The sequence below is a fragment of the Pongo pygmaeus genome, chromosome Y (assembly GCF_028885625.2).
Source record: "Pongo pygmaeus isolate AG05252 chromosome Y, NHGRI_mPonPyg2-v2.0_pri, whole genome shotgun sequence".
Taxonomy (NCBI): domain Eukaryota; kingdom Metazoa; phylum Chordata; class Mammalia; order Primates; family Hominidae; genus Pongo; species Pongo pygmaeus.
The window spans coordinates 3469004-3613182 of NC_072397.2; the positions used below are offsets into that span (position 1 = coordinate 3469004).

Here is a 144179-nt window from a genome sequence, read left to right on the forward strand (position 1 = left end):
CAGCACAGGATTTCTTCCAAGGATCAAATCTCCACTCCATCCCTGCTAAACCTCCCTGCAGAACTGCTTATGGGCTGTCTCCTGCCCACTCCTTCCAGGCCTTGGCCAGGCCTTCTCCATCTGTGTGATAATGGCTCAGCAAGGAATCCCAGTTGCAAAGCCCTCAAGGATAAAAAAGTTCTTTTTTAAATTTTTATTTTAGAGACACGGTCTTGCTCTGTCACCCAGTATGGAGTGCAGTGGTGCAATCACAGCTCACTGCAACCTCAAATTCCTGTGCTCATGTGACTCTCCCACCTCAGCCTCTCAAGTAGCTGGGACTACCAGCACACCACCATACTAGGCTTTTTTTTTTTGTAGAGATAGGGTCTCTCTGTGTTGCCCAGGCTGTTCTCAAACTCCTGGTTTTAAGCAGTCCTTCCCCCTCAGTCTCCCAAAGTGCTGGGATTACAGGTGTAAGCCACCATGCCTGGTCTGATAAAAGCTCTTTCAGAGTAACAGGGCAAAGAGGGAAGCAATAAACAGTGCTCAAGAACTAGCTCTGTCCGGATACGTTGGCTCACGCCTATAATTCCTGCACTTTGGGATGCTGAGGTGGGCAGATCACCTGAGGTCAGGAGATCAATACCTACCTGGCCAATATGGTGAAACTCTGTCTCTACTAAAAATACAAAAATTAGCTGGGTGTGGTGGTGTGTGCCTGTAGTCCCAGCTACTTAGGAGGCTGAGACAGAAGAATTGCTTGAACTTGGGAGGTGGAGGTTGCTGTGAGCCGAGATTGCACCACTGCACTCCAGCCTAGGCAATAGAGCATAATAAATGTAAATGAACCAAATTTGCCAATTAAAAGTTATGGTCTTTTTTCTAAGGAGAATTCCCAGCACCATTTTGGGAGATTCCAATTCAATCAATTGAGGGAGTAGGGGGCTCCTGACTATATTGTCTTGAACAAGCAGCCCCATTATCCCATGCCATGGGAGTGTGGGGCAGCTCTCTCATTTATGAAAATCATAACTCAGTGAATTTAAGGAAGGACTTCTGATTCTATGTTTTCAAAACAAACTTCCACCCCACCTCCCCAGCCTTACTGACTCTATTTTGTAAGCATAGAGAACTAGTTGCAAAGGGGAAAAAAAAGGCATAATTGTTGGAGGCATAATAATGGTCAGGAGGATCTGGATTTACCTCCTACCTATACACTTAATATGGAGTCTTCTGGATGGTCAGGCACAGTGGCTCACCTGTAATCCAGTACTTTGGGAGGCCAAAGCAGAAGGACTCCTTGAGGCCAAGGGTTTGAGACCAGCTTAGGCAACATAGTGGGACCTAGTCTCTACCAAAAAAAAAATTAATAAAAATGTGTCAGGGGTGGTGATGCACACCTGTAGTTCCACTTCCTTAAGAGGCAGCAACAGCCTCACCCTTGACAGCCAGATCCTTAGAAGAAAAAAGTACTGTTATCTTGAAGACTATGGAATCATTTTGCCCCTGAACAGTGGAGGAGGACCTAAGCAACCCCCTTTGAGGGAAAGTGGGTCATCTGGGCTGGAGGCAGAGATGTGATATTGTTTTGTAAGCTAGCATTTCCTATAAAATATGAATTTATACTTTGATCAGATCTTGCATTGTGAGGGGATGTGAGGGGATGAGGTAAGAAATGAAAGGGCTTGAGAAAATCAGTGACTAGAGGTCAAGAGAGTTAAAGACAAAAAGGCTCACTGCAGCCTCAACTCTCAGCCTTGACCTTTCTAGAGGTCGAAAGAGTTAAAAACAAAATAAATGAACAAAAAAGGGGGAGCCAGAGATACAAAGAAAAGAATTACATGAGAGGGTAATGAGCAAAATCGCATCACTCAAAAACAAAAGGATGAGTCACAGAAAACACGGGGAGGTGTTCAGGGCACAGTGGTTAATCAAAAGGAGTAATTTCAACAGCTGTCTAATGGAAGGAAGAAAGATAAAAATAGCAATTGCAATTAGCCAGGCTTGGTGGTGCACCATCTGTAGTCCCAGCTACTCAGGAGGCTAAGGCAGGAGAATCGCTTGAACCCAGGAGGTGGAGGCTGCACTGACCTGGGATCACACCACTGCACTCCAGCCTGGGCAACAAAGTCAGACCCTATCTTAAAATAATAATAATGGTAATAAAAGAAAAAAAAAGAGTCCATCTAGCATTCCCCATCCCAGACTAAGAGTACAAGTCCAGCATCTGGAACAGACATTTCAAACACCAAGTTTTGAGAAACTGAAATCGCAACTTGATTGCTCTGGGCAGGTCCTAAGACCCTTCTCGACAAAAAGAAAAGGGACTCTGTGTGCTCAAACCTAACTGGGTTTGTTTATTTATTTATTTATTTTATCCTTTGAGACAGAGTGTCACTCTGTAGCCCAGGCTGGAGTGCAGTGGCTCAAACTCCGCCTCCCGGATTCAAGCAATTCTCCTGCCTTAGCCTCACCAATAGCTGGGACTACACACGTGAGCTACCACGCCTGGGTAATTTTTGTATTTTAGTAGAGACACGGTTTCACCATGTTGGCCAGGCTTATCTGGAACTCCTGACCTCAGGTGACCTACTCCTCTAGGCCTCCCAAATTGCTGGGATCCCAGGCGGGAGCCTCAGCGCTGGGTCAATCATAACTGGGTTTAATCAGCTCCTCCTTAGCATTGCCCTCTCTGAGTGACGACCTGGTAAACCTGCTTCCAAGCGCAGGTCCTGCAGGTCCGGAGAGCCAGGAGATGAGGCGGATGAAGGAGGGGTGGGTGTACACCCCAGATCCCATAGCTGAGAGGGATCACCTTGGCACTAGCGGAGCCCGGCGCAGAGTGTGCAATGCAAAGGTCCCTCGCTCAGGGCCAGCGCTGGGCCATGCGATCCGTGTGTGGAGTGGACGCACCCCGCCCGCCGCCAGGTGCCAGGGACCCTGGGATGTGGCCCACAGTAAGGCTTGGGGTGAGGGCCTTGGGAGGGGGTTGCAAGCACGAAGGGTCCCTGTAAAGGACGTGGTTGTCAGGCGCCCTGTAGTCCCCAGAATGTAGCTGGAGGCGCGTTCTGTGCCTAGGAAAGACACCAGACAGCAGAGCCCAGGGATGGGGGCGACTGAGGGGCTTCCTCTGTTATAACAAGGAGGTTACATTTGGTTTTAAGATATATAAGTTTGACAGAAGCTATGCGTTGTTTTACAAATTTAAGAAACTAATTTTAATATATAACGGTTGGAAAACTAAACAAGAGAAGGAGAAAAAGGGTTCTGCCAATCCAGCAATTAGGGTAGTTAGTTATAGATTACAGTTAAACATGCTTTGTACTAGGGGGTGTCATGAATCTAAGCATTCCTTTCTACTTTCAGAGCCATTGGTGTGGTAAGGATGACAGTATGAGGTCGTTTCTAAACACAAGTCTTTCTTTCTGGAACTTTTTACAAACACCAGGTCACCTGGCTGGAACGAGTGGCAGGTCCCCATCTGATCAGGAACTGGATTGGGATGAGCTCTCAATCCAAGTGGCTGGATGGTATCTCGCACCTTTTGGAGAGACTGTAGGTACTGTAATAAATTAGCTTGTGAGATTTCTGCTAAATGGGTATCTTTTAGCTTAGGCAAGATGGGTGGAAACCTCTTGTATATTATTTTAAAAGGTGAAGACCTAGCCTGGTAGGAAGTGCATCTTACTTTAAGAAGGACTGAAGAAGGAGCCTTACCTAATCTTCACCAGTCTTTAAGATTAAATTTGTAAGAGTATTTTTAGGGTGTGGTTTATGCATTCTACCTGTGCAGAGCTCTGAGGTCCTACTGACTGACTGAGGTATGGACGAGGTGAAGGCTGGTCTATTATCAGACCTTATGGCAGCAGGCAGCCTACATCAAAGGATGATTTCACTGAGTAAAAACCTAGCTACTGTAGTGGCAGTCTCGTTTTTGGTGGCAAATGCCTCAGGCCATCCGGAAAATGTGTCTGCTAGTACCAGAAGGTATTTGTACTTAGTCCAGGGTGGTTTTATTTCTGTAAAGTCAATTTCCTACCTTTTTCCTGGCAAGTTTCCCTGGAGGCAGTGGCCTGAGATGGGTTTAGGACCTTGCTTGGCATTTACCTGAGCACAAGCCGTATACCAGAGAGCTGCTTGGTTCACTGAGTTCTGAAGGCGAGCGATCTTGAAATGGCTCCTTAGGAGCTGGGCCAGTTTTACTCCTCTTAAATTGGTGGTAGAATGAAGATGACTGATTAAAGTTTCCTTGAGAGCTTGGGGTATGAAGATTCTGGAATCAGGAAGAATCCACCAACCTTCCTGATTTTTATTGGCCTGAAGATCTGAAGCTTGTTTCTTTTTTTTTCCTGGGGCTGCCAACTTAGCTTGCAGAAAGGACACAGCGGACAGCAGGGTTAAAGGCATGACAGGGAGCCATGCTGTCTTTCGAGTTACAGAATCTGCTCTTTGGTTATCACGGGCAATGGCCATGTCTTCCTTTTGATGTCCTTTGCAGTGAATTACAGCCACCTGCTGAAGAAGCCAAACAGCTTCAAGCAGGGCTAAAATTTCTTCTTTGTTTTTGACAATCTTTCCTGCTGAAGTAAGTAGCCCACATTCTTGATAGAAGGCTCCATGTACATGTACAGTAGTAGCAAAAGCATACCTGCTGTCAGTGTAAATATTAATACGTTTGTCCTTACCCCATCAGACAGCCTGAGTGAGGGCAATCAATTCAGCCTTCTGTGCTGAAGTAACTGCTGGCAACGCCTGGGCCCACAGCAAATCTGTCTCCATAGTAAAGGCTGCACCAGCCTTTGTACTCACTGTTCGAAGAAGCTGCTACCATCTATAAACATGGTGGCATCTGCCTTCTTTAGGGGCACATCTTGGAGATCAGGTCGACCAGTTTCCATAGTTTCTAACAGTTCCTGGCAGTCATGGACAGGTATAGTGAAGTCTGGATCAGGGAGTAAAGTAGCTGGATTTAAACACCTTATGGAAGAGAAAGTCAAAAGAGGCTGATCTAACAGTAAACTCTGTTACTGCAGGATGTGAGCATTCGACATCCATTTGCCAGAAGCACTTCGTAGCAAAATCTGTATGGCATGAAGAGCCGTAAGGGTTAAGTTTTGGCCCAGAGTCAATTTATTAGCCTCCTGGACAAGGCTTGCTGTTGCCACTACGGATTGCAGACAAGTTGGCCATCCAGAAGCCACAGGGTCCAGTCTCTTAGACAAATAGGCTACTGGGCGTCTCCAGGGTCCTAAAGTCTGAGTGAGCACCCCCTGGCTTTCATGAATAAAAGGTGAAATGGTTTTGAGATATTAGGGAGGGCTAGAGTGGGGGCCCCAGTTAATGCCTTTTTCAGGTTTTTGAAAGCCTGTTCTTTGGTGTCAATCCATACTAGTGGGCCATTCCTTCCAGTAGTGGTGTACAGGGGCTTGGCAATCTCTGCAAACCTTAATATCCACAGGTTACAGTATCTTATGGCCCCCAGGAATTAACGTACCTGTCTCTTGGTGGGAGTGGGGATTTGTAGGATGGCTTCCTTACCAGCACTGATAAGTGCCCTTTTTCCTCTATTTACCTCATACCCTAGGTAGGAGACTCTGGGAAGACAAAGCTGGGCCTTTTTGGCTGAGAAGTGATACCTGAGTTCCTGAAGGAGGTAAAGTAGGTCCTTAGTATGTTGCAGGCAACTGTCAGTAGTTTCAGTACCTAATAAAAAGTCATCTATGTAATGAAGAGTATAATTAGGGTTCTGTCTTGAAATGGTATGGTAAAAGATCCTGTTGGAGGGCTTCCTTAAAAAGGGTGGGGGAATTTTTAAAACCTTGAGGTTAATTGGGTGGTGTCTCCTGAGCCAGGATCTGTCCATTCAAAAGCAAAGATAGGTTGGCTTTTGGGGGCCAGAGGAATAGCAAAGAAAGCATCTTTTAAGTCAAGGACAGTACACACTGTGTGTTCTGGTGGAAGCAGGCTGAGTAAAGTATAAGGGTTAGAGACAGTTGGGTGGACAGTGACTATCTGTCTGTTAACTTACCTTAAGTCCTGCAGAGACCATTAATCATTTGTTCTCAGTTTTTGGACCGGAAAAAATGGAGTATTCCAGGTGAACTGACATGCTGTGAGTATGCCAGTTTGTAACAGTTGCTGAATATGGGGGTTGATTTCATCCCTAGCCCACTGACTCACAGAATATTGCTTTACCTGGAGTGGCAAGGCAGTGGCCAGGAGTTCTACTACCACTGGTGGATGGTGCTTAGCCAGTCCTGGGGGGTTTGGCTCAGCCCAGACTCAAGGAAAGAGAGTCTGTAAGTCCAGTAGGAGAGGATTAGTTTTATTTTCTGGCGGTTTTGGAGGTGAAACTGACAGATATTCTTCTGACAGAGGGGTGGTTAACAGGAGCTGAGCAATAGGGGGTGTTGTGTCCCCTAACATGAGGTGAGCTTGTTGGGCCGAGAAGGAAATAGATGTCTGCAGCTTGCGAAACAGGTCTCGTCCTAGGAGGGGAAAAGGACACTCTGGGACCAAAAGGAATGAGTGGGTTACTCTTTTCTGTCCCAAACTCACCTCTCGTGAGTGGGTGACAGGATATTCCTGAATAATTGCAGTAGCCCCCTGCAATAGGAAAGTACAACCACTTTCCTATTAGAGACATTGCCTAGGGTTGTCTGCAGTACTGAGTGTTCTGCCCTGGTGTCAATTAGGAAGCGCACAGGCTGGCCCCCCACTATGGCGGTCACCGTGGGCTCCCGAGGGCCAAGTGTAAAGGAGCCCTGGCCCCGTCAATCATCAGATGCCTCCACAGCAGGGAGGGTGAGGACTTTTTTGTCTTCTGGTTTTTCCTCTGGTCTTAATGGGCATTCCTTTTTCTAGTTTCCTATCTGCTTGCAATAAGCACATTGGTTTTTCTTTGTGGGGAACCCTGCTCACTTTTCTGGCTTTTCTGGCATGGATCCAGGGTCCCCTGGCTAATGTTCTGTGATAGGGGCCTTTCCTTTCTGGCTTCCTGGATGGCCGCCACTAAGATTTTTGCTTGTCTTTCTGATGCTTTGTCAGCAGCCTTGTCAGCTGCCTCAGCTGCCTGTTTTTGCTTTGTAAACTCTTGATTGTCAAAAATTTTTGGGGCTATTTCTAAAAGTTGACTGATATCCCAGCAAATCCTTCCAGTTTTTGTAGCTTTCTTTTAATATTAGGGGCTGCCTGAGCCACAAATGCTAAATTAAGAGCACGACTATTTTCAGGAGACTCCGGGTCAAAAAGGGTGTAAGTCTGGTAGGCCTCCTGGAGGCATTCTAAAATGCTCACAGTGACTCATCAGGCCCCTGGGCAACTTCAGTCATCTTAGACAAGTTTATGGGTTTCCAAGAGGCTCACAAGGAGATACCGGTGAAAATCGTCTAAGGATCTCTTCCCCGCTGAGGAATCTGGGTCCTAATTAGGCTGGGTAGAAGGAAAAACTTCCTTAAGGAGCCCTCTATATTCCTCTTCTGGCCTATTGGCTGATGTGAGGAAATACTTTCTGGCTTCTCTTCGGATCTGTTCCTTCTCTTCAGAGGTGAAAAGGGTCAAAAGGAGCTGTTGACAGTCATCCCAGGTGGGCCGATGGGTCCAGAGCATGGATTCCATCAATGAGGTCAATACCTGGGGCTTTTCAGAAAAGGGAGGATTATAAGCTTTCCCATTATACAGCTCAGAAGTAGAAAAGGGGACATAAACTAAGAATGGAGCTGAGCACTCATCACCCAAAGGGACTTGTACCTCTCTCAGTGGGAGGAAGGGGGCTACCTCCTCCTGCCACAGCCGCAGTTGAGAGGCAATAAGTGGACAGCCCACAGGGGACGTACTCGAGGAGACAATGGAAGATTCTAAGGCAGCAGGAGGGTTATAAGGCGGTGGAACTCGGTGAAGAAGACTCTCTTCTTCGGAAGGAAGGAAGCAGAACAGGAGGAGCCGAGCCAGCTGAGGGTCGAGGCAAAAGTGAGATCTGGCTCAAAAGGACCTTAGAGGCAGAGTTATGAATAATGCATGAGCAGAGCCATGAAGGAGGGCTCCTGACCAAACTCAGCCACTGATCAATGTGTGGAAACTGATCTGGGTGACCGGTCCCAGCAACAACCCGCCACACAGCCTGAACAACTGCGAAGTTCAGTGACCCTTCTGGGGGCCACCCAGCTCCAAACTTTGGCCATTCTACTTTGCAGAGTGTCTGGACTTTGCCTTTTTTAAGGCAGACTCCATAATCCTCTGAGAAGCCTAGAGAAAACTTTTGTAACATACATTGGAGGGGGCTCCAATCTTTATGAGGCCGGGAAGAAGAGTTTCCTATTCTCGGGCAGTTTAACAAGGTTTGAGCAGAGATATTAAACCCAGCACGGACAGAGAAATTCATGACCTGGGGGGTCGTAGCATCAGAAGAACAGAAATAATATGGCTAAAAGAAGCAGGAAAACAGCTATTGCCAGTGCTTCCTGCCACATGAGTTCTGTCATTTGAAGCTTTGAGATTTAGGGAGAGGACAAAAGGGAGGTCTGAGGTTGGTGGGACCTACATGATTTTCATCTCCCTTTTGACTTATAGCCTAAATATCTTCGGTGTCTCCATGACTGAAAGGCAAATAGTTCAAACTCAGCCTTTTCTTTTAAGGGTTTGAGGAGGGAGAGCAGAGCTAAGTCTTGGAGGCGCTGGACTTGCTGTGACACAGGAAAACGAGATGTGCAGGGCAAGGGATGGGGATTAGGAGAAAAGGGGCCACTCAGATCCTTTCAGGCTGGGAGGGGCCATGCTGGGCAGTGCTGGTTTGCCAGAATGACTCTGCGGTCCCCCGCCCCGCCTCCAGGCCCCATCAGGCGCCGCAAGGCTAGCTCAGAAGTCTGGCCTGGGGCCAAGGCTACCACAGCAGGCTGGGTGCCTGCGTTCTGAGCCAGGTGCAGACACACTGGGCTTGGGGAAGTCAGGGGGCTTTGACGCCTGAAGGCATAGGAGCCGGGCAGCTGTGGGGGTCCCTGGGGGACGGGGTCCGGCACTGTCACCTCCTACTCTTCGCCTGTGGGTCAGGAGCCCCTGCTGGGGGGGAAAGGAGGCTGTTTCTTTTGTAAACTGGCAGAAGCATGCCTGGCCCCTGGGCCTGGCAACCTGAAGACACATACCTGAGACCTCCTGTGTTAGAAAATCTGCACTCAGGACTTTGAAGAAGTCCTAACCCAGTCGTCTTGGACAATATTGATGACCTGACATATGAAACTTAGACAAACACTAAACGGGACAATAAACACCAGACACAGCAATAGACACAAAACAGGCAATAGACACAAATCAGGCAATAGACCCTAGGATATATAAACAATTATGGCAGTCTTTATAGACAGACAAAGGGGAGGGGATCCCATGATGGGATCAGTCAGATGTCCGCCTGGCCGCTCCCCCTGAGAGGACTTAGGCTCCTCTTAGCATTTGCAGGCCGGTATAAACCCCTGGCTTGGATCCAGCTATGCCTGATGCTGCCTTAAGCCTTATGAGGTCACCACGAAACTGCAGGTAAGGGCCCACTCAACCTCCATAGCTTTCATCGTGGAGCTACAAACTGGAGATTCAAGGCAAGCCCTTGAATTCCACATTCATGCACACATTCACACAGAGTTTATAACAATTTTTCTTATTCCCGTTCTAAACAGGGGTCTCCAGGAGATCTGAACGAGAGAATGAGAAGAGACAAGAAAGGGGAGGGGGAGAGAGAAAAAGAGGGGAAGAGAGCGAGAGACTAGTCTTAATGGAGAGGCCGGCCTGCCAGAAACCAGGACTCTGTCCTCCAGCATCCTGGAATATGGACAGACTCAAAGAGAGACGCCCTCATCAGGGACAGTTCCCTCTCACCAAAGCAGAACCAAGGGCACCTAACAGAAAACCAAAGCTCTGTCCTCCGGCATCCTGGAATGTGGGCAAAGTCAAAGAGAGAGACACCCTCATCAGGGCCACTTCCCTCTCACCAAACCGGAGTCAGAGCTGACTTACATTCCTGGGACCAGAAACTGAGGACTCAGAAGTTGAATTCTGTGGGCACACACCAGTGGTTGATCCATTCTCCTCCAGAAGACGGGGTCTTATGGGGCCCTGGGACATCTTCAGGTGGCACCTCCCCTATAAGTGCACGGTCTGTCTGGGGGAGCCTGGAACGAGTCCAGCTCTCACCTGGTAGCGAATATCTCACTGGGGTCTCCAAATATTGTAACCAAGTGAGTTATAGAGAAATGCCACACTTTGAGACTAATTCAGGAGACATGTATTAGCTGGTGACTGAGAGATGGCTAATGCTCAAAATTCTCTCAGCCCCGAAGAAGGGGCTAGATTTTCTTTTATACTTTGGTTTAGAGAAGGGAGGGGGAATTGAGCTGAAACAATCTTACAGAAGTAAAACAGGCAAAAAAAAGTTGAAAAGACACATGGTTACAGGAAAACAAACAGTTCCAGGTTCAGGGGCTTTAAATTCATCACAAGGTGATAGGTGTGGGGGCTCCGGAAACAAATGCGGGGGCTTTAGGATGCTATCACCCGAGTGAATTCCTGGCAACTGTGGATGTTGCCTGACACAGTACCTTACCAGTTAATTGCACTCTTTGATGTGCTGAGGGTCAGCTTGCACAAGTTAAGTCCTTGAGGAAGGGGGTGGGTAAGGATACCTTAATGTCTTGCAAATGAAGGAGCCAAACAGAATCTGTCCGACTTTCTCAGCTAAGAGAGAGTCAATCAAGTTAATAGAAGTTAGGGTATCACACATCTGCATCTTGCTATTGGGTTACAGGAAATAGCAGTCTGACCCTCGTTTGGTCCAGGGACACTAGTGCAGGAATTCAGGCCAAGATAATAACCTCCCATAAAGATGAATGTCTTAATTTAGTTAAGAAGGTCTTAACTAAATTAAGTTAACTAGGAAGACCTTTGCCTTCCCAGCAAGCTACCTTGAAATGCCTACTTCCCTTGCCAAATTGTAGATAGTCATTTCTGTGTTTCACTTTTCTCTCCAGGGACTCTTTGCCGGTGCTACTGTTTTTATGTTTGCTTCTGAAGACATGTGAACCTAAAACTGCAAATGCCTTTAAACCAAATATCCCACTGATCATGGCGGATGATCTAGGCATTGGGGATCTCGGTTGCTATGGGAACAATACACTGTGGTACAGTTAGTTGTTGCTATTGGTGATGATGTTATGTGAGTTTGACTGAATGGTGAATTTAAAATCTGCCTGGAGAAATTAGGAAACTCCTTAGGACCTCAGAACTCAACAAAAAACTACCAACCGGTAAAAAGTCCCTTTTAAATGATGTGGAACTGCGGTGAGTGGGTGAGTGTATTACTACCACAAAATAGGTAGCTTAAAACAATGGAAATTTGTTCTCCCAGTTCTGGAGACCAGAAATCTTAAATCCAGGTGTGGGCAGGGCCGGGCTCCCTCTGGGGGCCCTATGGGAGGATCCTTCCTGACTTTCCCAGCTCCTGGGGGCTCCAGGTGTCCCTGAGCTTGTGGCCACATCACTCCAGTCTCTGCCTCCGTCTCCACGGGGCCTTCTCCTCTGTTTCTGTGTCCTAATCTCCTCATCCTATAAGGACACCGGCCATTGCAGCAAGGCCTGCCCACTGTAAAGATCTCATCTTCTGTTGATTACATTTGCAAACACCATCTGTTGTGGGCTGAATTCTGGCCTCCTCCAAATTTGTACGTTGAAGCCCTAATCACCAGTACTTCAGCGTGTGACCATATTCAGAGATGGGGTCTTTGAAGAGGTAATTAAGTTAAACTGAGGTCCTTAGGGTGAGCCCTAATCTGATATGGATTACTAAAAGAGGAGATTAAGACACCAACAGAGCTTCCTGAGAAGCTGTGGGGAAGGACGTTTCCTGAGTCTCCCAGCTCCTGGGGGCTCCAGGCATCTCTGGGTTTGTGGCCACATCACTCCAGTTTGTGCCTCCATCCCCACATGACCTTCTCCTCTGTGTCTGTGTCTCCTCCTCAGTCTCTCAGAAGGACACTGGTCATTGCATCTAGGGCCCTGTCTAAACCAGGATGATCTCATCTTGGGTTCTTCCTAGTTCAACCTAACTAATAACATCTCCAAAGACAGTTTTTCTAAGCAAGGTCTCACGCACAGGTTTGGGGGGTCAGCCCGTGGACAGATTTGTTCTCAGACCCCCATGCAGCCCATTGCAGTGGCATGTGCTGCAAACTCAGAGTAGTAGCCTCTACACCAACCTTACCAGCAGAGCGCTTGAGTGGTGCTCATGTGCTTTCTGCAACAGGAGAAAAGGTGAGAAAGCTCCTTATTCCATTTGGTGGGCTTTTCTCCTAGAAAGACTGCACCAGAATGCAGGCTGCATCTGCTTTTCCATAGCTGCCAACCTCAGGAGCAGTCCCCGCAGAGCAGGGCCTCCCTTCTTTGCAGTGGACATTGCAGCACCTGCAGCAGTCTGCCCGGTGTGAGCTGGGTGTGGTGGCTCCCACATGTCATCCCAGCACTTTGAGAGGCCAAGGAAGGTGGACCACTTGAGCCCAGGAGTTTGAGACCAGCCTGGACAATATGGCAAAACCCTGTCTCTATGAAACACACAAAAAATTAGCCAAGCATGGTGGTGCACGCCTGTAGTCCCAGCTACTCAGGAAGCTGAGACGAGGATGGCTCAAGCCCGGGAGGTGGAGGTTATGGTGAGCTGAGATTGCGCCACTGCATTCTAGCCTGGGCCACAGAGCAAGACTCTGTCTCTAAATTAATCAATCAATCAATCATCAATCAATCAATCCTCCCCCTGTCCAGTGATCCCCTTTCAAACACCCTGAGCAGGCCTGGTTGTAATTCACAGAACATGTGGTTCATCTGTTTACAGTGTACAGTTCAGGGACTTTTATTCTATTCACGGAGCTGTGCATCTGTCACCGCAAACCATGTCAAAGCATTTACATAGCCCCAAAGAAACTGCATCCCCTTAGCCATCACCTCCAGCTAGTGGTGAATCTGTGTCCCCTAAATGCCTACATTGAAGTCCTAACCCCCAGGACCTCAGACTGTGACTTTATTTGGAGACTGAGTCTTTAGAGAGGTGATTCAGGTAAAATGAGGTCACTAGGGTGGGCCCTGATCCAATAGGACTAGGGTCCTCATAAGAAGAGCAGATGAGGACACAGACACACACAGAGCAATGACCACCTGAAGACACAGGGAGAAGATGATGTCTACGAGCCCAGGAGAGCAGCCTCAGGAGGATACTTAAAATTTGCTATGAGAGTGGATCTTATGTGTTCTCATTACCAAGAACAGCAGCAGGAGGAGGAGGAGGAGGAGAAAGAGGAGGAAGAGGAAGAGCAGGAGGAGGAGGAGGAGAAAACAGCATTTATGTGAGGTGATGAAAATGTTAATTAGTTTGATACAATGATTGTTTCACAATGTATACATACAGCAAAGCATCAAATTGTACTCCTTAAATACATACCAATTTTTATGTCAGTGGTACCTCAATACAGCTAGAGAGAAATTTTTAAAAATTAACATTAAATAAAATATGGGCTGCTTCTTTCAGATCTCAGCTATGTATGTAAAATCCAAACATAAAATTAAGTTCTAAGAATTATGGTGTAACACAAAATTATAAGTTGTCAAAGACATCAGACAACCATGATAACAGGACTCCTTTTTTAGTAGATGCTCATGGCTGGCTGCTGAATGACACTCATAAACTTCTCAGCTATGATTCCTTTTAATCCCAACAGCCCTATGAGGCAGACAGATTGAGCCTTCCCTCTTACTGCTGCAAAGTTTAATCTGCAGACAGAGATACTGTCCAACATACGAGAGCTAGCAAGTTAGAGAGCAGGATTTGGGTATGCACCTCTGTGTCCGCCAAGCCTTGCCCTTGGGCTGTATGCAATGCACATGATTTTCCGGGGTCTGCAAAACAATAAAATGAGTCTTGGGAAAAAATGATGAATGCAATAATTGCATTATCATAAACCATATGAATCCCATAAAAATGAATAATTTCCTTCTTCAACCAGGGCTGGTAGAGGGATGTCCTGGATTTGAATACTGACACATCAAGGAAAAGGACCCGGAGAAATGACTCTTTGAGTCATGGGGCTTTCAGTGAGATGTCGCACAGACACTTACTGTGATGGATAAATAAAGCAGCCAGACAGGCAAAGAATAAGTGCTCAAAAAACGATTCCTGGAATTGGATTAGGGAAAATGTCAATCTGTTTCTGTCATCTAATTTCTCCCAACAATAAACACATAAATAAGTTCCATGGGGCCGATCATCAAGTACAATCCTTCCTTGGAAGGGATTTAACTTGGGGTTATATGTTTGATTACAAAGGATGAAATAATGATGCAAGTTTTCAGCTTGCCTTCTGCAGATGTGTTAATCTTATGAATTTAAACGAGGAAGAGAAGTTCAGTCAGCCCTTGCTAATGTTTCTAATCAAGACCCACAGGCTTACTTAACAAGTAATATTAACAACCAAAACATAAACCTACTTTTATGAATAAATATGGCCATTATTTTTACTACTAAAAAGTAGAAACTTCCCCCTGGCATATCATGCAGAGAGAAATTTTAAGATGAGAAGGCAGCAGTCTCAAAGTCCGCTCTTAAGAACATTTTTGGCAAGCTTGCAAATGCATGAATATAAAATGTGACTTTTACAAACTGCATTTCTTTTTATCCTTAAGTAATAACTATTCTACTGATTTATCCTCTAAAAGCCTGACTGAAGATGGGGTCACCTTGAAAGAAACTGGAGGCAGGCAAGATAAGAATTCTCAGCTCATTGGAGAGAGAGGCTGAGATATGCAGAGATGCTTAAAACAAAATGCTCTGTCTGGGAAGATGAAAGCTGAGAGAGGACATCGTAAAGGCAGACGAGGCAGGGAATAGATAGACAACAGACACAGAATGTTCCAGTACACAATTCAAGGAGATAACATTTACAGCAAAAAAGGAAGCACTCCTTTGCATTATGGGCTATAAATTTGTGAAAGTTATTACTGCTGCAGGTGGTAAATGCTAAAAATACAAATATATATGTATCAGCTCAGGAACTGAAATGAGTTTTCCACTTTCAGCAATTGGTGAAGCTGTTGTTTCACACTAAGTCTTCTGCCAAAAATACCTAAAAAGGCTCCACAAATAATGTATACAGTAAATTTTGTTTATTATTTTTTGAGATAAAGTCTCGCTCTGTTGCCCCGGCTGGAGTGCAGTGGTGCCATCTTAGCTCACTGCAACATCTCCCTCCTGGGTTCAAGCGATTCTCCTGCCTCAGCCTCCCGCGTAGCTGGGATAACAGGCACGTGCCACCACGCCTGGCTAGTTTTTGTATTTTTAGTAGAGATGCGGTCTCACCATGTTGGCCAGGCTAGTCTTGAACTCCTGACCTCAGGTGATCTGCCTGCCTTGGCCTCACAAAGTGCTGGCATTACAGGTGTGAGCCATCACACCTGGCCTAGAATTTTTTATTTGTTTGTTTTAAGTACATCAGAGAGCTACTAAGACAGCACAAAATTAAGAGTGAAGAGATCAGAGACAAACAGAAGAAGGTAAACGTTACATTTGGTACCTTACTTCCACTCATGGCAAATAAGAGGCTGGGAAGCTGAGAAACTGAGTAGAGTTGCCAGCAGTGCTAGGAGGCTGAGGGGCCCATAAATATTAATAATCAGGACCAAGGGACCCTGGTACACACCACAAGCTTTCTTTTGTGACCTTGCTGAGAGGAGAACCAGAAATAGACTGGTCATCACAAACACTGAAGCCTAATTTCCCTCCAGCTCAGCCCCAGATAGGGTCTAGGCAAACTACCTCAAGGTATGGACAAATCACATCAAATCACATGAATTTAAAAAAAAAAAAAATCCTCTTTGGGTTATGACTATATGATTCAGAGCTACAAATTGTCTTTGCAATTTTTTTTCATTTACCATGTCTGGCTGTCAATTAAAAAATTAACTATCATACAACAAGAAAAGACCAAATGAGTGAAAATCAAGAGCAAACAAAATTAAACAACAAAACCAAACCCACCTGAAACCCAGATATGTAATTTATCAGACATGGACTATAATTAAATGTGAGAAATACTTTAAATAAAATGGGGAAAAAATTTTTCAAGGTAGTATTGAAACTACATTGATGTTAATTTGATGTTAATTTAAACTAAAAATCTGATGTTAATTTGAACTAAAAACAGAATAACTGAAACTAGAATGTGGATTTAACAACAGATTGGACATGGCCAAAGAGATCAGTTAGCTAGAAAATAGGTCAGTAGACTAAAGTATGGGGAAAAAGATTAACAGAAAAGGCAGATAACTGTGTCATAGATACATATATATGGGACACAGTCAACGGTTCTACTAATGTTAGAGAGGCCAGGCATGGTGGCTCATGCCTATAATGCCAGCAGTTTGGGAGGCTGAGGAGGCAAGTTGATCGCCTGAGGTCAAGAGTTTGAGATCAGCCTGGCTAACATGCTGAAAACCCGACTCTACTATAAACACAAAAAATTAGCCAGGTGTAGTGGCAGGTGCCTGTAACTCCAGCTACTTGGGAGGCTGAGGCAGGAGAATTGTTTGAACCCAGGAGGTGGAGGCTGCAGTGAGCCAAGATCACACCAGTGCACTCTAGCCTGGACAACAGAGCGAGACTCTGTCTCAAAAAAATAAAAAGTTAAAAAAAAAAGTGGGACAAACTTCAACAAAAAGTGTATGATAAATAACATAAGATGGGCTACAAACAAGAGTAAAAGAACTTGACAGCTTAAAAAAATAACTGAAGGACATCTGTAATCTTTTAATTAACTACATTTCCCTACCCCAAATACTGGAAGACAAAACACTGGAGAAGATACTAATTGCAATTGTTTCCTTAATACATTAATGTAGTGGAAAAAATTAATATTCAGCTTTACTTTTAAAAATACAGATCTGGGGCAGGCACGGTGGTTCACGCCTGTAATTTCAAGACTTTGGGAGGACAAGATGAGCGGATCGAAAGAGCCTAGGAGTTCAAGACTAGCCTGGTCAACATGGCAAAACCCGTCCCAACACAAAAAAACAAAATATCAGCCAGGCATGGTGGCACCTCCTGTAGTCCCAGCTACCTGGGAGGAGGTGGGAGTATTACTTGAGCCCAGGAGGTCAAGGCTGCAGTGAGTTGAGATTGTGCCACTGCACTCCAACCTGGGCAACTGAGCGAGACCCTGTCTCAAAAGCAACAAAAACAATAAAACCAAAACACATCAACCTTGCCATCATTATATATACCACAGTAGCTACTGGACTAAAGAGCCCCCTTATATATACCAAAGTAATTACTGGACTAAAGAGCCCCAGATGCACACTCAGCTTTTATGATGTTATTGCGATTTATGAAAATAACCCTTTTCTTTTTTAATCTGTGTTTCAGCTCCCCTAAATAAAAAACCCAGACTAGGGGGTGGTTCCAAGATGACCGAATAGGAACATCTCCAGCCTACAGCTCCCAGTGTGAGCAAGGCAGAAGATGGGTGATTTCTGCATTTCCAACTGAGGTACTGGGTTCATCTCACTGGGGCTTCTCACACAGTGGGTGCAGGGCAGTGGGTGCAGCCCAGGGAGTGTGAGCTGAAGCAGGGAGAGGCATCGCCTCACCCAGGAAATGCAACGGGTTGGGGAATTCCCTTTCCTAGCCAAGGGAAGCCGTGACAGACGGCACCTGGAAAATCGGGTCACTCTCACCCTAATACTGCGCTTTCCCAATGGTCTTAGCAAAGGGCACATCAGGAGATTATATCCCACGCACGGCTCAGCGGGTCCTACACTCACAGAGCCTCACTCATTGCTAGCACAGCACTCTGAGATCAAACTGCAAGACAGCAGCAAGGCTGGGGGAGGGGCACCTGCCATTTCTGAGGCTTGAGTAGGTAAACAAAGCGGCCAGGAAGCTCGACCTGGGTGGAGCCCACCACAGCTCAAGGAGGCCTGCCTGCCTCTGTAGACTCCACCCCTGGAGGCAGGGCATGGCTGAACAAAAGGCAGCAGAAACTTCTGCAGACTTAAATGTCCCGGTCTGACAGCTTTGAAGACAGTAGTGGTTCTCCCAGCATGGAATTTGAGATCTAAGAATGGACAGACTGCCTCCTCAAGTGGATCCCTGACCCCCGAGTAGCATAACTGGGAGACACCTCCCAGTAGGGGCCGACTGACACCTCATACAGCCAGGTGCCCCTCTGACAGGAGGCTTCCAGAGGAAGGATCAGGCAGTAACATTTGCCCTTCTGCAGTATTTGCTGTTCTGCAGCCTCCGCTAGTGATACCCAGGCAAACGGTCTGGAGTGGACCTCCAGCAAACTCCAACAGACCTGCAGCTGAGGGTCCTGACAGAAGGAAAACTAACAAACTGAAAGGACATCCACACCAAAACCCTATCTGTACATCACCATCATCAAAGACCAAAGGTAGATAAAACCACAAAGATGGGGAGAAACTAGAGCAGAAAAGCTGAAAATTCCAAAAATCAGAGCTCCTCTTCTCCTTCAAAGGAACGCAGCTCCTCGCCAGTGACAGAACAAAGCTGGACGGAAAATGACTTTGATGACTTGAGAGAAGAAGGCTTCAGATGATTGGTAATAACAAACTTCTCTGAGCTAAAGGAGGATGTTCAAAGCCATCGTAAAGAAGCTAAAAACCTTGAAAAAAGATTAGATGAATGGCTAACTAAAATAAACAGTGTAGAGAAGACCTGGAATGACCTGATGGAGCTGAAAACCACGGCAAGAGAACTACGTGATGCATGCACAAGCTTCAGTAGCCGATTTGATCAAGTGGAAGAAAGGGTATCAGTGATTGAAGATCAAATGAATGAAATGAAGTGAGAAGAGAAGTTTAGAGAAAAAAGAGTAAAAAGAAATGAACAAAGCCTCCAAAAAATATGGGACTATGTGAAAAGACCAAATCTATGTCTGACTGCTGTACCTGAAACAGATGGGGAGAATGGAACCTAGCTGGAAAACACTCTGCAGGATATTATCCAGGAGAACTTCCCCAACCTAGCAAGGCAGGCCAACATTCAAATTCAAGAAATACAGAGAACGCCACAGAGATGCTCCTCCAGGAGAGCAACTCCAAGACACATGATTGTCAGATTCACCAAAGTTGAAATGAAGGAAAAAATGTTAAGGGCAGCCAGAGAGAAAGGTCGGGTCACCCACAAAGGGAACCCCATCAGACTAACAGCAGATGTCTTGGCAGAAACTCTACAAGCCAGAAGAGAGTGGGAGCAATATTCGATTTTCTTAAAGAAAAGAATTTTCAACCCAGAATTTCATATCCAGCCAAACTAAGCTTCATAAGTGAAGGAGAAATAAAATACTTTACAGACAAGCAAACGCTGAGAAATTTTGTCACCACCAGGCCTGACCTACAAGAGCTCCTGAAGGAAGCACTAAACATGGAAAGGAACAACCGGTACAAGCCACTGCAAAAACATTGCAAATTGTAAAGACCGTCAATGCTAGGAAGAAACTGCATCAAATAACGAGAAAAATAACCAGCTAACATCATATGACAGGATGAAATTCACAAATAACAATATTAAGCTTAAATGTAAATGGGCTAAATGTTCCAATTAGAAGACACAGGCTGGCAAATTGGATAAGAGTCAAGAGCCATCAGTGTGCTGTATTCAGGAGACCCATATCAGTGCAGAGACATACACAGGCTCAAAATAAAGGGATGGAGGAAGATCTACCAAGCAATGGAAAACAAAAAAAAAGCAGGGGTTACAATCCTAGTCTCTGATAAAACAGACTTTAAACCAACAAAGATCAAAAGAGAAAAAGAAGGCCATTACATAATGGTAAAGGGATCAATTCAGCAAGAAGAGCTAACTATCCTAAATATATAGGCACCCAATACAGGAGCACCCAGATTCATAAAGCAAGTCCTGAGTGACCTACAAAGAGACTTAGACTCTCACACAATAATAATGGGAGACTTTAACATCCCACTGTCAACATTAGACAGATCGACGAGACAGAAAGTTAACAAGGATATCCAGGAATTGAACTCAGCTCTGCACCAAGCGGACCTAATAGACATCTACAGAACTCTCCACCCCAAATCAACAGAACATACATTCTTCTCAGCACATCACACTTATTCTGAAATTGACCACATAGTTGGAAGTAAAGCACTCCTCAGCAAATGTAAAAGAACAGAAATTATAACAATCTGTCTCTCAGACCACAGTACAATCAAGCTAGAACTCAGGATTAAGAAATTCACTCAAAACCGCTCAACTACATGAAAACTGAACAACCTGCTCCTGAATGACTACTGAGTACATAACAAAATGAAGGCAGAATAAAGATGTTTTTTGAAACCATTGAGAACAAAGTCACAACATACCAGAATATCTGGGACGCCTTTAAAGCAGTGTGTAGGGGGAAATATATAGCACTAAATGCCCACAAGAGAAAGCAGGAAAGATCTAAAATTGACAACCTAACATCACAGTTAAAAGAACTAGGGAAGCAAGAGCAAACACATTCAAAAGCTTGCAGAAGGCAAGAAATAACTAAGATCAGAGCAGAACTCAAGGAAATAGAGAAACAAAAAACCTTTCAAAAAAATCAATGAATCCAGGAGCTGGTTTTGTGAAAAGATAACAAAATTTATAGACCGCTAAAAACACTAATAAGAAGAAAAGAGAGAAGAATCAAATAGACGCAATAAAAAATGATAAAGGGGATATCACCACTGATCTCACAGAAATACAAACTACCATCAGATAATACTATAAACACCTCTACTTTATGCAAATAAACTAGAAAATCTAGAAGAAATGGATACATTCCTGGACACATACACCCTCCCAAGACTAAACCAGGAAGAAATTGAATCCCTGAATAGATCAATAACAGGCTCTGAAATTTAGGCAATAATTAATAGTCTACCGACCAAAAAAAGTCCAGGACCAGATGAATTCACAGCCAAATTCTACCAGAGGTACAAGGAGGAACTGGTACCATTCCTTCTGAAACTATTCCAATCAATAGAAAAAGAGGGAATCCTCCCTAACTCATTTTATTAGGCCAGCATCATCCTGATATCGAAGCCTGGCAGATACACAACAAAAAAAGAGAATTTTAGACCAATATCTCTGATGACCATCGATGCAAAAATGCTCAATAAAATACTGGCAAACCGAATCCAAAAGCTTATCCACCATGATCAAGTGGGCTTCATCCCTTGGATGCATGGCTGGTTCAACATATGCAAATCAATAAACATACTCCATCATATAAACAGAACCAAAGACAAAAACCACATGATTATCTCAACAGATGCAGAAAAGGCCTTCGACAAAATTCAACAGCGCTTCATGCTAAAAACTCTCAATACATTAGGTATTGATGGGACGTACCACAAAATAATAAGAGCTATTTATGACAAACCCACAGCCAATATCATACTGAATGGGCAAAAACTGGAAGCATTCCCTTTGAAAACTGGCACAAGACAGGGATGCCCTCTCTCACCACTCCTATTCAACATAGTGTTGGAAGTTCTGGCCAGGGATATCAGGCAGGAGAAAGAAATAAAGGGTATTCAATTAGGAAAAGAGGAAGTCAAATTGTCCCTGTTTGCAGATGACATGACTGTATATTTAGAAAACCCCATTGTGTCAGCCCAAAATCACCTTAAGCTGATAAGCAATTCAGCAAAGTCTCAGGATACCAAATCAATAAGCAAAAATCACAAGCATTCCTATACAGCAATAACAGACAAACAGAGAGTCAAATCATGAGTGAACTCCCATTCACAATTCTTTCGAAGAAAACAAAATGCCTAGGGAATCCAACTTACAAGGGATGTGAAGGACCTTTTCAAGGAGAACTACAAACCACTGCTCAGTGAAATGCAAGAGGATACAAAGAAATGGAAGAACATTCCATGCTCAATGGAGAATCAACATCATGAAAATGGCCATACTCCAAAGGTAATTGATAGATTCAATGCCATCCCCATCAAGCTACCAATGACTTTCTTCACAAAATTGGAAAAAACTACTTTAAAGTTCATATGGAACCAAAAAGGAGCCCACATTGCCAAGACAATCCTAAGCCAAAAGAACAAAGCTGGAGGCACCACGCTACCTGACTTCAAACTATACTACAAGGCTACAGTAACCAAAACAGCCTGGTGCTGGTATCAAAACAGAGTTATAGACCAATGGAACAGAACAGAGCCTTCAGAAATAATACCACACATCTAAAACCATCTGATCTTTGACAAACCTGACAAAAACAAGCAATGGGGAAAGGATCCCCTATTTAATAAATGGGGCTGGGAAAACTGGCTAGACATATATAGAAAGCTGAAACTGGATCCCTTCCTTACACCTTATAGAAAAATTAATTCAAGATGGATTAAAGACTTACATATTAGACCTAAAACCATAGAAACCCTAGAAGAAAACCTAGGCATTACCATTCAGGACATAGGCATGGGCAAGGACTTCACGTCTAAAACACCAAAAGCAATGGCAACAAAAGCCAAAACTGACAAATGGGATCTAATTAAACCAAAGAGCTTCTGCACAGCAAAAGAAACTACCATCAGAGTGAACAGGCAATCTACAGAATGGGAGAAAATTTTTACAATCTACCCATCTGACAAAGGCCTAATAAACAGAATTTACAAAGAACTTAAACAAATTTACAAGAAAAAATCAAACAACCCCATGAAAAAGTTGGTGAAGGATATGAACAGACACTTCTCAAAAGAAGATATTTATGCTGCCAACAGACACATAAAAAAATGCTCATCATCACTGGCCATCAGAGAAATGCAAATCAAAACCACAATGAGATACCATCTCACACCAGTTAGAATGGCAATCTCTAAAAAGTCAGGAAACAACAGGTGCTGGAGAGGATGTGGAGAAATAGGAACACTTTTACACCGTTGGTGGGACTGTAAACTATTTCAACCATTGTGGAAGACAGTGTGGCGATTCCTCAAGTATCTAGAACTAGAAATACCGTTTGACCCAGCCATCCCATTACTGGGTATATACCCAAAGGATTATAAATCATGTTGCTATAAAGACACATGCACACATATGTTTATTGTGGCACTATTCACAATAGCAAAGATTTGGAACCAACCCAAATGTCCATCAATGATAGACTACATTAAGAAAATATGGCACATATACACCACGGAATACTATGCAGCCACAAAAAAGGATGAGTTCATTTCCTTTGTAGGGACATGGATGAAGCTGGAAACCATCATTCTAAGCAAACTACTGCAAGGACAGAAAACCAAACACCGCATGTTCTCACTCATAGGTGGGAATTAAACAGTGAGAACACTGGACACAGGATGAGGAACATCACACACTGAGGCCTGTTGTGGGTGGGTGAAGCGGGGAGGGATAGCATTAGGAGATATACCTAATGCAAATGACAAGTTAACAGGTGCAGCACACCAACATGGCACATGTATACATATATAGCAAACCTGCATGTTGTGCACATGTACCCTAGAACTTAAAATACAATTAAAAACAAACCAGAGTAACTCAGTAAATGGACAGCAGGTGACAGTGATGTTTGCATGAATCATTTCAAAGACCACCTGGGCTGTGAATTAATGAAAGGGAATTTCTCCTGATATCCATGGAGGATTGGTTCTAGGACCTCCTGGGGATACCAAAATCCACGGATGCTCAAGTCTCTGATACAATATGGAATTGTGTTTGCATATAACCAATGCACATATCCTCCCATAGACTTTAAATCATCTCAAGGTTAATTACCATACCTATCACAATGCATTTGCTATGTTAATACTTGCTATATTGTATTGTTTAGGGAATAATAACAAGAGAAATGTCTGTGCATGTTCAGTGCAGATGCAATTTTGTTTTCTCCAATATTTTCAATCCAAGCTTGGTTGAATCCACAGATATGGGACCCATAGATGCGGAGGGTGAGGTATATATCAGATACCGTAAGGACAGCATCCCTCCCTTTTTTTTTGTTTTTTTTTTTGAGATGTTCAGAAATATTTATTGATTTATCCAAAGTCACATAACCAGTACACAAAACAGCTCAAATTTTCAACTCCTTGTTCAGTGTTATTAAATATTATCTTGGAAAATGTGACAGTAATATAATAATCTCCAATCAATCAACATACCTTTTGTTAAATAGAGTTTTGTTTTGTTTTGTTTTTACTTTAAATTCTGGGATACATGTGCAGGACGTGCAGGTTTGTTACACAGGTATACGTGTGCCATGGTGGTTTGCTGCACCTATCAACCCGTCACCCAGCTTTTAAGCCCCACATGCATTAGCTATTTGTCCTGATGCTCTACCTCCCCTCACCCCCCAATCCCTTCCTTTTAAAAGCCTGAAGACTTCATTGCTTTTAGAAAAATACCCTCATCAGAAAATATATGGACCGTAACAAATTTTTTTAGGCAATTTCCCCGACCCACTATTCACCTACATTAGGATGGAGAGGTGGGGAGAATAGGGGGTGAGATCGAAGGATGAAATTATGTGGACACAGGAACTCCAAAATACCTTTCTTTTTTATTTATTTATTTATTTTTTTTTTTTGAGATGGAGTCTCACTCTGTTGTCCAGGCTGGAGCGCACTGGCACCATCTCAGCTCACTGCAACCTCCGCCTCCCAGGTTCAAGCAATTTCCAGCTAATTTCTGGCCAGGCTGGTCTCAAACTCCTGAGCTCAAGTGAACTGCCTGCCTCAGCCTACCAACATGCTAGGATTATAGATGTGAGCCACCGGCCCCAGCCCAAAATACGTTTTTTGTTAGTATTCTTTTTACTTTGTCAGGGTTTTTTGTATCTCTGTTGCAATCGGCCAACATAACGCTCCCCAGTTATTTAAGGTTAGGCTTATATTTCTTTTTCTTTTTTTCAGACTGAGTTTTGCTGTTGCCCAGGCTGGAGGGCACTGGTGTGATCTCAGCTCACTGCAACCTCCACCTCCCAGGTTCAAGCCATTTTCCTGCTTCGGCCTCCCAAGTAGCTGGGATTACAGGCGCATGCCACCACACCTGGCTAATTTTTGTACTTTTACTAGAGACGGGGTTTCACCATGTTGGCCAGGCTGGTCTTGAACTCCTGAGCTCAAGTGATATTCCCGCCCTGGCCTCCGAAAGCTTTGGGATTACAGATATGAGCCACTGTGCCTGGTCTAAATGCATTTTTGACTCAAGGCATTTTCAGTTTATGATGGGTTTGTTGGGATGTAAACCAATTGTAAATTGAAGAGCATCTGTATTTAAACAGCTTTGATTTCACCTCAATCCCTTTCCTCCCATTCCTGAATCTGTTTATTTGAATTTCTCTTCCTTTCCGCTAAACATTTAAGCGGGTCTGGCAGTCTCCTACACACTGGGTCTCCAATGCCTGGGTGTCCCCTCCTTTCCCTAGGACCTACGCAGGCGTCCCCCCTCCTGCTGTAACTAAACATTTCAGCGTCCAAGTCTGAGGCCAGCGTGACCTCTCCCTGCCTCCCCTTCACGCCGTGCCTGGGGCCGCTTGCAGGGCTGACAGATCCCTTCTTCATTTCATCACTTTCCTACAGATCAAATTCCATCTGAGCTGGATTTGTCTGTTTTCATCTCCCTTGCTGCTCCCTCTGTGATGTGCATATGCAGTTTATTCATTTAAGGGCCTGTAGTTGGGCACTGCCCTATCATCTTCCATTGATGTTTTTGAAGCCCATTGGTGGGCATGACAGTGGGGTGGAGGGAGGGGTGAGTCTGGGCATAGTCCCTGAGATGGGAGATCCAGGTTCTGCAATCACTTTTGAGAACTGCTTAAATACCCTAAACAAAGTACGCTCAGCCCAGCTGGGGGTCATTTCCCCTCATCTTACCCTTGGCCTTGAGCTCATGCTCAAACAGACAGCAGAAGGGCCACCTACTGTCCCCAGCACTACCGAGACAGGGACAGCTTCTACCTGCAAGGGTGATCTTCATCTCCTCCTGGGTCTTGTTCTGGGCCCTGGAAAATGGCGATTCTCCAATTCTTGAGATTTTTTTCCCACCCTCCTCCTTTCTACAGTTATTGCCCCTTGAGGATGGAGTGGGGATTTGGAGCCACACCAAAAATATCCAAAGGACACTGAAGTCTCTCACTGTGGATGAAACCAGCTGATGGTCTTCTCATGGCTGCTGGCTGTTCAACATACTTTTTTTAAAAAACAATTACTTTTTAAAACTTGGTACATAATAATTGTACATATTGATGGGGTAAACAGGGATGGTTCAATACCTACAATATTCAGTGATCCTGTCAGGGTAATTAGCATATCCATCATGTCAAATACATATCATTTCTTTCTTCTGGGAACATACAATATCCTCTTTCCAGCTATTTGAAACTATAGATTACAATTGGCTATAGTCATCCTACAGGGCCACAGAACATCAACATATTCCTCTTGTCTAGCTGTAATTTTGTATCCTTTAGGAAATCTCTCCCTATCTTCTCCTTCCCCCACCTTTCCCAGTCTCTAGTACACTCTTTTCTACTTTTTACTTGTATTTTTGTTTTTTTTTTTTGAGACAGGGTCTTGCTCTGCTGCCCAGGCTGGAGTGCAGCGGCATGATCTCGGCTCACTGCAGCCTCGACCTCCCAGGTTCAAGCAATTCTCCCACCTCAGCCTTGCGAGTAGCTGGGACCACCAGCAAGTACCACACACCCAGCTAATTTTTGTGTTTTTTTTTTGTAGAGACAGGGTTTTGTATGTTGCTCAGGCTGGTCTCAAACTCCTGATCTCAAGCAGTCATCCTGCCTCAGCCTCCCAAAATGCATGGATTACAGGAGTGAGCCACTGTGCCTGGCCTTACTTTTTACTTCAGTGAGATTAAATTTTTTTAGCTTCCACAGATAAGTGAGAACATGTGGTGTTTAACTTTCTATTTCTGGCTTATTTCACCTACTATAGTGTCCTCTATTTCCACCCATGTTGCTGCAAATGATGAATTTCCTTCTTTTTTATGGTTGAATAGTATTCCATGGTATATCTATACACAGTATTTTCTTTATCCATTCATCCTTTGACAAACACTTAGGTTCAATCTGTATCTTGCCTGTTGTGAATTAACTGCAAAGACATGGACAGGGGGCAGATGTCCCTTCAATATACTAATTTCCTTTCCTTCGGATAAATGCCCAGTGGTATGATGGCCGGATCATGTGGTAGTTCTATTTGCAGTTTCTTGAGGAACCTTCATACTCTTCTCCATCCTGGTTGTGCTTATTTTTAATCCCCATCAACAGTGGAGAAGAGTTCCCCTTTCTCCACATCTTCACCAGCACTGGATATTTTTTGTCTTTTTGGTAACAGACACCACCTAACTGGGGTGAAATGAACATGCTTTTGTGTCCTTGCTAATCTCCTTGGGCATCAAGGCAGGATGATCCTCAATTCTGTCATCACAATTCTCTCCATGAGCTTTCCTCAGAAGCCCCAATCCCTCCACGGGAAAGTCTCTCCTTGGTTTGGCTTGACTGGCTCTGATTGAAATGTGGCTCATGGACAGACAAACATGAAGCTACATATCTATTCTTTAAGTTGCCACCTCATCAACAATTATGAATCCAAAGCAAAAGAGAAGTGACTTATGTCAAGAAAAATCCACGGCAACAATTCCATCAAGATTAATATGAACTGAACATGACGGGCGCTGTTTTAGAGAAACCAGAGTGCTAAGTGCTCTCACTCTGGAAATGGTTCAGTTTTTGCAGAGATTGGCATGGCTATAACTTGGGCTGGAGCTAGGACTGAAGCATCCTGACTGTTTTCCCTTTTGGAGTCTCCAGAAAATCACTGTTTGCCCTGGGAAGCTGCTTTTCAGGGGCTGTGACAATCCCTGGAAATCCCTCGAGGGGCTGAAGAGTGGAGAATACACACTTGCTTCTGAAAGAGGGTGGCTGCCCTTACGAACGAGGCAGTGCCCACCATGGTTCAGAATAAACTTTTAAGAATGCTTTTAATGGCCAGACGTGGTGGCTCATAATTGTAATCCCAGAACTTTGGGAGGCTAAGGCAGGTGGATCACTTGAAGTCAAGAGTTCAACAACAGCCTGGCCAACGTGGTGAAACCCAGTCTTTACTAAAAATACAAAAAACAGTCAGGTGTGGTGGCTCATGCCTGTCCACCTACTCAGGAGGCCGAGGCAGGAGACTTGCTTGGACTCGGGCGGTGATGGTTGCAGTGAGCTGCTGAGATCGCGCCATTGCACTTCCGCCTGGGCAATCGATACTCCATCTCAAAACAAAATTTAAAAAAAGAAGAATGATTTTAAGATCATTTGCAAAAACACATCCTTTAAAATGATCCTTAGTCAGAGAAACCTCAGGCCACAGTTTGCAAAACCACTAATGTACAAGATTCAGTGACAGAATAAGATTAAAATTACACAACCAGAAATCAGAAAGATGGTTTGAAAACCGTTTTCTGAGGACTCAATAGAGTCTTGTGAAGAAAATAAATCTTGGAACCCCAATATCACTAAGCAGGGAAAAGCCCAGCTGGGAGCTGAGCTGCTTAGGGCCTCTGCCTCCCATTCTATTCAGTCCCCCCTCTGCTCACTGAGATAAACGCATATCTGATTGCCTCCTTTGGAAAGGCCAATGAGAAACTCAAAAAAAATGCAACCATTTGCCTCTATCTACTTATGACCCAGAAGCCCCTGCCCCACTCTGGAAGCCTCGCCCACGGAAAGACGAGTTGTCCCGCCTTTCTGGACTTAACCAATGTACTTCTTACACATATTGATACCTCATGTCTCTCCAAAATGTATAAAACCAAGCTGTGCCCCAACCACCTTGGGCACATGTCGTTCAGGACCTCCTGGCTGTTGTCACGGGTGTGTCCTTAATCTTGGCAAAATACACCTCCTAAATTTATTTATTTGAAGCATTCAATAATATTTCTTTTTTAGGAGAGGAGTTTGAGCATTCAATTATTTTCAACACACATCAACAGGGGATCAAAGTTCCCCTTTATTGGCATTAAGGTGCTGTAATGCAAATAAAAGCATGAGGCTTGAATGCCACAGCATTCTTGGATACTCTTTGGTTTACAGTCTAAACTTGGTTGCCTACTAAACATTTAATGTAAATGCAATTTTTCCTTAGACATCCTGATATGAGCATGGCTCAGCACGACTGCAGCCATTTTGCACATCATGTAAGAGCTCAACCAATGGGATTCTTCACAATCCAGCAGGCACAAGCAGACACCCTTGACTTTACTCACATGAGGCACATCCTGGGGCCAGACCCAGGCTATGGCAAGCTCAGGGCACACCACAAGGAATGAAAAACCAGAAAAGTGAATTTTACACCTCCTCAGTCTTTACCAACTGAACCTAAACATCTTTTCAGTGTGTTTGGGTCAATGTGAAGTCACCACTCCAACATTATTAATGCATAAAGTTGCCAGAGCATAATTTATGCCATAGTACAGTGAAGCGTGTGGTGTCTTCCATAGCAATGTGTGCAAAATTTAAAGGTCATTTGTTTATAAGCAACAAGAAACGGCTCTTCCAGAGCTATCTGAAATATATAGAAAAGAATCACTTTCCTTCAGCCCAGTCCCCAGATCCTTCCCTAAGTATGATCTCAAAATAATTCTGTGACAAACTTGTTAGGATGAGCAGTAAAGATTTAAAACAAGAAATCCTTTTTTTTTTTTTTTGAGACAGTGTCTAGCTCTGTCACCCAGGCTGGAGGGCAGTGGTGAGATCCTAGCTCACTACAGCCTCGACCTCCAAGTCTCAAGCGTTCCTCCTGCCTCAGCCCCCCAAGCAGCTGGGACTGCAGGTGCACACATCCACACCCAGCTAAGTTTTTTACTTTCTTAGTAGAGATGAGGTCTCAGTGTGTTGCCGGCTGGTCTCGAACTCCTGGGCTCAAGCAATCCTCCCACCTCAGCCTTCCAAAGTGTTAGGATTACAGGTATGAGTCATCATGCCTGGCCCCAAGAAATCTTTAAACACAAGATATTATTCCAAAATATTCGCCGAGAAATTGGAGCTGGAGAAATGACAGCCTCCATTATTTGTTTTGCAGCTAAGGTGTACTTTCATTTTTCTTTGATGGGGACAAAGTGCTGCAGACTCAGCCTTAATAAACACAACTGTACAGGTCAACATTCATTTGAACATTAAACCCCAGCAGGAATTCATCTTCACTTCAACTGCTGTTCAAGTCAGGGGTTCAGCTGAAACCTCTCAGGATGCATAGCCAGGCAGCTGGGTCAAAGGGGCACTGACAGAAGCCTCACTTTTCCAACCTGAAAGAGCTCTGGCTGCCCCAGAATCTGTAAACTCCGTGAGACTGAGCATCTGTCTCCATGTGGCATCAGTTTTTTGAGGCTGCTGTATAAGAAACGGACACAAACTCGGTGGCTTTACACCAAGGCAGACTGGCCATCTGATAGTTTTGGGGGCCAGAGTCCAGTGGACTAAAATCAAGGTGTCAACAGGGTTGGTTCCTTCTTGAGGACCTGGGGGAGAATCCATTTCCTGCCTTCTCTGGCTTCTGGAGGCCTCCATATTCCCTGGCTCGTGGCCTCCTCTTCCATCTTCAAAGCCAGCAGCCCAGTGTCTTCCAGTCCCCTCTCTCTGGCCTCTGCTTCCAGCTTCACACTCCTTCTCTGACCTTCACACTTCTGCCTTCTTCTTTGAAGGGAGATTTATGATGACTAAGAGCCCACTCCCATAATCCAAGAACATACATCCCCAGCTCAAGGTCTCTCATTTAATCACAACTGCAAACTCCCTTTTGCCACAAAAGATGACATTTACAGGTCCTGGGGATTGGGGCATAGACATCTTTCTGCAGGTGAGCTTGATTCGGTGTGCCATAATGCAAATAAATGCAGGAGCCTTGAATGCCACAGCAAACTAAAGACCAGCCTTTCCCCTCCATCTCCCCTCCCCAGAGAGCCAGGGAAGCCAGCTCTCTCTGCTCTCTCACCGCGAGCCAGTGTCTGACTCACCATCACACCTGCGAGGAATGCAGGTACTTACATCTTCTGAAAGGCATCCTTCAGGTAGGGACAGGGTCTCATCCACTACCTCGGTTGGCTCTGGAAGGCCCTGAGCAGGCTGGTTAAAACCCAGTGGTGAATTTGCACATGGCACGCCAGCACTGGGTGTTGAATTTTCACACGGCTCTCCAACACCAGATGCTGAATCTGCACACGGCACCCCCACATCACTGGGGCAAAGCTGCACAAAAACAGACACATGGAGTGAGTCTTCCCTTTGTCTCCTCAGTTCACCTGCTGTCCTGGGGGGCGGGTGGGGCCCTGTGTAGCGAGGGTTCCCAGCTCCCATCTGCCAGTCATTAAATAATTGTCCTAAATGTTTTCTTTCTCAGAACCGTTTGACACTAAGCCTTAAAATTCCCTCCTATGCAATCCAGTACTTAGTCATCCAGTACTTAGTAATCTAGTACTTACTAATCCAGTACTTAGTAATCCAGTACTTAGCAAAACGCCCAGCAGGAAATATGTGGCAAGTCAATGTTTGTGAAGTGACTACAAATAAACGTCCACTTGCTAGTGTCACTCGGTGAGAGATATATTCAGCGGTCCTTAAAAAGTAGCCTAGATCCACCCAAATAAAAAACCATACTAAAAATTAAAATAGGGATTCTTTTCAATTTCCCAGGCAATGCATGTGCTGATAGCAGACTCTGGTGTACTAGCAAATACTCTAGTTAAAAGAAAAAAAAAGAGGCTGGGTTTGGTGGTTCATGCCTGTAATCCCAGCACTTTGGGAGGCCAAGGCAGGTGGATCACTTGAGGTCAGGGCTTCAAGACCAGCCTGGCCAACATGGCAAAACCCTGTCTCCACTAAAAGTACAAAAATTAGCTGAGTGTGGTGGTGGGCACCTGTAATCCCAGCCACTTGGTAGGCTGAGGCAGGAGAATCATTTGAACCCGGGAGGCAGAGGTTGCAGTGAGTCAAGATCACGTCACTGCACTCCAGCCTGGGTAACAGAGCAAGACTGTCTCAAAAAACAAACAAACAAACAAACAAAACTCTAGTTTTCTTTACTCTAGTAAAAAAAAATACTCTGATACTCTAGTACAAATGCTCTGGTAAAAAAATAAATATATAAATAAATAAATAAGCTCAAGTTTTTTTTACTTTAGTGAAAAAAGTCATTAGGAATAAAAAGTTTGCTGAGTCCTAATTGCAAAAGGTCTTCTGCAAGGCAGATGCAGTCCACATTCAACACACTGCAGATACGCTACGATTTAGCACATCTAGGGGCTATCATTATATTTTCTGAAATCAAGTTGACGTCAATCAAAAATTTACAAAATCCTCTTCAGACACTTCCTCCAATTGCTATCTCAAATGACAGTTTCAAGTGGAAAATGTTGACCCGAATGACATCGTAATCAGTCATTGTGAACCACTTGTCCATGAGTGTTTCTTACTCTGATGAGGATGGCTAATTTCAATAACCTATTTCTGCACCAGGCCTGTAAATCAAAACAGGATCTCCACTCATTAGGCATTCTCTATTTTGAGCTAAAACAAAAATTTTTTTAAAAGGTGCTTGCTTCTCAGTATTCTTTTCCATGAACTACAGCATTTAGACAAAAAAGGGGTGTTTCAAAAAAAACCACGCCAGACCTTGGTGACAAGGATGTTCTCCTCGTCCTCAGCTATGGGTTTTAAGGAATCCCCCACTTACTGTGTGACCAGGAGATGCGCGTGCTTCCCCTGCTTGGACACTTTTATGCAGGGGCAACACGTTGTTCTGGTAGATCGTCCACCAGAGATGAAGGAATGCCACCTGGTGCTGGGTGCTGGACGCTGAGCCCTGCTCCAACACTGAGCCACTCTGTGGATTGTACTTGTAGTTCCAAGGGTTTGTGGACCCCAAAAAGTGGAAGACCTTTGCACTGGAACCGAATCTGAGAAGGAAAGAGAAGGCATTCTGATTTCCACTCAGATGTGATAAAAGACACCCAGAAAGCATCCAACTACCATGGGACTCCTCAAAGACTGCCTATGAAGGCTTGTCCCAAAGGGTTTCCATTATTGATTATTATTATTGATGATACCACTACTATCACCATACTAATCAATATATAATCAATAATAATATACTACTACTTCCAATGCAGCAATCAATATATGATCAACAATAATAGACTACTACTGTCAACATAGTAATCTATATATATAACAATACACTATTATCAATGCAGTAATCAATATATGATCAATAACAACACAATCTTACTATCCATGTAATAATCACTATGTGATCAATAATAATGTACTATTATTATCAACACAGTACTCAATATATAATCAATAATAATCTAACACTATGAGTAATCAATATATAATAATATACTACAATTAGCATAGTAATCAATATATAATCAATAGTAACATACTACTACTATCAATTCAGTAATCAATATGTGATAAATAATAAACTATCACTATAGTAATCAATATATAATCAATAATTATATACTGGTACTATCAATGTAGTAATCAATATATAAGCAATAATACCATACTACTACCATCAAGATAGTAATCAATATATAATCAATAATACTACTCCACTACTATCAGCACAGTAGTAGTAAGTTTCATTTGCAGTTATTTTGCATAGATATGTTTTTTAAATCAGTTTTTGTAGTTATTTTATTTTCTATATATCAAGAAACAAAATTGTAATCCATTGAGGTTTTTTCCCAAAATGGGAAAAATAAATCAAAAACCCAAAGTACAGCAGCCCAAATCATCTTATCCTTAAAATGGCAGGGACCAAAAAAAAAAACCTTTTACAGTGGTTAATGTAAGTGGCAAGGCAACTGGCTTTTTTTCTCTTTTACATGATTCTAAATTTTCCCCTTGCCAACTTTTTTTTTTTTTTTTTTTTGTTTTGAGATGGAATCTTGCTCTTATTGCCTGGGCTGGAGTGCAATGGTGCGATCTTGGCTCACCATAGTCTCTGCCTCCGGGGTCCAAGTGATTCTCCTGCCTCAGCCTCTCGAGTAGCTGGGATTACAGACATACGCCACCACATCTGGCTAATTTTGTATTTTTAGTAGAGATGGGGTTTCTCCATGTTGGTCACGCTGGTCTTGAACTCCCAACCTCAGGTGATCCGCCCACCTCAGCCTCCCAAAATGTGGGATTACAGGCATGAACCACCGCGCCTGGCCTACCCCCACCAACTTTTTTGTTGTTCGTCATCACCATTCTCCAGGAGCGTTTTTAAATATTTTTTTTTGTTTGATCACCTCCTCATGAAATAGGAATACAAAAGTCACATGACATATCTATGTTCTGTACATTACATCTGTGATTATACATTAAAAAAATAAAAAGATTTCCCTCTCAAGAATCAATTTCTCTTCCTTAGGGACACTGTGTCCTCTGTAGAGAATGCAGACTCTAGAATTATTCATTCCCAAGGTGATTCTCAGACTCTCTATTTTCATTTATAGTCATATCTTCTGGAGCAGTGAATTTCACAGCTTCTGGTCCCCTCACCTTTGACCCTCTTAGGAACCCAAAGAGCTTTGTCTGTGGATTCTTTCTTTTTTTTTTATCCTGAGCTGAGGCTTGCTCTGTCGCCCAGGTTGAAGTATAGTGGCATGATCTCAGCTCACTGCAAACTCGACCTCCCAGGCTTAACTGAGCCTCCCTCCTCAGCCTCCCGAGTGGCTGAGACTAGCGGTGTGTGACACCACGTTTGGCTAATGTTTTGGGGGTTTTTTTGTAGAGACAGGGTTTCACCATGTTGCGCAGGCTGGTCTCGAACTCCTGAGCTCAAGTGATTGGCTTCCCAAAGGGCTGGAATAACAGGCGTGAGCTACTGTGCCCGGCCATGTCCCTATGGATTCTCTCGCTCCATAACTGAGATTAAAACTGAGAAATTTGAAAACGTATTTATCAACCACTTTGAAAAACCAATCCATTATGCAGTAACACAAATTTCTTAATTTTTCATTAAAAAAACTCTACATTTAAAATATCATTGTGAGAAGAGGGCCATCCATTTTCCCAAGAGGCAACAGCTGGTTCCTCCTAACTCTGTCTGTGTTCAGGGTATTACCTTATCACATGCCATGTTGTGTCTGTAAAATCCCAGCACAGACTCACAAGAAAATGGCAGTGAAAAGGGAAAAAAATCACATCTTCAAATTCTTTTTTTTTTTGAGATGGAGTCTCGCTCTGCAGCCCAGGCTGGAGTGCAGTGGCGTGATCTCGGCTCACTGCAAGCTCCGCCTCCCGGATTCACACCATGCTTCTGCCTCAGCCTCCTGAGTAGCTGGGACTACCACCATGCCTGCCACCATGCCCAGCTAATTTTTTTGTATTTTTTTAGTAGAGACAGGGTTTCACCGTGTTAGCCAGGATGATCTCAATCTCCTGACCTCATGATCCGCCTGCCTCAGCCTCCGAAAGTGCTGGGATTACAGGCGTGAGCCACCACGGCCATCCTGAATTCTTTTTTTAAAGTAGTTATGACTTTGAAGAACTGAACAAGTTGTGGAGTCAGGATTCCTTAGGCCACACTTTGGGAATCATTGTCATAGAGCCTTGACTACCTATCATTTACAGCAATAAGCAAGCAGGAAATGAGACGTGTGTGTGTTTCTGTGTGTGTATATAGCTAGATAGATCTATGTACTAATATATCGATAGATGTCTAGATCTAGACAGATGGATAGATGCCTATATACAGATCTAGATCTAGATAGATAGATCTATACAGAGAGAGATCTACATCTAGATACATCGATACAGAGAGATATATAGATCCATATATATACATAAATATCTAGATAGATCTAAATAGATATTCAGATATAGATATACAGATCTACGTATATAGATATCTGAATCTAGATAGATAGATATAGATAGATATCTATATAGATGAAGATCTAAATCTAGATAGATATCTAGATACATAGATATCTAGTTCTAGATAGAGAAATATAAATATCTATATACAGATGTAGATCTAAATAGATATCTAGATCAAGATAGATAGATAGATATCTAGGTCTATATAGATACACAAATATCTACATAGATATATAGATTAGATAGATCAATGTATATAGGTATCTAGATCTACATAGATATAGATAGATACATACATAGATATATGGATCTGTGTATACAGATAGATATCCAGATCTAGATAGATAGATAGATAAATAGATTTCTAGGCCTATATAGATAACTATATAGACAGATAGATACAGACAGATAAGCCATTAAGATCTAGGTAGATAGACACATAGATATAGATATCTATCTATACAGATGAATAGATACTTAGATCTTAGATAACTAGATAAATCTACCTATCTAGATACCTAGATATCTATCTACATAGATAGATATCTAAATAGATAGATATATAGACAGGCAGGCAGGCAGACAGACAGCCAGACAGACAGAGTTTTTAAATATGCCGACAGCTGGTATATCTTCCAGGAAGGAAGGTGGATCGATCGGTAGCAGCAGATCTGGCAGGATTCGCCAGGGTGGAGAACTTACTGCTTGAAGGCAGGGCTGTAAGTGTACATCATGTTACTACTCAAGTTATAGAAGAACGGCAGGTGCTTGTGGATGTTGGCCGTCGACCAGTTCCTGAAGAAACTATTCAGTAAGCCTTGGTCTGCCCCTGCATATGGAGCAAACACAAAAGCAGGTTAGCAAAGTATGGCTTGGTCCACTCCAAGAATGCGAGATGTGCCTGAAGCTCTCAATGTAAACACTTGCCTTCAGGGTTACTAATTCCATTTCTTCTGTCTGCCAGCTGCACACATTCTCTTGGTTCTCAGAAAGGACTGATAAACCAAGCAACTGATAAAAATAAGTGCATATTCCCTCCAAAATTCTCCACCAGGAGCCCCCAGAATGAATGCTAAAATTGCATATGGAGTCCAAAGCACTCCACTGGTCCCCTAATGAATTCTCCCTGGTAGTGACAATACTTTTCCCATCATTTTTGCCAGTTTTATTAACTCTTTTCCTTTACCTAGAGGCAATTCTTCACTGATCCAGTATTTTCTTTTACTTTACAAATATTCCAGCACATTTCCTCTCTACTGACACCCATTTGAACAAATACCTGGCTTCAGGTTGCCTCAATTTAATTCTCCCCTATAGTCTACCAGGGGTCAGCCAACTACACTCTGTGCAAGTTTTTGTAAAGAAAGTTTTATTGGGACACTGCCATGCTCTTTTCTTTTTCTTTGAGACAGGGTCTTACTCTGTCGCCCTGACTGGAGTGCAGTGGTGCAATCATAGCTCAATGTAGCCTTGAACTCCTGAGCTCAGCTGCTGCTCCCAATTCAGCCTCTCAGAGCTTGGGGACTATAGGTGCCAGCATCACATCCAGCTTATTTTTGTATTTTTTGTAGAGATGGGGTCTTGCCATGTTGCCTAGGCTGGTCTTGAACTCCTGGTCTCAAGCCATCTGCCCACACTGGTCTTGAACTCCTGGCCTCAGGCAATCTGTCTGACCTGGCCTCCCAAAGTGCTGGGATTACAGGCATAAGCCACCATGGCCAGCCCATATTCAATGCCAAGTACAGTTATGCAACACATAAGTGCTTCAGTCAAAGACAGACCATACATATGACGGTGGTCCCATAAGATTTTATACTGTATTTTCACTGGACCTTTGTGATGTTTAGATGTGTTTAGAACCACAGATACTTCCCATTATGTTACAACTGCCTACAACATTCAGTACAGTTACATGCTATATGGGTTTGTAGCCTAGGAGGAATAGGCTTTACCCTCCAGCCTAGGTATACAGTAGGCTATATCATCTAGGTGTGTGTAGATACACTCTAGGATGTTCATACAATGACAAAATCACTTAACAACACATTTCTCAGACTGCATCCCTGTCATTAAGCAAGGTGTGACTGTATGGTCAACGGCTGACTTTGTGTTACATCTGCAGAGTTGAGTGTATGCAACAGAGACCATAAGGCATGCAACTCTGAAAATAGTTACTATCCAGCCCTTTAGAGAAGGATTTGCTCATCTATTTTATATGACTGGATTGTCGAACCGTTCTTTCTACTCAGCAAGGACATTTCCAATGGTTCTCTCAACTGCATATTTCCTTATGAGCATCCTGATCTCTTCCTACACCCCTGACTGGCCATATTCTTCAATTCCCACGTCGGTCTTCAAGTGGTCATTCCCAGATATGGGGAAACGGGGTGAGGCTGCGATGCGGGTCCAGGCAGCAGTCCCGTTCTCTTCCCCAAGCGTCCGGGCTGCCCTGACTTACCGTCAAAGCTGACGTGTTCCATAGTGTGCTGCAGCAGGAGTTTATGCGTGTGGAGAGAAGGCTGGAAGACAAACACCCCGCTATTGAAGCAATCTGGCCATCCAGGGTCCGGGGCCGCAGAAAACTCTCCCCTGTCGAACAGCTCATCGACATTGGACAGCACCTGGTGAAGCAAAACACATAGAACCTGCCTTAATGCTTCTTTTACCTATGCTTTTTTTTTTTTTTTTTTTTGACAGAATTTCACTCTGTTGCCTAGGCTGAAGTGCAGTGGTATAGTCTCGGCTCACTGCAGCCCTCCTGGGTTCAAGCAATCCCCCCACCTCAGCCTCCTGAGGTGAGATTACAGGCACCCACCACCATGCCCGGCTAATTTTTGTATTTTTAGTAAAGATGGGGTTTCACTGTGTTGGCCAGGCTGGTGTCGAACTCCTGGCCTCAAATGATCCGCCCACCTTGACCTCCCAAAGTGTTGGAATTACAGGCGTAAGCCACTGCGCCCGGCCAATGCTTCTTTTTGTAAAGGCACGTTGACTTTACAAAATAATACAGTAGGGACTTTAGGATGGGCCTGGAAATGCTTGGTTGTTGGAAACCTGTGTCCAGTTTTTTTTTTGTTTTTTTTTTGAGTAACTCTTTTAAGACTTTGACAGTTATACTCAAAGGAGAAACGTTTGTGAGAAAGACTGCTCTGTGGCTGATTCAAGTGGTTGAAGTAACACTCAGAAATTATTTCCTCAAGGTTCTTAAAATCCTCCCTGAAATTCTCTTAATTGTATATTCTTAACACATTAGCAAATGTCAGCAATGACATTACAGAAACTCATACACACAAAGGTCAACAGAATGTAATTAATTGCCTTGTAGAGCTTGACAATTAATTTCAATTCTTTTTAATGCAGTGATTCCCAACATTTTTGGCAATAGGGACTGGTTTCTGGGAAGACAATTTTTCCACAATGATGGTGGGAGGATGGTTCCAGGATGATTCTATTACTATTATATTGTAATATATAATGAAATAATGCTACAACTCACCATCATGTAGAATCAGTGGGAGCCCCGAGCTTGCTTTCCTGCAACTAGACAGACCCATCTGGGGGTGATGGGAGACAGTGACAGATCATTAGGCATTAGATTCTCATAAGGAGGACACTACCTAGATCCCTCACATGAAACAGGTCGTAATAGGGTTCGCATCCCTACGAGAATGTAACGCTGCTGCTGATCTGACAGGAGGTGGTGCTTAGGTGGTAATACCAGAGATGGGAAGTGACTGTAAATACATATGAAGCTTCACTCACCTGCCCACCACTCACCTTCCTGTTGTGTGGCTTGGTTCCCAGCAGACACGTACCTGTCTATGGCCCCAGGGGTTGGGGAACCCCTGCTTTAACATATACTGATTTTCCAAATGATGCAACATTATCCTGATTATCATTGTTGGTTTCTTCTTTCTCCAGACCTGCTTTTACTTAACCAAGACAATCCAGAACTGACTTCTAACACTCCAACTTCATTTTCCATTTTAATTTTCAATGGCTGTTTTTGAAAATGCCCACCATGGGTTTCTACACTGTAGGTCACTAGCCCAAATGGCAATTTGGAGATGCCACAGCTTAAGAGGCCAGGTGTATCAGTCCAATCAGGACCATATAATTCAATATACAATCATGCGAAAGTTTTTTTCTCTTTCTTTTCTTTTTTTTGAAACAGGGTCTTGCTATGTTGCTTAAGGTGGAGTGCAGTCACATGATCTCGGCTCACTGCAACCTCCACCTCCCAAGTTCAAGTGATTCTCATGCCTCAGCCTCCCGAATAGCTGGGATTACAGGTATGCATCAGTATGCCTGGTTAATTTTTGTATTTTTTGTAGAGACAGGGCTTCACCATGTTGCCCAGGTTGGTCTCAAACTCCTGGCCTCAAGTAATCCACCCACCTCAGCATCCCAAAGTGCTGAGATTACAGGCATGAGCCACTGCGCCCAGCCACAAGTTTTTCCCTAATGATTCTATTTTGTGTGTGTAAAATACTGTGGCTATAATTCATTCCTGGGGTAGGAACATGTCTTCCAATCCCCCGTTCTCTTCAGCCAGGTCTAGCACAGTGCTCAGGGGTATGTTATGTCTGATTGTAATAGACTGAATATCTGTGTTAGAAATGGAAATGCATGTGACCTCACAGGAATCTACCAGTAAGAGTTGACAGCCTGGCCAGCATGGTGAAACCCCATCTGTACAAAAATACAAAAATTAACCGGGCATGAGGGTGGGTGCCAATAATCACAGCTACTAGGGAGGCTGAGGTGGGAGAATCGCGTGAACCTGGAGGTGGAGCTTGCAGTGAGCCGAAATCATGCCATTACACTCCAGCCTGGGCAACAGAGCGAGACACTTGGTCTCAAAAAAAAAAAAAGTTGACAGCCTGCTTAAGGATAGAGATGTGGTCTTGGAGGGTTTCCTATCAAGCAGAGAGTCTTCACTCACCGGAGTGTCTGCATCCTGGAAGACACACTTGCCGTAGTGAGTGAGAGTCCAACAGTGAAGCTTGGTGAGCGTGAGCCTGAGCTCAGGTCTCTTCAAAAAGGTAAGATGGATGTAGTCTGCACTATCGATGAGATTCACTTCAATGACTTCATCAAACACCTTCAAGAGGACGACCCTAGAACAGGCATGTGCCAAATAGTAGGACAGCGGTGAATATTTAGCATAGAACTACCTCCTCCTTCAAGAGGGTGCTGTTTTGCTGCTCACAAATATGGAACACAGAGCGAATCTTCACAGCCCTCACTGTGGTCTCCATGCTCACAGCACATTTCCCCGGAGGGCTTAGAGCTGTGCACACCGTCCACTTGTGCTCAAAAGCCTATGCATGCTTGAATGCAAATGTCAATGGTGTGAAACCCCACTGGACCGGAAGAATTAGTATATTACTTTAGTAATGTACCTGAGCTAAATGACTGAAGCTTTAGGGGTCCATAGAAACCACCACAATTTGTATGACATTTTGAAGTGAATTAAGTATCTTTGAACATGCTTCTTCAACAGCTAGTGTTATATTTTTTAATCAACACAAAGCACAATGATTACTCTAAGTTCATTATTTTCATATTCATATATTTAAAGTCATGCAAGGCGTGGCGCGGTGGCTTACGCCTGTAATCCCAGCACTTTGGGAGGCCAAGGCAGCCAGATCACTTAAGGTCAGGAGTTCAAGATCAGCCTGGCCAGCATGGTGAAACCCCTTCTCTACTAAAAATACAAAAATTAGCCAGGTGGGGTGGCGCCTGTAGTCCCAGCTACTCAAAAGGCTGAGGCAGGAGAATCGCTTGACCCCAGGAGGCAGAGGTTGCAGTGAGCTGATACTGCACTCCAGCCTGGGTCACAGAGCAAGACTCCATCTCAAAAAAAAAAAAACTTAAATTAGCCAGGCGTGGTGGTAGGCACCTGTAATTCCTGCTATTCAGAAGGCTGAGGCAAGAGAATCGCTTGAACCCAGAAGGTGGAGGTTGCAGTGAGCCAAGATGGCACCCCTGCACTCCAGCCTGGGTGACAGACTGAGACTCTGTCTCAAAAAACAAACAAAACATAAAGTCAGGTAAGCGGCAATTTCCCTGTCAAAATTACTGGCTGCCAAATTTACACCTTTTTTTCAGCTGTACCTTTTGATATTTAGAATTTTTAAATTCCTGTGAAGTAGATTTTGTAGAATGTAATACGTTCACTGTGTTTGTGAAGCAATATATAATGGTATAATTTATGTGTGTAAACTGAATGCTTGGGCTTTCAATACAGTATTCATATAAAGCAATAAATATTAATGTTATGAAAAAGAGATGCATGCATACTTGAAAAATGTGACAAATTGAACAGAACTGTCTTAAGATGCATGCACTTGGGCCATCTCTTAGGAAGACAGCTTCTCTCTGTAAACTGCAGAGGCACAGAAATGTAAATGCTGAGCTGGTAGAAACTAACAGATATCCATAACAATCTCTATTAGTTTTTACTTTCTGTATTCAAAACTTACATTATTAGTTATACAAGTTTGAGACTCAAAGCTTGAAAGACTACATTTTATCAAAGTGAGATTTGCTCTGTTCCATTTATTTATTTATTTTTGCTTAAATCCCACTTCACCATACTCTGGAACATATTGGGATGACAGAAAAATTAAGCAAGTGCTAGAAAAAAGATGGGGGCATGTTGAAAGAATATAGGGGGCCAACTAGGAGAAGCACCCAATTGTCAAAGCTGAAATAATGTAATCAATAACAAAAAACAACAAGCCTAAAATATGAAATATTCATGAGTCTACACTAATATAAGTTTTTTTTTTTTTTTTTTTTTTTTTTTTTTGGATACAGGGTCTCTCTCTGTTATCCAGGCTAGAGATCAGTGGTGCAATCATAGCTCATTGCAGCCTCAAATGTCTGGGCTGAAGTGGTCTTCCCACCTCAGCCTCCCAAGTAACTGGGACTACAAGTGCACGCCACCATGCCCAGCTAATTTTTTGTATGTTTTAGTAGAAACAGGGTTTCACCATGTTTACAAAGCTTGTCTCGAACTAATGGGCTCAAGTAATCTGCCTGCCTCAGTCTCCCAAAGTGTTGAGATTACAGGCATGAGCCACCACACCTGGCCTAATATAGCTATCGAATAAACAAATATGTGAGAAAGAGGGGGCAGGTTTAATTTACAACATAATTTCCAGTAACTGAAATAGAAGGAATGAGGGAAGTCGAAAATCACGATTAGGCAAACACTACAGTAACAACTGCCGCAGAAAAGACTCACTGATTTTTAGAGAAGAAACAGACTGTGTAATGTCCATCCCAAGATATTTATTGATTACTAAAAGAAAAAAAAAATTACCGTGGAGAACTCCAACAAACACCACTTAATCCAGGTGATCAAATTTAACATCACCAGGACAAGACAAAGACATCATGCCCTCCATAACATGACACACTGAAAACTTTCATCAATTCTGATCATTTTTTGCCAAAAGCGCATAACGTCAATCTAATCATGAGAAAACACAGGACAAAACCAAACTGAAGCCTGGGCACAGTGGCTCAAGTCAGTAATCCCAGCACCTTGGGAGGCCGAGGCAAGTGGATCACCTGACATCAGCAGTTTGAGACCAGCCTGGCCAACAAGATGAAACCCCAACTCTACTAAAAATACAAAAATTAGCCAGGTGCAGTGGCAGGCGCCCCTAATACCAGCTACACTGGAAACTGAGGCATGAGAATTGCTTGAACCTGGGAGGCAGACCTTGCAGTGAGCCGAGATCTCGCCACTGCACTCCAGCCTGAGGGACAGAGCAAGACTCTGTCTTAAAAAAAAAAAAAAAAAAAACTGAAGAGCAATCTATAAAATAATTGACCATTACCTAGATTGGATAGTGGAACAGAATTATATCACATGCATCCATTTATTTTCAATCTTTTTTTGTTTGTTTTTAATTAAGCTGCCTCCTACACTACTGTATGTCTGGATTTTATGTTTATTTTCTCATTCAGAAAGTCTATCTTTTTTAAAAGGAATTTTAATCCATCCATGTTTATTATGATCACAGTTATATTTGGATTGAGTCCTGAAGTTTCATTTTATATTATTTTCCCTTTTTTACGTGTATCAGACTTTCTTCTTCTTCAGCGTAATTCTTTCCCACCCATCTCTGATTGCATGAATCAGGTTTTCTTCAATCCATGCATTTCCCATTAAGGTTCTGAAACTTGTACACATCTTTTCTAGTTTTCTGGTGGTAACATCGTTTCAACTGTCAGCACACATACTTAAGCTTATATTTTCTATCAAATATAAAGATAGTCATTATCTATGTCTTCTTCCCAGGCAAAACAAAAACATGAACAAATGCATTCTCTCTTTTTTCTCTGCTCTTTCAATTACCTCTCATGTGAAATGTTAATTCCAGATTATTTTTGTAACTATGCATTAACACATTCAGACATAACTCTGTTTTATACATTTATTTATTCAGTACTGCTTTCTGTGTGCTCTCTTCTATTTTTATTATTATTATTATTAATTTGAGACAGGTTCTTGCTCTGTCACCTAGGCTGGAGTGCAGTGGTGTAATCATAGCTCACTGCCGTGTCAATCTGCCAGGCTCAAGTGATCCTCCCGCCTCAGCCTCCTGAGTAGCTGGGACTACAGGCATGTGCCACTACACTCGGCAATTTTTAAAAATTTTTTAGTAGAGTTGAGACCCCACTATGTTGTCCAGGCTGGTGTTAAACTCCTGGACTCAAGCGATCCTCCCACCTCAGCCTCCCAAAATGCTGTGGTTACAGGCATAAGCCACTGTGCTTGGCTACTCTTACCTTTCTTGGATTCACATTCCATTTTGCTGGAGTCAGTCAACTAACTTTTTCCTCAAAGGTCTTGAGGGATAACATTTTTAATGTTTGCAAATTTGAAAAGCCTTTGTTTTACTTTCAAATTACAGTACCAAAGCTGAATACAGAACTTTCATTTAAAAGTTATCTTGCACCAGAATTTTGAGACATCAATTGTCTCAACCAGATTGATACAGAAAGGCATTTGGGATTTTTCTTCATTTTTGATGCTCTGAAATTTTACCACTTTGTATCTATATTTGAGCTTTCTTCATCCACTCTGCTCAATATCAGGAACACTGTCAATCTAAGCTTTTTCTCAGAGCTGAAATATAACAGGAGTTTCTCTTTCTTTCTTTCTCTTTCTCTTTCTTCCTTTCTTTCTCTCTTTCTCTCTTTCTCTTTCTTTCTTTTTTTTTTCTCTATTTGACAGATATTGAAGCTCTCGGATCTTTTCTATCTCTTAGCATTTCTCTTGGACTCGACATTTATTTGTAAGATTTCACTGCTCTGTATTCAAGGTAACTATTTCTCTGAAAAAGTACCCTTCCTTCAGCAAATCTCCCTCTGCTTTTGGCCCAGTTATTTATGGAATTTATGGCATCTTCACTACAGTTGGGTAAAGATCCGGGCTGGGGGAGGGCAAGAGAAACAGCACTCCACCTCACTACAAATGGCACTGCCATTTATGTCCTTACATCTTTGTGTTCAGCTCTGCTCATTTCCCTAAAATAAACTCCTGGAAGCAGAATTATGTTTCATGAATACGATTAGTCTAAAGCTATAAACGCAGCTCCTGGCATGGTTTCCCTACAAGATCACTCCATAACACACTTGTACCACACAGCCTGGGGGAGGGGCGATCTCCCACCACCCACACCCCTGGTCATTTATGGTCATTGCTCACTGCTGGTCTTCCACTGCCCTGACCACTGCAGAGCGCCATCCCTCAATTCTCCCCATGACTGCGAAATATATAATAAAAGGTCCTACAAAACCTCAACCCAACCTGCAACACTGAACCTTCCCACGATTTCTGCCACATTGTTTCTGAATATTTTAAAGTTCCTCTTGAGTAAACCTTAAGTCTACTTTGACATAGGCAGGCAATAAGTAATAATCACATGATGGAAAATGCAGCATCCATCCCCTCAAGCATTTATCCTTTGTGTTACAAGCAATTCAATTATACTCTTTAACAGCATTTTTCTATCCCCCCGCCGGCTTTTGAAGTAAAATGGGGAACTTGCTGGGTGTACTATGTGCACCTTTCCACTCATTGGTGCATTTTTGGACTTAATATGGTCAGGCTTTTTTTTTGTTTCTTTCTTTTTAATACAGTCTCGCTCTGTCATTCAGGCTGGAGTGCAGTGGCATGATCTGGGCTCACTGCAACCTCTGCCTCCCAGGTTCAAGCTTCTCCCGCCTCAGCCTTCTGAGTAGCTGGAATTACAGGCACCACCACGCCTGGCTATTGTTTTTTGTATTTTTAGTAAAGATGCAGTTTCACCATGTTGGTCAGGCTGGTCTTGAACTCCTAACCTCAAGTGATCCAACTGCCTCGGCCTCCTAAAGTTCTGGGATTACAGGCGTGAGGCACCGCACCCGGCTGGTTTCTCCTGTTTAATACCTATTTTTGTATTTGTCTGTCTTTGCTTCTGGCATGCTAGAGACGAGCCCGTGCAAACCCCTCAAGTATTTTAGGAGTTATCTGCATGTGATGGACAATAAGAACCTCTCCATTATAATATTGTAAATGTGGCCCTCAGTTTGTTTTATCTTTAACACATACTATCTCTGACACACAGCAGTTCTGGTGTCCTCTTCCGACTTATTTAATTTACAACAGCATTTCCAGCTTTCAGATGAACAAAACATCCACCTGCATCAATATGTGGAGATATTTTTAGCTGTCAGAACTGCCAACTCCTGCTGGCATCTGGTGGGCGGAGCTCAGGGATGCTGCTTAACACCCTACAGTACACACAACACCCCACCACATGGAACCCTCCAGTCCCAGATAGCAGCAGTGCTGAGAAACTTTCATCTATTTCCTTCTAAGATTTTTCTATGTTTTAAATGTTTACCTCTATTTTACAATATGTGTTTTTGTTTTTTTGTTTGTTTGTTTTTAAGACAGTCTTGCTCTGTCACCCAGGCTGGAGCACAGTGGTGCCATCTTGACTCACTGCAATCTTAACCTCCTGGGTTCAAGCGGTTCTCCTGCCTCACCCTCCCAAGTAGCTGGGATTACGGGTGATTACCACCACACCCAGCTAATTTTTTTTTTTTTTTTTTTTTTTGTATTTTTAGTAGAGACGGAGTTTCACCATGTTGGCCAGGCTGGACTCCAACTCCTGACCTCAAGTGATCCACCCAACTCGGCCTCCCAAAATGTTGGGATTACAGGCATAAGCCACAGTGCCTGTTTTCTTTTTGTTATATGTTTAGTTTTTATTTTAGAAGGAACTTATCATTGACTTTCTCTAACATATTAATGTGATGAATGACATTAATAGGTTTTAAAATAATAACCTATCTTTGCTTTCTTAGGGTAAGCACTATTTATTTCTTTACTACAGGGCTAGAGTTGCCTTATTAACATCCTGTATTTGAGGGCTTTCTCAATCCAAATGTAAACACGATCAAACCTGTAAATCAAGTTTGGGTGTCAAGATTATGACAGTTTCTTAAAATAAGTGAACATATTCGTCTTTTGCTAGGCTCTGTGACAGTTTATGCAGCAGGGAAATTAATTCATCATGAGCAATTTAACAGAACTTCCTTTAAAATTGCCCAAACCAGGGCCTTTCTACAAGATAAGCCTTTGGTAACATTTTCAGTTTTTCTCATAGTTACCGTCAAACAGAAGGTTTCTATTTCTTCTGATGACAACAACCAACATCTCACCGATTTCCCTAGAAGGATCAAGCACTTCTTCAATACTCCCAGTGTTATTGCTGTAAGGGGTTCTATATAGTATTCACTTTTAAAACTGCCTCCAAATGACTTCTTTCTAATTTCAATTTTGTACATTTATGTTTTCTCAAATAAAAGACTCATTTTTATTTGTTATTTTTATTTTTAGAGAGAGGAGCTCACTCTGTTGCCCAGTCTGGAGTGCAGTGGAACCTCTGGACTCAAAACAATCCTCCCATTTCAGCCTCCTGAGTAGCTGGAACTACAGGTGCACACCACCACACCTGGCTAACTCTTTTTATTTTTTGTAGAGATAGGGTCTTGCTGTGTCACCCAGGCTGTCTTGTCAAACTCCCGGCCTCATGCAATCCTCCCACCTTGGCCTCCCTGAAGATTTGTTAATCTAATCCTTGAATTTGTTTCTTGTTCCCAATTATTAGTTTTGTCATTTTATCTTTATGAATTTTGCACTGCTGTTTGCTTTTTTAATATTATTATTTTTAAAATATTTGGGGCTGGGCACGGTGAGTCACACCTGCAATCCCAGCACTTTGGGAGGCCGAGGCAGGCAGATCACTTGAGGTCAGGAGTTCAAGATCAGCCTGTCCAATATGGTGAAACCCTGTCTCTACTAAAAATACAAAAATTAGTCAGGCATGACGTTGGGTGCCTGTAATCCCAGCTACTCAGGAGGCTGAGGCAGGAGAATCACTGGAACCTGGGAGGTGAAGGTTGCACTAAGCCAAGATCCCACCCCTGCACTCCAGCCTGGATGACAGAGTGAGACTTTGTCTCAAAAAAAAAAAAAAAAAAAAAATATATATATATATATGAACGTATATATTTTCATATATATTTGAACATATATGAACATACATGAACATATACATAAACATATATGTATATATATAAATACATATATATGAACTGGATGATTTCTTCACTGATTTAAGTTTTCTTTCTTCACTGATTTAAATTTTCTTTCTTCACTGATTTAAATTTTCTTTCTTGTACCACTTTAGTTGCTGTCTTTGCTTTGTATAGGTAGCACTCACATTGGAATGATTTTCTGAAATAGGACATAATTCAAGCTTTCATTTATACCCAGATCAAGTTATTTAGGAGAGCACTTCTAGTTTAAAACATCTGAGGACACACTGGTTGGTTTTTTCTTTGATTGTTCTGTTTTTAGTTTAGCTATTAACATCTAGATTTACTATTTCATTGTCAAAGAATATGACATTCAATTCCTGCTGCATCTACATATTAAATTCCTCCTCATCCCATTCATATAAAATCACTTTTTCTAAGTGGTCCATGGTTGGTGAAAGAAAAAGATTATTGCTTACAAATATATAACATTTAAGAGAAGCTTTATGCTTTATTCATCAGACACATTTCTTTATGTATTTGCTTTATTTGAGAATTAAAGACAAAGGGAATTATAAAAGCAAATTATTTTAAAAAAAAGACTCCTTGGCGGGGCACCATGGCTCATGCCTGTAATCCCAGCACTTTGGGAGGCCAAGCCGGGTGGACTGAGTCCAGGAGTTCAAGATCAGCCTAGGCAACATGACGAAACACTGTTTCTACCAAAAATACAAAAAATAAAAATAAAATAGCCAACCATGGGGGCACACACATGTGGTCCCAGCTGCTTAGAAGGCTGAGGAGGGAAGATCACTTGAGCCCGGGAGGGAGAGGTTGCGGTGAACCGAGATGGTACCACTGCACTCCAGCCTGGGCGACGAGTGAGACCCTGTCTCAAAAAACAAACAAAAAAGAATTGAATTTTCAGTTTCCATGGTTGGGAGAATGAACTGTAATCAAACCCAGTATTATTTTTTAAAGTATTATGAAGCCGATCACACACCTATACTTTCACATGATTCGAAGGTTCATTACAAATGTCAGATGCCCATCATGATTGCCAGCCATCCGGGCCGGTGAAGAACAGTGGTCAGTCATCAGAATAACTCCTAGGACCTCTTGGGGGAGAGGTGACCCTCCTTCTGTAGGACCCAGCTGGGCACAAGTCGCATCTCTGAGCCTTACCTGAGCAGGCTGGACACCTGAGGAGTGATCAATACCACCAGCTTCCTCGTCAGCCTGTGTCTCCTCAGTGACTGCCCCAGGACCAGGGTGCCCTGGCAGTAGATGTCATTGGTGGCCAGTGTGACAAAAGCCTGATCAGTCACTGTGAAAATCAACAAAAACACCAGAGTTACACTCCTGAGGGACAGGAGGAGTGATGGGGCCATAGTCACCTCCTCTCCTCTCCCAAGATTCATGGCTTGGGCCAGACGTGGTGGCTCATACCTGTCATCCCAGCACTTTGGGAGGCTGAGGTGGGTGAATTGCTTGACCTCAGGAATTCAAGACCAGCCTGGGCCACATGGTGAAACTCTGTCTCTGTGAAAAATACAAAAATTAGCTGGGCATGGTGGCATACCTGTAGTTACAGCTACTTGGGAGGCTGAGGTGGGAGGATACTTGAGCCTGGGAGTTTGAGGCTGCAGTGAGCCATGATTGTACCACTGTACTCCAGCCTGGGTGACAGAGTGAGACCCTGTCTCAAAAAAAAAAATCACAACTTATAGTGAATATTCAGTATTCTAATTCGCATACATGCTTCCTTTCATTCTAAACAAAACAAAACACAGGAGGAGTATGAAGGAACCTTAAACAAGGGACAGCATCAACCCAACTGCTATGCCCATTTCCTGCTGCTGCAATGCCATGGAAACTCATAGCTACTATCCCTTATTTTATGTTGTGTTTGACTCTTGAAAACTCACCCAAAGTGTTTAGATCTCAGGTGGAAACAAAAGGCAAAAAGTGGAAGTGATGGCTTGATGACCTGAGTTACAGCAAAGATGTAACCCAACTCACTCAAAAGAACTGTGCTCTGGGCTAGGTGCAGTGGCTCATGCCTGTAATCCCAGTGCTAGGGTCGAAGAAGGGGGATCATTTGAGCTCAGGAATTTGAAACCAGCCTGGGAAACACAGCAAGACCTCATCTGTACTGGAAAAAAAAAAAATTAGCCAGACGAGGTGGTGCATGCCCATAGTCCTAGCTACTTGGGAGGCTGAGGGAGGAGGATCGCTTGAGCACAGGAGGTCAAGGCTGCAAAGAGCCATGATCACACCACTGAACTCCAGACTGGGCAACAGAGTGAGTCCCTGTCTTCAAAAAAGGGAAAAAGAAAGAAAGAAAAGAAAAGAATCATGCTCCATAAAGAAGCAGCCAAACATGTTATTTAAATTCTGGACACCATTTCTTACGAAGACTTCAACTCAGGGTTGTATGAGGTGGTACAGTCAACATAAGGAAAACGGTATTGTTTCATTAGGTAGAATGTGCTCAGTTTCCTAATGCCTCAATAGGAGAGGAAGGAATTCTCACATTAGATATAATTAATGGCTTTTAAGTCTCTGTGCATAAGACTGATGTGAACTTTTGTAATGATTTTTAAACCACTCAATTCTTGGGCACCCAAGCCCCTGTTGCCAGGAGAAAGACAACAGTCAGGAGGGCAGCCAGCAACACCAAGAAGTCCCACACAGAGTGCAGATCAGTGTGCAGCCCAGTATTCCATAGCATACTGTCTATGGAAATTAAAATGCTCAGCATGTAGGCAACCATGGCGCCTTCCCCGGAAGCAGCACTCCAAGAGAAGCCAAACCACAATTTGCACTAAATATAACAAACACAAGTGTCCCAGACGTGTGGCCCAGGGCTGCCTCCTTGACCTTTACATTGCAATGGGGTAAATTCCAAAATGTGCCTGTTACAGCTGCTCCTGTAGACTCCTCTCCCCGCCCTTGCAGGAAGGAAGAACGAGAATTCCTGACATCTCCACTGGGAGTGAGTATTACAGACAGCAAAATTTACAACTTAATTCCGTAGAACAAAAGATATCTGTCATCAGTCCATATCTATCCATCTATCCGTCATCCATCCATCCACCCATCCAGTCATTTACCTATCATCTATCCATCCATCTGTCCATCATCTATCTATCATTGGATAATATCCATATTACCCATCTACCTATCATCTAGCCATCCATTCATCCATCCATCTACCTATCATCTACCAATTGTCTGCACATCTATTATTTTCTATCTTACTATCATCTATCTCTATCCATCCATCCAGCTATCCATCTATCTCTCATCTATCCATCCTTCCATTATCTATCATCTATCCATCCATCATCTATCTATCCATTTATTCATGCATCCATCCATCCATCATCTACCAATTATCTGTACATCTATGTATTATCTATCTTACTATAAATCTGTCTTTATCATCTATCAATCAATCATATATCTATCCATCCATCTATCATCTATCTATCCATCTACCTATCATCTATCTATCCATCCTTCCATCTATCCACCAATCATCTACCATTTATCACATCTATTATTTATTATCTATCTTACTATCATGTATCTGTATTATCTGTCTAATCCATCTATCTCTAGCATCTATTTACCATGTATCATCTATATATATTTATCATCCATGTATCTATCATCTATCATCCATTTCCATTGTCTCTCCACCTATCATTTTCTATTATCCATCCATCTATCTACATCTGTCATCTACCTATCATATATGTGTCCTCTCTGTATCTGCTTATTTATATCTAACAGTCTTTCAATCATCTACCTGTCTACCTACAGTCTATAGATTATAAATTGTCTCTACCACCATTATCTATAATCTATCTATAGTTTTCTTAATTACTAGCTTTAAATGATAATAATGGTGATTATTACTCCTTTAGACATTTCCAAAGGTCTAAGTTCCGACCAAAATTACTTCCCAAGAACAGGGAAGTAATTTCCCTGTCATGGACCCGTTCAGCCATCTGTAAGGCTCTTTTGTCTCTAAGCAGAGGAGAGACATGGGAGAGGAAGCAGACATTCAGGGCTGGCATCTGCAAAGCCCAAAGCTGGCCAAGGTAAAGGTACTGTGTGAGCTTCACCCGCAGACCTCGAAAATCAGACAACGCCCAAAACAGAGCCAGAGATCCAATCCCCTACCCCGTCCTCACCAGGGTTGCTCTGACCCATATTTTGAAAGAGTGTGCAGGCAGAAAGAATTACCAAGTAGAACCCCCAGTGTAGAGCCCTAAGTGTGAACATATTTCTAAGCAGCATAATGGGTATCCCCACACCTAAACATAGGACCTGCTTAGAGCTTCACATTTCCATGCAAACTCTCAAAAAATTAACGGGAAATTAACATAACATAAAACAAACCATTATAAAGTGCACAAGTGACTCATGTTTAGGCCATGCACAATGTTGTGCAACCACTACCTCCAGGCAATCCAAGGACATTCTCATCACTCCAAAAGGAGGCCCTGTACCTATTACGCAGTCGCTCCCCATTCTGGCAACCACGAGTCCGCTTTCTATCTCTACATTCCTATTTTGGATATTTCCTATAAATGGAATCAAACACTATGTAGTTTTTGAAGATGGAATAATTTTATATTTCCTTCTTATCACAGTAAACTTCAGATGACATAAAATTCACCATTGTAAAGAGCACAGTTCATCACAATTTTGTACACTCACCACCTCTATCTAATCCTGGGACATTTCATCACCCCAAAAAGAGACCCTGCACTCATTAAGGAGTATCTCCCCTTTCTCCCTTCCCCAGCTCCTGAAAACCACCAATTCACTTTTTATCCCTGTGGATTTGCCTGTTCTGCCTATTTCATGTAAACAGAATCAAGCATCATATGGCCTTCTGAGTCTGACTTCTTTCCATCAGCATGATGTTTTCAAGGTCCATCCATTTTCATCAATTCAACCATGTAATTAAAAGTATAAACCAGGAATCTTCCAAGCAAAGATGGTGGATGCGGAACTCCTAGTTTCTCTTTCCTTCCTTCTGAGATAAAAGGAGAACAAACTAAAAAGTGTGCTAAGGAAGGCAAGTGTGAACCCCAAGCCAAAAAGGAGGCAGGAGAAAACCATCAGCCAATAAGAGAAACTGGAGAAGTCACTGAAATCCTGCAGAATTCTCAGAAGCCAAATATACCCATCACCAGAGGCAAAATCGGATAATAGGACCTACTCTAGAGGAAACCAAAAGCCCAAGAAAAAATAATTACTACCACACAGAAGTGGAATTCCTAACCTGTAACTAACCTTGACAAATTCAGACAAGTGGGCAACCCTTGCAAGTGGGCGCAGCTCAACTGACATTCCTCATTTTTATACATGTAGATATAAACCATTACCAGGTATTTGAAAAACACCTTCACCACAAAAGAGAAAACTGAAAAGTTATGGGGTGGAATGGGAAGAACCCCAAAAATACCAGACAATTCATGGAATAGAAATTCAAGGAACAGACAGACAGACATAAAAATTCTGACTGCACTAATTAGTATTCTTTCAAAAGATTAGGGGGAGAGGGATACATCTATAAACCAAGAATCGAATGCTATCGAAAAGATCATTCCAAGGATAAGAAATAGTTACCAGAAGTTAAAAATATGACTTGCTGAAATGAAAACAGAATAACAGAAGGTTTGGAAAATGTCAATGAGGAAATGTCTCAGAAAGTACAATAAAGGGACAAATGGAAAATTTCAGAAAGCTAGAAGCCTACAGGAGTGATTCAGAAGGTTCACCAACATGAGTTTCAGAATAAGAGAATAGAAAAAAAAATAGAAAAGTTTTCAAAGAAATTAAACAGGAAATGTTCTCAACAGCAACAGAAAGTCAGTCTTCAGATTTTAAAAGCCCAGAGAGTATGCAGCAAAAGAAAAAGAAAAAAGAAAGAAAGAGATAGGAAGGAAGGAAGGAAGGGAGGGAGGGGAAGGGAAGGGAGGGCATCGGAGGGGAGGGGAGATGGGGAGAGAGAGACAGAGAAAGAAAGAAAGAAACTCAACAATCCTTATCCTGACAATATGTTTCTGGAATTTAAAAACACCAAGGATAAGGAGAACATCGTGATAATGCCAAGAAAATGAAAGTAAAATAAAAATACAGATCAATCCCATGAAGGATGAGACTGAGACTTCTTATCATGAATAGTGGACACTGAAACAAAGCACCATATCTAAACTTTGAGTGCAATGGTCCTCAATCTAAAATTGTATACCCAGACCAAATAGCTAAATTTCTAGGCCCAGGCCAATTAGCACATCTGCTGCACATTTATATGCCACATACCATTTCTCAGGCAGGTATTTGAGTATGTGTTTCATACTAAGAATAGACTTGTATTCTTTTAATTTAAAAATATATTTTTTTGCACATGCCTGACTTCCCAGCTAACTTGGGAAGCTGAGACAGCAGGATTGTTGAGCCCAGAAATTGGAGGCTGCAATGAGATATAATTGTGCCACTGCACTCCAGCTTGGGTGACAGAGCAGAGCCCTGTCTTTAAAGAGAAAGTGTGTGTGTGTGTGTGTGTGTGTGTGTGTGTGTGTGTGTGTAATTTCAAAGTAGATGGCAAAGTAAAAAATAAGATAAATCAAATCATATATGTTATGAAAAGAATCATCAGCAAAGTAATTTCAAGCTGAAAACAAAGTGCCATTTACAATTTTTAGCCTTTCATTGGTGATATTAAGATTTCTTTGTAATCTGCAATGTATAGATTATTGAAAGCTGAGGAACCACGTTTAAGGACCACGTGAATTAAAGAATAGAAAGGAAAAGGAGTGCATCCTTTAGGAACTACAATGACAAAGATAAGACAACTCCTAAGAGGGGGGCATTGTTTTGAGATTTCCTCCTGATCTGACTGTTCTGTCAACCTTCAAGATGCTCAGAGGGATTGGTTCCCCTCTGAACTTCACCACTGAATCTGAGAATTAGGGCTAAATCACACTCCAAAGGCCAGGCTTTGGGATTCTCCTCCAGAAACAGATGACTGAGGTTAGACCTTGCTATTTAGATGCTTGGTCCTGCAAGAACAAGCTTTGCAGAATATTTGCCGTGCCAACTCCTATACCCCAGTAAAGAAGAGTCCACTGTTTCCAATCCCACTTACTGACCTGTGCTCTTAAGGAGCAGAGAAGAAGAACAGAGAATGTATAAAACGAAACTTGACATCATCTAACCTGGCACATGGGCTCTACCGGGTAGATTCAGATCCCTATTACCCACCTCCTAGGTCTCCCCAAGAGCCCCAGAAGCCTCGTCTGTGCAGAGCATTCATGACATGAATTCTTGGGTAATGAGAAGTCCACTTGCATCCAATCCCACATTCTACTCTTGCGTAACTAACCTGAGATCTTAACTGAGAGGCACAACAGAAAATGCTGGGGTTGTTCGTTGGGTTGTTCGTTATGTTGTTGTGGTGGTGGTTTTTGAGACAAGGTCTCCCTCTGTTGCCCAGGCTGGAGTGCAGTGGTATGATTTCAGCTCACTGCAGCCTCAACTTTCTGGGAGCAAGCAATCCTCCCACCTCCGCCTCCTGAGTAGCTGGGACCAAAGTGCACACCACTATGTCCAGCTATTTTATATTTTTTGTAGAGACAGATTATGTTGCCCAGGCTGGTCTTGAACTCCTGGGCTCAGGCAATCTGCCTGCCTCATGCTCCCAAAATGCTGAGACTACACGTATGCTTCTGTGCCTGGCCTTTTTTTTTTTTTGACAGGGTCTTTCTCTGTCTGTCACCCAGATTTGAGTGCAGAAGCATCATCACAGCTCACTGAAGCCTGGAACTCCTGGGCTCAAGCAATCTTCCTGCCTCTGTCTCCTGAGTAGCTGGGACTACAGATGCTCACCACCACACCTGGCTAATTTATTTTTAACTTTTCTGTAGAGATGGGGTCTCTTGCTCTGTCAACCAGGCTGGTCTCAAACTCCTAACCTCAAGCAATCCTCCCATCCTGGCCTCCCAAAGTGCTAGGATTACAGGTGTGAGCCAGACACCACACCAGACTAGAAAACATTTAAAATGGGTCTCTGCATCAATCACCCTGAGCCACAACTTCCCTCCTTTGCATTCTTTGCTCCACCCTGAAGATTCTGGTTCCTGTTATCTGTCTCCTCAGTCCTTGAAAACCACATTTTCTCCCCCAACACACAGTGAAAGCCATCAGCTGCCCTGAAAGCCAACCCAACGCCAAGGGTTTTCTCATTGTCTGCAAATGTAAGCTGGGTCCAGACTGCTGGTCATCTCATCCCCCACACTCAGTCCCCATGTCCAGCTCCACCCCTCTGGGTCTTCAAGCACATCCTATGATGTGTGCTACTACCATGGGGCTACTGCTGCTCCCTTAACTCACCTGGAACTCACTCTCCTCCCAGCACATGGTGGCCATGGGAAAGACCACCCATCCCTTGGAGATCTTCCTGAAAACCCTGCTCCCCAAGACGACCTTTCTCATCACAGTCCCTCACCTCCCATGACACAGGACCCTTCATCTCTTGTGTTGTCTTACCTGCTGTGATCATTTTGCTTACTGGTGGGCTCATCGCTGACTCCTTCCCCTAGCAAACCTATGAATGAGTTTCCCAGGGCTGCTGTGAGAAAGTACCATACACTGGGAGACTTAAACAACATACATTTACTCTCTTACAGGTCTGAAGGCCAGAATTCCAAAACCAAACTCTAGAGAAGGGTCCTTCCTGCCTCTTCCAGATCCTGGTGGCTCCAGATGTCCCTGGGCTTGTGGTCACATCACTCCAATCTCTGCCTCCATCTCCTTATGGCCTCCTCTGTGTCCATGTCTCTTCTATCTCTTGGAAGGACATCTGTCATTGAATTTAGGGCCCACCCAAATATTCCAGGATAATCTTATCTTGAGATGCTTAACTAGTCACATCTGCAAAGACTCTATTTCCCAACAAGGTCTGTAAATCTAAACTAAAATTCTAGGCCTCACCACTACCTAAATAGCCAAGGGCATTCCAAAGTTAACCTGAAAAACGAGTTCAGGCCATAATGAGGAGAGGGTCAGACATGCCTCATCACACCCTCCTCCATTCTGGAATTCAGGAGAAGCTATAACCACCGTAAACATCCACACAGACCTCAAGTCTGCTGAGAAATATTTACAATCTATTCTCTCTGAAGGCTGCTACCTGGAAGCTTCGTCTATGTGATAAAACTTTGGCCTCTACAACCTCTTATCATAACCCAGACATTCTCTTCTATTGATAATAACTCTTTCGACTAATCGGAACATTTAAAAATCTACCTATGACCTGGCACCACCCCCTGCAACCGCCTTGCTTCAAGTAGTCCCACCCTTTCAGATCAAAGCAATGTATATCTTACATGTATTGACTGATGTCTCATGTCTCTCTGAAATGTGTAATAGCAAGCTGTACCCCGACCACCTTTGGCCCATGTTGTCAGGACCTCCTAAGGTTGTGTCATGGGCATGCCCTTAACCTTGGCAAAATAAACCTTCTAAATTGACTGAGACCTATCTCAGATACCTTTGGGTTCACAGGTCCCATTCACAGCTTCTGGGGGGACATGAGTTTCACGGGGGTCACTGCTTACCCCAGTCCACAGAGCTATGCCATAAGCTGCCCACACAAGGGCACCTGCTTAGAGAAAGAGTGAAGGATTGAAGCTGGAGGCAGAAGACAAAGAAGGTGAAGGGGCAGAAGATGTCTGTGTGGGCCTAATGACCTGCTCTCAGTGCATTACACGTTCACTGTGGGTTCATGTCCCAGGCAATTCCCAGGCATGAGAATCTGCTAGGTGCTGGGCCCAGCAGCTAACAAGGTACAAGCTCTATCCTCAGACACCTACAACTCCATGAGAAACATCAGCCCTAAGAAATGGGTGTTTCAATACTACAAGGCAAGTCCTATGGCAGGCAGCAGTTTTTGAAAGGGCACCATTTAAGCTCAGGGATAAATGGCCAGGAAGAACTTATCCATCAAGAAATCAGTGGATCAATAAACAAGAATGAATATGGCTCCCATCCATCCAGGAGTGTCTAGATGGGGCTTACCTATACGCTATCATTAATTCCCTTTCCAACACAGAGATGTGCTTCAAAAACAAGTAAACCAGGCTTCAATGATTAATTAAATGTCTGAGGTCACCTCTGACTCCAACACCAACAAAAGCCCTCAAAATAGCTACTCTCTCCTGCCTCCAATAAGAAACTGAACTAAAAATAATAAGGCAAAGAAGGAAGAAATAGAAAAAGTCCACGAGCCAAGGCCAGAGGTAGAGATGATAGGGTGCATGCTGCATCCTGCATTGCCCACAATGTAGCAACAGCAGCTGGAGAATAAGGACCCACAGGAAGAGATGGGGTCAGAGGGCCTGGATTACAAAGGTGATATGCAGCATTTTCTATTATCCTGAGGCTTACGAGGAGCTATTTAAGGGTTCCAAGAACTGTAAGAAGGTCTCATCTCCATTTCCAGGGAGGGCCCTCTGGCTGTCTAGAGAAAAGGATAATGCAAGTGAATTGGCCCAAAGCAAGGTGCAGAGGACAATACAGAGGAATGGCAAAGTGATCAGTGATTGATCGCCACCTGTGCTGGTTTTATAGTTCTTCATGAGGGCATCAGTGACAACTAGGAGAAATGGCAAAGTGATCAGTGACTGATAACCACATGCACTGGTTTTTTACTCCTTCATGAGGATCTCAGTGACAACTAAAAGAAATGACAGAGTGATCAATGATTAATAACCATGTGCACGGCCTTTTTATCTCTTCATCAGGACATGAGTGACAACTAAGCAAACTGGCAAAGTGATCAATGATTGATAACGGATGTGTCCTGGTTTTTTTAATCTCTTCATGAGGATCTCAGTGACAACTAAGAGAAATGGCAGAGTGATCATTGATTGAAAACCATGTGCGCTGGCTTTGTAGCTCTTCATGGGGACCTCAGGGAAAACATTATGATTAATGGGTGTTACAGATGGATGATAACCCATCCTGAAACGCCTTGGATGAAATCCTAACCCACAGAACTTCTGAATGTGTCTGTATTTGAAGACGGGGTCTTTAAAGAGGTGATTATGGTAAAATGAGGTCACTAGGATGGGCCCTGATCCAGTAGCACTGCTGGCCTCATTACAAAAGGAGATGAGGACACAGACACACACACACAGAAGGATGACCTTGTGAGGACACAGAGAAAGACAACATCTACAAGCCAAGGAGAGAGGTGCCAGGAGGAAACAGCCCTGCCCACACCCTGATCTCAGACTTCCAGCCTCCAGGGCTGTGCGAGAGTAAATGTCTATTGTTCAAGCTGCCCGGTCTGTGGGACTTTGCTATGGCAGCCCCAGCAGAAAAAAACAGTAGTATTCAAATATATGAGTTATCCTATTATGGGCTGAATTGCACACCTCCAAAATTCATATATGAATGTCATAACCTCCAGGACCTCAAAATGTGACTGTATTTGGAGATGGGGTCTTTAAAGAAGATATTAAGGTAAAATTAGATCACTAGGATGGGCTCTGATCCAATAGGATTGGTGTCCTTATAAGAAGAGGAGATTAGGCTGAGCGTGATGGCTCACGCCTATAATCCGAACACTTTGGAAGGCCAAGGCAGGTGGATCACTTGACGTCAGGAGTTTGAGACCAGCCTAACCAACATGGAGAAACTCTGTCTCTACTAAAAACACAAAAATTAGCTGGGCATGGTGGCATATGCCTGTAATCCCAGCTGCTCAGGAGGCTGAGCAGGAGAATTGCTTGAACCCAGGAGGCAGATTGCACCATTGCCTGGGTGACAAGAGCAAAACTCCATCTCAAAAAAAAAAAAAAAAAAGGAGGAGCTTAGGACACAGACACACACAGAGGGAAGACCCTGTGAGGACCAAGCCCAGGAGAGAGGCCTCAGGAGGAACAAGCCCTGCCTATACCTACCTTGATCTCAAACCCAAAAGAAAATGCAGACAGGGCTGCATTTAGAGTGACAGTTTTATGCAACTACTGGACACCCTGTTTCTCTCTTAGGTTTAGAGTTGGGGGAATACTGACCACAGTCACACAATGACAAGACAACACCAGTTGGCACAAGAGCTCTCTCCAGCAACAAGGGATCCGAGACTCTGACTTTTGCTTTGGAACAAAAATGTGCACCTCCTGAAGGTTAGCCACTTCCCATCCAGGACACTGTAAAACCCATCTAAAGTGCAAAGACAGACCAGCGGATTGCAATACAACAGATGATGAAACATTGATTGATAGGTGCTTAGCTTCCACATCACCTTGCCTTGAAGAAACAACTGGTGATTAAGTCCTGGTGCGGCGCCACAGAACATCCACAATTATCCAATGCCACTGCATTCAAAGAGGGAGATTCCACTCCATGTGCCAGTATGGCAGACTTTCAGCAAAGGCACGGAGTGGAAAAACAGCAAAAGAACTTGTCACTGCACTACAGCCCACAAAAAGGAGACATTGTCACAAAATCAAGTCCAGCCTAGAGATTGTAGTGGCTGAGAATTTTATGACGCTGTGACGACAGTTTCTTTCTACCCCTTGCCTGCCCCTCTGCATTCAAGGAATCTTCTGATCACCCCTCAAAATAACCTTAACAGCTTCCTTCTCAGCCCTTCTCTACTCAAAAGCAGTTTTTTTTTCTGCAAAGAGTTGAGTCTTCTCTTCTGGCACGAGGCTGACCAAGATGTATGCGAATGTCTGTCTTGAATGCTGCTATTATACAGACACTAGCAGGCTTGGGGAAACGTGTGGCTTTCACTTTAGAGAGCTCCAAACGCATCCCTAGAACAGAGAATCTTTTCTGCTGTTCCTGGGAACAGATCTTCCAGTACACTTCATGAAAACAGCCCTTAAGATCCCTGCCCCGACAATTTTCCTCTCTTAAGTCCAGAGTGAGAGAAAACAAGAGAGAAGCAGCTCTGATTTACCAAATCTCTCCTCTGAATTAAAAAGTCATCTCTTCTGTTTGTGTGTTTTAAATTGCATTCATGGCCAGGCTTGCACCTATAATCCCAGCATTTTGAGAGGCCAAAGAGGAGGACTGCTTGAGCCTACAAGTTCAAGACCAGCCTAGGCAACATAGCAAGACCCAGTCTCTACAAAATTTAAAAAATATACATTTAAGGGCCAGGCACAGTGGCTCACGCCTGTAATCCCAGCACTTTGGGCGGCTGATGCAGGCAGATCACAAGGTCAGGAGTTCGAGGCCAGCACAGCCGATATGGTGAAACCGTGTCTCTACTGAAAATACAAAAATTAGCTACTACAGGCATGCACATCTGTAGTCCCAGCTACTCGGGAAGCTGAGGCAGAAGAATCACTTGAACCCAGAAGGCAGAGGTTGCGGTGAGCTGAGATCACACCACTGCACTGCAGCCTGGGCAACAGAGTGAGATTCTCTCAGGAAAAAAAATAAAATTAAAAAAAATATATATATATACACACACACACACGTATATATATATTTATATATGTGTGTATATATATGTATATATATATGCACATTTAAAAATAAATACATAAAATGCACTCATGAATGATCCAGTGTGGTGTAGTACAAAAAGGAGGTGTCTTAATGATTTAATGATAAAAAATACAGCCAGCATCTTTCTTACGGGATGAGGTTACAATCTATGTTCACATATCTAGGCCTCTTAAGTCAACCGGTCTATCTGAAGTCCACAAAACCCAAGGGCAGGGGGATGGGGCCCACCAGTCCTTGCGGGGCAGGCCTTTCCTGCCATTCCTGCCAGCCAGCCCTCTGCCTGCTGGAGGATTAACCTGAATTGTTATTTTTTTTAATTTTTATTTTTTTAGAGACAAGGTCTCACTCTGTCACTCAGGCTGGAGTGCAGTGGTGCAATCATAATTCACTGCTGCCTTGAACACCTGGGCTCAGGACCCTCCTACCTCAGCTTCCCTAGTAGCTGGGACTACAGGTACCTGCCGCAATGCCCAGCTGATTTTTAAATTATTTTCCTAGAGATATGGTCTCCCTATGTTGCCCAGGATGGTCTCAAAGTCTTGGCCTCAAGCAGTCCTCCCGTTTCAGCTTCCCAAAGTGCTGGGATGACAGGCCTGAGCCACCAAGCCGGGCCGTCCTTTATCTGTACTGGAAACAGAAATTAAACCCACGGTCTGAACTTTAAGAACTCAAGGCAGCGTCTTCCCAGAGCTTTAGGGCCGTTTCAGGAGAACTGATTTCTTCCTATCGGCCTTCCAGGCAGTGACAGTCTCAGACAGTTCAACACTATTCCCAAGAAACAAGCCCACTGAAACTTTCAGGACCATATTTTACAGAAGGAAACTGGTGAAATCCCAAGGCCCCCTTCACTTGCTGTAAATCACCCCCTCCCAGCTGCTGAGGCTGGTATCTCCATTCCCTCCAGCCCCAGAGAGACCTGGGCGAGGCAGTGAGGGGGAGACTCGGGTTTTGGGGTAATCCTGCGGTCAAAGTGGGGTTCTCCCCAGTGCAGACCAATCTCTCACCCAAGCCAGTAGTAACAGGCAGGCTGAACTGAAGAAGCCTGAGCTACTCACCCGACATGGTCCGTGGGGCCGCACGCAGTGGACGCGGATCGGCAGACCTGCGCCCAGGCGCAGTAGGTGGAAATCCTCGTCACGATCCCGCAGAACAGAGGCGCCGTCTTCGGGAAGCCGCGTGGATTTCCAGGCCTGGGGGCGACGGCGTGGGTGTCTCGACATCCTCGGCTGCAGGCCCCGCGGTGTCACCCCCGGCCTCCTGCTCACTCCATGTCACCTGCGCCCCACGGGGCCCCGGCCTCCCCCGACTCCCCTGAGACCCCCACGCCCCGCACTTCCTCTTTGGCGCTCCAGGTCAGCCTCGTGACCTCTGGCCAGGGGCCCCTTGACCCCCTGTCCTCCCCACAGTCACCTGCGACCCCCGCTGCGTCTTAACACCCATGCGCCCAGCAACGACACCGCCCGCGGAACACCGCCCGACCTCAGAGGCGTCAGCAGCTGCCCCGCCGCCCAGCGCACCCGCTTGGAGTTCTGGACATCCTCTTCCCCCACGCCAGCTGGCGCCCCCCGGTCACCTCCTCCACTCCCTGGCCCACCCCTGCACTCCCGGACCCCATTATCTGCACCTCCTCCGAGCGTGAGCTGCCTCTGCCCGCGACCCCAGGCCAGGCGCCCCCTCCCCCGTCACTCCAGTGCCGCCCCAACCCGGCCCACTCCTGCGCCCCTCGCCGCCCCTCCTCCCCGTCCTGGCCTTCTGCCCATCCTCTCCAAGCGCCCCCGAATCCCCTCCACGCCCTGCACCTCTCCCTCCCCTCGCGCTTCCGCAGCCTCTGCCTTGGTCCCGCGCCCCCCTCCCCAAGCCTCTCAGCTCTACGCCCCCGCCCCCGTCTGTCCTCCATACTGGGGCAGCCTCCGTCTCCCCGTGCCACGCAGGGCCTAGACCGCCTGCACTCCCCAGCACTCGGCGCCTCCGCTCGGCCCACCCACCCGCAAGCGCCGCTAGCCTATCCCCGCGCCCCGCACCCCTCCCCGCCTTTGCTTTTGGGCAACCTCTCTCTGACCTCCAGCTCCCAGCGCCTCTCGCCCCCCCTCTGCACTCCAAGGCCAGCGCCCTTCCCCCAGCCCCCAGCCTCTGCCTCTGGGTTCCGTCCGCATCCCGCTGTACGCCACCCACCCCTAAGCCTCGTAGGCATTCGGGCAGCCTCAGCGCCCCCCGGCCCCCAGCCGCGCCCAGGCCTCCTCCACTGCATACGATCCCCTGCACCTCGCTGCAGCCCCCGCACCTCTTCCGGCGGCCTGGCTGCCTCTGCCCAAAGCCGGCGCTGGGGGCCCGGAGGGCAGCGATTGGCCTCTGTCCGGAAGCCCGGCCCCACCTCCGCCCAGCCCCCGCAGGCGCGGGTCAGCTCCTCAGCCCTGCAGCCCCTGCCCTCAAGCCCGCCCGCCTCCTGGTGCCCAGCCCCAGCTGCCGGGAAGAAAGACCCAGCAACAGCCAGTGGCTGCGCTGCGCGCCCGCGCCCCGCCCCTCTCTCGCCGCGGCCCCCTCGGCAATCGGCGGTTTCTAGGTTTGGACATTTAACCTTTAATCGGCTGGTCCCAAAGTAAATGTTTGCGATAACTTAAGGCCCTGGGCCCAAGGCCAGCGCGCAGCCCGAGTGGAGGCTGCTCTGGAAGCCTCCCAGAGGGAGAAAGCAGGGCTTATACGCGATCTTGTCGAATGCATGAAAAATGCACATGCGCATACTTGCACGCATAAATGAATGAATGAATGAGTGCACGAAAGAGAGAATAAATGGGTGTTTCAGGCTTCAGCTGTTGAATGCATAGCGAGCGAGTGGCTGTACGCAGGCGGTGAGTGCATGTATGCGTGAATGCATGTGAGGAGTGAATGAACAAACAACTACTCATGAATGAGCGGGCCAGAAAATGAATGAACCAGTGAATCAATGTTTGCGCCAAGGAGGGAATGTATGCATTCACACGTGAATGCATGAGTTGAAGGCATGAATGAGCCAATGCATGTATGAACGAATTTAGAGATACATGCATGAATGGAGGAGTGACTGTGTGGAAAAAATAGGTGAATGCACGCACGCATGATTGAAGGCATGAATCTATGAATGAGTGAATGAATTAGTTGAATGCATGAATGATTGACTGAACAAGTGAATTCTTGCATGCATAGTGCATGAATTAGTGAAAGGTGAATTCATGTATGCATGAGTGAGTAAACAAGTAAATTAATGCCTGCATGAATGAGTGCATGAATGAGTGAACAAAGTGAATTCATGAGTGATTGAGTGCATGAATGACTTAAGAAGTGAATTCATGCATGTATAAGTGCATGTATGAGTAAGTGAACAGGTGAATGTATGCATGAGTGCATGTATGAGTGAGTGAGCAAGTGAATTCATGTATGCTTGAGTGCATGAATGAGTGAACAAGTGAGTTCATGCCTGCATGAGTGTATGAACGAGTAAATAAGCGAATTCGTACATGCATGAGTGAGCGCATGAATGAGTGAACAAGTGAATTCATGCCTGCATGAGCGAGTGAGTGAATTCATGCATGCAGGATTGAATGAGCACGCGAAGTCATGCATTTATACAAGAATGAATGTGTGTGCGTGAATGAATGAAGAGAATACATGACAGGTGAATATGTGGATGAATGAATGAGTGAATAAATATGTATGAGTACATGAATGAGCTGAACAAACTAGCATGTGTGTTAATGCACACACGAGTGAATGAGTGAAGACTGCATACATTTCATGAATTAATGTATTATGTATAAGTGAATGAATGAATTGAATGCATGAACAAGTTAATGGATGCATGAATGAATTAAGTGAAAGTGTGAATGCATGCATGTGTGAGTGAGTTAAATGAATGAAACAATGAATGTGTGAATGCAAGCATGTATGAATACATGAGTTGAATGAGTGATGATTGTGTGAATGCAAGTGTGTATGAGTGCATGAGTTAAGTGAATAAGTGAATCTGTGAATGCATGCATGTGTAAGTTGAATGAGTGAATGAATGTGTGAATGCATGCTTGTATGAGTGCATGAGTTGAATAAGTGAATTTTCTTGGAGAAAAAGAATCCAAAAGAGACAGCAAAGGAACCCAGATTCTTGCCAGAGCTGTCCATAGTGATCAATGCAAGCTACAGCCAGGCCTTCCTGATCTAGATTAATACTTAGGATGATTGATGGTCTGTGGATACCAGGCACTGTGCTGAGGTCTGTTCCTGCATCAGCTCCGCCTTGGGGACAGGTATCAGTGGTGTTTTTAGGTCTACTTCATAGATGGGCCCAGAGCTGTAAATAAACAGTGGAGGCTATCTCTGACCTCCAGTAGGCTACATGCAAGAATTTAACTCATGACTACTGGAGTTTTGTAAGTATTTGCAGGGCTTATTAAGTATCAAGAAAGCACTTTTATTTATTTTTTATATGTTATTACAGCATAGGTTTTTCTGCGTTCATCTGTATTAAACAGGTTTACATAACTAATTTTATTTATTTATTTTATTTGTGTAAATTTATGGGGTACAAGCGCAATTTCGTCACATAGTTAGATACTGAGTTGTGGTGAAGTCTGGGCTTCCAGTCTAAGCATCACTTAAGTCATTCATGCACTCAATCACTCATGAATTCACTTGTTCCCTCATTCATGCACTCATTCATGCAGGCATTAATTTACTTGTTTACTCACTCATGCATACATGAATTCACCTTTCACTAATTCATGCACTATGCATGCATGAATTCACTTGTTCAGTCAATCATTCATGTTCTCACTCGGTCATGCATGAATTCACTTGTTCATTCAATCATTCATGCATTCAACTCATTCATTCACTCATTCATAGATTCATGTCTCATTCATGCATGCATGCATTCACCTATTTTTTCCACACAGTCACTCCTCCATTCATGCATGTATCTCTAAATTCATTAGTACATGCATTGGCTCATTCATGCCTTCAACTCATGCATTCGTTCCCTCCTTGGTGCAAACGTTGATTCACTAATTCATTCATTTCCTCGCTCACTCATTCACGAGTAGTTGTTTGTTCATTCTCACCTGTACATGGTACCTATTAAGTAATTCTTCACTCTCCACCATCCTCCCACTCTCTCACCCTTCTGTATCTCCAGTGTCTATTAATCCACTCTCTATGTCCATGTGGACATATTATTTAGGTCCCACTTATGAGTGAGAACATGTGGTAATTGCCATTCTGTTTCTCAGTTATCTGACTTAAGATAATGGCCTCCAGTTTTATCCATGTTGCTGCAAAAGATAGAATTTCATTCTTTTGCATGGCTGAATACTATTCCATTGTACACATAAATCACATTTTGTGTATCCAATCATCTGTTGATGAGCACCTGGGCTGATACATCTTCGCTAGAATGGTGCTGTAATAAACATATCAGTGCAGGTGTCTTTTTATATAATGACTTGTTTTTCCTTTAGGTGAATACCCAGAAGTGGAATTGTTAGATCAACTAGTAGATAAAATTTTAGTTCTTTGAGAAATCTCTGTATCATTTTCCATAGGGGATCCACTTTTAAATCTGTCCAGCCTCTGAGGCATTGGGGAAATCCTTAGGAGCTGAGAAGTGCCCCAGCAGAGTCCCCTTTGCCAGTATGACCTCAGTGTTCTATCCTCTGGATGCCAGTCCCAAAGAAGAGAAATGCCAGGATGAAGCTGGCCCCTCCAAGGAAGTCTCAGTTCATGTGCAAGGAAGGGGATACTTTCCCAGCTTCTGTGCTTTCTCCTTGTTGGCTCCAACTCGTGTGATGTGTGTTAAGATCACAGATGTTGTCACAACTGGGAGGGTCTAGTTGTCACAACTAGAAAGATCTCTAGACCTTGCCCAATGACCCCTGAGGGTAAAATCATCCCCATTGAGAAACCCTGCTCTGTAGCAAGAGAGTGCCTTCTGGGTGGAAGCAACTTGGGACTGCACCAAGCAGAGCCACTGCCAGGCCTTAAGGAAAGACATGGGAATGCTGCCCCTTCCTCAGCCTTCCCATGGCATCTTCACCTTGTGTTTCCAGGTATTCCCAAAGTACAGTGACAGTTGTTACAATGAAACCAATGAACACAACCCCACGCTGGCAGCCTCAGGATCGATTCTGTAAGCTGTCGAGCAGCTCACTGGCAGGGTAGACAGGCAGGGGCCTGCCTCCTGCCTCCTTCTAGGCAGCTCTTATCTCCCCGGCCTGGTGAACACATTTTTCTCCCCATGCATAACAGAAGCCTCTGATCTCCTTAACACACATCACCCACCCCTGGGCATCTTATCCGGAGCAGAAGTTGGGTAAAACCCATCTGCATTTTGGAGTCCCAGTCCTTAAGAGCTTAAGGTCTTTGCGGTGGCATCATCCTGTGAACTGCAGCATGTTGAGCAGTGTCCCAGGGCTCCACCCACCTGACACCTGGTGCACCCCCACACAATGGTGATGACATCACCAAGAGTCCCCCAACAGAGCAAAAACTTGGGCTTCTATTTCCTTGTGATGTTTTTAATGCACTCCCTAAATTAAGAAAACAAAGTAAACAGAGCTTTCCTGTGCTTTAGCAAGGATGTGGAAAACTTCAAATTACACTGGTGGCTTCTTTAGCCTATAGCAGGCTTTCTCAGATTCTTCAATGATATTTGGGGCTAGATAATTACTGTGGAGCCATCCTGTGCACTGTGCCTTGTTTGGCAGCATCTCCTGGGCTCCACCTGCTACATGCAGTACCGCACCCCACCTAATCCTAAAAAGAACAAGGGACTGCACACATTGTCATGTGTTCTCTGGCATCAAAATCACCCAAGTGACAGCCACTGCCATGGTTAGATGTAGAAAGATGGATGATAGATAATAGAAAAGAGATGATAGATAATCAATAGATGATAGGAAGATAATGATAGATATAAATAAACAGATAATAAGTAGATGGTAGAAAAACAATGATAAATATAGATGGATGACAGGTAGATAGATGATAGAGAGAGAGATAAATAAGGATTGATAGATTAGAGAAACAGATAAATAATAGATAAATGTTGATGATGGATAATAGATAAATGATGATGATGATAGATACATAGATAATAGATAAATGTGATGGTGATGATAGGTAGACAGGCAGAAAGACATAATAGATATAGATAGATAAATGATAGATAATAGATAAATGATACATGGATGGATGGATAGATATATAGATTGATGTTAGATAAATTATAGGTAGACAACGGACAAATAAATGATGAGGATAGATTAGATTGAGAGGCAGAAAGACAGACAGGCAAGCAGACAGATAGATAATAAATTGATAGAAGAAGATGAAGAAGAAAAGAAGGAGGAGGAGAAGGAGGAAGATAGGAAGACAGATACTAGATAAATGATAGATAATAGTAGATAAATAATGATGATAGATGGATGATGGATAGCTAGATGGATGGACAGATAATAGATAAATGATACATAGGTAATAGATAAATGATGGTGATAGATGAAAGGATGGATAGATGGATAGATACATAGATAGGCAATAGATAGAATCTTTCTCAACTCTACTGTCATTAAGTTGAATGACTCTCTGTGGTGAGCGTCCTGTGCATCACAGGGTGTTAAGCCGCATCCCTGGGCCCCACCCACCAAGTGTCAGGAGCACTGCTCTTCTCTCTGGAACGGGGGTCTCCAAACTAGAATCTCAGGATGCGTTTTGCTGAGAACACTCACCCCATCTTTTGATTTTGAATTCGGGGTGAGATGTGCAGGCTGAGTCCTGGTCCGGCAGCATCAGCATCACCTGGGAAACTGTGTCCTGCACATTCTTAGGCATCTGAACTCTGAAATCAGAACCCTGCATCTCAGGGCTCCCCCTGACCCCGCTGTGTGAACCAGGCCTCCACGAGTTCTAATGCACAGCCAGGCTTGAGAGGCACTGCTTGCATTTCTGAGATTTGAGGGTGTTGGGGAGGGGTAGCTGGAGCCAGGAGGGCTGGAGAAGGTGGGGCATGGATTTAGCAGAGATAGAAAAGGGTTGAAACAGCCAGAGAGAAAGAGACGTTGGCCTAATTGCAGGGATGTTTAAACAGCATGTTTAGGGGATGCAGGAGGCCTCGGTCTCCCAACACAAACAAGTGTAGGTGTTGCACTATTCTCTGCCCCATAAATCACCCCATCCCTCCTCACCTGCCTGTTTCTCCCGTTCCACTGAGAATTGGTGCTCTGAAAGCAGAGTATAAGGCACTAAGTCACAAGGCAACGCTCATGATCCCCGGGCAAAAGGGTAGCTCCGTTTTTAAACCCGGAGGAGGAATCTTCCCCTGGGGGTTGCAGGGTTTCTGTTCCTGTGTTTGTTGGTCTCCAGGAAGCCATGGAGAGCTTGGCAGCAGGTAAGCTTTGTCATGGGTGCATTCGGAGTAAATCTTTCTGTCCTCCCTGTTGCCGGGAATAGGTGAGTGCCAATTTTCCTAGGGAGACATTTGAAGAAAATGTCAAGACATTTATATGCCTGGGACAATTTTATTGGAGAGTTAGTTACAAGACCTTTTTAAAGTTACGTGTGTACTGGGAAAGAAAGAATTGAAACCCAGCAGGCAGCTGGGCATGGTGGCTCATGCCTGCCATCCCAGCACTTTGGGAGGTAAAGGCAGGAGGATCGCATGAGCTCAGGAGTTCCAGAACAGCCTGGCCAATATAGTGAGATCCTTCTGTCTTTACAACAAATTTAAAAAATTAGCATAAAGTGTTGGCACACGCCTGTTGTTCCAGCTACTCAAGAGGCTAAAGTGGGAGGCTCGCCTGATCTCAGGAATCCAAGACCAGCCTGGCCAATCTAGTGAGATACCCCTCATCTTTACAAAAAAAATTTAAAAAAAAAAACTTAGCTGGGAGTGTTGGCACATGCCTGTAGTCACAGCTACTCAGGAGGCTAAAGTGGGAGGATTGCTTGAGCCTGGGAGTTCAAGGCTGCAGTGAGCCATGATCAGCACTCCAGCCTGGGTGACAGAGCAAGACTGTCTCAAACAAGAACAAAAATCAAAAACAGATGTTTGTGCCAAGCTATTTGATTGCACAAACTGATTGTGACAAAAGTTCTAAGAATTGAAGACAAGTACAGAATGAGAGAACACATTTGTGATACACAGAACATGCATCTATATGTATGTGTGTGGGTCACAATTGCAATTACATCTCAATATTTTATATTTTGGTAATGATTAACACGATAATATATAAAGAACTACATTGGCAAACAACTTGACACAAAAATAAGCAAATAATTTGCAGCACATGCTACTGGCTACCCAGTCAACCATGATTTTTCCTTATTGTTGGTGGAGTCTGTATTTCTTCCCAGGGTTCCTTTATGCTTTCTCACCTGATCCCTTTATTTATTTATTTATTTATTTAAGAGGGAGTCTCTCTCTGTTGACCAGGCTGGAGTGAAATGTGAAATGGCACAATCTTGGCTCACTGCAACCTCCACCTCCTGGGTTCAAGTGACTCTCCTGCCTCAGCCTCCCAAGTAGCTGGGATTATAGGCGCCCACCACCATGCCTGGCTAATTTTGTATTTTTAGTAGAGACGAGGTTTTACCATGTTGGCCAGGTTGGTCTTGAACTCCTGACCTTAGGTGATCCTCCTGACTCAGCCTCCCAAAATGCTGGAATTACAGGCGTGAGCTGCCATGGCTGGCCTACACCTGATTACTTTTAGCTAGGGGCTGTGTGTAAATCAGGGATGAGGAATTGGGGTTGATTCCTGAAAGAATGTCTTTGCTCTTAAAGAGAAAATCTGAGAGGAAATGATCTTAATTGGGCCTCCGGATATTAGTGGATGAGGCTGTGATGGCTGGAGGTACAGCAGCCATCTTCTGCCATGAGTGAAATGGGCAGATGACATATGAAACACAGGACTGCAAGACACAGAGAACCTGGCTACTGGAGGACATTGTTAAGCCCTCAAACTGACCCATCCCAGAGGTCCTGAATCTAAGTGCATCCTGTTACAGATGCTGTCTTTATTGCTTCAACCATTTTGAGTTGGCAGAGATAGAAAAGGATTGAGGTGGCCAGACAGGGAGGGAGAGTGATAAAACTGCAGAGATTTCAGGGGAAAAGTGCCATCATTTATAAAATCGAGCAGAAATGGTGAAACATGTTGGTCACAGAATTCCTTTGCCCTCTTTTTTGTTTTGTTTTGAGACAGAGTCTCGCTCTGTCTTGCCCAGGCTGGAATGTAGTGGCATGATCTCAGCTCACTGAAACCTCTGCCTCCCAGGTTCAAGCAATTCTCCTATCTCAGTCTCCCAAGTAGCTGCGACTACAGGCACGTGCCACCACACACGGCTAATTTTTGTATTTTTAGTAGAGACAAGGTTTCACCGTGTTGGCCAGGTTGGTCTCGAATTCCTGACCCCAGGTGATCACCCGCCTCATCCTCCCAAAGTGCTGGGATTACAGGCATGAGCCACAGTGTCTGGCCACCTGGACCCATTTCGATTAAATAAGTTGACTGAGGCTCCAGAGGAAGGTCTTCAGGACTCAGACCTTAGTTATAGATTAGAAGGAATTAATCACTGTTTTTAGATGAATGCACACTTACACGTAGACATACAACTTAGAAGGTATCGAAGCTCTAGAGAACTTTGTAATTTTCAGTTGGTCTGCCAATAATGTCCAGGCCTTCTTCCTATAACTGGTTACAGAAATAAACTTCCTCCTCTCCTAGTTCATCTGCATATTGTTTTTGGGCCACCAGAATAAGCATCCCAACCCTTGGTTTAGTCCAGGAACAAAAATTCAAACCAGAGTATGACAAATTATCAGCTTGAACCTGGGAGGCGGAGGTTGCAGTGAGCCAAGGTTGTGCCACTCTATTCCAGCCTGGGCAACAGAGTGAGACTCCATCTCAAAAATAAATAAATAAATAAATAAATTATTTTAATAGCTTATTTTTCTCTTATTTTCCTACTAATGTAAAAGGAATAGCAAATAGCATTGTTATTATCTATTACTCCTACTGGCAGTAGGTCTTCTTAATTAGAACATTATTTACTTCATTAGCTTTCTAAAATGCTATAGTTTGATAGACTGCTTTATCATTTTCTGGGTGAAATAATAAATTATTCTTCATTTTCCAGATATAAAAGGATTAATTCTAAAATCACATTAAATGGAGAAGAGTTTAATGAAAGTAATCAATTTTAAAAAGATTGTAGGCTTTTGTAATGTTCAAGATATCTATTTTTTCTCTTTTAGAGACAAGGTCTCACTCTGTTCCTCAGGCTGGAGTGCAGTGGCACAATCATAGCTCACAGCAGCCTTGACCTCCTGGGCTCAAGTGATCTTCCTGCCTCAACCTTCCAAGTAGCTAGAACTGCAGGCACACACCACTGCATCCAGCTAATTTTTACAATATTTTTATAGAGATGGGGTCTTGCTTTGTTACCCAGGCTGGTCTCCAACTGCTGGCCTCAAGTGGTTCTTCCATCTTGGCCTCCCAAGGTGCTGGGATTACAGACATGAGCCACTGCACCCAGCCTGAAAAATCTAATTTTTAAGAGATCTTTGGGGATATATGAATTTTAGTGTTGTCACCCCTTTGGAAAATTTTTAGTATTTTAATCATTAAATTTAGTGACAATTAATATCCAACACTCTCTCTTTTTTATTCTGAATATTTTGTGAGATTGTCGTACAGTTTATTTTAAAAGAACTTTCATACTACAGACCTAAGAATAATATATTGAAAAAAATTAAATTTCTGAAGCTGTAAGGCCAACAGCTGCAAGGCCTCCTTAATACAACATATTGTTTTTATTTTTACAGGAGATACACACACACACACACACACACGTAATATACATGTTTTTCCTTTTGCATGAAAATGTTGTGATTAAAGCTTGAACGTCATTAGAATCACAAGATAACACAAGTGTCCTCCTTAGCTAAACTAATGAGCCTATTTCCATTTGGATTTGTGCACCCCAATATTTTTTTCTCTGCAGCCTCAAGTTCTCATTTGCATAGAAAAGTTATGAAATGAAATAAAATCCATGGTCCTCACCACAAAATATGACTTCTGCACAGAAAACATACAGTAGGAAAAGTCTGAACTCTTTAGCAAGTCCTCAAAGGCAAAAAGTGGCCTCTGTGGATTCAAGAGGCAAGTATCACCTTGACTCAAATGCTTCATACAACTGCAGAATCCCTCATTTTATCCATTTGAAGGAAAACTGTCAACCCTGTTTGGATCAACAAAGCCAAGCAAACAGAACAGCTGTCACTTTTGCACGGTTCTCTAAGAAGATGTGTTTTAGATCTGTCAGATGGCATTAAAAAATCTCCTCTAGGTCTGAGTCGGTTGTCAGAATGATAAATTTCAGAAAAACCAAGCTGTCCACTTCTGACTGTTTTGAACTTCATAGTAGAAAATAATATCAGAATCTTGCCATCTGCTATTTCTACCAAAGCAGGGCAGCTTTCCAAAACTGGTGTCTCATCACAAGTTTATGGGCGAAAAGAATCAAATTTCCTTCCCTTCCTCCCTTCCTTCCGTCCTCCTTCCTTCCTTCCTTCCTTTCCTTCCTTCCTACCTACCTACCTACCTTTTAATAGTCTAACTCTGTTGCCTAAGCTGGAGTGCAGTGGTGCTATCACAGCTCACTATGGTCTTGAATTTCTGTGTTCAAGTGATCCTCCCACGTAGCTGGGACTACAGGTGTGCACTATGACGCCCAGCTAATTTTTAAATCTTTACTAGAGATAAGGTCTCACTATGTTGCCCAGGCTGGTCTTGAACTCCTAGGCTCAAGCAGTCCTCTCAGCTAGGCCTCCCAAAGTGCTGGGATTACAGGTGTGAGCCACTACACCCAGCCTAAATTTTTGGAAAACTATACCAAAGCCACTAATTTTTCAGGGTTAGTTATTACCTTCAAATGATGCTTAACTGACATTTCTGACCATCTAAATGAACTTAATTGAAAAAAAATCAGGGCTATATGAAAATAGCATGTACTGAAAACCTTGATGAGTTCAGAGCAAGAATTTGCTTCTGGTGAAAAGAATTACATGGTTCACTGCTGATGGTTTTAGAATTTGAATCCTAAAGAAGAACTGTTAAAATGAGCAGGACTATATCTGTGCATGCATGAAAAGAAATGTCATTGTTTCGAAATACTAGAGAGGAAAAAGTTTGACGGTATTTGAAATCCACTGGCCCCATCACAATACACTTCAACATGACATTAATCAATGAGTAAAATGGAAAGATCTACGAGATTTAAGAGTCTCACTTAATATGGCAATAAAAGATGGTGTGAATGAAAATTTCCATTTTCATAGATGCATAAACGTGATTTCCCAAGAAGCCAATGGATGCAAAGAAAGAGTGAGTGAATTTAATAAACAAACACAAACAATATTAGAAAATACTTGCTGAAGACAGATCAGATTCCCATTATTGGAGATGATGCGGTGGATGGTGAGCCCTTGTCATTGAGGATAAATGCATTAGAAGGTGCAGAATTGTTAGAAATCAGAAGGAATGTTGATGAAACTGATTTATGTGTTAAGGTAAATTAGTCTTTAAAATCTCTGGAAGAAAAAGCAATGAAATCTACATATAATTATCTGAAAGTGGATAAAATAACAGTATACAGACTGTATGAAAAGTCTCCAAAATGAACAAGTCAGAAAACACACACACAATTTGAAAGTCAAATTCCAAAATGTCTGCAGAAACATAAAGTCTTAGTAAATTGTACTCCCCCCATCAATACAATGAATTATCAGCAAAGATTGAAGGTGAATTTATCCTGGAAAGAAGGAGAATCTTTCCCAAGCAGCTGAAAAGATCATCTATTCATTCAGGGAACTGAATGCCTATGGAATTCAAGAAAAAATTCTTTCAGCAAAAAAATATCAGAAAGAACTACTGATTTTTAGCAATTATCCTGAGTGGATAAATCTCATGTTGTTTGAAGACTTAATGAGAAAACTTGGGGACTTGGTTAACTTAAGAAAATGCATGTATCAGGAAAAAAAATTGAGGGGGAAATTAAAATTTTCAAAAAGTATCTTTATGTTCTTGGTGTTCAAGTAAAGCAACAACGGGAAGATGTGTAAAGGTTCTCACAGAGCTCCCAGGAATTCTTTGGATAACTGGATCCCCAAGAAAAATTTAAATTTAGATTATTCCTCAGTTATTTTTTGCATGCAAAAAACACAGGGAAAGGATTTCTCCATTAGACCTAAGGGGTCCTGACAGCAATTTCTCCCCAAATGCAAGACTGACTCACCGTGGTGTTCCTCATCCTGGAAGACAATTTTTCATTAAATCATGAAAGTATCTTTCACCTTCAGAAATAGAGATGACCCACCTTTTGCCAGAGTGCAGTCATGTGAGTTCACCTACCCACAAGGGATGCTGGGATATGTAGTTCAGCTGGGGAACCATGACGCAGTTCCATACAACAGAAATATAGCACTATTTAAATTATTAAGACAGAAAGAAGGGATTTGGGTGGACAACGTGTGCATTCTCTAAGATTCCGTGTTTTTAGTTAAGTTGAGCAGCCTTGGCTTCTGGTCTTAGACTTCTGAAACAATTCTTTTATTTTTATTTTTATTTTAAGTTCCAGAGTACATGTGCCTGCAGGAAGTGCAGGTTGTTACATAGGTAAATGTGTGTCATGGTGGTTTGCTGCATCTATCAACCTACCCTCTAGGTATTAAGCCCAGCATGCATTAGCTGTTTTTCCTGATACTCTCCCTCCCCACAATCCACGGTCCAACAGGCCCCAGTGCGTGTTGTTCCCCTCTCTGTGTCCATGTGTTCTCATTGTTCAGCTCCCACTTATAAATGAGAACATGCAGTGTTTGGTTTTCTGTTCTTGCATAAGTTTGCTGAGAATAATGACTTCCAGTTCCATCCATGTCCCTACAAAGGACATGAACTCATTCATTTTTATAGCTGCATATATATACATATATATATGCACACACACACACACGTGTGTGTGTGTACCACATTTTCTTTACCCAGTATATTATTGGTGGGCATTTAGGTGATTCTATGTCTTTGCTATTGTGAATAGTGCTCCAATGAACATACACATGCATGTATCTTTGTAATAGAATGGTTTATATTCCTTTGGGTATACTCCCAGTAATGAGATTGCTGGGTCAAATAGTATTTCTGGGTCTAGATCTTTGAGGAACTGCCACACCATCTTCCACAATGGTTGAACTAGCTTACATTCGCACCAACAGTGTAAAAGTATTTCTATTTCTCCACCATCTCGCCACCATCTGTTGTTTCCTGACTTTTTAATAATCACCATTCAGACTGGTGTGAGATGTTATCTCACTGCGGTTTTGATTAGCATTTCTTTAATGATCAGTGATGTTATGTTGAACTTTTTTTCATGTTTGTTGCTTTTTCAGCCAATCCTAAGAAATGCCCTATGTATTTCGATGAGATTGATTTTATTTACACTAAGAGAAAAGCTTGTTTTTTTCCCCAACCCCTGGGCAGCCCTTACTGCCTCCCAGGCACCACTGAGAATGCTTTTCGCACATTAAGTCATTTCTTTCTTTTTTTTCTTTTTTCCTTTGTGACAGGGTCTCTCACTCTTTCACCAAGGCTGAAGTGCAGTGGTATGATCTCCACTTACTGAAACTTCGACCTCCCGAGTTCAGGTGATTCTTGTGCCCCAGCCTCCCAAGTAGGTGGAATTACAGGCATGCACCACCATGACCAGCTAATTTTTTGTATTTTTGGTAGACACAGAGTTTCACCATGTTGGCCAGGCCAGTCTCAAACTCCTAACCTCAGGTGATCCACCTGCCTTGGCCCCTCAAAGTGCTAGGATTACAGGCATGAGCCACCGTGCCCAGTCTTCACACATTAAGTCTCACATCCTCAACACATCTTGGAGTGGAAGATCTTCTTAGGATACCTCCCCTTTGTTTCCCCCAAATGGGATAACCGTGGCCCAGGGAGGTTGTATAACTTGCCTAAGTGTACACAGCTTGAAATGGAGAAACCGGGTTGTGAATCTGTAAATTGAGTGTCAGATTCTGGAATTTAATCCTGGCTAATCTTGCATACTACCTCTGTATGCAAGCTAAATGAATTCCCCACCATTTTTGTTTAATTAGGGGGAAAAACATGTACACAGCATGTGTTAATGTATGTATCCATTCCCTGGAACTGCTATAGCAAAGTATTGCAAACTGAGTGGCCTAAACAATGGACATTTGTTTATTCTTGCACAGTTCTGGGTGCCAGAAGTCCAAAACCAGGGTGTCCGCAGGGCTATGCTCCCTCTGAAGTCTCTAGGGAAGGATCTGTTCAAGGGTCCTCTCCTTCTTTGGGTAGTTCTCTGGCTTGTAGTAATATCACTCTACAGCCTTCTCCTTGTGTGACTACCTGTATCCAAATCCCACATTCTTATAAAGACACCAGGCATGTGGGATTAGGAACTCACCTCACTCCAATATGACCTCATTTCAATAAACTAATTACCTCTGCAACAGACTTATTTTCAATAAAGCCACATTCTGAGGGGCCAGGGGTTAGGACTTCAACATATGAATTTGAGGGGACAAAATTCAACTCATATCAGTGTGTTAATACTGTGCTTGTGTATGTATGTGTGAGTGTGTGTGTGTGTCTCTGTGTGTGGTGTGTTTGTGTGTGTAACTGGATATTCCAATTCCAGTAGTTAAAGGCAAATCAGCAGAATCATACTTTCCTCTCCCCTAAAACCAGAAGAATTTCATATAGTGGTTTATATTTGGACAAAAAAAGTTGTTATTTTTTTGCCTGTGTAGAAAAAGTTAAACCAAAATATAGCTCGTATATTTGTCATTTTCCTCTTCATCCTACTAAAATTAGTCATGTCTTCTCTTCATTCCAACATGAAGATATTTATCTGTTGACCACCAAATGCATTCAAGTCCCCACAAAGAGGAGGTAAGTGTGGCTTTTAACATTATAAAATTGACCCTTGAACAATGTGGGGTAGTGAGGGGAATTGACCCTCTGCACAGTTGAAAGCCCATGTATAACTTTTGACTCTCCAAAAACTTAACTACTCATAGCATGCTGGTTGACTGAAAGCCTTACTGATAACAGTTGATGAACACATATTTTGTATATGTATTACATACCATATTATTACAATAAAGTAAGCTAAAGAAAATGTTATGAAGAAAATCATAAGGAAGATAAAATTAATGAATTTACTATATATTAAGTGGAAGTGGATCACCATAAAGGTCTTCATCCTTATCATCTTCACGTTGAGTACATGGAGAGTGTGTCCTGCTGTCTCAGTAATGGCAGAGCCAGAAGCAAATTCACAGATAGGTGGACCTATGCAGTTCAGCCCTGTGTTGTTCAAGGGTCAACTGTACAGTCAAGGTTATCCATCTCTAAATTGGAGATGACATCTTATCAAGGCTTTTTTCATCTGTTCAATTCTCACCTTCTCAGCATGAAAACAGAATACCCAACAGGTGGTCCTCATGACCCCTCAAAGAGAGGTTCCCCCAAGCAATCATTATTCAAATATTTTCATTTTAAGTAGGTTGAACATTATCCTTGCCACTTAGGTGGATTTTATCTCATTATTAGGTAACTCTATGAATTTCATATGTTCATAATCTATCTTGAGCTTTAAAACAGATTTGTTGCATTATATTCACAGCTATGAAGGTTCATAATTTTGGGGCCACTTCTACAACCATTTCATAAAATTTATTTGTGAAATATAGAAAAAACTATGCAATAATCAAATCCAGTTATTTTTCTTTTCTAGTTATTTAAAATGATTAAAAATGATTTATGACAGTTTTAGAAAATGGAATGGATTAAACACTAAAAATGTTTAGATTCTATTTAAGCAGGTATGTATGTGTGTATGTAACTAAAAACAGAGACTTTTTCACAAAATTTAATTAAGCTCATGCTGAAACTCTTATAGAGAAAATAGTAATTGAGCATCAGACATCACCACTCCTGAAAACAACCTTCTACAAGAATTGAAAAGTGTTGCAGGACCTAATACTGAAACAGGAAATATGGACTATCTTCAAATTGCACAAATGATGCATGAATCCACATTTGAGACCCGCAACTCCAAGATACCTAATCATGAATCCACATTTGAGACCCGCAATTCCGAGATACCTAATGTGAATGATTAAAGGTATTTTACAAACTGGGGAGCTCTTTCAAGTGCTTTCCACTTTCAACCTTCCCTCTTTGAAGACCCCAATTCATAATGGTGAGCATAAAACATGCATACTTGGAATTTTTATGGGTCCTGTATATACATTCCGGACTGCACATGAATGTCTTAATCTTTGGTTCTGATATTTATGGCAAAGTCTAAATGTTATATAAACATTAACCTTAGGTTACTCAAACTATACCAATATGCCTAAACCATCTTTTTTTCTCTCCACACAAGTGTTTCTAAAAGAGAAGCAAAAAGCTGGTATACTTCTTGGATGCCTAAGGATTTAAGATTTCCTTCTCTAGTGAATAGAAAAAGTATAAACCAAGGATTGCAATGTTATTGCCTTAGGAACTAGTACTTACAGACTATCAAAGACTAAAAACACTACAAAAAGGCTCAATGCCTGATAATCACCATTTCTGTCTCCTATGTGTTAAAATATATCACAACCATATGATTTCCTAGGAAAAAGTATCCCAAGATTTCCCCCAGATGGTTTTAACATCAGTTGTTTTGCACTCACCATTTCAAAATGCAGCCTTATTTGCTTCAGGTAATAATAATTTTACGTGCAGATACATCAAAGCTGAAAGGATGATCAAACCCTGCTTGTGGGTGTCAGAAATAATGCATCCCCACTTCATTCGCAATTATGAATGCTCAATGATTTTTTATATCACTGAAGAATTTAGCACAGGTCCAGCATCTTTGGAACCTCAACAACATTCTTCATCTCCCAGAAGCTGATAACATCCCCTCCCCACCAAGATACTCTATGTCCCTACTGCTCACTGCTTTGTGCCACCAACATGGTTAAGCATGTGTGTGTTAATGCACCATGAAGTAGCTGAAGATCTCAGAACAGACAGCCACAGTCTCTTTGTGCAAATGAATGGCCAAACCAACAGATCAAGTAATCCTTTTTTCAGAATGCAGGGTCCAGCTGCCTACTTATCTTTATAACCACATCACATCCAATGAGTTGGGAATGCTTAGTGAGAAAGCTCACATACCTCACACAGAAGAAAACACACTGTAAGTCATCAAGTTGTGTCTAGAATAAAAGGAAATTTCCATGACAGTGATAAACAGCGTTCATGTTTTAGTTGTTTTTCCTCTAAGTAATCAGGGGATCTTAACATCTTCAGACATTTTCTGGTTCTGAAAGGAAGATTGGAAACAAATGTCATTGTGGGGACAAAAAAAAGTCTATTAAACAAAGAAAAAGAAAACCAAGATCCAACTCCATGTTGTTACAAGAGACTCTTGCTCTATATTTAGCAGAAGGAAGATTAGACAGAAAAAAATGAAGCAGAAATGAAGTTGCACACCTTAAATATATACAATGTTTGTTAATCATGCTTTAAAAAAATCTAGAAGAATGAAAAATCTATTTTAAAAAAAAGAAAACCAAGATCCAACTGTGTGCTGTCTATATGACACTTGCCTTACTTTCAGCAGAAGGAAATAGATTAGAACAAATAAATTATGCAGAAATGAAGTTGTGCATCTTAAATATATACAATGTTTATTTGTCAACTATACCTTAATAAAGCTGGAAAAATTAAAAATAGAAAATATTTGGGCCGGGCGCGGTGGCTCACACCTGTAGTCCCAGCACTTTGGGAGGCCAAGGCAGGCAGATCACAAGGTCAGGAGATTGAGACCATCCTGGCTAACACGGTGAAACCCTGTCTCTACTAAAAATACAAAAAATTAGCCAAGCGTGGTGGTGGGTGTCTGTAGTCCCAGCTACACAGGAGGCTGAGGCAGGAGAATGGTGTAAACCCAGGAGGCGGAGCTGGCAGTAAGCCGAGATCCAGCCACTGCATTCCAGCCTGGGCAACAGAGCAAGACTCCATCTCAAAAAAAAAAAAAAAGAAAATATTTAAAAACTGTTAAAATCATATCTGGAAATAAACATTAGTTTTCAAAACATTGTTTTTTTACATTTTGCCATTTGTTAAGGATTTTGATGATCTTAAATGAATTGAGTAACTTTCTTTTTGGTTAAAACTAATATTTGTAGGAACTTCTTTTTTTGAATATGGCCTTGTTGGTCTTCATAACTTCTGAAGTGGTGTTGTCATTTTCTCCACTTTACAAAATAAAAGCAAAGTATGATTCTTAAAAGTCCACATCAAGTGACAGACATCTGCTTCTATCTATGTAGCTCTGTTACTACAACTCTCTACAAAGTGTGCAAGCTTCAGTGTATGGCCTCAGCATGTACACAGTTCCACAGGTTGTGCATTACATCACATCACCATGGATATGGTTAGTATACCATGCACATCATCCTTTAAGAGAGAGAGAAAATTAATGACCTAACTAAGGAAAGGTGGACAGCTGGGTACCATCAGCAGCAGCGTGGAAACTTAGAGTCAAGTTCACAGAGCTCTGAGCCCCATTTGATACCAAACCCATACATAGTGCTGTCATACACATATTTCCTAGATAGTATAAAGGCTTTACAGCCAGCGAGGTGATATAGGCCCAGGATCCACATAAATGTCACTGCTCACCTTGAAGAGATCTCCCTAACATCAGCTCACTCTGTCTACACCCTCCTTCTGATCTCAGGAATTTTAAGGGAGGGGAAGATAAACTTGGCACTTGGGAATACTTGGTGAGAGTACCATTGAAGTACAATGGAGAAAGTAGACAAAATACTTACCAGGTAGCCAAAAGGCATGAAAGAGCTTCAAGACATTACACTTCTTTAGCAAAAATGTGGTTCCACCACAAATGTGGCAGGCATCATCCACGTTTTTAAAACTACACCTATTTCAGAAACTCAATGGCCCCCATTCCAGTGATTTTCCTTTTAAAATATTGCACTAAAATATATTTGTCTTGATTATTGAGTTTGTGGGTTACCCCGTCCCCCACCCTTACATTTTGTGCTTGTGGAGACAGGTGCCTCTCTCTGCTTACTCAGTTTCAGCCCTTAGTTAACAAAGGCTTAAAAATCACTGCCACGAAGGCTACTGAACGTGGTGTTCGTTAATGATGGCTGCCACGTTGGGTGAAAGAGTGTTGTCACTGAACCCAAGAACCTGCTTTCAGGTTGCCAGGAAAATAAGGCAGTTTTTCAGAAATTCAGTTTCCTCTTAAAATTTCAGGATGGGGCGTAATGTAGACAGAGGCTCACCCCAAACAGAAGTTCATTAGCTAATGGTTGATACTGCCCATTCACCAGCAGAGAGAGCGCATGGGAAGGTTTTAGGATTTTTGAGGCCAAATGCAAATCCTAAAGCAAACACCGTAGGAATGGGCATCCCTTTCTGGTTTCCTTCAGGGACACAAAGAAGGTATGAGTTAGACAGAGGCTGATGGGCAAACTCCAGATAGATTCTGACATGGGTGGCCTGAGGTTTAAACCAAATCTCCAGGGACCCCCAGTTAAAGATCTGAGTCACTCTTTTGGCTACAAAACAATCCCTGACTGTTGTTTCAGAGATTTCTTTAGGGCATCCTCTGCAATCAAATCCCAAGTGATTCTTCAAACCCAGGAGTGTGGAACCAGCATTGAACCAGGAAGCCACAGCAGATCTTTCTTTCCCCTATGGTCTGAGTACAGTTTCGGAATTCCATAGAGAGGCTTATAATTTAGTGTTTCAGTAGTTTTCTTTGCGGGTGGGGTTCTGTGGAAAACATTTACATTCAACCCAGATATTTTTCCTGACTCACTTGTGATGAAAATTTCACTGAATACAAAACAGAACTATATTTAGTTAGTTCAATCAACCGTCATGCTTTAGTCCTGCAATGTATGTTAGTAATTTTTTCATTTCTTTTTCTTTCCTTTTTTTCTCCCCCTCTTTTACATTAGACAGATAATGTGCCAGTGTCATTGTAACAAGGTTTACAGGAAGGTACAACCTACACCTGACCATGAAAACCCAATTGTTGGCCAGGTGCGGTGGCCCACGCCTGTAATCCCAGCACTTTGGGAAGCCAAGGCAGGCAGATCATCACTTGAGGTCAGGAGTTCAAGAACAGTCTGGCCAACATGGGGAAACCTCATCTCTGCAAAAAATACACAAATTAGCCACGCATGGTGGTGCATGCATGTATTCCCAGCTCTTCAGGAGGCTGAGGCAAGAGAATCTCTTGAACCCAACACAGGAGGTGGAGATTGCAGTGAGCCGAGTAAACCCAACCCAGGAGGTGGAGACTGCAGCGAGCTGAGATCGTGACACTGCACTCCAGCCTGGGCAACAGAGTGAAACTCTGTCTAAAAAAAAATAAAAACAAATTTTAAGAAATCACATTATTAGGCAAGTTATGTATATTGAACTTAACCAGGAATAACTTTGCTGGTGACAGACATCTGAAAGTAATTTTTAAAATAAAAAATCAGGCATAGTAACAAGGAAAACAATGTTTAGAGCCAAAGTTACCATGGGTCCTGAAACAATTTCTCCTACGGTTTAGTTTGAAATAACTGGCTGCTGCTCCCAGCAGTGTCGTCACCACGGATGCGATGGAAGACACGATTTTTGCTACCATATTGCCTGCAGGAGTGGAGAAAAAGCAAGCTCATCTGAGAAAAAAACATGGCTGTAGGAAAACTGCTTAAATATTAGGTTGGTCCAAAAGTTATTATGGTTTTTGCCATTGAAAGTAATGACAAAAACTGCAATAACTTTTGCACCAATCTAATAACTTCTCCATCACATCCCTAGCCACCCTTGTATCCACAGAAAAAAAAGAGAAAGTTAATTTAAAAAAAATTCCTTAGGAAGTAATTCTGTTTTCACAAAGAGCCAAGCTTGTCAACCACATTTACCACTGAAAACATCCAAAGCCAGGATTTGCACAGATGAGGCACTTGGCATTTTTGTTTGTTGAACTCAATTCATGTATGCCTTTTAATTAATTTTATTTATTTATTTATTTATTTATTTATTTATTATTTTTTGAGAAGGAATCTTGCTCCGTTGCCCAGTCTGGCATACAGTGGCGTGATCTCGGCTCACTGCAATCTCCACTGTGTTCAAGCGATTCTCCTGCCTCAACCTCCCAAGTAGCTGGGACTACAGGTGTAAGCTATCATGTCCAGGTAATTTTTGTATTTTTAGTAGATGCAGGGTTTCACCATGTTGGCCAGGCTGGTCTCGAACTCCTGATTTCAGGTGATCCACTCATCTGGGTCTTCCAATGTGCTGGGATTACAGGCGCAAGCCACCGCGCCTGGCCTGAATTATTTTTTTAGAGATAGGGTCTCACTATGCCGCCTAAGCTGGTCCTGAACTCCTGGGCTCAAGTGATCCTCCTGCCTCAGCCTCCTGAGTAATTGGGATGACAGGCACATGTCAAAACTATTTCATGCCTTTTTAGATGTAGAATGCTAACTCATGCAAAAAGATTGTTCAGCTAAAAACTGCCAGATAGGCTTGCTTTCAAAGGCATGCTGGAACTCTAGACCCAAGCACACACTAGACACAAGCATCTTCAATGCCTTGATGGCAAATTACTCCAGAGCTTCAGTACTCCTGCACAAAGAACAACAAGAAGGAGCTTGATATGGCAAAAATCAACACTTCCAAATAGAAAAAATGTGGCCACTTGAAATAGCCACCCTTTCCATGCATGCCTTTCTTTAGACTGGGTTGAAGACCTGGGCCAATACATGGCATGGCATAGGTGAGGGACACAAGGCTGCTCCACGAATGAGGCTGCTATGTTGGAGGGAAGAGTGTTGTCACTGAACGCAAGAACCTGCTCTACGGCTGATGCTGCCGCCCGCCACACCCTGCCTCCTGGGAGAGACAGCCCTCTATTCTTCCTCTCCCTACATGCACACACTCCACAGTATGATTTCACAGGGTTCCCCATCCAGAGGTGGAGCTGCATCTTCATTCTGAGAATCCAGGCTTTAGCTAACAGAATGCCACACAAGTGAAGGCGTGGTGGCTCTAAGCCCAGGCACACTTCTCTTCATGCTGTTGGTACCCTGCCTGGTCTGTGGTGTGTGATGAAGCCTGGCCTGGCTGCCTGGAGGGATGTGACAGTCCACATGAAGCTGAGATGAACCATTCCACCTAAGGCCCCAAATACATAAGAAGACCCAGGAAACATGGTCAAAGCGCTGGCCACACCTACAGCTGACTGCACACAACAGAAGTAGTTCAGAAGATACCAGGAGGACCACTAGAATGGTTTCAGCCCAAATTGCTGACTCACATAATCATGAACATAGTAAATGGTGGTTATTTCCAGCCACTAAGTTTTGGGGTCTTTTGTGACACAGCATAGCTGAATGATACATACATTTTCCTCTCTCCCTTCTCTTACAAATCAGTCAAGTACAATCAATTGTCATTACCAAGTGGTCATCCACGCTGACTGTTTCTCTTTGCCTCCCTTGCCCAGGCTTTAATTCAGCCTGTCATCATTTCCAGAGGGTACTAAACTGGTCTGAAATGGGGTCTCCCTGGGCCTTAGTGAGCCCCCTCAGGTCCATTCTTCACCTACACATCCAACAGGGGCAGGCTGTTTCCCATGAAGTTTTTATGAAATGCAGACTCCACCTCTGCTAACCTGGTGGTCTTTCCTTTTCACAGTTGCATCCTTCCCTGGTTCCCGTTGCATTCCACACCCTGGCTACACAATCTCTGGTGTCCCCATATGTGTATCCAGCTCTACCTAGCACACTATCTTCCCTGACACCTCACTCTTCCCCTGGGCACCTCCCACCCATATTTTGGGGATTGGTTTGGATATTGTTCTCTCCAGGAAGCCCTACCTCCCTCACCTAACCCAGTCTAGGAGTATCCCTTATGCCTTGCTACAGGATCCCATATGTTCCAGCAAATTATTCATCAGATTTGACTGCAATTACTTGTTTATTTGCCTTGCCCTTTCCATCTCTGGACCTCACTTTACCCCACAGAGGGAAAAAGGAGAATCAATAAATTTTTCTAAGGATGCCAACATACCCCCAAAATATTGATACTAGTATTCTGTATGTTCATTGAAAGGTAGAGGTCACTTTCAATCACTTTCTCCTCCTCCATAATTGAAAACTCACAAGAGTCTTGGAGTTGAGTGTGTTTACTCTTAACTTTAACTCAAGCATAGTGTCAGCCCAAATCTGTGAGAGTATGACTCTTAGAGAATGGGGAACCTGTTCTCCCAGCAACACAGGACACAAAGTCAGCCTTCTGGGCTTCGAGTTTTCCCTCATTTGACCTGAGATGGGATTGACAATGCACTCTGATGGCTTCCTTGGGCAGAATGTTCATAACTTCCTTTCTCCTGTTCTTCTTGGGTTTCAAGTTAATGCTGGTAAAAGAAAGGGGAGTAATGGCGGCACTGGGAGAAATGCAATAGTCTCAGCACTCATTCACAGCCTTACTCTGAGAGCTAAGGGGCATCTTCTGCAGCAAAAACTAATGCTTGCCTCTCCTTTCTCTGAACTTTGATTGGTCCTGTGCTGAAGGTCAGATATTTTTATTCAGAAGCTACTTTATATACATACAAATTGTGAGTGCTCCATGAAAGTTGTGAGATTGGGAAACAGAAGCCCACACAGCTCCTCCCAGCATTGATTTAGGAGAGTGTGCTCTTATTAAAGGTTGGGACCAGGTGAGTCAATCAGTTACCTTCTGGATTGCCATATGTTGAATGGTGATCTCCACTTGTAAATGGAAAAGGACGCTTGTGTATATTCGGCAGAGCTTATGGAGTGCCTTCTATTGCTGGGCACTGTTGAGGATATGATTATGAACACAGCACACAGATCCCTGTTTTCAGGGAATTTACATTCTTGTGGAGGGAGGGGGACAGTCAAGCAGCATAAGGAGGAGGAATGTGAATGTGTATGCCATGTCTAATTGTCATTAGTGGAATGGGGATAATACCGGGGAGAGGGAGATGCAGCTTTAATTTCAGGATTGGGGAATCTACTCACATGTGCATGAAAAACACACACAGGTGACAACCCCATGGACACACATGCACACACACATGCCATTCATATACACATATGCACATGCAACACACACTGACATGCACAAATGTGTGTGCACATGCATACACACATGCTGCATACAAGCATGTCCAACACACAGACAAGCATGCATACACATGTGCATGCACACATATGCATTTACAGACGTGTAACACATAAATACAAATGCAACACAGAAGCACACATGCATTCAATGCACACATCCACACATATGCACATCCCACACATACCCACATACACACACATACACATACCATGAACACAGGCAACAAAAGCACAAAGTGCAATTTTCTAAACATACACATGTACACGTGTGCATATGCACACACCAATGTGCGCACGTTAACACATGTATGCAAAACACATGCATGTACACACAAATATGCACACACACATAAACACATTCATCTGTGTATGTGCATGCCTGTACACATGCATGTATACACACAATCCACATGCACAGATGCGCATTATATATTCATGCAGTATGCACATGTACCACATGAGCACACCCAGATGCACACTCCTGCATCTATCCACATGCACACATGTGCTTGCACACCCCTAAATGTGTGCATGTGAATGGACACACATGGGAAACATGCAATACATATGCAACCCAAGCACAAACATGCACACATGCAAAATCCACAAGCACATGCCAACACTTCTGTGCACATACACAAACATGAATGCACTTAATCCACATGTGTGCACACAGACACTTGCACATGTGCACATGAAATCCACGTGCACTTATGCACATTACAAAATCCACATGCACATGTGCACAAGCATGCGCACAAAATACACACAAGCATACCTGTGTGTGAACACATATGCATACACACATGCACCCAATAACACCTGTAAGTGGGCCATAGTTCCTTTCAAGAAATTAAGTCCTCAGGGCATGCACAACATCTTCCCCCACCATGAATGACCAAGGAAAATGCAAATTAAAGACCCAAATGGCCAGGCAGTTGTTGTGCGTTGGATAAAAGCACCAGCTTCCCATCAGTGCAGACAATGTGTTAGTTATTTGCAAATGGACAGTTTTGCGTCACATATTCTGTAAGACATAATTCCTTTACCATAAGTATTTCCACCACAAGAGTTGGGTCTACAGCCCCCTCTTCCTGCAGGATAGAAAAGAGACCATGAAATGCTAGATATTGTTGGGAAGTCTACATGATCTCACAGAAGCAAGCAGATCAGCAAACCTGAAGCAAGATGCTCTTAAAGGCTGCAGAGATTCCAATGGCTCTCCCAAGGCCAGGGAAGATGCGCAGATAGCGTCTGGCCCCTGTTTACTGTTTACACTCGTAGCTGAAGGTGCATTAGATGTACATCCCTGAGGGTCTGGAGGCCTGACATAGATGGGCAAATGTGTTTTCTTGGGCATTAAAAAAAAAAAATGCCAGCAAATGTTGGTTAAAAAAAGAGAATAGGATGAAAATGCAGGCCATAAGGAGTAATCATAACCCATTAAAAAAAGAGTTCCTCCAGGTTGGGTGTGGTGGCTCACACCTGTAATCCTACCACTTTGGGAGGACAAGGCGGTAAGACCACTTGAGCTCAGCTGGAGCCCAGCCGAAGAAACATAGCAAGACCCCATTTCTATTAAAAATAAAATTTTTAAAAAATTAGCTGTGTGTGGTGATGTGCACCTGTAGTCTCAGCTACTTGGGAGACTGAGGCAAAAGATTGCTTGAGCCCAGGAGGTGGAGGCTGCAATGATCTATGATCACGTCCCTGCACTCCAGGCTGGGCTACAGAGTGAGATTTTATCTCAGGAAAACAACAAAAAAAAAGTTTTTCTATATTTTTCTAATGTGTTAAGAGCAATTTTTAAAAATACAGATTTCAGATTTTTAAAACTAATGGTTTGTGCTGATTTTGAAGTGGAATGACTTATGTGGATAATGGGTTCTACGGGCTGAACCATATCCCCCTCCAAATTCCCAGGTCGCAGTCTTCACCTACAATTTGTGTTCAAATTGTGTTTGAACACAATGTCTTTAGAGAGGTGATTAAAATAAAACGAGGTCATAGGGTGGGCCCTAATCCAATAGGACTACAGTCCTAATCCAATAGGACTACAGTCCTTATAAGAAGAGGAGATGAAGACACAGACAGACACAGAGGGATGACCCTGTGAGGACACAGCGAGAAGATGGTGTCTACAAGCCAAAGAGGGAGGCCTCAGGAGGAACCAGCCCTGCTCACACCTTGATCTTGGACCTCCAGCCTCTAGGCCGGTGGGAGAATCAATGTCTGTTGTTTCTAAGCCACCCAGTCTATAGTATTCTGTGACAGCAGCCTGAAATGGACTGAGACATCTCATAAGAACAGGAGATTTTAACACAGACACACACAGAGGGACGACCCTGTGAGGACACAAGGAGATGATGATGTCGACGAGCCCAGGAGAGAGGCTTCAGGAGGAACCAGCCCTGCTCACACCTTGTTCTCAAACTTCCAGTCTCCAGGACTGTGGGAGAAGAAATCCCTTTTGCTTCAGCCCTCCTGACTCTAGTAATTTACAACGGCAGCCTTAGCAGACAAGAGAAACTTGTCCATTAGTATTTAAAAACGACGAGTGCAACATTTTCTCCCCACTCTCCGCAGGGAGGCCAGAATTTGGGCTTCCCTCCGCGGCCAGCCAAGGTCAGCCTTCACCCCTCAGTGCTCTGCGTGAAGCCAGAACAAGCCTAACACGCTCTGCCTCCTTTGGGGATTCGGGGAGAAGCCGCGTGACTCATCCCCTGGCGGCGGCTTGCATCCCAGCCGGCACCTCCTCGCTAATGCTAATCCGAACGCTGACTCACAGCCTCGCTCTGCCGGGCCGGAGAGCAGGGGTCCAGGCAGGAAGGGAAGCAGAGGCATCCTCAAAAACAAGCGTCATGCTCCCAAAACTGGGCTGTGCCTCATGCACGCCTGATGTTCTTGGCCCAGCTGCTGCTTCCACTGGGCCCTGGCCCTGCCAAGGACCACAGGGCTATCTGCTATTTTCCGGCAGTTTTGCCCCAGGGATACAGCAGCACCCTGACCAGTAAGCTTTGATCCATTCAGGAGCCAGATAATGGTCCCCCAAAAATGGCACAGGGCAGACCTCCCGAGACTAACTTCACAGGAAAACAGGAAACCATCAGGGCTCTCAGGAGAGCCACTTGCTGAATCATTTCTTTCTAACTGATGAGTACACCAGAGAACAAAAGAACATGTCCTGAATAGCTCCTTACAGAGAGAATTTTCAGAGAATCGTGCGTGGGGTGAAAAGGCTCATTCCTAGGCTGTAGGGGTGTGGGGACGGCTGGCTTTATGTAGCACACTCCAAGGTGGGCCGGATGTGGTGGTGCAGGCCTGTAATCCCAGCACTTACACGGAGGCGAAGGTAGGAGGATCACTTGAGCCCAGTTCAAGACCAGCCTGGGCAACATGGTGAAATCACCTGTGCAAAAATTGTAACTGAGGAAATGACGACAGTGAAAGAGGCCAGACCTAACTGACTCCACCTTGCTTCTAACCCTTAAGCTGTCCTTGTTCATTCCTGGGCATAGGCCAAACTAACTTTAGGAAGGAATTCAGTTCATGGTTTGACTCTGAAACAAAACTGATCATAGCCTTTTCCTGAAAATATCTCCTTCTTGCCTGGGGACCAGTCAGCCTTTTTAGGACTAACAAATTAGCTACAAGATTAGAAATTATGGTTTAGGGCTGGGCGCAGTGGCTCACGCCTATAATCCGAGTACTTTGGGAGGCCAAGGAGGGTGGATCGCCTGAGGTCAGGAGTTTGAGACCAGCCTGAACAATATGGTGAAAACCCATCTCTAGTAAAAATACAAAAATTAGCCGGGCATGGTGGTGTGTGCCTGTAGTCCCAGCTACTAGGGAGGCTGAGGCAGGAGAATTGCTTGAACCAGGGAGGCGGAGGATGCAGTGAGCTGAGATCATGCCACTGCACTCAAGCCTGGGCAACAAAGCAACACTCTGTCTCAGAAAAAAAAAAAAAAAGAAAGAAAGAAGAATTATGGTTTAGAGGTCGCGCAGCCTCTGGATCAAGAGTCTGAACCTCTGCCAATTGCTCCTGCGCATAACATCACTATTATAAAATGTAAGCCCAGTGTTTGAGATATTTTGCAGACCCTGAACTGAATGGATCAGCTGACACCACCCAGCTCGGTAATCTGGCTCAACCAGTTCTGCCATCTACCCAGGAACAGAAAGCAGCAAGAAAACCTCACTTCAACCCCCTATGGTTCCATCTGCAACCTGACCAGTCAGCCCTCCCCACTTCCCAAGCCCCTACCTGCCAAATTATCTTTAAAACTCTGGACCCTGAATGCCTGGGGAGACTGATTTGAGTAATAATAAAACTCTGGTCTCTGGCACAGCTGGCTCTGCGTGAATTACTCTTTCTCCATTACAATTCTCTGTCTTGATAAATCGGCCCTGTCTAGGCAGGGGGCAAGGTAAACCCACTGGGCAGTTACAACGTGAGATCCTATCTCTACAAAATTTTTTTAAAAATTTAGCTGGGTATGATGGTGTGTGCCTGTAGCCCCAGCTCCTCAGGAGGCTGAGGTGGGAGGATCGCTTGAGCCCAGGAGTTTGAGGCTTCAGTGAGCTATGATAGCACCACTGCACTCCAGCCTGGGCAACAGAGTGAGACTCTGTCTCTAAATAAATAAATAATAAAATAATAAAAAACTACTCCCAGTGGCTTTCTGTAAAAATATTAAGTTTGGTCTTTGCTTGACATTTTCAGTTAAATTGAAACCACCTTTGCAAAAATTATAACAGTGAGAAAATTATGACAGTGAGGGAGATCTGACCTAACAGACTGCATCGTGCCTGTAGCCTTCAAACTGCTCTTGTTCATTCCTGAACACAGACTCAGATAACCATAGGAGGAATTTACAGCTTAACATTCAAACAAAGATAATGGCCCTTTTCTGAAACAAACTCCCTTCTTCCCTGGGGATCAGACTGCCTTTGAAAGACTAAGAAATTAGTCACAAGATTAGAAATTGTATTAATAGATTAGGAGTCATGCAGCCAGAGGCCACAAGATTCCAAACCTCTTCACTTGTTCCTATGGATGGCATCACTACTGTAAAACCTAAGGTTGAAGTTGAGATATTTTTTAAACCCTGCATTGAGATGCACTAACCGGCACCACCCAGACTGGTAATGCGGCTCAGCCAGCTCTGCCATCCCACACAGGAACAGAAGACAACAAAAAGAACCCATGTCCATCCTCTGTGACTCCACTGCCAGCTAACCAATCAGCACTCCCCATGCCCAGGTATCCTACCAGCCAAATTATACTTTAAAAAGCCCTGTGTCCAAACTTTGGGTGAAGCTGATTTGAGTCATAAAACTCCAGTCTTGGCTAGGTGCAGTGGCTCATGTCCATAATCCCAGTTCTTTGGGAGGCTGAGGTGGGAGAAACACTTGAGGCCAGGAGTTGAAGATCAGCCTGGGCAACATAGTGAGACCCCATCTCTACAAAAATTTTTAAAAAATTAGCCAGGTGTGGTGGCACGCACCTGTGGTCCTAGCTACACCGGAGGCTGAGGCAGGAGGATCGCTTGAGCCCAAGAGATTAAGGCTGTAGTGAGCTATGATTTCACCACTGCAGTCCAGCCTGGGTAACAAAGTGAAACCCTGTTTAAAGAAAAAAAAGGCAAAACCTCCAGTTGATATAGGAGTTAAGAAGGAATCACTTAATAACTTAGGCACATAGCAAGGGTATGGGAGTCCTTGGTAAGGCTTTTCTTCTTAATGAAAAGCAGCCCCAAGTCATTTTCTAACAAAGAGCAGCCTGTAAAGTTGAGCTGCAGACATAGACAAGCCAGCTAGGAGCTTGCATGGGTGAATGTCAGCAGGAACTAGAGACTAGACACGTTCAAGATGGCAGCTTCATCTTCCCTCCTCTTTGTCAGCCCCCATGTACAGTAAGAAGCAGACAAGATGGCACTGATCAACTGGAAAGCTATTTGCATAATAAGATTAGGGTGGGGCCACCAGCCTTCTTGACGCACTATGTAGAAGTCACACCTGATTGAACCAATCTGTGAGCCCTATGTAAATCAGACACCGCTTCCTCCAGCCTGCCTATAAAGGCTGCTGCGGTCCACAACCTCCCGACTTTTTCAGACGTTTCTCTCTCTCTCTCTCTCTCTCTCTGTTTTTCTCTCTCTCTCTCTCACAAGGAGATGCTCTCCTCTCTCCTTTCTTCTATCAAACTTTCAACTCCTTAACCCATCCACATGTGTCCATGTACTGAATTCCTTCTCAGGACATGACAACTAACCCTAGGGTATGTACCCCAGACAGCATAGCTGCTTCGCAGGCTCCCGTTCAGTCAGTTCGGTGTGAATTAAACTCTTTCTTTATTGCAATTCCCTTCTTAATAAATCAGGTCTATCTAGGTAGTAGGTAAGGGGAACCCCTAAGGTAGTTACAGAAGGATGGTGGAAGGAACTCATAGTATGTTGAGTTGTAGGTGGTCAATTCTTGTTTTGTGTTCTTTTTTTTTTTGAGACATTCCATGGCCCAGGCTGGAAGGCAGTGGTGCTATCATGGCTCACTGCAGCCTCAAACTTCCAGGGTCACTTCAAACTCCTGAGTAGCTGGGACCACAGGTGCACACTTCCATGGCCAGCTAATTTTTGCATTTTTTTTTTTTTTTTTTTTTTTGGTAGATACAGGGTTTCACTATTTTGCCCAAGCTGGTCTTGAACTCCTGAACTCAAGCGATCCACCTACTTTGGCCTGGGATTACAAGCGTGGGCTGCCATGCCCGGCCAAAAGTGGACAGTTCTTGACCCCAGATAATGAGCACCTTGTCATGAGCCCTCTCCCATCCTGAAGCTTGTCTGTGTCATAGGGAGTGAGTTCTGAGGATGGGCTACCTATAGGCCACAGCCATTGCTCCTTTGAAGTGGACAGTCGAGCGTCATGCATTGCTTTCATTTTGTTAAATGGATCTGATGACAACACTCGCTTCAGAGTGTAACGAAGATGATGGACATCAAAAAATTTTACTCCAAAATATATTGCTTTGTCTTATTTTGAAATTGCCGCTCCAGGGCCAGCCGACTAGGTGGGGAAATTGGCATCTGTAAAGGATCTTTACTGTTGCAGCCAGGCCTTCTCTTTCTAAGCCTTTCCTGGATGTAGGAGAGAGAAACTGAAACTCTGATACCTTTAAAGGTCTGAAAAGAAACATTTACCATGGTTGTCTCTGAGTGCTGCTACCAGGGAACTTTCATCTGCATAACAAGGAGCTCCTTGCTAGCCAACTCTCTTCCTGCCTCCCTCTCATTACCTGGCTTGCCGCCTGTTAAACCTGCTTTACCAGCATCACCTATTTTGGGCCATGCTCTGAGCCCACACTCTTCCTGCAAAGAACAGCAAATAGCAAATTCAAATAGCAAAGTCATGGAATCAACCTAGGTTCCCATCAATGGTAGACTGGACAACGAAAATGTGGCCCGTATACATTGTGGAATATTACGCAGCCATAAAAAAGAACAAGATCATGTCCTTTGCAGCAACACGGATCAAGCTGGTGGCCATTGTCCTAAGCAAACTAATGCAGGAACAGAAAACCAAATACCATATGTTCTCATTTACAAGTGGGAGCTAAACATGGAGTATGCGTTGTGAAAGGAAATTAAATTTTGTGATCCTGAACTCATTTAGTCAAAGGGAAGAGTCAAGCTGGGAACTGGGTCACAAAAACCTGCCTCCCTCTTTTGGTTCCTAAATAAAATGGCTACAAGATGAAAAGCTACATGTCTCCCCCATATTTTGCCCACAAGGAAAATCCTAATGAACTGTTAAGATTTCACCATGACAATGCAAACCGATAGCTTAGCAGTAACATCCACCCACCAGACACAAATCATATGTGATTGCTCCCCTGACCCATTTTGTCCAGATTATCTTATGCAACATGCAGATTCCCCGCATTTTCCCTCTGCCCCATTTGTCTATGTCATCTTAGGTAAAAAACACAGATTCACTGAGCCAGACTAAAGCATGAATAACTATTTTCCCTACCCACCTCTTCCATGAAAATTATGTACTTCTCAATTTCCCACCCTTTAAATTTGGAGCCTTCAAAATCATCTTTGGAGAAGGGCACAGACCTGTCTCCTGGGTGCATGTCCTTAACCTTAACTTTGGCAAATAAAACTTTTACACCCATCTCATCATTCTTCTCAATTGACAACATAGACACAAAGAAGGGAACACCAGACACCAGGGCCTACTTGAGGGCAGAGGGTGGGAGGAGAGTGAGGATGGAAAAACTACCTATCAAGTACTATGCTTATTACCTGGGTGATGACATAACATGTACACCAAACCCCTGTGACAAACAATTTACCTATATAACAACCCTACACAAGGACCCCTGAATCTAACATCAAAGTAAAAAGAGATGGCCTATAAGCTTTTGCATCCCACTGATGGTTGAGTCTTGGTTCTGAAGGTTTGCGTGTATATCCACTCAATAAATTTATACGCTTTTTCTCCTATTAATTAAGCTGCCTCATGTCAGTGATTCAGAGAAAACTTAGGGGGCCAAGAGCCTTGGCTCTCACAAAGCCTAATGAGACCATATCAAAAAAAAGAAAATAAAAAAAAGTACTTCCCAGGTTGCCAGAGCTCTTGGCACATATTAGTTTTAACCAAAAAGATGGTTACTCAAGGCTGGGTGCGGTAGCTGAGGTCTGTAATCCCAGCACTATGGGAAGCTGAAGAGGGCGGATCACCTGAGGTCAGGAGTTCAAGACCAGCCTGACCAACATGTTGGAGCCCCGTCTCTACTAAAAATACAAAAATTAGCTAGGCACAGTGGCTCATGCCTGTAATCCCAGCACTTTGGGAGGCTGAGGCAGATGGATCACCTGAGGTCAGGAATTGAAGACCAATCTGACCAAATTGGTGAAACCCTGTCTCTACTAAAAATACAAAAATTAGCTGCGTGTGGTGGCACATGCCTGTAATCCCAGCTACTTGGGAGGCTGAGGCAGGAGAATCACTTGAACCCGGGAGGCCAAGGTTGCAGTGAGCAGAGATTGCACCACTGCACTCCAGCCAGGGCAACAAACGAAACTCTGTCTCAAAAAAAAAAAGAAAAAGAAAAGAAAAGAAAAGATGGTTACTCAATTCATTGAAGGTGTGCAAAACTCTAAACAAAGAGAAAATGTTAAACTCAACCAAGCCAAGAACATGTTTATGGCTCCTGTAGAACACTGCTTTAATTCTGGGCATAACCACCACCCAAAAGTGTTTTCTTGCTTTTTTTCTTTTCTTTTTATTTATTTATTATTACTTTTAATTTTTTTTTGAGACAGGATCTCAGTCTGTCACCCAAGCTGGAGTACAGTGGCACAATCTTTTTGTTTGTTTGTTTTTTGAGATGGAGTCTTGCTCTGTCGCCCAGGCTGGAGTGCAGTGGTGCCATCTCGGCTCACTGCAAGCTCCGCCTCTCGGGTTCACGCCATTTTCCTGCCTCAGCCTCCCAAGTAGCTGGGACTACAAGTGCCCGCCACCACGCCCGGCTAATTTTTTGTATTTTTAGTAGAGATGGGGTTTCACCGTGTTACCCAGGATGGTCTCTATCTCCTGACCTGGTGATCCGCCCGCCTCGGCCTCCCAAAGTGCTGGGATTACAGGCGAGAGCCACCGCGCACGGCCGGCAGGATCTTATCTCTCTCTGCTCACTGAAGCCTCGACCTCCTGGGCTAGAGGGATCCTCCTACCTCCGCCTCCTGAGTAGCTGGAACTACAGGCACGTGCCACCACGCCTGGCTAATTTTTGTATATATATTTTTTGTGTAGAGACAGGGTTTTGCCATTTTGCCCAGGCTGGTCTCAAACTCCTGGGCTCAAGCAAATCGCTCCCACCTCGCACTCCCAAAGTGCAGAGATTACAGGCATGAGCCACCGCTCCCGGCCATTGAAAGTGTTTTCTATTCTGTTTGAAGTAAGTGAGTTGTGCCCCTACTCTCTCTCTCTAGTTGTATAGTTCTTTGCTCTGTTTACTTTTACCTAAAGGGGTGTATATGTCTGTGTGTGTGTATGTGTGGCTGCACCCACCCTCCTGGGGAACAGAAGCGGAACAGCCCAGCACAGACAGGTTCTCAGAAGACCAGACACCAGCACACAGCACCCCACTCACCAAAGACTCCAGGTAGAAGGCCCAGGGCAGAGTGCAACTGGGAACCCTAGAAAGACGACCCATCTGGCCCTCCGCCCACCACCGCGTGCCTAGATGTGGGAGCACTTGCGTGTTGTCGGAGTTGTCATAACTGGAATAGCCACCGCCGCCACCTCCTGTTAGACAGAGAAGGTAGAGTTGAGAGATCTTCAGGTGTCCGAGCGTGGGGTTTCCTGCAGGTGTTGGTCTGTCCAGCTCATTGGGAATGGCAACAAGTCGTGTGAACATGTCACTGCCAAGAGAGCTCCAAAGAGTGACCAGCAGGGTAGAGTCAAGGGTGGCCCCACCAAAGCTTTCTCTTCCCCGTGGGAAAACTCATGCCAACACTGAGCTCTAGCTATAAAAAACACTTTGCCGTCACAGGACTAACATTTACCCTGGGGACTCCAAATTCATGCAGGCGCACCTGCTTCCTGCCAAGAAACTGATATGAGATCAGCCACCCCTACACCAGATTAGGAGGACCTTGCAGCAGATGGTCTCAATCTTAAATTTTCTTAGTTTCTCTTTTCAAAAATAACTAGTAATTTCTAATTTATTCCTGATTGTTATTGTAATAAATTCTAAGACAGTGCTTTTATTTATTGCAAGTAAACATGGCAGAAAAGATGACTGGATGCAATCTGGTTGTCTGAAGGATGCAGATCCAGCTTTGCAAAATAGCTGGGATAAGTCCTTTATGTCTTCTGAAATAAAATTGCAGAACGAAACAGACCAGAAACCTCACATGCTTGAAAATAAAGCCTCAAACATCACACTTTTCAGCCCAATGTTGCATGCATCTCTATCTCCTATTGTCTGTACTTGTATTTCCATATGAAAAATTCATGGCAGACATTCACCTCCAATTATAGAGAAAACTTTATATTAGAAGTGTTTATATATGTCTGTGTGTATAAAGATACACGTATATATATAAAGGTATATGTATATACACACACACAAATACCTAAATGTATACACACATATACATGAATGTATACACACATATACATGAAGGGACCTATACACACATATATAAAACAGTATGCGTACATATATAGAGGTACACACATATATATAACAGTATAGAAGCATATGTAAGCTATATACGCATACATATATGGAAAGACATATACAAATGTGTGTATATACAAAGCGCATATATACAAATAAAATATATACTTATATAAGATGTATACTTATATAAAGGTTATATATAGATATATAAATACATTTATGAAGATATTTATACATATAAAGACATATGCATATATAAAAGTGTATATATAAATGTCTACATACATATATAAAAGCATAGATACATAAAGGTATATATGTACATATATAAAGATATATATAAAGTATATAATTATATATGTATAAATATATATTTATATAACATACACATAAAATATAAAAATGTATATAAAATGTATATGTATATAAGGTTATATTAAAGATATATATAAAGATACATTGAAAGATATACATATTGACCAGTTGCAGTGGCTCACGCCTGTAATCCCAGCACATTGGGAGGCCAAGCTGGGTGGATCACGAAGTCAGGAGTTCAGGACCAGCCTGGCCAAAATGGTGAAACCCCATCTTTACTAAAAATACAAAAATTAGCGGGGCATGCTGACAGGCACCTGTAATCCCAGCTTCTTGGGAGGCTGAGGCAGAGAATTGCTTGGACCCAGGAGGCAGAGGTCGCAGTGAGCCAAAATCATGCCACTGCACTCCAGCCTGGGCAACAGAGCGAGACTCCATCTCAAAAATACATATATATTTTTACATACATATATAAAGACATTTATATACCTATATAAAGATATATACACATGTATATATAAAGTGTGCATATATATAACATATATAAAAGTATATACACATAAAGGTATATGTATATGTGTACATATATATTTATACACACAAAGATAAACATGTATATATAAAATATATATAAATATATACATACATATATAAAAGCACATACACATAAAGGTATGTGTGTACATATGTAAAATATACATAAAGGAATATATTTAATTATATATGTGAAGATATATATATAATGTACACATAAAATATAAAAATGTATATAAAATGTATATGTATTTAAAGATATACATGAAGATATATTTTTTAAAAGATATATTAAAAGATATACATATAAACACATAAATATATAAAAAGCATATATCTACATATAAATATAAAGATATATACACTCATAAATCATGTACCTATGTAAAGATATATATAAGCATATATATAAAATCAGGAATATACATATATAAAAACATAGAAAAGTATCTATGTAGTGTATATATACGAAAGCATGTATATATACACATGAAAAAACCCATATACCTACATATGCAAATGTATTTATATCTATTTAAAAGTAATATACATGCAAATATAAAGATATATAAACATTTATATACACACAAATGAAGATTGATAAGCATGCAGATAAAAAAGGATGTGTCTGGACATATACACCCACACTTACACATATACAAGTCTAAACAGAAATGACCACAAGTGTTTCAGTGGACCTTCCAGGTCTACCTTTTCATTTTGTTTCCATCCAGTCCACCAACCTGGAGAGGCAGACAGATGCCAAGGCTGCAAACCCCACTGATGCAGCCATGAAGCCTTCTCCTTCATCCCTTGCACCAGCCTATAGTCCACCTGTGACCAACTTTGCCCCAACATCAGGCCTCTCATCCCACCCTCTCTGCACAAATTCAATATGTCATGTCTGGAGAGGCTCAGCACCTACCTGCAGGCATCACTCTGCCCAGCTAATTTTGTATTTTTAGTAGAAACGGGGGTTCACCATGTTGGCTCCTGGTCTCGAACTCAGGTAATCTGCCTGAAGAAACCCTGGCCTCCCAAAGTGCTGGTATTACAGGTGTGAAACACTTTTTTTTTTTTTTTTGAGACAGGGTCTTGCTTTGTTTTCCAGGCTGGAGTGCTGTGATGTGATCTCGGCTCACAGCAGCCTTCACCTTGTGGGTTCAAGTGATTCTCCTACCTCAGCTTCCCAAGTGCCACTATGCTCAGCGAATTTTTGTATTTTTAGTAGAGACAGGGATTGACCATGCTGCTCAGGCTGGTGTCAAACTCCTGACCTCAAGTGATCTGCCCACCTTGGCTTCCCACAATGCTGGGATTACAGGCATGAGCTACTGTGCCTGGCCCCAAACCCTTCTAAAATGGATTTTAATACTCATTTTCAGGCTGGGCCACAATAGCTTGTGCCTGTAATCCCAGTATTTTGGGAAGCTGAGGCAGAGGACGGTTTGAGACCAGGAGTTCAATACTAGCCTGGACAACATAGCAAGATCCTATCTCTGCAAAAAATTTAAAAAATAGCCACACATGGTGGTGCACATCTGTAGTCCCAGCTACTTGAAAGGCTGAGGGAGGAAGATCACTTGAGCCCAGGAGTTTGAGGCTGTGATTACATCACTTCACTCTGGCCAGGGCAAGACAGCGAGACACTGTCTCCAAAATAAATAATAAAATAAAATAGTAAAATAACATAGTATCAAATAAAATACCAAAATAAAGTAAAATAACGTGGAATGAAATAAAATAGTAAAATAAAAAAATAAAAATAAATAAAAAATACTCATTACCTCGACTGTTGCCAGAACTGCTAGGCTGGGGTTGAGGGCATGGCTTCAGCTTTGGGTAGATATCTGTTGGGAAACAACAGGATGATTTTGGAAAATAATGACATCTTTCGGGGAAATACCATCTATAAATAAGAATGCCAAAATACAGAAAAGATGGAACAGTCCATCGCTTTTAAGGAGCTTATTAGTCATGTAGACAATATTCACAATACCACCTCACGGCTTACAATTAAAAAAAACTTTTATTTTTGTACCCTAAACTTACTTACCTGGTACTTTTGCAAGAAGTCCAGGGCTCTCTGAAATTAGCAGGGCAGAAAGTGTGTTGTTGACCTTTCCCTGTTTAGGGCTATTACAAATGCCAGCATGGTTTATAGAAGTCAGTCACCAATATTAGGATGAAACATCTGACCTTTTGGTGGTATGTTATTTCCATCTTGCTTGAGTTACACCCTTTCATTTGAATTTGTTTTGTTGTTGTTTTGAGACAGGGTCTTGCTCTGTTGCCTAGGCTGGAGTGCAGTGGTGCAATCATAGCTCCCAGCAGCCTCGACTTCCGGGGCTCAAACAATCCTCCCACCTCAGCCACCCATGTAGGTCAGACTACAGGTGCACACCACCATAGTTGGCTAATTTTTAAACATTTCTGTAGAGACAGGGTCTTGCTCTGTTGCCCAAGCTGGTCTCAAACTCCTGGCCCCAAGCAATCATCCAGTCTTGCCTTACCAAAGAGCTGGAATCATCATAGGCCTGAGCCACACTGAGCCTGGCTTCATTTAAATTTCTTAAAACTTTTTGTAATGACTTTTACATGTTCCTGAAGTTTACATTAGCTTTCTGCCTCAGGACATTTTTTTTTAAGATGCAGTCTTACTCTATTGCCCAGGCTGGAGTGCAGTGGTGTAATCTTGGCTCACTGCAACCTCCACCTCCTGGGTTCAAACAGTTCTCATGCCTCTGCCTCCCGAGTAGCTGAGATTGCAGGTGTGCACCACCAAGCCTGGGCAATATTTGTATTTTTAGTAGAGATGGGGTTTCACTATGTTGGCCAGGCTGGTCTCGAACTTCTGACCTCAGGTGATCTGCCCACCTCGGCCTCCCAAAGTGCGGGGATTACAAGCATGAGCCCCCACTCCCAGCCCTGCCCCACAACTTTTGCAGGTGACATTCCTTCAGTCATGACCCCTCCTGTTCCCTGTCCACCACTTTACATGCTCCCTAAATATTTGAAGAACACATTTGTCACCTGGAAAAACATTAGCTCATCCCTCCTATCTCAGCTTAAATGTCCTTGGACCCTATTCAAGCAGCTGAAATGAAATAATCAGTGCAAGCTCTTTGCACAACATGAGTCTGTATCTCTAGCACCTTTTTGTCGCTGGACTACAAACTATTTTCTGTACTCATTTTATATTCCTGGTACCTAGCACTTCCAGTACCTGGTAAGTGCTTATCCACGTTGGCTCAAGAGTGAAATTACTTTAATTCACAAAAAAGGCAAGGATGTTGTTCTCAAAGTCCTTCAGGACAGACATCTCAGAACACTGGAAATCTGGGCTGAGAATGACTGGTTTTTCACTTCTCAGAATAGTCTCTTTCTCTTTCCCTTTCTCTCTTGAGACACGGTCCTACTCTGTTGCTCAGGCTGGAGTGCAGCGGTGCAATCATAGCTCACTGCAGCCTCCACCTCCTGGGTTCAAGTGATCCTCCTGCCTCAGCCTCCTGAGTATAGCTGGGACTACAGGCATGGACCACCATGCCTTGCCAAGATTCTCTTTTTTTGTCGTTTTTTGAGACAGAGTCTTGCTCTGTTGCCCAGGCCGGAGTGCAATGGTGCTATCTCAGCTCACTGCCACTACCACCTCCCAGGTTCAAGCAATTCTTCTGCCTCAGCCTCTTGAGTGGCTGGGACTACAGGTATGCACCACCATGCCCAGCGAATTTTTGTATTTTTAGGAGAGTCAGGGTTTCACCATGTTGGCCAGGCTGGTGTTGAAATCCTGACTTCAGGTGATCCACCCACTTCAGCCTCTGAAAGGGCTGGGATTACAGGCGTGAGCCACAACACCCAGCCTAGACTCTCTTTTGAAGTCTCTAAAATGATACAACTGTGGGGAATTATGGAAACTTGGGGGCCAAACAGAGAGTGGGGATGGGACATAAGGGAGCTTTGCTTTCCAGGCCAGAAGGCACTGCCTGGAGCTCACGAGCTGCATATTGGTGGCTTGGTTCAGGAAGTCTCTGGGTACCTCACTGCAAGGTCAGTCTTCCCTCAAAATGCCTTCCTCTGTGAGCTTCCCTCCTCCATTCACACACAGAATGTCCAACTGCATTGATTCCTGACTTACTCCTGAGGCTTCTCTCCTTGGCTGGTAGACAGCGACTTCTCCCTGTATCTTCACAGGGTCATCCCTGTGTGTGTTTCTGTGTCCTCATCTCCTCTTCTTATGAGATGTCTTAATCCGTTTCAGGCTGCTATCACAGAATACCAAAGACTGGGTGGCTTATAAACAACAGACATTGATTCTACACAGTCCTGGAGGCTGGAAGTCTGAGATCAAGGTGTGGGCTGGGCTGGCTTCTCCTGAGGTCTCTCTCCTTGGCTCATAGATGCTGTCTTCTCCCTCTGTCCTCACGGGGTTGCCCCTCAGTGTGTGTCTGTGTCCTTATCTCCTCTTCTTATGAGATGTCTTAGTCCATTTCAGGCTGCTATCACAGAACACCATAGACTGGGAGGCTTGTAAACAATAGACATTGATTCTCCCACAGTCCTGGAGGCTAGGAGTCTGAGATCAAGGTGTGGGCTGGGCTGGTTCCTCCTACGGCCTTTCTCCTGGGCTTGTAGATGCCATCTTCTCCCTGTGTCTTCATATAATCTTGCTTCTGTGTGTGTCTATGTCCTCATTTCCTCTTATTAGGACACCAGTCCCATTGGGTCAGGACCCACTCTAGTGACCTTATTTTACCTTAATCTCCTCCTTAAAGACCCCATCTCCAGAGACAATCACATTCTGAGGAAACTGGGAGTTAGGACTTCATGCTATGAATTTGTGGGGAGACTTAATTTATCTCATAACAGGTTGCATCAAATAGAATCCTTGCCTGTCTTGTTACTTTTAAGACAACATGGGGCCAGACATGGTGGGTCATGCTGGTAATCCTAGGGTCAGGCCTCTGACCCCAAGCTAAGCCATCATATCCCCTGTTAACTGCACGTATACATCCAGATGGCCTGAAGTAACTGAAGAATAACAAAAGAAGTGAAAATGGCCTGTTCCTGCCTTAACTGATGACATTCCACCACAAAAGAAGTGAAAATGGCCAGTCCCTGTCTTAACTGAAGACACTACCTTGTAAAATTCCTTCTCCTGGCTCAAAGGCTCCTGCACTGAGCACCTTGTGACCCCCGCCCCTGCCCGCCAGAGAACAACCCCCTTTGACTATAATTTTCCTTTACCTACCCAAATCCTATAAAACGGCCCCACCCCATCTCCCTTTGCTGACTCTCTTTTCGGACTCAGCCTGCCTGCACCCAGGTGAAATAAATAGCCTTGTTGCTCACACAAAGCCTGTTTGGTGGTCTCTTCACATGGATGCGAGTGAAACCTAGCACTTTGGGAGGCCGAGAGGGGGTTGGATCACGAGGTCAGGAGTTTGAGACCATCCTGGTCAACATGGTGAAACCTGTCTCAACTAAAAATACAAAAATCAGCTGGGCATGGTGTTGCGTGCCTGTAATCTCAGTTGCTTGGGAGGCTGAGGAAGGAAAACCACTTGAACCTGGGAGGCAGAGGTTACAGCAATCTGAGATCATGCCATTGTGCCATTACACTCCAGCCTGGGCAATAGAGTGAGACTCAGTCTGAAAAAAAGAAAAAAAAAAAAAAAAAAAAAAAACATGGATAGGAGCTGCTGTGGTCAGAGAAAAGAATCGGTAAACAACGCTGACATCTCTCAAAAGGACAAGCACAGACGTAAGAAGCAGAGTCAACAGTTGGGCTGAGAAATGCCACACGGGCTCAGGGAAGCCAAGAAAAATGTGCTGAATTTCAAAGGACACCAAGAGAATCTTGGGTTCCTCCAGATCAAATTCTAAGGGAAAGAGACCACTGGGCTCCAAGCATGCCCGGAGTCATCCTGAGAAAGCTGGTTGGTGTATGGTGAATACTTATAAACCCCCAGCCACCTGTCAAGTCACTGGAGGAAGAATAAGAAAGAGAACATGGAGGGCCTAGAACATTCTATCTCTGGGGTCTTCCCAATGTTGCCCATCAGCGATTGCCTTCGTTGTCTGAAAGAACGTTCCACAGCACCCCGTATTGAAGGGACTTTACACATTGCTTTCTAGGGCTCTTCTTCCTTCTCAAGATACACATTTGGGAACCTAGGCTAGCCTGGGCTCATTTGGGATAGCCTGGTCAGGAACACTGGTTAAGGAGAATTTCTGCTCATGTACCACAGTATCCATAGTTATGTTCCAACCAGCTTCATGTTTCCTCTTCCTTGGGTGTGTATGTTAAATTTGCCCATTTCCTATGCCAAATCCTCCATGTTCTCATGTTCAATTATGAAAGGAAAATAATTATTTATCTTGGGACCCCAAAATCATTAAGACAAGGGAAAAATCAACCTGGAAAAACAAAGTCAGTCAGACCTGCCTCCCGTTTTCTTTCTAAATCAGATAACTACAAAAAATAATTTTTTTAAGTTTTCTAAAAGCTACATACTGTCCTCATAACTTGAGTAAATTCTTTTGTTTACCCTAAAACAGTTCTGTGAAATTTCACCCTGGCAATGTACACTGATAGCTCATCGTCATGGGTATGGGACAGAAAGTCATCCCCTCTGCTCCCCGAGACAAATGCATGTCTGCCCTATTATTGATGTAAAAATGCAGATTCACTGGGCCAGACTGAGGTGTAAGTAACAATTCTTTTGCCCTGTCTCACATGTAAATTGAGTTATCAGTGAAAGGCCAATCAAGGACTTAGAAGAATGCAACTAGTTGTCTCTTAACTTTCTATGACCTGGAAGCCCCTGCTTCCAGTTGTCCTGCATTTCCAGATCAAACCAATGTACTTCTTATACATATTGATTGATATCTCATGTCTCCCTAAAATGTGTAAAACCAAGCTGTGTCCTGACAACTTTGGGCACTTGTCATCAGGACCTCCTGAGGCTGTGTCACGGGCACATCGTTAATGTTGGCAAAATAAACTTCTTAAATTGATTAAGATCTGTCTCAGATATTTTGGATTCCCATGGTATTAATTAATAATTCAGGACTGCCATGTTAAAGACATCAACATGGCTGGGTTTAAGCACAACATGAAAAACCAAAGTCAGAAAAGAAGCCTCCTCTTTGTCAGGGCAAGCATCAGGATATTGAGGCTTTAGTCATGGGGGGTCACCTCTCCAGGCTAAGCCTCTCTTCCCCCACTCCTCCTCCTGTTGGGGTTCATGAGTCACTTTGCTGTGGAAGGAGCTGAGTGTTCAGACTCTGAAGATGCCCTTCCTTAAAGGATCTTGCATTTTAAGCTTTCTTTTCTTTTCTTTTTTTTTTTAAGACAAAGTCTCTCTCTGTCCCCCAGACCTGGAGTGCAGTGGCGCCATCTCAGCTTGCTACAACCTCTGCCTCCCAGGTTCAAGTGAGTCTCATGCCTCAGCCTCCTGAGTTGCTGGGACTACATACCACGACTAATTTTTTTATTTTTCATAGAGATGGGGTTTTGCCATGTTGGCCAGGCTGGTCTTGAACTCCTGACCTCAGGTGATCCACCCGCCTTGGTCTACCAAAGTACTGGGATTACAGGCGTGAGCCACCGTGCCCAGCTGAACTGTGCATTTTAAGTCCTGATGAATTCTCTGGGAGGGAAGCCCATAGTAGTCTGTTTAACCAGGCATTTCCCAAGTCTGTTTCAGCAAGAAACATGTTCCTTGTGGTATTCCCATGAGTGCTTTGTAGCATAGACATGATCTAAAAACCTAAGATCAGCGCTTGAGATATTTTGCAGACCCTGCACTGGATGGATTAGCTGGCACCACCCAAACCTGTATTCTGGCTCAATCAGCTGTACCATCCACCCAGAACAGAAGACAACAAGGAATCCTGACTTCAAACCCCTATGATTCCATTTCCAACTTCACCAATCAGCACTCCCCACTTCCCAACCCCCTACCTGCTAAATTATCCTCAAAATCTCTGGTCCCTGAATGCCTGGGGAGACTTATCTGAGTAATAATAAAACTCCAGACTCCCTTAGAGCCAGCTGTGACTGAATTACTCTTTCTCCATTGCAATTCCCCTATCTTGATAAATCAGCTCTGTCTAGGTGGCCTACAAAGTGAAGAAATTGAGTGGTTACAAGTACGCCACAGTGGTTTCAGATATCAAAGAAAAGGGAAAATAAGATTGTTTCTGTCCATTGAACTTTCTTGCTACCCCCAAGTGTGGAAGGAAACTACATTTCCAGTAAGTTAGCTATTACCCACATGTATTTCAAACACAGCCAGGCTAAACCTGCTAGTAAATAAAAAGGAAAACATCATCAAACCAGAGTTAGAAAGAGTTTCAACTACACAGGTTCTTACTTCCACCACTGTAGGGATTCTCACACTGTGGTTATCAAGATGGTTTTGGCTTTCAGTAGATATATGTAGAGAAAACAACACTGCATTGTTATAAAAGAAAATTGTCCTTCCTTTTGGAGCAGCCTGCAGAAACAAGCACATCAGTGTGACTATCAGCCTTGCAGTTTGTTCTCATTGGCTGCCCATGGTGTGTTTATAGATCGCCATTGTCCTGTTAAAAATCACTTTGCAGATAGAAGTAAAACCTTGAAACCTGAAACTTTAAAAAAAAAAAAAAAAAGATTCCTGTTTTGTTCCTGAAGTTTGTTTGCATGCCAAGAAGCCAGTGTAGCTGTCTGACATGATGGAAGCAAGTAATATAAAAAAGAAATCTAGGAAGAATTGTCATGGAATAAACTTATCGACAGTTTTGTGCCTGTGATTAACACCAACCTTATGTTCCCAGACCAAACTAAGGATTGGGCTGCTATTTCTCATGGCCCTATAATGAGATGCAGATGAACTGGGGAGGAAGAGAGTTTTTATTCTGCAACTGTTTACAGGGAGAAGGCCTGGAAATTATCACCAGACTGTTAGAAACAAATGCTTGTTCCTTGGTGACAAAAAAAAAGAACTAGCACTCAGATGAAGAATTTTCTCAGCAAGGCAATTTTTACTTCTGTAGAAGAGTGTAACTTGCAGATGGAGCAATGGCAAGAGCACACCGGAACAAGGGAGGGGAAGGGGTTTTGATTCCTGTTGCAGGTTACCCCTACTGACGTGTCATTCCCCTATCTGCTATGGGTGGACCACACAGCCTGAGGTAATTCTGATTGGCTATTTTAAAAAGAGCAGGGGTACAAGTCAGAGTGGTGTGGTGAGTAGTTTCATGGGAAGGATGGTTACAGAACAGGTGACTCAGGATGAGTCAGGTCAGAGCAGGTGACCAGGGGTGACTCAAGATGGAGTATGGGACCAGGGGATCAGATGTAAACTACTGGTTAGAACTGACAGAAAAGTTGTTTACTGAAACTAGAGGCAAGGGGGTGAAGAGAACCAGGAAGTTAAACTTTAAAATGGAAAACAATAAGAGAGCAGAACATACTGACACACTGATTCTTTGAAGAGAAACTTGGAGTTCACTGTATTTAACAATCTCCCATCTTGAATTTTTACAGTTCTTTCTTCAAACTTCCTTAACATGTCTTGATTCAGTTGTTCTACTTGATTCTGTAAAAGAAGCAGCTTCTCTGAATAAGGTGAAGAGTTGAGGAAGGTTTTAGTAAGTGCTGTCTCTGTGAGTCTGTGCACCCGCCCATGATTCATGGTATGACACAACACCCTACAAGAATAAGTACACCTACTATGGCTGTGAGAGAAGTAAGAATTGAGGTTGTGATTCTTTCCATTTAGCAAAACATTTTTCTAGCCACCCTGTGAAGGGGTCATTTACCCCTGAGTTTTTGGCTAACTCATCGGAGAGAGCACTTAGACCTTGCAATGCCTTTGTTATACTTCCATCAGGGGTGGTGTTGTTTGAGATGAAGGTAGTACTTTGAGTTTTAATCATTATGCAAACTCCTCCTCTTTCTACTATTATCATGTCTAAGGCTGTTCTATTTTCCCAAGCCATCTGGCAAGTAGCCCCTAATTGCTCAGCTATTCCTTTAACAGCATCTCTAGTGTAGTTAATAAACGGCAGTTGGTTGTATAAATATAATTTATCCAATCTACATGTTTATTAATTGTCACCCACCAAAATATTCACAAAAATCTGGCAGCTATTTGATTGTGGGCTTTAAATTTATCTGGTACTCCTTGTGGGACTCCAATTGCATCTAGATAGCTGTGTGGGTCAAAAGACCCAAAAGGGGCTTCTCTTGCTTCATGATATTGCATTTTTCTTTCCTCTGGCTGATAAAATGCCAGTGTGAAAGGGATAGCCAATTGGATTAGAGCACAAGTCCCACTCCAGTTACTCAGCAGAGTGTCCAGTAAAGCCCCATCACAATACCACCACGCATCTGCTAGGGGATGAACAAGGGCTGACTGATTGATAAGCTCTTGAAAATTCTTATGCTCACAGCATCCCCTCAGGTCTCCAAGGAATGCTAAGTTTCCTCCTTGTCATGAGAGACATGAAGTAACTTAGTGTTGGGAGATGGAAGCTGGATGGCCCTCGGGGGCTGGCCGGCAGGGTGTCAAACTTCGGGATATAGCAGAGGGAGAGCTCGGCATGACTTGTTACCCCAGACTGTGGAATCCTGGAAAAGAACTACCATACAGCTCATGCCTGGTCAACTGGAGGACCATCCTAGTGGAAAGGGGACAATCTGGGCCTCTGGCCTGCCATGCACACAAGCATAACAATTGCTTTTGTTTCATGTGTGGACAGAATATTTGATTCATTCCAATCAGGCATTTGCATCTTAATATCCTGTCTCTATTGCTAAAGTTGTTATAAATCATTTACTGCTACAATATCTACTCTGGTCCTATCATTGGGTATAGAAGGGATGACAGTTTGATCAGAAGAAGATCTACACAGAGAAGAGGGGTTGGGGGCGAAGAGGGTGAGGGATTAATAAAATGCATTTCAAATGAGTCTATGAGGTCTGTGCCAGCCAAGTTAGCGCCTACGCCATAGAAGCGACATAAAGTGGGGTCAGGATCAGTAGCGGTAAGAATAGAAAGCTGCATTGGATTGCATTGATACTGTTGACAATTAGAGAGAACACTTTCTTTGGTGAAATAGAGTAATGGTTTTAGAGAGGTGCAGCCCTTTGAGGAAGTCCACCCTTGTTCCTCAGTGGTCCATAGGAGGGACAGTGCCACCCAAGAAACTCATCCACATTTTGTTCCCAAAACGTGAGAAACATGAGGGAGTTGGTCTCTATGAAGCAAGAGTTGCAGAGGTCAGATGTGCCTTTGGAGAGACAGATATTTTTCTGAGGAGGCCAGTTGCCTTTGGTTTTGAAGATCCCCGCAAGGTGTGGTGAGCAGGCATCAAATGTGATTGTCTGAGGAAAAGGTGACCTGGTTACGTTAATAACAAGTTGCAGAGCAGTAGAGCAAGGAAAGAAGGAGTAATAAAATAAATGGAGGGTTAAACTCTGCTTAGCTTTAGTTTGGTAGAATTTCATCCTGGGACTATGGCCCATGACTCCAGAGGGGACAGTGCTCTTTGACTCAGGTATGATGGGTCCGGCCTCTTTCTGCTGTCCAAACTGCAGTTTCAGTAGTAAGGAGCACTAGGTAAGGTCCTTCCCAGGCCGGTTTAAGCTTTTTGTCCTTCCAGCTTTTGGTAAGGACATGATCCCCAGGTTGGTATTGATGCCCTGAGAACTCCAGGGGTGGTGCCTGTGCTAAGAGACCTTTAGTTTTATGGGAGAGAAAGTAGATGTGACAGACCAAGTATATAATTTTTAAGAAATTGATTTTTTGTTTCAAAGGTAGGAATGTCAGCAGTGGTGTGTAAATAAGGCAATATGTACTGCCATTTCATAAGGAGAAAGACCAGTCTCTTTCTAAAGGGAAGTTTGGATTCTCAGCAGGACAATAAGAAGGCATTTGGTCCATGGTAACTGAATCTCCAGAACCAATTTGGTTCAGTGGTTTTTTTAGAGTTTGGTTCAGTGTTTCCACTCTTCCTGATGAAGGGGGGTCCCAGAGAATATGATATTCCCATGTTATATCCAGTACCTGGGCTAACTTTTAATGACCTGTGCAGTAAAATTGTAACAGGACAAGCCACAGAAAAGCACCCCTCAGACATCAACTTGTGGAAGGAAAGGGCTTTATTCAGCTGGGGGCATTGGCGAACTCACATCTCCAAAAACCAGGCTCCCCAAGTGAGCAATTCCTGTCCCTTTTAAGGGCTTACAACTCTAATGGAGCCTGCATGAGAAGGTTGTGATCAATTGAGCAAGCAGCGGATACATGACTGGGGTCTGCATGCACCAGTAATGAGAATGGAACACAACGGGACAGGGATTTTCACAGTGCTTTTCCTTACAATGTCTGCAATCTATAGAGAATATAACTGATTAGGTCAGGAGTTGATCTTTAACTACCAGGCCTGGAATGCAGTGTCAGGCTGTCTGACTACTGATTTCATTTCTGTCTTTTCTTTAACTGCTACTTTTTCTTTGAGGCAGAAATTAGTCATAAAACAATATGAGAGGTGGTCTCCTCCCTTATTCCCCCACTTTGAGACCCTCACTCATTAGTGGGAGTTCTCACTTTCATCCTCACTACCCGTGTCTTCTTGCAAGACAGATTGATAGTGATTCATATGGTACACTTGTGCTGACGCATTTTGGTGAACTAGAGTAGCAATGAAGATTCTTTTCCCTTGAAGAAGTACAGGTAGCAAACAAGGGAGCAGTAAACAGGTTCCTATTACTATTATAACTCCTATCATGAGAGTTTTAAATCCTCCTAGCACTGGGAACCATTTTCCAAACATGGCCCCAGGATCAAATCCATGCCACACTTGCATGGGCACGTGTGCGAGTTTTGTCATATCTCTAACTATGTCTTCAACTACTTGCCCTTGATCGTTGATGTGCACACAGCAATTACTAAGGTTAAAGTTCCCACAGACCTCTCCTTCAGCTGCTAGCAGGTAGTCGAGAGCCAATCTATTTTGATAGAGAACATTTCTCTTCCGAGTTTCTTGTCAGTCCAGAATAGTTAAGGCTCTGCCGATTGTATTAGTGATGATTTCTAAGACAGCTTGTAACCATATGATTCAGTTGAGCATGTAAATGGGAGTCCAGTATCCCCACGAGCTGTCTTGTGCCCAAGTAGCAGGTTCATAATATTGTATGATTCTCTCAGGGTGCCATTCATCTTTTCAATTTCTTATAGCTATGCTTCTCTTTTCACAAGAAGCATAGACAGGGAAGCCCAGGAGTTCACCCGTTTTTATGGGCAGTAGGAAGGGAGATGGTTTAACAGTACCAATAACACAACTACCTGCCCAATGGTCAGGTAACTTGGCATTAGCTCTATGCCCGCATATCCAGTATAATCCAGTGGGGGCTGTCCAGTCCTGGTGGGACTCCAGGTGGGTCCGCATGGTTTGCAACTTTGGAAATTTACTAAACAGATTCCTCTCTGTGTGATTTGAACTTCACCAAGTGACAATTTTAGGGTATCATTATACAGTTTCTGTCCCAGAAAACTAAGTCATCCTACAGGGTGAGTTAATTCTTTTCCTTCTCTAGTATGCAATATTGTCCAATAATTGAGGCTTTTAGGACCCAGAAATTATCAGGGTGATTCTTTTGAGCCAGCAATTCATCAGGAACTGGGTCTATATTACCGGGTTTCCCATGGCCATTGATCTTCCATTACACTACCTCCACATACATAAAATGAAGTGACATTGAGAGACTGGGCTACATGCTCAGCTAATTGCAAAAACATATTTCTTGTTTTTCCTGGAATTTCTGGTACTGGCACATTTAGTTCATCATAGGAAGTTTGAAACACTGGCTCAGGAGAGGGTTTAAAAGGAATATGTTCCTTTTAAAGTTCCTGGGCATTCAGAGTAACTATAGAACAGAAAGATTGTTTTAACTTGTTGCCCTACCTTGGTAACCTGATGTATACACTGAGAGCAGTCCTCCATGCAGGGAAAATCAGTGGAAGTTTTTACTATAGAAGTCCATATCACAAGGAAAATGAGTCCCACGATGATCCTCCTCATGTTTCGGCCATGCATAGACCAGTCAGATTCCGGATGTGACTGGAGCAAGGCTTGTCATTCTCCTCAGAGTCACTTTGCAGGGGTTGTCCAGGCTTGGTTTTGCCTCCCACGTTTCAGTGGCTGCAAGTTCCACACGGCGGTGGTGGATCCAGGCTGGGATTCCTTCTACCTTTACAGCCATGGGGGTAGTCAGGATGATGGTCTGAGGTCCTTCTTTCCACTGTGGCCTCAAAGGGGCTATGTTCCAGTCCTTGATCCACACGCCTGGAGAGAAAGGGTGAACTGGGGAGAATAAGCTGATGGGACACCTCTCATTTACCCAAGCTGAGATTGTCTGTGTAATTTTTCCCAAAGTCTGTAGCTGTCACTGTAATTCAATTCCACCTAACTCTCAGGGAGTGCCTGGAAGTCCCCGTAGTACAGGAGGAGGCCTATGATACAGTATTTCATAAGGGCAGTATCCTGTTTTCTTAGAAGAGGTGAGTCTTATTTTAAGCAATACCATAGGAAGGGCATGTATCCACTTTAATCCTGTTTGCTTAATTTTTCCAAATGTATGAGCCACTCCAAGACATACTTAGAATCAGTATAGATAGTTCCTTCCTGGTTTTGTAAGTACTTCAAGGCTTGGCTGAGTGCAAACAGCTCACACATTCGACCTGACCATTTATTAGGCAATTTTCCTGACTCTATTATTGTAAGAGTTTCTCTATCAATTACTGAATACCCATTGTGTCTTTTTCCCTCAATCACCCAGGAGGAACTATCTATAAATAAGTGTCATCCCATCCTGAAGGGAGTTTCTCCTAGGTCTGGTCAGAACTTTATGTGGTAATTATTTAAGGATATGATGCCTTCAACAAATTCAAGCTCAATTTCCCTTTTACTTTTGCTAATTAAATGACTTGTTCTAATATTTGACTAAATAAATTTGGAGACTTCGTAAGCCCTTGGGTAAGACTGTCTATCAGTATTACTATTTTTGACTGGAGTGAGGTCTTCTCTCTCAAAGGCAAATAACTCTTGTCTGTCTTCTGCTAACAGAAAAGCCCAGAAGGCATCTTTTAAATCTATTACTGTAAACCACTGGTGACTACATGGGAACAACAGGGTGGGTAGTTTGGACTATCTGATTAATAATAGCTCTAAGGTCTTGCACTAACCATCTTGCTTCTTTACAGGGAGTATTGGAGTGTTATAGGGAGACATACAGGGCTTAAGAAGCCCATCACAGAGAAGACCTTCAATTATTAATTACAGGTTTTAAATTTACCCTGGCTTTTAAAGGAGTGGGGTACATTGCTTTCTTGTTCTACTTCCCCAGGGGTGTTTAACTTTTTTAATTTAGCAGGAATTGGAGGAATCTGTAAATTTCCTCAATTCCCATCTTTTGTTATGGTGGTGAGCAAGTTTAGGGGATGGAGCAATTTTCTATGATTGATTTAGAGGCTTAGGCCTAAGTTTAACATTAACTCCTGTTATATATAAAGTTTCAGTGCCACAAAAGAAATAGCACTCGAATACAAAATTTTCTTTTTAGTTCTCAGCAACACAAGTTGCTTTTACAGAAGGTTGTCCCTTACAAATGGAACAATGGTAAGTGAATACCTGGAAAAGGGAAGGGAAGGGAAGGGGTTTTTATCTCTGATGCAACTGGCGCCTTCTGCTGTGTTGTACCCCTATTGGCTAGGGTTAGATTGCACAGGCTAAACTAATTCTGATTGGCTAATTTAAAGAGAATGATGGGGTGAGTGCCTGGTGGGAGTCAGGGCAGAGCAGGTAGCAGGTAATTGCAATGAGTTACAGTGGAGCAGGTGATTGGAATGTAGGGTGGAACAGGATAGAATGAGTCAGGGTGGAGTAAGTAATCGAAAAAGGTTGCTTTATGCAGAAGTTTAAAAGTAGAAGGAAAAGAATTGAACATACTGACATATTAATTCTTTGAAAAGAAATTTAGAACTCATATCTAACAATCCCTTCCTAATAGATTTGTCCCTGCTTCCAGAATTAATGGAAATTTAATATTAGCTGATGTGCTTTTATATATGACTTTTGTTCTTTTTCCCATTTGGGACATTCTCTTTTGAGGTGACCTATTTTTAATTTGAAGCATTTGTTTTGTCCTCTTTCTATCCCTTTGCCTCTCCCTCTCTCTTTGCCTCTCTGTATCTCTTTCTCTCTCTCTCTCTTTCTCTGCCTCTTTGTCTCCCTGTTTCTCTCTCTCTCTGACTCTCTCTGTCTCACACACATATACATTTTGGGCTTCTCTTAGAAGCTCTTCTATAGGTTTATCTTTCTAGTTCTCTATCTTTTGTAATTTCTTGTTAATATCTAGCCAGCTGTTAGTGACAAAATGAAGTTTTAACATTCCCTGCCCATGAGGATCCTCAAGACCAGCATATTTTCTCAATTGTTTCTTTAATCTGTCTAAAAATTCTATAGGCCTTTCATCTTTGTCATGCTGTATATCAAATGTTTGGGTAAGCTTCTGGGTTCAGGGTACTGATCCTTTAATCCCCTTTATTATCAATTCCTTAAGGTCCTGCACATTTTCTCAGTGAGCTGCATTGTTGTTGTCCCTCCAGTATATGGAGTTCACTATATTTAACAAAACTAGCTTAATATTACAGTTTTTCAGAGCTTCTATACCTTCCAACCTATATGTATACATATAATTGTGCATTTATCTAATGACATAAGTGATTAACTTCTTTTAATGTATAACTAAGGTCTGAGTCCTGAGGACCTTCCTCTGGAGCCTCAGTAAATTGACTTAATCTAATGAGTCAAGATGCTGAGGTGATTACCCTTATGTTATCTCCTGCTAAGTCACAGAGGTTTAGGGAGTTCCTTCAAACCCCCAATAAACTGTTTAGTGGAGGCCTGGGGAGTTTCTGCAGACCCCCAATAAAACTTGTTTAATCCTAAATGGGTCCTGTTAAGAATTCCTTCATTATTTTCTCATGCTTTAAGGCCCAGGAAAGGCCTGGAAAAAAACTCTTGGTGGGCTTTTTTTACATTCCAGCCTTTGTATAAGGGCACTGGGAATTTTAATATTTAACCACTCAGTCAATACTGAAACAGGTGTTGTGGGGACCTGCGTTAGTGAGACCTGGCCTGCCACACTTCTGCTCTCAGTTTCCAAGTGCTCTCACTCATACACTGTGAAAGGAACATAAATCTTGGGGCCCCCAAGTCAGTAAGTTAAAGGGAAATGACAAGCTGGGAACTGCTTAGGGCCAATCTGCCTCCCATTCTATTCAAAGTTATCCCACTGCTCCCTGAGATAGATGCATATCTGATTGCCTTCTTCAGAAAGGGTAATCAGAAACTCAAAAGAATGCAACTGTTTGCTCTCACCTATCTATGACCTAAAAGCCCCCTCCCTGCTTGGAGTCTTCCTGTTTTTGCTTCAAGTTGTACTGCCTTTCCAGACCTAACCAATGTACTTCTTACACATATTGATTGATGTCTCACATGTCCCTAAAATATATAAAACTAAGCTGGGCCCCAACCACCTTGGGCACATGTCATCAGGACCTTTTGAGTCTGTGTCACAGGTGCATCCTCAACTTTGGCAAAATAAACTTTCTAAATTAACTGAGACCTGTCTCAGATTTTCTGGGTTCATAAAACTCATTATCTTCCTGCCCTTTGAAGCACTATGAGCTTAAATTAATAAAGATTAGATTTTGGCCAGGCACGGTGGCTCACATCTGTAATCTCAGCACTTTGGGAGGCTGAAGAGGGCAGATCACCTGAGGTTGGGAGTTAGAGACCAGCCTGACCAACATGGAGAAACCCCGTCTCTATTTGTTGTAACCAAGCAAGTTATAGAGAAACGCCACACTCTGAGACTAATTCAGGAGTCCTTTATTAGACAGCCACCAAGACATGGCTAGCACTAAAAATTCTCTCGGCCCTGAAGAAGGGCCTAGATTTTCTTTTATACTTTGGTTTGGAAACGGGAGGAGGAATTGCGCTGAAGCAATCTCACAGAAGTAAAATAGGCAAAAAAGCTAGAAAGACAAATGGTTACAGGAAAACAAACAGTTCCAGGTGCAGGGGCTTTAAACTCATCACAAGGTGATAGGTGCAGGGGCTCTGGGTGCTATCTGCTGGACACTAACGCGGGGGCTTAGGGTACTATCACCCAGGTGAATTCCTGGGAGCTGTGGATATAGCTTGCCACTGTACCTTATCAGTTAATTGCACTCTTTGATGTGCTGAGGGTCAGCTTGCACAAGTTAAGTCGTTAAAGAAGGGGGTGGTAGGGATCCCTTAATGTCTTGCAAATGAAGGAGCCAAATGGAATCTGTCCGACTTTCTCAGCTAAAAGAGTCAATCAAGTTAATACAAGTTAGGGTATCACATTCTAAAAATACAAAATTAGCTGGGCATGGTGGAGCCTGCCTGTAATCCCAGCTACTCAGGAGGCTGAGGCAGGAGAATCGCTTAAACCCGGGAGGTGGAGGTTGTGGTGAGCCAAGATTATGCCATTGCACTCCAGCCTGGGCAACAAGAGTGAAAGTCTGTCTCAAAAATAAATAAACAAACAAATAAATAAATAAATAAGATTAGGTTTCAATTAGAAAAAAGAAGCAGTAAAAACACCCAAAAAGAAAGAAATTGTAGTTTACTTGCAAGTATTTTCTCTTTTCAAAATAGTAACTCCTAGCTCACCAACCTCTTTCCTAGAAAAAGTAAGGTAAACACTAAACACTACTCAATAGTAGGTGGATGCTTCTTTACGTAATTTTTTAAAAAAACTTCTACTACAGGCTGGGAATGATGGCTCATGCCTGTAATCCCAGCACTTTGGGAGGCTGAGGCCAGAGGATTGCTTGAGGCCAGGAGTTTGAGACCAGCCTGCATAACATAGTGAGACCTTATCTCTACAAAAAATATAAATAAAGAAACAATAACTGGGTATGATGATGCATGCTTATCATCCAAGCTACTTGAGAGGCTGAGGTGAGAGGATCACTTGAGTCAAGGAGTTTGAGGCTTCAGTGAATCACGATCACTGCACTCCAGGCTGGGCAACAGAGCAAGACCCCATCTCTAAAAGAAAAAAAAGCTTTATTACACAAGTGTGTATGTGTGTGTGTGCGTGCACGTGCATGTGCATGTTCATAATCAAGCTATAGTTTTGTTTGGTGCATGTTAAGATGGACATCAGTGTTGTTGTCTTCCTTTGGTTACCTTTCTTCTTCTTGTCTTTTTAAACTGCTTGTGATATTTTTGAGAGGTATTCCTACTGGTGCTATGGAACCACTGCATTCATATCAGCATCACCATCGCCCAAGTGTCCCACGATGATGTCACTGGTGAGAATTTCATGTTCTTTCTTTTTCTTATGAACAATGGTGCCACCAGCTTTCCCAGCTTTCCCCCGTGCCCAGGTGGTTGCGCTGTGGCTGTTTGTGCACCACAAGCAGAATCAGAAGGGAGATGTACTCATATTCGAATGTCCCTGAAGGTCTCTGAAGGACTTTGACGATCTTGGGCTGTCTCAGATCTCCATTGCCACACCTTTAATTGACCTTTTTTAAAAAATAAATAAATAAATAAATAAAGCCCAATTGTTTAATTGGTTTAAATTTAAACAGTGGCTGAAATTGGTTTTCAATGAATATGTGTGACCCTGAGGATTTCATACACATGTCAGTTGGGCAACACTGTGATTCCCTCTTCTTTGAATTTTTCTTTTCAGTGAATGGAATGATCATATGCCTCTTCTTTTAGTTGCCGCATAGTCTCTCTCCTCCATTTTCTTTCTTTCTTTCTTTTTTTTTTTTTTTTTTGCCATCCATCTGTTTTGATAGGAGCTATCTATACATAGTTTGCGCTCTATAACCAGAATTTCTGCATCTATAGATCCAACCAATCTTGTATTGAAAATATTTCAAAAATAAAATATAGCAATCCAATAAAAAGTAATACAAATAAAAAATAATAATAGTATAACAACTATTTGCATAGCATTTACACTGTATCAAGAATTATGAGTAACATAGAGATAATTTAAAGTATAGAAAGGGCTGGGCACCATGGCTCATGCCTGTAATCCCAGCACTTTGGGAGGCTAAGGGGGGTGGATCACTTGAAGTCGAGAGTTTGAAACTAGCCTGGCCAACATCATTAAAACCCATCTCTATTAAAAATAGAAAAATTAGCTGGGAGTGGTGGTGCATACCTGTAATCCCAGCTACTTGGGAGTCTGAGTCAGGAGAATCTCTTGAACCGGGGAGCGGGAGGTTACAGTGAGCCAAGATCAGGTCACTACATTCCACCCTAGTAACAGAGTGAGATTTTGTCTCAAAAATAAATTAATTAAATAAATAAATAAACATATACTTGCATTATATGCAAATACTACACAGTTTTATGTCAGGGACTTCAGCAGCTGTGGATTTTGGTGTCTACAGGGAAGCAGCGGTCTTAAAACTAACCCCCATGGATACTGAAGGGTGCCTGTATTTTGCATATTAAACTTCGCCTGATGATAGGAGCAGCAAAGAGCCTCTTCCAGTTGACAGCTCATCTTTTAACTTTTTTAGAGCCTGAAGTTGGAACATTATTATTATTATTATTTTAAAAATGTAGATATAATCTAATTTACCCATTTTTAAGGGTTATGTTGTTGTTTTTTTCTTTTCTTATGATGGAGTCTCACTCTGTAGCCTCAGCTGGAGTGCAAAGACGCGATCTCGGCTCACTGCAACCTCAAGTGATTCTCTTGCCTCAGCTTCCTGAGTAGCTGGGATTACAGGCATGTGCCATCATGCCCAGCTAATTTTTGGTATATTTAATAGAGACAGGGTTTCACCGTGTTGGCCAGGTTGATCTCAAACTCCTGACCTCACATGATCTGCCTACCTTGGCCTCTCAAATTGCTGGGACTACAGGCATGAGCCACTGTCCTCAGCCAAAGGTTACCTTTTGAATTGAAAAAAAAATAAATTGAGGTGACATTTGCATATAAATAACCATTTAAAAGTGAACAATTTGGGAGCATTTAGAACATTCACAATGTTATGCAACCCTCACTTCTGTGTGCTTCCAGAACACTTTCATTCCCCCAAAACGAGACCTAGAATTAATTAAGCAGTCACTCTCCTTTTCCCCTCCAGCCCCTGGAAGTCATGACACTACTGGTCCTATGGATTCACCTATTCTTGAAATTTAATATTCATAAAAATATTCAGTATGTGATCTTTTGTGTCTAGCTTCTTTCTCTTTCCAAACGTTTTTGAGGTTCAACCACTTTGTAGCAATTTTCAGTGCTTCATTCCTCTTCAAGGCTAAATAATATTCTGTTGTGTGGATGGACCATATTTTGTTGATCCATTCCTTCCACTGTTGAACATGTGAGTTATTTCTACCCTTTAGCTATAATGAATAGGGCTGCTCTGAACATTTGCATATATGTTTTTCTTGGAACACCTGTTTTCGATTATCTTGAGTGTATACCTAGGAGAGGAACTGCTGGTTCATAGAGTAATTCTATATTTAACTTTTTTAGGATCCACCAAAACATTTATTCACAGTGACTGTACCATTTTAGACTCCCGCCAGCAATGTACAAACATTCCAGTTTTGTCACATCCTTGCTAACACTTGTTATTTTCCATTTTAGATTTTAGCCATCTTAGTGGGTACAAAGTGGTGCTTCACTGTGGTTGTGATTTGCATTTCCCTAATCACCACATTTTGCCTTCAATATCTGCTATCTGGTACAGTTGTTGCATCTCCTTCATACACCCCACAGTTCTGTAAAACCATCCTTCCATAAGCATCAGTTCAAGGACATTGCCTCAGTTTTTCCCAGCCAAAGAACCACTCACCTGAGTTTGGCTTCTTGGTGGGTTCTGTGAAAAAAGAGAGAAAATAAATGCAATATGCACTGAAGAGTCACTGGAAGCACAAACAAAGGCCATGAATGCCCTGATGAAAGATGAAAAGGGAGTGAGAAAGCAATACAAAGTAAATGATACAGACACAAATTCCATGTTGTATTCAGAAGAAAAGCAAGAAAACACCCTTAAAATTCATTAAAAAACCATCAATCCACCCTTGAGGCTATGAGGATGCCCACAGGATGGCCAAAGTAGCTGAGAACATCCAATACAGGTAAGTGAGCCACCTGCCCACAGAGCCGCCATAGAGCTGGACAGTGGAGGGTGGGGCAGGGGGAAGGCAAAAGAAAAGATGAAGAAAGACTTGCAGCTTCCAGAATGATGGCTTTCCTCACTTTCTTTCATTCATTCATTTATTCATTCAGCAAACATGTATTGCATGGATGTGGATATCAGGTCAGGAGTGCTCAGGGTGCAGCCTGTGACTGCCCTGCTCAGTGAACCTCGGTTTGCAGTGTGGATGGGCAGACGAGGGCAGGAGGAGGTTTGAGGAAGATGGCTCACAGGAGGCAGAGTCGGCCATGGCTGGGAAAATTGGAGCTTCAGGGCTGTGCAGGCCAGACTTCTTCCAAACAGAGAAAACAGCATATTTGAAATCATGGTTTACATAACAGCCTAGCATTGACTTGACAGGAGGTAGCTAGAACATAGGAGGCACTAGAACATACAGCTGTGTGTGGTGGGGAAATTCACTGGGAGTGCAGAGACTGCAAAAAGGAGAGCTTGAAGCTCCAAATGCAGCATATGGTTTCACATGTCCTGTATTTTAATTGAAGGTTTCCCATATCCTTTTCTCCCTGTTGCCACCTCCCTTTCCCTTCCTGCCCTCCCTACTTACTTCCTCCTCTCCTTCCTTCCTTCTCTCCTTTCTTCCTTCTTCCCCTCTTTCCTTTTGCTCTTTCTTCTTGCCTTCTTCCTCACCTTCCTTTCTTCCTTCCTCCCTCTTCTCAATCCTTTCTCCTCTTCCTCTCTCCTTTCTTCCCTCCTTCCTCACTTTATTCTTTCCTTCGTTTCTTTCTTCCTCCTTTCTTCCCTATCTTTCTGTCTTTCCTTCCTCTCCTCCTTTCCTTCCTCTCCTCCTTTCCTTCCTCCTTGCTTCCTCCCCTTCTTCCTTCCTTCCCTTCATCAGTCTTTCCTTATCTCCTCTCCTTTCTTCTTCCTTCCATCCATCCTTCCCTGTCTCTTTCCTTTTCTTCTCTCCTTCCTTCTCTCCTATTTTCCTCCCTTCCTTCCTCTTTTCTCCCTCCTTTCTTTGTTTTCTTTTTTTCTTCTCTTCCTTTTCCCTTCCTCCCTTCTTCCACCCTCCCTCCCTCTCTCCCATCCTTCCTTTCTCTGTCTTCTTTTTAAAATGTAAAATTATAACGATTTTTTAAAATAGTGATACACTCACAGAGTTTCTTAAAGCCCAGGCAGTATAGACAGTGAAAAGTGAGTTCCCCACAGTCACCATACAGGTGACTGGGGTTCCTGTGCACTGGGGCTTCCTTCCCATAAGGCAGGGCTGTGTATGAACAGGCACATGACTGCCCATTCAGGGGGGGCTCTTATTAGCAAAATGATGCATTCAAAGATGTGTTTGCAGGCACTGGCAGTCTTCTAGATGAGCAATGAAAAGGTAGTAGCAGGTGAGTGGAAAAGAGGTTTATTTCTGTGATTTTTTAAAAATCAATGTGAAACTCACATATCATAAAATTTGACATTTTAAAGTGTGAGATTCAATGGTGTTTCATATATTCCCAATATTGTACAATCACCACCTGTATCTAGTTCCAGAACAGTTTCATCCCCCCAACAGGAGACCCATAACCACGAGCAGTCCCTCCCTTTTTTCCCCTCTTCCAGCCCAACAAATTCTAATCCACTTTCTGTCTCTCTGAATTTGCCTGTTCTGGACATTTCATATTAATGGGATCCTACACCCTGTGGCCTTTTGTGCCTGGCTTCTTTCAATGAGCACGTTGTCAAGGCTCATGTAGCATGCATTAGAACCCCCTTCCTTTTTACAGCCAAATAATATTCTGTTGCATGGAGGGACCACATTCTGTTCATTCATTCATCCCCTGATGGACAGTTGGGTTGTTTCCACCTTTGGCTTATTGTGAATATTGCTGCTGCAAACATGGGTACACAAATAACTGTTTGAGTCCCTGCTCCCAATTCTCTTGGGTATCTGTCTAGAAGTGGAACTCCTGGGTCACATGTCAGTGATCTTTCAAATCAATAACATGTCTTGTTCTGTATCTGAGCCTACCAGCCAGCGCCTCCTTCACTATTGCACAGGGTCCTCTTGCAGATATGCCTCATTCTTTATCCAGACCAAACGCTGGTGCTACACACTCAGTCTGAATTTTGGAGAAAATCCCCTAATGCTTCCAAAGTGGTTCCAAACCACACACCTGCCTCCAACCCCCACCCCTTAGTCTGACTTGAAGGGGTAGGATTCAACTTTTACATTTTCTAACTTCATGGGAGAAATGGCATCTCCATCTTGGCGTGGGTCATTACATTTTCCTATTGCAGTGACAACAATTTTGTATCTGCTTTGTAGCATAATTATTAGCAAAAACATCACAGTGTGCAGAAAACTGGGAGAGAGATGAGTTCCTATCATCTTGTTGTTGGTTTTTTAGGGCCAGATCTGGTTATCATTCTCTCTTCCTCCAACAAACACCATTATATAACTGCACTGGTCAACTAGTTGTTCCCAATGCTAAAGCCCAATGGATTCTTCCTCTGTGTACACAAAAGTTTATTTTTCTTTCAAAATAAATCTTTGCATTGGAAACCAAATCTTTCCCTTTCTCCCAACCACCACTATCAGAATATACCTGCATCTCAATTAGACTGTCTGCCTCAAGCAGGACATTCTTCTGGGTCCGGGAGGCATATTTTCAGCTTTCTGGTCAGCCACTAAGGTTCCAGCTGAACTTGGACTGACAAAAACACAGAATGAGAAGATTAAAGGTCCTAAGTGCCCTGGAATAGAAAAACTCACAGCCTCATGAGTGAAGGTGACCAGAGAAGCCAATGGGAGAATGGAATGAAGTGTGCTCTGGGAGGGGAGATCAGATGCCACAGATTGGGATCAGGGTGTGGGAAAATGAACTGAACAGTAAGAAAAGCAGGTACTGGTCCAGGCATGTTGGTGCACCTCTGTAATCCCAGGATTTTGAGAGACCAAGGTAGAAGGATTGCTTGAGCCCAGGAGTTTGAGGCCAGCCTAGGCAACATAATTGCCTACAAAAAATAAAAAAATTAGCTGGCATGGGGGCACACACCTGTAGTTTCAGCTACTTGTGAGGCTGAGGTGGGAAGATTGCTTGAGCCAGAAAGTCGAGACTGTGTGGTAAGTTATGATTGCACCACAGCACTCCAGCTTGGGCAACAGAACAAGACTCCCATCTCAATAAAGTAATATAAAATAAAATAATAAGATACTAGCATATTCCTAAACCACAGGCTTCAGAAGCACAGACCTACCAAGAAATGAGTCTGAGACTTTCAGAGAGTGTGTAAAGGTTTGTCTCAAGGTGTCTGCAATCTCTTGTGAAGAACAGAGATCTCAAAACCAAGAAATTCCCAACACTGGCCCAACCCAACCCCAAAGTAACTATACAGCTGATGCTGTTAGACTTGAGCTGAAACAAGAAGGCTCTCCTTGAAATATCAGCACTTACCAGGGTCAACAAGGGCATCTGCTAAGTCAGTCTCTTTGACCTATTGGGAGCAAACAGGGCATAAGTCACCCCATGATGGAAACGCCAGAATCACCTTTGTTCCTCACCTCATGCTGCTCCCCTCCTCCTGCAAGCCTAGGGTCACACAGAGCACTGAAACTAACCTGACCATGAGCTATGTGGGAGATGCAACCACCACCTCCACCTAGTCCCAGAGCATACTCATCACCCAGAACAAGACCAGTGTCCCCATTCAGCAGTCACTTCCCCTTCCACCTCCCCAACCCCTCACAACCACTAATCCAGTTTCTGTCCCCATGAATTGTCTGTTCTGCAAATTTCATGTAAATAGAATCCTACAATATGTGGTATTTTGTGCCTAGCTTCTTTCACTGAGCATGATGTTTTTGAGTTGCATTGACATTGCAGCCTGTGTCAGAGCTTCATTCCTACTCATTGCCAGGGAACTTTGAGGGAAGCTTCTCTCCAAGCACATAGACTTCTCTCCTGGACTGTCCCACTGACAGCTTAAGATTGGGATTTCCCTCATACAGAAACAAACACATACACACACACACACACAGAGTATAGGTTGAGAGGGGCTGCCTTAGAAGAAGGTGAAGCAGAACCATATGAGGGTCCTGGATCCCTGAGAGACTATATGGAGGAGAGGACTCCTTTGCCACCTCCCCTGGTGCAACACAAGAGAAACACTTTTAATTCTTTGGGGGCTGTTTGTTACAGCATCTGGCCTACACTGGCAAATACAGATCAGGAAGCAACCTGTGTGGACAAGCTGAGGTTCCTACCTGATCCAAAAGCAGTTAACCTAGTGAATGTGTCTGCAGCAGAGAGATGAGAACATTCATATCTTTGTGACTCATCGTTAAAAATATACCGCAGAATTTGTGAGGGTGATGGGTCCCAATTGCTGACATATATGAACAACTTGCCCTCGTTTCTCCCTTAATCCCTGCAAATACCAACCCTGCAGAGAAAATACCACTGGAGAACTTATCAGGAAGTAGAGGATGTAGCTGGGAGGGCACTGAATCAGCATTCGTATGCATTGAGTTCTACTGCAGTAATGCCAGGCACCAAAGCATCTCATCTGCCAACCTGAGGATGCTGGTATGACCAGCATGCATATTTCCCAAAGGAAGAAACTAGGTTCTAGGAGGTTTCGGGCAAGACAGGAGCAGTCAGAATTTTCAGAATTGTCCAGGGGTGACAATGTCTTGCCCAAACACTAAGCCCTGGAGGAGGCTAAGCCTGGAGAACCAGGTGAGCTGTTTTTTGCTGGGTCTCCCCCACCTCTGATATCTGTCTCCCTCCCAGAAATCCATCTGCCTGGATGATGCTTACTCTGGGGGAAGGTTCAAGCATTTCCATATAGATTCATACAGCCTGTGGCATGACTGCAACCAGATGCCATCCAGGCAGGATTTATAGCTCCTTGTGGAGGCAATTAGAGCCTCTCCAGAGCAGAACATGCATCCCCAAGCAGGAGTCCCTAAGTGAGGACAAAATCACAAACCTTGGAGGGAAGGGGGACTCTAAGCCCAGGGTGCACACAGCAGCTGCCCCTGGGCCCAGACTGGAGGCTGGGAGCTGATGGTGCCATTGCAGGTCAAATCCCACACAGCCATTTCTCTCAAACTCTGGGAGTCCCCACATCCCTCTTGGATGACATTCTCTGTTGCCAATGATCACTACAGGTTCCCCTTTAAGAACAACCTAGCCTGTCTTTGCTCTCCCTAGTAATCTCCCTTTTTTTTTTTTTTTTTTTTGGTATATGTGGTTTTTTAGATGGAGTCTCACTCTGTCACCCAGGCTAGAGTGCAATGGAATAATCTCAGCCTACTCCAACCTCCACCTCCTGGGTTCAATAATTCTTGTGCCTCACCTCAAGTGATCCACCTGCCTCGGCCTTCCAAAATGCTGGGATTACAGGAGTGAGCCTCCACATCTGGCCTCCTCCAACTCTCTTGGTCATCACTGTCCAAGCTGCTCAGACTGGGCTGAGGGATGGCAGCCACATCAGTCTCTTGGATCCATGAGACATCTGCCCTCTGAGGCTCTCAGCAGTTCCAGTTGAGACACGTGTCCAGGCAGGAAATCTATCTCCCAGGCAGGGCCCCCGTCCTCTCTCCTCTCCAGGGAAGTTGCAGCAAAGCCACAGCTGGGGTCCTCATGGCCCTGGAGTAAGACCCCCGGACTGGGAGATGTCCCAGGTAGACAACGCTAACTCTGGGGTATCTGTCTGCAAGGTCAGGGTTGCACGTGACGCTATTGCTTTTGCAGGGTTTATTTTCCATTGGGAACATAAGACGGGGCAGGACAGGAGATCTGTTTCTGATTTGTTTTGCTTCTACTTAGTGAACTTAGCAGTTTTGAATCAAACCCTTGTGTTCTGGGATCCCTAAACTCCCAAGAAGAAAGCAATCTCATTCTGTGCTGGGACTATGGCATCCTGGAGATGTAGATTAAGTGGCTCACCTCGGGACCCTTTGGAGCAAAGCCACGTGATGTAGTGCTCGGAGGCATTCTTCTGTAGCCTGGAGTCACCAAACCTGTCGAGTTCAAATTCCGTCCCTGCCAGATTCAAAGATGCTTCTTATTAGAGTTCTGCCACCCTCTGAATTCTTTACGTTGATTCAGACATACAAGTTGTTCAGGTTCAGAAAATGTTACCCCCAAATGCAGGCCTCAGTAGCAGCCTCAGAAGCAGAAGTTTGTCTCAACTTCTCCAGCCCTCCTGTCTCTGAGTCCCATTCTCCCCTGAGGCACTGTAGGGACTAGAATCCATCTTCCCCAAGGCAGGTCCCAGAAACAAGAACGACTTTTTCCCAAAACCAGCTATAAAACCTAAAAACAGGACTCTAACTTTCCCTCTATTCTATCTGTATAAAGACTGGCCATGAGGAAATTACCTGACCTGCCTTGTTTGGGCATCCTAAGAACCCCATTCCAGAGAGGGTCCCACCTCACACCCAGAAGGAAGGAGTGCTGCTCAGAGAGACCAAGAAGAATCTAGACAGACAGGTCTGGCTGGGTTTTCCCACTCAGACCATTAGCATTGGATCAGGCCCTTTTTGTCCAACCCTATTTCTACACAGCTGTCCACTAAAGCATAAAAATGGACAATCTACCCTTGTGTCTTGGGGTCTTCATTCTGAATGCTCCTGTGTATACACATTAAGTACATTTGTATGTCTTTTCTCCAATTAATCAATCTGCTTCATGTCCATGATTTTTAGCAAATCTTCAGGGGCCACAACCCCACAAAGTCAATATAACAAACAACAATTTTGCAAAGCAAAGAAGAGTGCTGTTGTTTGAATAATAATTACACAATGTCAAGGTCAATGCCCACTGAACATTACCTGCCTCCAGGCAATGGTTGCCACATAGCACAGAAGAGCAATTGGCCCACACCCAAACCTTCACTTCCCATTGAATTATTTACCTCAATCTAAAGAAGAAAATCAGCTCCCAGCAGGCTCTGATCAGAAAATAAAAAGGAACACACAGAGACTGTCTAAATCCCTGACACCAATTATCAGCAGAATTTATACACTGCAGAATTTAATGAGAACCATTAAATTCTTTGATTTGTCCTTTGATCTGTGTGTCCAGGAGAAACATCTGCCATTTAAAGTAATTGTTTTCTTTTCTTTTCTTTTCTTTTTTTTTTTTTTTTTGATACAGAATCTCACTATGTTGCCCAAGCTGGAGTGGAATGGCACAATCTCAGCTCTCTGCAACCTCTGCCTCCATGGCTCAGGCGATTCATGTGCATCATCCTCCCAAGTAGCTGGGATTATAGGTACGCACCACCATGTCCAGCTAATTTTTGAGGTTCCACCATGTTGGCCAGGCTGGTCTTGAATTTCTGGCCTAAAGTGATCCACCCACCTTGGCCTCCCAACATGCTGCAATTACAGGTGTGAGCCACCACCTCTGGCTTGTTTTTTATTTCTTTACATAGGATTGTACTGGTTTCCTCTGAAGTGTTCATTTAAACCAACCTTTCTGGGGTCAGCTGCTGCAGTTGAAGACAGTGGGTCTTAAACCTATAGAACCCTTCTAACCTTGAGGAATCTCACAGAGGGGAAAGTTCTGAGGTTTTACAAAGCTGGCACAGAGACCCCAAGAAGAACAAATCTTGACTTCCTTTAGGCAAATTCTAAGGCTTCTCTTTGACTCCTGTTCAGCAATTAAAAAATATATATGTGTATATATACAAAGCATATGATAATGGTTGTTGTGACTGAACTTGTTGCTGGAAAGAGGTCTGGAAGCAGACCCCAGGAGAGGGTTCTTGGATCTTGCAGAAGAAAGAATTTGCGGTGAGTCCACAGAGTAAAGTGGAAGCAAGTTTATTAGAAAAGTAAAGGAATAAAGAATGGCTACTCCATAGAATACGGCCACTGGTTGCCCATTTGTATGGTGACTTCTTGATGATATGCTAAACAAGGAGTGGACTATTCATGCCTCCTCTTTTTAGACCATATAGGGTAACTTCCTGACATTGTCATGGCATTTGTAAACTATCATGGTGCTGGTGGGAAGGTAGAAGCGAGGACCACCCGAGGTCACTCTCATTGCCATCTTAGATTTGGTAAAATTTGGCCAACTTCTTTATGGCAAGCTGTTTCATCAGCAAGGTCTTTATGACCTGTATCTTGTGCCAACCTCCTATCTCATCTTGTGACTTAGAATGCCTTGGCCAACAGGGAATGCAGCCCAGCAGCTCTCAGCCTCATTTTACCCAGCCCTACTCAAGCTGGAGTTGCCTTGGTTCGAACACCTCCAACAAACTCAACTTAGGTCCACCGGCCCTGTGCAGTAAAGCCGAACACTACCATCGGGATTGTAGTGTAAGGAAGTGAGGCATTTATTCCTAGCTATTTAGAGGGCATCAAGCAACCTCCTTAATGCCTTAAGACCCAACCTCCTCGGTGGCCAGTAGGTGAGGGTTTTCAATGGCAAGGAGGCAGAGGTTACAGGCAAAGCCATAATACATGCAGGCTATACATTGCTTTGACCTAAAAAGGTGGGATACCTGGAAGCAGGGGCTTAATGTAGATTCAAAGATTCTCTGATTTGTCATCAGTTAAGGAGGCAAAGCTTTGTCTGAACATTTGGGGTCAGCAGAAATGAATGTTAGTTCTGGCCTATGGGCATGACGTCCTTCAGCTCCCCACCCTCCACACCTCTAGGAAGGAATTTAGAGCAAATATTGGTAATGAGAATTCGGTTTCTCTTACCCGAGGTCTATGAGCCAGCAGATGGCATTTGTCATTTGGTGGGGGTCTGGGTTCCTGCAAATCAACTCAGGACCATATATTAAGATGTTATTTTGGCTGGTATGGTGGCTCACACTGGTAATCCTAGCACTTTGGGAGGCCGAAGGGGGTGGATCATCTGAGGTCAGGAGTTTGACACAAGACTGGCCAACATGGTGTAACCCCATCTCTACTAAAAATAAAAAAATTAGGGAGTGGTGGTGCACACCTGTAGTCCCAGCTACTGGGGAGCCTGAAGCATGAGAATCACTTGAACCAGGCAGGCAGAGGTTGCAGTGAGCTGAGATTGCGCCACTGCATGGCAACCTGAGTGATAGAGCAAGACTCCATCTCAAAAAAAGATGTTATCTTTAGTCTTTACAGGCAACTAAACATCTTGAGGCTCTAACTTCCTTGGCTATTGTTCTACACTACAATAACCTTGTTTATCAAGCCACTCCATGTATTTCTCAAGGCCAGCCAGGTGCCTGGAATTTCCCTTGAAGGAACTCAAGGTTTTCCTTTATTTCCATGCTAGGGAGAGTGCCTGGCAGGCCCCTAAGAGGGGTGTCCTTGCTCCATCTCATTCTCACCCAGAATGGCATGATTCATCGTGTAGAAAAAATTAAATAATATGTCTAGGTTAGGACAGTAGGTTACAACAGAAAGTGACAAGGAAGGCTCCTGCCCCAATGTGGAATCTTATTCCCAGTGGGGCTTGTTTGCCAAGGGCTGAATTCTACTTTAGACCCATGGATAAGATGAAATCCATTCTGTTTTCTACTTGGTTATGAAGTTTATGTTACCAGCAGGACAAGAAATCAAACATAGCTGGAGTTTCCTCCACAGCTCAGCATGATTATCCAGGGACTCCCTAATTCTCAAGCTCACTGGGGCTGCAGATGCCACAACTAAGCAGGCTGCCCTGGTGCATGATCTGCTCCTCAGAACCCATGAACCCTCCATGGTCTCAGCATCCGAGCAGCCCAGCCTTTCCCCAGAAGGTCAACCAATTGGCCCCATTCTTGACTTCCCAGTGACCTTGTCATGCAGTTGCAGATTGAAGCTCTATTAGAGCAAACATTGGTAATGAGAATTCAGGCGTCAGTGTATGTCTATAACACAACAGACAGTGTCTGCAGAGGTCGAAGTATTTTGTTGTCAAAGAGGAAGGAATGATCATTCATCACAAAACGCAAGACATCTTTGGTGTAAGGAAAACTTGAGGAAAATACCACAGACCATGCAATGGGGCACTGGTGGATGGTGTGTGGTAAACCAGTCTTCCCAGAGTGGCTTGCACATGGATCCCTCAGGACATGGGTGACACAGAGACTATGCTTCAGCAGGTCTGGCTGGGCCCAAGACACAGTGTTTCTCATCATCTCCCAGGAGATGTCAAGGCTGCAGATCCATGGATCTCACTCCTCAGGACAGAGACTTGGTAATGGCTTCCCAGAGTTGTTACAATGAAATCCAAAAGACTGGGCACCTTAAACAACAACCTTGATTCTCCCACAGTCCTTGAGGCTAGAAGTCTGAGATCCAGGTATGGCCAGGGCTGGTTCCTCCTGAGGCCTCTCGCCTTGGGTTGTAGATGCTGTCTTCTCCCTGTGTCCTCACAGGGTTGTCCCTCTGTGTGTGTCTGTGTCCTCATCTCCTCTTCTTATGAGGTGTCTTAGTCCATTTCAGGATGCTGTCACAGCATGCCATAGACTAGGTGGCTTATAAGCAACAGACATTGATTCTCCCACAGTCTTGAAGGCTGGATGTCTGAGATTAGGGTATGGGCAGGGCTGTTTCCTCCTGAGGCCTGTGTCCTGGGCTTGTAGATGCCGTCTTCTCCCTGTGTCCCCATGTGGTCATCCCTCTGTGTGTGTGTCTGTGTCCTCATCTGCTCTTCTTATGGGATGTCTTAGTCCATTGCAGGCTGCTATCACAGAATACCATAGGCTGGGTGGCTTATAAACAACAGACTTTTATTCTCCCACAGTCCTGGAGGCTGGAATTCTGAGATCAAGGCATGGGCAGAGCTGGTTCCTCCTGAGGCCTCTCTTCTTGACTTGTAGATGCCATCTTCTCCCTGTGTCTTTACAGGGTCGTCCGTCTGTGCGTGTCTGTGTCCTCATATCCTCTTTTTATAAGGACCCCAGTCCTATTGGATTAGGGCACAACCTTCTGAGCTCATTGTATCCTTCTTACCTCTTTAAAGACCCCACCTCCAAATACAGCCAGGTCCTGAGGTCCTGGGGATTAGGCCTTTAATACATAAATTTTGGAGGCACAGAATTAAGCCCTTACAGAGATAACTCACTTATTGGAATACAAATGTGTTTGTCTGCTGGTGCTGCTGTCATAGCAAAGTCCCACAGACCAGGCCGCTTAAACAGCGGACATTGATTCTCCCACAGGTCTGGAGGCTGGAAGTCTGATATCAAGGTGTGGGCAGGGCTGGTTCCTCCTGAGACCTCTCTCCTTGACTTGTGGATGCCATCTTCTCCCTGAGTCCTCACATGGTCATCCCTCTGTGCATGTCTGTGTCCTTATCTCTTTATAAGGTCCACAGTCCTGTTGGATCAGGGCCCAACCTAGTGACCTTGTTTTACCTGAATCACCTCTTCAAAGATCCCATCTCCAAACCCAGTCAAAATTGGAACGTCCATTTATAAAATTGAGGAGGGTACAATTCGGCTCACAGCAGATTTAAACCATGGGTCATGGTCAACTACTACCACTGGACAGCCTGGTTCAGTGGAGACAGCCAGGGTTTGGGAATCTGGAGAGAGAGTTTCATCTCAGCTACATCACATGCCTGGCCCATGCCCTCAACAATACTCTTCCTTAATGATTTTTTTTTTTTTTCTGAGATAGAGTCTTGCTCTGTCACCCAGGCTGGAGTGCAGTGGCACAGTCTCAGCTCACTGCAGTACAATGGTGCAATCTCAGCTCACTGCAATCTCCACCTGCCAGGTTCAAGCAATTCTCTCACCTCAGCCTCCTGAGTAGCTGGGATTACAGGCACATGCCACCAGGCCCAGCTAATATTTTGCATTCTTAGTAGAGATAGGGTTTTGCCGTGTTGGCCAGGCTGGTCTTGAATTCCTGACTTCAGGTGCTTTGCCTGCCTCAGCCTCCCAAAGTGCTGGGAGCCACTGTGCCTGGCCTCTTACTTAAAGTTAACATCAGTATCTTTTTCTCCATTGGCAAACTCAGGAGAACCATGATTCTGCTGAACACCCACGGCTGCAGGGAGAGGTGAGTGAGATAGCTTAAGGAAAGAGATTTACAAACCTAGATGTTTTTCAGCATGGAGGAACTGTCATTAATATATAGAAACCCACCCAGCTGTTAAGTGATGATTCTGGAAGTCATGCCATTCCTGGGCCCTGAATGAAAAAGAAAAGCTTCTTGGGAAGATCTGTGGAGCGCCAGGTTTACACAAGAATTTTTGTATCAGCCTTGTGACATCTGCCTCAATGTCTCTCAGACCCTAAAGGGTGTGAGACTCAGACCAGAATCCAGCCACATGCAGATTCTAGATCCGCAGGTCTGTGTGGGGCTATAATTACGTTTTACTGTAATCATAAAAAAATAGGAAAATATTTTTTAGGAAAACATCAGGAGGCATTCATTTGGGTTTAAGAAAACTTTCTTAGGTTGAAATGTACTTTCTTCCTTCCTTTCCTCCTTCCTTCCTCCCTCTCTCCTCTTCTCTCTTGCCTTCCTTCCCTCCATCTTTCTTTCTTCTGCTTCTGCTTATTCCTCTTTCTCTTCCTCTTCTTCCTCCTCCCATTCCCCTTCCCCTTCCTCCTTCGTCCTCCCTCTCTTCCCTCTTCCTCCTCTTCCTCCCTGCCCCTCCTGCTGCTGCTGCTTCTTCTTCCTCTCCTCCTCTTCCTCCCCCTCCTCCTTCTTCTTATTCTTCCTCTTGTTCTTCTTCCTCCTCCTCTTCCTCCTCCCCTCCTCCTCCTGCTGCTGCTGCTGCTGCTTCTTTCTCTCCCCCTCCCCCTCCTTCTGCTCTTTCCTCCTCTTCCCCTCCTCCTCCCCTCCTCCTTCTCCCTCTTCCCCCTTTTCCCCCTCCTCCTCCTCTTTCCTTCTCCTTCTTTTTCTTCTTATTCCTCCTCCTCCCCCTCCCCCTTCTCCTCCTCCTCTTGTCCCTCTTCCTCCTCCCCTACCTCCTCCTCCTCCTCCTCCTTTTCCTTCTCCTTCTGACAAGGCCCAGCTCTGTTGTCCTGGCTGCAGTGCAGTGGTGCAATCGTAGCTCAATGTAGCCTTAACTCCTGGGCCTCCCAAGTAAGGAAAACAAATATGTTTTAGATAAATAGGTCAATAGATAGGTAGATGGGATAGATGATAGATGCCTAGACAGATAGATAGATAGATAGATAGATAGATAGATATTGAAGACAGATATAGGAGATAGATAAAGATAGATGAACAGATAGATAATAGAGAGATAGATAAAGAAATAGATGGATAGATGATAAATAAATAGATAGGTAGACTTTTGAGATAGTTGAAAGACAGACAGAGATATAGGTATATATAGAGTTAGATATAAATGTATCTTATTGGTTCTATTTCTTTGGAGAACCTTGACTCATATACATATTAACAAACATCAAGAAGAAGGAAATTCTAAAAATCACCCCAGTCCCCTATTGTGCAGAAAGCAGCATGTGCTGTTTTTTGGGAGATAGATTTGCAAACTTTTTTTTAGCTTTTTCTACCTAATTTTGCCACATAAAAATATGAACATTTTTGTGAATGAGATGACTCCTCTTGGGTTTTTAAACATCAGAACCACTCACAGAGGTTGGGATTCACAGACTACAGCAGAGTTTCCCAGCCTCAGCACTGTGGCTGGACACATCGCTGACAAGTGTAAGTGCCTCTGGCGCCTGATTCATCTGGGGAATCCCCAGGAGCTTAGCAGTGTCTGGCAGAGCCCCACCTACAGGCAGAATCCCACTTTTCTACCCACTGTGTGCCAATGAGAAAGAGGAAAAAGGCTGGAATGAGAGGAGGCCCTCAAAGGAAGGGTCAGTTGTTATCCAAGGAAGGGGAGATATTTCTTGGACTCTATGCTTGTCTGGTTATTGGCTCCAATATTTGCCAGATGTCTTCACACTTAGGGGCCAAACAGCCACAGATTTTCCAGCATGGCCTCTTCCTGCTCCAACAAGGAAACAATGGAATGCTGAGCTTCTGGGTTATATGTGCAACGGCCCTATGGAGAAAAGATCCTACAAGTGTATTCTGACAGTAAGATCCATTTAGAAATGCCCTGGACAATTATACCATACCTCCTATACCATACAGGACAACTATACCTCCAGACAACTATACCTCCTATAGTGTACAGAACAACTATACCTCCAGACAACTATACCTCCTATAGCGTACAGGACAACTATAGCTCCAGACAACTATACCTCCTATACCGTACAGGACAACTATACCTCCAGACAACTATACATCTTATAGCGTACAGGAGCATGACATTTCCAACCTGTCCGCTTTCCCAGGGTTAGAAGTTACGACTAACAGCAGGTTCTCCACTATAGCACTAATGACACTTGGGGCTGCATAACTCTCTGTCATGGGTGTTCTCCTGTGCACTCTAAGGTGTTGAACAACATGCCTTGTCTCCACCCACCGGATGCCAGAACATCCATCCCGGTGCAACTACCAAAATTGTTTCCAGGCATTGCCAAGTGTTACTTGAGGAACACAATTATCCCTGGGTAGCAGAAGAATGTCATAGATAGATGATGGACAGCTAGACAAATAGATAGATTGATAGAGGGATGTATAGATAGATAGATAGATAGATAGATATGAGAGTTGGATAGAGAAGTAGGTAGAAAGATTAGATAGATAGATAGATAGATAGATAGATAGATAGATAGATAGATAGATAGATAGATAGGTGACAGAAAATCATTGACAGATAGATTAGGTAGATGATAGGTGTATATAACAGAGACAGATAGGTCAATGGAAAATGGTAGAAGATAGATAGATCTATAGATAGGCAGACAGACAGACAGGATCTGTCATGCTAAGGCAAGATTCCTCTGCCTCAGTCCTACTGACATATGAGGTTGGATCATTCTTTTCTGTGGGGCATCCTGTGCATTGCAGGGTGTTGAGCAGCATTGCTGGGCTCCACCCACTAGATGCCAGGAGCATCCCTGCTATCAGTGTGGCAACTCAAAGCCTGAAGATATCGATAAGTGTCCCTGTGGATAAACATGATCCCTGGTTGAGAATGGCTGGATGGCAGCATCTGTATCTGGGGGTGTCACCTTGGGCCTGCATAGATTGAATGGCACATCACCGAATTGGAGACCACAAAGCTGCCTCCCCACTGTGGCAGTGATCCATGAGACTCCACACAAAGGTAACCACATGGTTGCACACAGAGTCATCATCTCTTAAAAGAAGCACATAGCTCCACCTGGGCATCACCTGGGGTGCTTCTTAAAATGCAGGTCTCCCAGCTCCCAAATGCCTGACCCACATCTACTGAATAAAGATCTCAGTGGGTGGGGACGGGGTGGTGCTTTTAATACCTCCTCCCTTCAAGGTGATGACCTGCACATCAAAGACAGAGAATCACTGCACTAAATGGCTGCATGCTCAAGGTGACAATGGCAGGGAAATGACCCATTTGTGGTTCCCTTTCCACACCTACAAATTTGCTAGATCAAAGGATAGTTGCAGGGAAGGAGGGGGCAGGGAGAGAGGGGGGACCAGAATGGAAACAAGTCAAGAAAAATATAACCGAGACATAGGATGAGGCTGGCGTGGTTTGGGGTTCTGTACGCTGGCATGGTATGGCTTCTCACCTTAGGCAATCATCATAACTGTTTTCTTTTTTTCTTTTTTTTTTTTTTTTTTGAGTTAGAATCTTACTCTGTCATCCAGGCTGGAGTGCAGTGGTATGATCTCAGCTGATTGCAACCTCTGCCTCCCAGGTTCAAGCGATTCTTCTGCCTCAGCCTCCTGAAGAGCTGGAATTACAGACAGCCCCCACCATGCCTGGCTAATTTTTGTATTTTTAGTAGAAACAGCATTCTGCCATGTTGGCCAGGCTGGTCTCAAACTCCTGACCTCAAGTGATTCTCCCAACTCGGCCTCCCAAACTGCTGGGATTGCAAACATGCGCCACTGTGCCCGGTCCACAACTTCCCCATATCCCAATTTTTAGAAGTAAACTAAACAGCCTGTAACAACCTAATGCAGCAAGTAATGAAAAATAGTTGGCACAATCCTCACTTACCTTTACTCAACAGGAAGTACTCAAAATATGATGTGCTACTGTTCAGAGCTCTGAGTGGTCTTTTTCATAAGTCTTTTTTAGTCTTTACGTAGAAACACAGCTCTACACAAATGCACACACATTTTAAGTCATATTGATATGGGCAGGAGGCAGGAAGATACTAGACAGAAGAGGGCGGTTCTCCAGCAAAGGCCCCGCCCTCAAGCCTGGAAATCTGTAGTCCTAAATGGAAACAGGTGTTCCTATTTTTGTGCCCAAATGTCACCTTTTGACCCACCATGCCTCCCTGTCCTGTACCCATATAAACCCCAAATCCCAGATCCATGTGCCAACAGACAGAAGAGCAGAAAAGCAGAGGAGCTGAAGAGCAGCACAGCAGAGAAGGAGAGAAGAGAAGGAACACCTGAACACTGAGAGGTGTTCAGCTGGGGATGGTTGGTGAAGAGATTAGCCACAGGACAACTAGACTCCAGGGGAAGATCATCTTCCCACTCCATCGCCTTTCCAGCTCTCCAACCATCCCACTGAGAGTCGCCTCCATCTGGCAACAAACCCTTCTGCATTTACCATCCTTCAGCTTTTTCGTGTGACCTGATTCTTCCTGGACGCTGGACAAGAACCCTGGTACCAAGACAGCACTTAGCTGGCTAACACTTAAGACACGTGCGGATGGCAGAGCTAAAAGAGCACTGTAACACACCCACTGGGGCTTCAGGGGTCACAGGCACCCACCCCTAGATGGTACCATGGGGCCCAGAGATCAAAAACACTCACGCTAGCTGCTGTGCCTGCCTATCTGCAAGTTCTACATCCCCTAAAAGGTTTCAGTGTGTGGCGGTCAAACAGATGAAGCACACCCCTGTCTCATGTCCTGTGAGGGGGGTCAGGGAACTCTTAGGTTTCAAATCTGATAAGGGAATAATGTACAATAGACTTGGAAGAGACTGTATTAGCTGGTGTATATCCTGGACATTATCTTTTTCTTTTAATTTATTTTTAATTGATACATAACAGATGTACATAGCTTCAGGATATATGTAAAAATTTAATACATTTATATAATTTATAAAGATCAAATCAGCATACTTGGGGTATCCATCCACCTTAAATATTTGTCTTTCCTTCATATTAGAACCATTCCAACTCTTCTATTTTGAAATCTACAATAGATTATTGTAAACTAAAGTCACCCTACTGATTATCTAAACACTACTGCTTATTTCTTTTATCAAACGCTATAATTTTCTTTTTTTCCCTCAGTAAATAACATTTCATACACTGCCCTTTGGGGTTTCCACTTCTGGTTCTCAGCTTCTTCTCAGCTGTTAGAAGACCTGATTTTGTTTCATGTTCCTTCATGCCTCTCTGGATTGGATGGCAAATACTAATTAAATACAGTGGAAACGTGGGGCTGCTAAAATGTCAACCTCTATTAGGAATATGGCCATATTGTTATTATCTTGTTTTGTATTGATAATTTAGTAATCATAATAATGATTTACAGTATATTAACAATATTCTGTCTTCTTTATTTTATTTTAAGCTCCGGGATACATGTGCAGGATGTGCAGGTTTGTTACATAGGTAAACATGTGCCTTGGTGGTTTGCTGCACCCATCAACCCATCACAGAGGCATTAAGCCCCACATGCATTAGCTATTGATCCTGAACAATAATCTGTTTTCTTAAGTACTTAGTAGCAATCATCCCACCAGCCTTGCAGAATGTTTTTGGGATCTTGGGAATGGGCTCCATTTCCAGCTGGTGATGGCTGGGGATGTAACACGGTCGTCTGTGCATTTAACTAATTTTTACCCAGGACATACCCAGCTGCTGCATGCACATCATCTTATTTACACAGAAGGGCCCTGATCCAGACCTCACTTTCTTTCCCAGTCCCTCCTGTAACCTCCCTAAGGGGCGCTATTTGTGTCAGAGGCACTGGAACCAGAGCAACTCCATCTTGAATAAGGGCTGGGCAATAGAAGGCTAAAACCTACTGGGCTGCATTCCCAGATGATTAAGGCATTCTGAGTCATAGGATGAGATTGAAGATCTGCACAAGATACAGGTCATAAAGACCTAGCTGATAAAACAGGTTGTAGTAAAGAAGCCAGCCAGAACCCAGATGGTAATGAGAGTGACCTCTGGTTTTCCTCAGTGTTACACTCCCACCAGCACCATGACAATTACAAATGCCATGGCAATGTCAGGAACTCTGCATGGTCTAAAAAGGGGAGGCATGAGTAATCCAAGCCTTGCTTAGCATATCATTAAGAAATAACCATAAAAATGGGCAACCAGTAGCTCTAAGAGCTGCTCTGTGGAGTAGCCATTCTTTTATTCCTTTACTTTCCTAATAAACTTGTTTTCACTTTACAGATTTGCCCTGAATTCTTTATTGAGCAAGATCCAAGCCCTGTCTCAGGGTCTGGATCCGGACTCCTTTCCTGTAACACTTGGAAAAGAGATGATTCTGATTTTCAGAAGAGAAGGCTTGGGATAGAGCAGGATGCTCACTGGAGTCTTCCCAGAGACAGCTACAAGACAGCTCAGATTCTGCTGCCAGCTGCCCCCGTCCAAATCCTCAGTGCCTCAGTTTACCCATATCTGTGATGGTTAATACCGAATGTCAACTTGATTAGATTGAAGGATACAAAGTATTGATCCTCGGTGTGTCTGTGAGGGCATTGCCAAAGGAGATTAACATTTGAGTCAGTGGACTGGAAGGGGCGGACCCACCCTCAATCTGGATGGGCACCATCTAATCAGCTGCCACTGCGGCTACAACATAAGCAGGCAGAAAAATGTGAAAAGAGACACTGGCCTAGTCTTCCGGCCTACATCTTTCTCCCATGCTGGATGCTGGAACATCAGACTCTAAGTTCTTCAGTTTTGGGACCTGGACTGGCTCTCCTTGCTCCTCAGCCTGAAGACGGCCTATTATGGGACCTTGTGATCATGTGAGTTAATACTTAATAAACTCCTCGCTCTATATATATTTCTATTGCATTAGTTCTGTCCCTCCAGAGAACCCTGACTAATACACCATCTGTAAAATGACATCAGGCACGACACTCCCGTCATAGGGCTGAGGGACAATCAACTAAGTTAATCCATGCCTAGCACATAGGAAGTGCTGCTGTCATTCAAAGAATTTAGCACAGGACAGGGGGTGGTGGCTGATGCCTATAATCTCAAGATTTGGGAGGGCCAAGGCAGGAGGATCGTTTGAGCTGAGATGTTCAAGTTCAATCTGGACCACATAGTGAGATCCCGTCTCTACAAAAGGTTTTAAAAACTAGTCAGGTACGGTGGCAAATGCCTGTAGTCCCATCTACTCTGGGGGCTGAGGTGGGAGGTTTGTTCAAATCCCTGGGGTGAAGGCTGCAGTGAGCTATGATGGAACCACTGCACTCCAGTCTAGGTGACACAGTGGGTCCCTCCCTCAAAAAAATTAGAACACATTAAAAAAAGAAAATATTTTATGTCATAAGTGCATTTAATACAACTACCCTACCAAATGCCATAGCTTAGCCTTACCTGCCTTCAAAGTGCTCAGAACACTTTCACCAGCCAACGAGTGGACAAATCATCTAGCACACAGTCCACTTTATAATGAGGTGTTGCATACCTCACATAATTTATTGAATATTGTACTGAAAGTGAAAAACAGAATGGCTGTATGGGGCCGGGCATAGTGGCTCACACCTATAATCCCAGCACTTTGGGAGGCCGAGGCAGGTGGATCACCAGAGGTCAGGAGTTCGAGACCAGCCTGGCCAACATGGTGAAACCCAGTCTCTACTAAAAATACAAAAATTAGCTGGGTGTAGTGGTGGGAGCATATAATCCCAGCTACTTGAGATGCTGAGGCAGGAGAATTGCTTGAACATAGGAGGTGGAGGTTGCAGTGAGCTGAGATTGTGCCACTGCACTCCAGCCTGGTCAACAGAACGAAAAGACATGACATCTCAAAAAAAAAGAAAAGTTGTATGGGTACTCAAAGTAGTTTTAGTTTGTACTGAATGCATACCAATTTTGCACCACTGTAAAGCTGAAAAATCTTAAATTGAACCATCATGTCAAACCATGGTAAGTTGGGAACTGTCTGTATCTGCACTTTGTAGAAGTTGATTTGCCCAAGGGGATATGGTTAACCTTTGGCTCTTACTGTGAATGATACAAACTCCTGGAAGGACTTTTCTGGGGAGTTGGGTTTACTGTTGAACATCTCCCTGTAAACAGAAACTAATGAACGCATGGCCACATTGTCCACTTACTAGGAGTTGGGTTTACTGTTGAACATCTCCCTGTAAACAGAAACTAATGAACGCATGGCCACATTGTCCACTTACTAGGTGAGATCTAAAGACAGCACAGAATAATAAAAAATTCTCACTGCAGATCCTAGACTATGTCCACCAGGATCTATCCATCCCAACACTGCCTCCGCCCATAAACAACCAACTCCAATCTTAATGACATCCATGTCTTTAAACAGGATAAACAGGAAGTGCTGCCACAGGAACATCTGAATGATGTGTTTTAACTCCTAACAGAAATCCTTCTCTCTTAAGATTCACCCTATTCTCTTCTCTGGAATCGCCAAATTAAAAGAAAGAAAGAAACTTACCCAACTGTTGTTCAAATCCTATACTTTATGAGTTCATTGGAGTTTCTTAAAGAGGTCCTCACACGGAACTAAAAAATCTAATCTTTGAGTCTGGGACAGCCAGCCTGCAAGCTTATATTGAAGTGTTTGATGTGAACAATTCAGGTGGTTTTACTTTGCAAGATTGAATGACAGTGTTTAGGAAAAGGTTTAAAAATCTGAACAAATGCAACCCTTCCGGCAAACAAATCTCTAGTAATCCGCCCCACAGGATGAAGTAGTTTCAACTCTATTTTTACCATATGGAAATGGTCAGAACTAATTTTTAAAATCAGAAACAGATGATTGACATCCCCCACATGCCGAGTAATGCTTGAATCATGGAGTTAAATAAGTTATCTTATTAAATGCTTGGGACACATGGATCAAAACAGGAAAATATGGTGAATATCTAGATGGTATCAGCTAACATCCTGCCCTTCTGGATCTAATTCCCAGATTCCAAATGGGAGCAACCCGTCTTCTCCCTCCCCCTCACCCACCCATCACTCTCAGCCCCCTTTCTAATCGTATTTGGCAAATTATCACCATTTACTTCATATCAACTTTGGAAGGAGATTCTTAAAGCACGAAGAGAAAAATCCATGCCCAGGCAGATCTCCCTCAAAGCAAAACACCTCTTACCTGGGTGTGCATTACAAAACACAGGAACGCAAGATAGAGAAGACCCACCAGCTCTCCATGGCTTGCTTCAGGATGCAAGACCCTCAGCAGACTCCCCAGCAAAGCAGATTGTGAGATCCGGGCTCTCCACCCTCCTGTTGTTGACTTCTGGTCTCCCAGCTTGGAAGGAAGGGAGGCAGTGTCTTCAAGGG

General features: G+C 43.5%; 1 protein-coding gene and 1 long non-coding RNA gene across 5 annotated transcripts; both read right to left on the bottom strand.

Annotated features, from left to right (window-relative positions):
• Positions 1–3186: 3186 nt before the first annotated feature.
• Positions 3187–64530, bottom strand: LOC129025671 (glycogenin-2). 4 transcript variants are annotated; one of them, XM_054473328.2, is made up of 10 exons: positions 64378–64522; positions 63152–63286; positions 49989–50081; positions 49725–49866; positions 40870–41044; positions 38383–38545; positions 36627–36753; positions 32773–32995; positions 31089–31289; positions 3187–7620 (listed from the first exon to the last, which is right to left on the bottom strand). In XM_054473328.2, exons 2-10 carry the CDS (start codon positions 63156–63158, stop codon positions 7405–7407), a joined length of 1347 nt encoding a protein of 448 aa, XP_054329303.1. In that variant the 5' UTR covers positions 63159–63286; positions 64378–64522; the 3' UTR covers positions 3187–7404. The 4 variants fall into 4 exon arrangements, with proteins under 4 accessions (XP_054329303.1, XP_054329304.1, XP_054329305.1 ...); XM_054473329.1 differs by having other exon boundaries at positions 64269–64491; XM_054473331.2 differs by lacking the exon at positions 3187–7620 and adding an exon at positions 28139–28318 and having other exon boundaries at positions 64378–64530.
• Positions 64531–119577: 55047 nt separating this feature from the next.
• Positions 119578–125324, bottom strand: LOC134739087 (uncharacterized). Its single transcript, XR_010125582.1, has 3 exons — positions 125265–125324; positions 122365–122388; positions 119578–120060 (listed from the first exon to the last, which is right to left on the bottom strand). It is a non-coding gene; the product is annotated as an uncharacterized LOC134739087 (long non-coding RNA).
• Positions 125325–144179: the final 18855 nt, after the last annotated feature.

Excerpts from the sequence above, each read along its gene's own strand:
- LOC129025671 (XM_054473328.2), bottom strand. Across the intron at positions 49,867-49,988 it reads CCAAAGTGCTGGGATGACAG|TGACTGATCAGGCTTTTGTC; the intron begins GTATGAGCCACC and ends TGATTTTCACAG. Across the intron at positions 7,621-31,088 it reads AAGGATGCCTTTCAGAAGAT|CCCCAGGTATTGACCTCATT; the intron begins GTAAGTACCTGC and ends TTTTCTGAAAAG.